Source organism: Pongo abelii, chromosome 16, assembly GCF_028885655.2.
Source record: "Pongo abelii isolate AG06213 chromosome 16, NHGRI_mPonAbe1-v2.0_pri, whole genome shotgun sequence".
Classification (NCBI taxonomy): Eukaryota; Metazoa; Chordata; class Mammalia; order Primates; family Hominidae; genus Pongo; species Pongo abelii.
The window spans coordinates 99,747,351-99,891,529 of NC_072001.2; positions in this window are offsets into that span (position 1 = coordinate 99,747,351).

The following is a 144,179-nucleotide window of genomic DNA, read 5'->3' on the forward strand; positions in this document are numbered from 1 at the left end:
GATAACTCACCTGAAACTGTGAAATCAGAAAAGTAGTGCTTTCTCTGCTGAGATCTGGAGACTGAGAACCAATTATTCAGGTGATGGAGGTGGTGGTGATGGGGCAGGCTCAACACCAGGGCTCAAAGCTGAGCAAGCAGCACATGCAAGGGCCAAGATGTCAGCAGAGAGCATGGCCCAGTACCAGAACCCAAAGTCAGTAAACACAGCTAGAGCACAGGGTGTGTGAACTAGAGGGCAGAAACTGAGATGAGGTTGAAGAAAACGGCAGAGGCCATATTACGCCTGTCCTCCATGTCATGTTCAGGAGGACAATTAGAGACCTTTAAGGCATTTTGAATAAAAGAATGGTGTAACGGGAATATTCCCTGATTGCTGTGTATGTTAGAGGCCATCAGACAAGTGGCAGGGAAGATGGTTAGGAAGCTGTCGGCAGCAATTCAGATATGACATGGTAAGGTTCCACTGGGGTCATTCTGGCTTTACAGATGGTGAAAGTGGAGAGATTTTTGATAGATATTTAGGACTTGGTGATAAATTGGCATGTAGGGGCAAGCATGGTTAAAATAAAGACTGAAAGATAATAACTAACTCCTGCACACCAATAATAGAAAGATAATCCAGAAGAAAAATAGGAAAGAGAGAGGAATTAAGGAATTCATATGAGAGGAAACATGAGGGGCCAAAAAACATACGAATGCAACCTCAGCCTCACTTTTAATCATAGAACTGTACACTACCACCAAAATGAGATACCATTTTGCACCCATCAGATGGGCAAACACTAAAAAATCTGACAATGCCGCACATCAGTGAAGGTGTGAGTAAAGAGCAGCAGGCATTCATACCTGGTGGGAGTCGAAATTGGTGTCACTTTGGAGACCAATTTGGCATAATCTAGTAAAGCTGAAAATATGTATGTGTTCCATCCAGAAAATCTACTTCTAGGTGTGTATCCTGGAGAAAATCTTACTCTTGTGCAAGAGCAAATGCGTAAACATATGCTCATTCTAGTATTGTAGCGTACAGGTGACTTGCATGTGTAATTGTATTGTAAAATTTTAGACAACATAAACATCTCTTGGGCCTGGAATGGATAATCACATAAGGTATATTTATATGATGGAATATCACACAGCAACTAAAATTAATGATTCAAACACTTGCGTTCCAACATGGATAGTATTCAAATAATGTTGAGTTGAAAAAAGACCAAACAATAGTATTATACCAGTAAGACACCATTTGGTTAACATTCTAAAAGATGTCAAAGAAGATGGTATATTGAGTATGTAGTATGTATTGTCTTGATTATGTATGTATTATAAATGTGTAATAGAACTATAGAGGCATGGACTGAAAAGACACAGGCCAAATTTATCATGTCAACTCATACTGGACTCAACCAGTATTTAATATGCACAGTATTTGTTAAGCATTTATTAGTGGCTGAATCTGGAGAGTGAATGAGAAAGAGAGGAGAATGTGCTTGGAAAAGCAATGGAGTGAGGTATAGAGGTAGTTGCTGATTGAAGGAGAGTGTAGGGCAAAGGGGAGGGAAGAAGAAAAGAGAGGAATTTAGCACTTTTTCAAGAAGTTCCACTTGCAAAGAGAAGAAAGAGACGTTGATATAGTTGAAGGGGAGTGTTTTTTGTGTGTGTGTGTGTGTGTGCTTAAAGAAGAAAGTGTTGGTACATATCTAAATGCTAATGGGTTGAAGTGAGTTCCTGAAGGGGAAACTAGCTGCTTCTTGTTACTGCATAAAACATGCTGTGGGTGAAGTCTTGAGCAGAAGGAAGGGCACTTCTCCTAATGGAAAAGCAGAGGAACGAAGGGTTGTGGGCATAAGCACATTAGGGAGGTGGCAGGATGTTGTGTGAGGCCTCTCACAATGGTGTTTGAATTTATGTCTTTGCAAAGAGAGCAAGAGTTAGCTGAGTTAAAAACTTTAAGCAAATGTTGGGAATTGCTGTTGTGGAGAATGGGAGGAAAACAGGCTGAGTAAGAAATGAAGACTGGCTGGCAGAGTTGAGGACTTGGATGAAATTGGAGATCTTCAATTTCTCATGGCCCCAGTGTCTAGAGTTGTGTGGTCTGCTCCAGCATTGCTCAGCTGAGCAAGTAAACAGTGGAGTGGATCCAGAGCTAAGTTTTTCTAGGCAGATGGGATGGAAGATCCCGAGAACATGGGGGTTGAGGAAACAACAAACCTTGCCTAACATAACTGCCACTGAATCTCAGCTTGATAGAGAAGGAAGTGAGGTCAGGAGGAGCTGGAAGATGAAGGGTAAAATAGAGTCAGGAGAAGGAAGGTCCCAGTGAAGCTAAAACAGTAGTAGTAGGAGAGTTGAATGGTGATCACATAACATATGTTGAGATTTTCATGACTTTAGGATGGAGCAGTTCTTAGTGATGACATAGTCAGGGGTGTGGTAATCAGAGTGGGTGACAGAGATGGATGAGAAATCAATGGAAATAGTTTAAGGAGCTGAGTGGCAAGGGAACCGGCTGTGTGCCCATGAAGATGCTGAAAGCACCTAGGATGATGTTGTCATTTGGGAGGGAATGGACTGTGAACCAGATGCTCAGGTCTTGGATGAGTGATGGATAAATAAGTGATGAGGACAGGACATGTTCTGGCTCAGTCACCTGAGTCTCAGTGGATTGGAGGAGAAGGTGTCTGGACTTAGTGAGATGGATCAGCAAGTGCATCTTAATTCTAAGGTTCATGAAGGTCTGGGGGATGAGGCAGTCTCCACTTGAGAAGATGGTAAAGGAACAGTGTCCTTGGGAGGAAGTCAACTGTTAGTGGGGACCATACTATGAAGGAGGCCTGCCCCGAGGTTGAGGATGGCTTGCAGGTTCTAGAACAAGGTCCCAGAAGGCACAGTGAAACATTTGGCTGGGAAGCAGAGTGGGAGTTTGGGGAAGGGGTCAGACAGCACAGAATAGGGTGGTAATGAAGGGACTGAGCAGGGAGCTTTCCATCTTGAGCAGTGTGGACCAGGATAGCAAGGCTTTGAGGCACCATGAATGAATAACTATGGCTTCAAGACTTCCGTGAGAATTATTCCAAGCAGTCTTCTTGATACTGCTATCCAGAAATTTGTAACCAGAACCCAGGGAGGGACATATTCCAGCAAACATATAACTTTTGTACTATTTAAAAATAACAAAGAGGCTTTTCTGTTGTTGTTGATGATAAATTACATATTTGGTGCATTTGTGGGAGGGCGCTGTCATAATGCTTCAAAGCTGAGACCATCAAAAGGATGTACTCCATCCAGCCCAGAAAGACAGTCACGCCCCGCAGTGGTGTGGTCCAAAGCTATGCAAATCTGCATCCTCCCTAGAATTTTATAATTTGGTATGTTTGCATATCGGATTTTCTAAAACCAAGTCCCCTCTGAAGGATATTAACAGGCAACAATGAGGATGGTTTCACTTCCTCCCGAGAAGTTCAGGGAAGGTGAGGCCACTTGAGAGGTCTTCACAGTCTTTGTTGATGACATTCCACTTAAAGATAGCCCTTTTGCCTGACATGAGGTTTCACTGTGTGAGCCAGCGTTGATTGATTTCTGGTTGGCTCTAGTGAATCTAAGCCCTTTAGGTCAGTCTTAAGCATCATAAACTCGTTTTCTTTTCATGAAGATGCATTTTGACTTTAGTGGTAGAGTCTGCTTTTAGTCAAAGGAACAGAGGAAGCTCGCGGCTTCTTGTTGCCACTCTATCTCTCACAAATGAAATGAAATGAAATGAAATAATACCTGCTGTTGTTAGTTCCTAAACTCTACAGATTCAGTCACACTGGCATCCTGGGTTCAGTTCAATGAAATCACTTCCCTGTGACTGGCTTAGAAATCTCGTGCGCATATATGCTTACCTAAGCTACGTTTTCGTGGTCTTCCTCCAAAAGGAGAAAATAATCAGAATGCCAGTAATTCTGGGAGGCTTCAAAAACGCTCACAGCCATAAAAATCAGAGTGAAGACAGATCTATACTGAGAAAATTTCTGTAGAACAAATTCTGCAGAGAATATTCAGCCACTGGACAAGGTTGATAATTCTGAGAAGCCTACAGAGGCACTTAATCTTAAAACTGCCAGTGCAGAAGAAGAAAGCACCCTCTGTCCACGCTTGAGATCTTTGGAACAGGTTTTTTCTTTTTTCCTTTTCCTTTTAATTCTTAATATACAAATGGTTTGTGCAAAAGAGAGCTTTAAAATAAGCAGGGCAGGCCCTCCCAAATAAAAAAAAAAATGTAACTTGATTATCTGAAACTTTTCTGTGCTTCCAAAGATTAGAACACTGAAAAATTTCCTAAAAGAATGCTAGTTTTGTTAAAATCTATTTTGATATATATACTATAAAAATTATACAGGTTTCAGCAGAATGAAGCTTTAAATGGGTTTGCAAATGCCACAAGAATGGACTTTCTCCTCAACATTTAAACTTTATAAAACCAGTGTTCTAAGAATCACATACCTGCACATTTCAATAGTTAATAACTTACTCCCCATGAAGTGAAAATACAGGGAATTTTTCTCAGAAAAGAGTACATTGATGAAAGTATAAAGGAATGGCTTCACAGGGGGACTTCAAAAATAAGAGTTTTGATGTGTTTTATTTCCTCCATCCATGGTGAAGGAGGAATTTGCTCACTTCTGACTTTTTCAGTCTCCAACATTTTACTCAAATACCTCCAGCCCTCTAGCCCCACCACCTTCTCATAGGAATGCAAAGACCTCACACCACCCCCAACACCTACAGTGAGAGTTAGCTGCAGGCTACAGTTATATAATATCACAGAAAAAGATTAAGAATTACATTATTGTTGTTGCTGGAAGGCTGTATTATAGCTATTTCAGAAGAGAGATTTATAGCAGTATTTAATGAATGCAACTAGTTTCGTTATCAGTCAGTAACCATACCCATGTTGTGCATATGGTAAGATTAAATTAAGCCATTATAATAACCTGACAAAAGGTGACTGTTTGGTGGTGGCAAGTGTGGCTAAATGAAATCGTATCAGCTTGATGCCATGGTATTATTCATTTCGACACAGGTTGTTGGCCAAGTCTGCCCAAAATGTGCCTTATAATTTTTAGGCATTTCCCTTATTAAGGAACATGAAAAGATCTAGCTTTAGGATGTAGGTATTATTGGAGTTTATCAATCTCAACCTACTTAAAAATATCACAGGCTCAAACTTTGAAGCATAATTTCTTTGCAAAATTAACATTTTCCACCTTTGAACAATTTTCACGTTTATTTTTACTAGGAATTATTTTTTCAGAGGTGGTTATATGAAGGGTCATTAGATAGACAGGCTAGCATACCTGAAGTTTCAGAAAGTTAATTCAAAATTGTAAAGAGTTGCAGAGGAAAAAAAAATCAGTCTGGAGCTAGTGAAAAATGATCAACAGGTAACCACTGGTTATTTTAAAGGTTTTATGTAACACTGGTTTCTTAATAAGTCATAAATAATACATGCTAATTACACTGATAATATGTATTATACATATGTATGTATACTATATAATATATATTTAATTCAGAGAGGGAATCTAGTCTCACTATTAGCAAATTTCAGCGATAAAATATTCTTGGCTATTATTTCTGTTTCCACTGACATTTTTCCAATTATTTACACTGTTCAAACTTGAAATAATCTAGGTGAGAAAGGAAAGGTTGCTTTGTCACAATTTTTAAATGAATACCTGAGAAAGTAGGCAGGGTGCTCTTATAATTTGTGTTTTGGCAACCTGATTAGACATAATATATTAGTTATGAAAATAAAATCAGGATTTTTAGATTTTTCTACTGAGGGAAAAAACAGAGAAATAATATGGCAATATTTCTTAGTCTCAAGTATGGATCTTGGCTATTAGATCCTTACATTGCACAGCTAGAAGATTTAAGAAGTGTCACCTGGCCGGGTGTGGTGGCTCACACCTGTAAACCCCATATTTTGGGAGGTCCAGGTAGGAGGATTACTTGAGCATGTGAGTTTGAGACCAGCCTGTACAACAGAGTAAGACTCCATCTCTAAGAAAAATAAGACAAAAGTTAAAAAGATAATTTAAAAAAGAATTGTCATCTTATAGCTTGGCCTAGTCACCCCAAATATGGACACTGGCACCCAAGAGACACATGTTATATAAAGCCGATCTTACAAACAACAGGGTTCAAAGCTTAGCTAAGTACCTCTTGAACATTCTAGCTTTTTTTTTTTTTTTAATTGACTCAGTGTACAAAAGCCACATAAGAGTAGTTATAAGCGATAATGCAAGTTAGGGACTCATAAAATGAGGCTCCTCTGACTGTACAAGTGTATTGGCAGAGTTCATTAAGGTCTGGAAATCTCACTTTCTGGTTTAAAACATCACTTCATTGATGCCCAGACTACTAAAGTCCTTCTGTTATAGTCTCATAGCTGCTTGCCTGCCTGCCTCCCTCCCTCCCTCCCTCCCTCTTTCCTTCCTTCCTTCCTTCCTTCCTTCTTCCCTCCCTCCCTCCCTCCCTCCTTCCTCCCTTCCTTCCTTCCTTCTTTCTTCCCTCCCTCCCTCCCTCACTCCCTCCCTCCTTCCTTCCTTCCTTCCTTCCTTCTTTCTTTTTGACAGAGTCTCCTTCTGTCACACAGGCTGGAGTGCAGTGGCGCAATCTTGGCTTTCTGCAACATCCACTTCCAAGGTTCAAGCGAATCTCCTGCCTCAGCCTCCAGAGTAGCTGCGATTACAGGCGCCCGCCACCACGCCCAACTAATTTTTATATTTTTAGTAGAGACGGGGTTTCACCATGTTGCCCAGGCTGGTCCTGAACTCCTGACCCCAGACGATCCACCCGCCTTGGCCTCCCAAAGTGCTGGGATTACAACCATGAGCCACCATGCCCGGCCCTATAGCTGTTTTCTCATGGTTTCATAAGATGTGTAGTTATACATCTTCAGGATGATAAAATAAAAGTCTCTCTCCACAACTAGTGTTGCTCACCTCTGTATTCTTGCACCTGCCACAGCCGCTGCCGCATAGTAGGTGCTCAATAGATGTTCATTATGTGAATGAAAGGATCTGTCAAACAGTTCAAGTGTTTTCTTATATCTAGACTTTCAAACCAGTGGGTTGCTCAAAACGAAGGTCCTCTTTAGGGGTAAATTTGTTAATTGTAAAGTAATGACAATACTTCAAATTTGTAGAATGTTTTAAAAGAATTTTTAAAAATCTATTTTACTTATGACATTGACTTAGATGAAAGAGGAAGGAGTCTTCAGTAAAATCCCCGAATGTCTCGTAGTCGGGAATGTTTGCTATAGTCAGTGGAATGTTTCCATCAAACAATTCACTCAGTGTATTTATTTATGTGCATAAAAGGACTCAGTCCATGAGATCTGAGAATTCTTCCTGAGCTAGGCCGACAATATGGGTGAAATAAAAAGCGGAAAGCTCTCAAGTAAATAAAATGGCTTGTTATTAATTCCTTACTGGATATTCCTGTAAAAATTTAAATGACAAAACAGCATGTCTGTCTCATGGTAAAAAAAAAAAAAAAATTCACAGGTAAATTAATTCGAAGATCACGTGACTCTATTGAATGTTTTTCTCTTTTCCTCAAACATCAATGTAATTCCAATTTAAAATGGGCAATTTGCTTGTGAAACAAATGTTATACATCATTTAGAAACTGACTTCCTAATAATGCCTCTGAGTTTTTCTGTGTTCTGGATATTTAAGTATTTACATATACATTACTAACCCTATTAATTTTACATTGCAATCAGAGGAGGCCTTAACTTTTATTTTTAGCTAGAGAATTGCTTCTGCTCCAGGATCCATTTCAAGATAAAATTAATTTTAACCTATTGATAGAAAGATAGAATTTTAAGTCACGTTCAAATTTTATGTTTTAGCTAATGATTTCTTTATTTCTTCCTCTATATATATAACATGGGGTTTTTATGTATTTCCACCTTATAGAACCTTTTAAGCCTTAGCTTAAAGTTCTAAGTATTTATTTTGTCTATTCAAAACTTAATTAAACATTTGTGGAATTTTGTCATAATCTTATAACATGAGAACCCCAATTAAAAAAAAGACTAAACTTTTGCACCATATTTTCATATGGTGGTTGGTTTGTTATTCATTAAAACAATCCTTTGTTTTTCAGAACTATTTATTAGCAGTCTTGAGCGTAAGCTCTTTCATATACGTCACATACACAAAATTATATCTCCATATTGTGTTAAAGCTAAAATAAACCTTTAGTATTTTTTTTTCAAAGGTTTAAGACTTAAAGATTCTGATGTAAATAACCTAAGAATATTCTGCTCGTCCATTGTTGGCAGGGTATTCCATAGGGGATATTGTTAATGTGACTGACAAGTCAATTATATCCCATTCACAAATGTTTTGATGTCTGCAATATTAATAATACTGCATTGCCCATGAGAAGTGCTACCCTAACTACTGGCACGGAATAGTCACAATAAATGGCAGCAAATGTAATTCTAACCTCTGACTCTTTGACAAACAGCATGGGTACTCTCTGCTGCTCTGCCTTTAATTTCAGTGGCATCAAAGGAAAACTCAAGCGCCTCGGAAAATAACTCTAGCCCCATGTCTCTGATAAAATAAAATGCTTACCCACAGACATAAATTACCATGGAAATAAAAAGAGGACCAAAAAAAATTACACAGTTTCCTAATGCTCTTAAATCAAAGTAGCAGAGGGAACCGAGAACCATGAGCAGAGCATATGTATTAGGCAGCCTCACTGCTTGGTGAACAATCTTTGATAGCTTTAATCCAACAGGTTTGCTCAGTTGATGATGGGGGAGTGTTATTGATAATTTTCAAGAACAGAGTATTTTAATAATTATTTCTGTGGATGCTGCATGAAAATTTTTGCTGTAGAGACTTTATAAATTACAATTCAGTCAATAAAAGTCATAACTGTGAGTTTAATAGTCACAAAACTATTGACTTTCTGGGGTTCTCTGCAGGAAGCCAAATGACAGGCAGCCTCCCACCAACCTTATAAGCCATGATTTGCCTATCTTCTGCCTTTTCTCCCATCCTCCTTACCTATCTTTCCTAACTCCCTATCTTCCTTTCAAACTTCCTTCTTAATTATATGAGATAAACAATTCTCATTAACAATAAACAAACAACATGTAAAATTAAAGCCCTCCTTGACACTCACTCCTTTCTCAGAGGTAACCATTATAAGCAATGTGTTTTGCATCTTTGTGGTGCAAAATACGAATATATGCGTGTGCATATACACAAATAACTTGTGTGTTTTAAATCACTGTTGGGATCAAAGTGTACCTATTGTTGCAATTTTAAAATGACTTTAAAATGTTACATAGCAGTACTTAAAGATTTGCCTAATTCCTTTAATATGCTGCATAATATTCCATGATACAAATATGTCAATTTCTTTGAGTATTCTTTCCTTGATAAAAATAAATTAAATTGTTTCCAATGATTTGCTGTCAATGATAATGCTGTAATGAATATCTTTCTCACTGTGTGCACATGCAAATATTCTCTACAGTTTAAACCACAAGTGAAATCGTTGAGGCAATGAATGCATTTGTAGTTTTATTGGGTGTTGCCATGTTGCTTTCCAAGGGAGCTGTACCAATTCAAGTTTCACCAGTCTCTATGATATTTCTGATTACATTACATTACATCCTCTGCAGGTCTTGAGGTTGTCAGATGTGCTGATTTTGCAAATCTGATGGATGAAAAATAATACCTCCTCATGATTTTAATCGCATTTTACTAATTGCCAATGAAGTGGAGCCTATCTTCATTGTGTGTTGACCTTCAGTGAATTTTCTGTTCAATCTTTGTCCTTAAAAGCAATAGCAGCTTATTTGAAATATAACTCATATACTTTGAAGTTTATCCATGTAAAGTGTACAATTTGATGGTTTTTGTGTACTTGCAAAGTTGTGCATTGATCACTCTGAAAAGAAACCTCATACCCATTTAGCAGTCGCTCCCCCTTGTCCTTCCCTGGCAACCACGAATCTACTTTCTGTCCCTATGGATTGTCCTCTTCTGGACATTTCATATAAGTGCAGTCATACAATATATGGCCTTTTGTGCCTGGCTTCTTTCACTTAGCATGTTTTCCAAGTTTCCCCCATGTTGTAGCATGTACCAGTACTTCATTCTTTTTTTGTGGCTGAATAATATTTCATTGTATGGATGTACCATAATTTGTCTATCCATTTATCAGTTAATGGACTCTGAGGGTGTTTGCCCTTTTTGGCTATTTTAATGTCACTGTGAACATTCATCAGCAAGGTTTGGAACATATGCTTTTAATTGTCTTTGGTATATATCTAGGAATGAAATCGCTGGGTTATATAACAACTAAGCTTAACCCTTTGAGGAACTGTTGGATTGTTTTCCAAAGAATCATTTTACATTCCCACCAGCCATCTCTGAAGATTCCAGATTCTCCCACATCATTGCTAACACTTGTTATTATCTGTGCATTTTGTTACAGCCTTCCCAGGGAGTGTGAAGTAGTCACATTTTGCCTTTGCTTTGTATTTTCCTGATGAATAGTGATGTTGAGTATCTTTTCAGGTGTTTATTCGCTATTGGTATATCTTCATTGGAAAAATGTCTATTCACATTCTTTGTCCATGTTTAAATTGGGTTGTCTTTTTATTATTGAGTTGTAAGAATTTTGCATTCTAGATACAGGTCCCTTATCAAATACATTATTTGCAAATATTTTATCTCATTCTGTAGGTTATCTTTTCACTTTCTGGATGGTGTCCTTCAAAGCATGAAAGTTTTCAATTTTGATGAGGTCAAATTAACCTATTTTTTTGGGACACTTTTAATTTATGTCATTTGTGATCATTGCCTAATCCAAGCTCACAAAGATTTGCTCCTTTGTTTCTTTTAAGTGTTTATGTTTTTAACTCTTTTGTTGTTGTTGTCGTTGAGACAGGGTCTCACTTTGTCACCCAGGCTGGAATGCAGTGGCGTGATTTTGGCTCACTACAGCCTTGATCTCCTGGGCTCAAGTGGTCCTCCTGCCTTAGCCTCCCAAATATCTGAGACTACAGGTGCATGCCATCACACCTGACTACTTTTTTTGTATTTTTGTGAAGGTGGGGTTTTGCCATGTTGCCCAGTCTGGTCTCAAACTCCTGAGCTCAAGTGATCTGCCTGCCTTGGCCTCCCAAAGTGCTGGGATTGTAGGCATGAGCCACCACACCCAACCTGTTTTAAACTCTTACGTGTAGGTTTTTGATCAATTTTGAGTTAATTTTTTCATATGATATGAGGTAGGGGTCCAATTTCACTCTTTTGCATGTGAATATCCTGTTGTTCCAGAACAGTTTGCTGAAAGGCTATTTTTTCTTCAATGAGTTGACTTAGCACCCTTGGCAAAAATCAGTTGACCATAAATGGAAAAGTTTTTCTCCCCTGAAGTCTCAATTCTATCTATTTGTCTATCTTTCTGCCGGTACCACACTGTCTTGATTGTTGTAGCTTTGTAATATGTCTTGAGATTGGAGAGTAGGAACAGTCAAAAAAATATATTTTTAATATTGCTTTGGTTAATCTAGGCACCAATTTTTCTACTGGGTAGATTGTCTTCAACTTATTGACCTAAAGGAGTTCTTTTATATTATAAATAATACTTCTTTGTTTGCAGTAACAAAGATTTCCTCAAGACTATCATTTGACTTTTAGTTAAATTTATGATATGTTTCATACCAATTTATACATTTGATAAAGCCCAATGTACTGAGTTCTCTTGTTTTGGCATTGGTATTTTGTATGTAAATAAAAAGGTTTTTGAAAATGAAACAAAGTACTTCAGGAGTTTCTTTTGATAATTTAAGTTTCTTTAGTTTTTAAATGTATCTATAGTTTATTTTGAATATTCTGCATAGTGCTATAGCTTTTTTGCTTTTTTCTCAACTGAACATTTTTTTTTTTAACATTTACTGGTTATTCTTCCATGTCTTCACTATCTCAAAATCACTCCATTGTTACATATTAAATTCCAATATATACAGCATGTCTATACCTATATATATCTATATCATCTTTCTATCTATCTATATTTATATATTTCGTTCTGTGTTTCTATATCTCTCCAGTGATTTACTATTCTAAGGCAATACAAATACATGCTCTTAATGATTACAGCTTTATAATATATTTTGCTGTTTGCATAGCAATCCCAGTTCCCACTATTTTTTGTTGTCCTTTGTTTATATTTTTAAAATTTCTTGGCTATTTGTGTACATTATTTTTCTTTGAGATAAATATTATGGTTTATTTTTCAAGTTCCAGAGACTCCTGTAGCCATTTTGTTTGGAGTCATATTAAATTTTGGAATCATGTGATAGGGTATTGCCATTCTCAGAGTCCTCAGCACTACCGTCTAGGAGCATAGAATGTTTCCTTATTTGTTTGAGTCTTCTTCTATGGCCTTGCATTAACGTTTGTGAATTTCTTCACATAGGTTTTGCAAATTTCTCAGTGTGACCTGTTTCAAATGTACACTTGATTGCTGGTCCTTTGGAACCTGGAATTGGATTTTCTATTGACAGGATATAATAACAGATGGTGGCTAATCCCACCTATTACAGCCACGTAGAAGAGGCAGGCAAAGGAGCTGAGTGGTCAGGGCTGGGCACCAAAGTTCAATGATATGGGTCTGAGTCCCAATCCCACCTCTTCCAAGCTGTGTGACTTTCAGCACATTACCTTCTCCTCTCTCTCTCTACTCATTTCTTTGCGTGTAAAGTGGAATGATAATAGTACCTCCCTCATAGGGTTGTTGTAGGCATTCATGCCAGACATATAAGAAATACTCAGTAAATGTCAGCTAGTATTATTAAGTTCCATGAGGACATGCTCTGAGATCCAATGTAGGGCATATGGTCCAGGCACACACTGAACTCCCCATTTGTCCTTCAGCTTTGTGATTGAGGTGAGGTTGCAAGGAATGGGTTTGGTCAGGTACATGATGCTGGGACACTTTGAGGCTTCCAGATGGAGGAGGCAAGGAGAAGGGAGAAGAAAAACAGAACAGGATTTAGCAACAGCCAGCTAAACATAAGAAGCAATCTGGATGCTGCGTTCATAAACTCTGCAGTCTCTCTCAATCAGAGGCTGCCGCAGAATCGTCACTTGCCTCCCGGCTTTTGGTCTCCCTACAACTCGCCCCTGTCTAAACCAAGGCCTCCCAAAAATGTGGCTCTCATCAGAGCATTGCCCTTCAGTAGGTCCTGACTGGCTTCACAATGCCCATGAAACAGATCTGGTCTACTAAATGTGGTTTGAGAATCTGGTTCCTTTATTATTTTTGTAGTCTGGTGTCTCTTTGCTCTAGTGAGCTATAATTTCTTTCTGTCCCTTCCTCCCTTTCCAAACTCTTTCTTTAAATTACTTAGGTTTATAGCAGAGATCATTTCATTCTGAAGACTTCCCCTGGCTTCTTTCCCTTCAGGATAAATGCTTGCTTTTTTGTAGCTTAAGTTGTCTTCCAGACTCTGATTTTCCTAAGTAGCCCCCAAAAATGTCCTTGCATCTAGTAGCTGTCCATATTGTGATTAGTGAAATACACTGTGAAGGCAAATATGTTAAGTCGATGGCATAGATATTCTTTTTACCCTAAATTTCATGGCCCTTTCCTCACTACATGGAAATGTGGTGGAGACAAATACTATGAAATGCCTATATGTTGTCTATTGACTTTCTAATCAATTTACACCTTGCTAGAGTACACAAAATACTGCATACGGTTTTCCCCTCCCCGCCAGGCATACAGTTTCGGCTACTCCATAACTTAATAAAAGCTCAAATATTGACCGGAAGTTCAGTGGTTAACCCTAGAATAGCTGGTAAGGTATGGATGCCAAAATGAGTTATCATAAAAATCTAAGCTTTACAATTATTTTGTAAAGTACGGTGGTCCTGACTGAATCAGGGGCTGAGGGGATGGAATGCCGATCCTAGTTCTGGTACAAATGGGCCTTTGACCTTAAGTGAGTATGGAAGAGTTTCCAGGCCTTTTTCTGTTAGCCACCTATGAACCAACTAGAGGCTTTTCCAATGTTCTTGAAGGTTTCATCTACCTAAAAACACTGTCATTTTGCATCGTTCTCCTGCTGAAAAGTCATGCATTCCATTCAGAGTTACTTGTTAAGTCCGTGGTGAAAGAAGTTGAACAAAAAAGAAACAAAATATCTGACCCCTACCATTGTAGAATTTGAAATATATTACGTAATTAAGTGATATATAAACCATTTACTTTAATTTCATGTTTTGGTGTCTTGAGTTTGGATAACAAGTCTGTTCAAAATCCAATTATCCATTCTATTTTCTCACCCTCCACTACATACGTGAATACATTCGTTACCCACTTCCCAAAACCACTCCCCAGTACCACAAAACACATAAAGAGAGCTTTGTGAAGAGGTGGTATTCGAAGCAAGGGGACGGGCAGACTTGAAAGGGAGGCATTAGTCCAGGTCTCAGAGCCAGGGTGGAGGAAGTGTAAAATCAGGAGTGGGAAAATCAAACACCAAGACATTCAGTTTGGGGAGAACAGAGGGAGCCTCAAGGGTTAGGGTCTTCAGAAGGGACAGGGTGGAGAGGGAGGAGTAGAAATTTTTCAACCAGGATTGAATGGTAGATTCAAAAGAAGACAGACAAAGACCAGCATTAATCTTCGAAAAGAGCAAACTGTGGTACAACTTAGTAAAGATATTAACATGACTCAAACACTCCCCTTGTTTTCATCTATTAAGGAGAAAACTGGTCAAGGTCCAAATATGTACCTATAAAGTGGCCCTGAAGTTAGATATTTGGTACCCAGCCAATTACATCTGTACAGTTGTCGGTTGGGCATCTGGTCTCTCATCAAAGCAATGTGACATTTAAGACACAGAGTCAAACAGATGGCTGTATTTTGCTGAACTGGACTTTAATGAAAAACTCCAGATTCTTTTGTTGCAGAGGAAAGGGATTATTGCCATAGAGGATGTTCATGATGGGGGGAAAAGATAATGCTACATCAAAGAATTGAAATGAGCAAGGAAACATTGAGATGATTTCACTTCTCATGAGAGATTAAAAAAAAAGTAACTCAGATAATGTGAAATATTCCAAATTTATACAAGAGAAAGCTGAAGTCAGGTTGCATTTAAAATCCCAGTTACCCTCTTTAAAATGAAAGAAACTTCAGTTAACTTTATTCAGTATTAAAAAACCCAAGAAATATGGGACGAGTATTTCTTCCACGAAAACAAGAAGGAAAAATATAAGGTAGGATTAATGCCAAATTATCAGAGAAAGGTGATTAGAAACATTTGCATTTTCTGAACAACCTCAGCTTTCCAAGCTGAACCATCCCCAAATGACAATGGCATCCTTGTTTTCTATAGGTTGTGCCCCTCTTCATGAGGAACCTGTTAAATGCCCGCAAATCTTTATGGGTTGCGGAAGAGAACTCATCGCATCAGCTTATCAGAAACCATGGCCCGGGTTCGGGTATATTCCTATCAGAAAAATAACTTCTTAGACTTGGTAATGTTTTTAATGTAATTCAAATGGTTTTGAAACTCCCGATTTCAGAGTTTCCATTTCCCAAATAATTATCTTTGTAACATTTTAAAAGGGAAAGAGTAGAAGAGGGTATGCGAATATGGTTCTTTTCCAAAGCTCATTAATTGAATGCAAATAAATTGTAAACTCATTACAATGCAGGGTGCTTTAATTAAAATGGTACATGTGACATAATAAAAACAACAAGAGAATGAACTTTACTTAGAATTTGACAACGTTTTATAAATAATAGTTCTTAATCAGAAGCAGAAGGGGGCACAGGAGCATTCGAGTGTTGTTTGTAAATGCAGACGCTTTTTCAGCGCAGTAATTGTCTTTAGGAGTGAAGTCACACAGAGGAAGCTTTACTCGCTGAGGCTTAGAATTAATTGACTGCATGCTAAAGTTATGGGCCACAGTGTAACATTCCAGCACAGTGCTACTTGAGATTCTAAGAATCAAGTGTCTCCAAAGAGGCTTTCATTAGTTCACTCAGTACCCACTCAGTATCTCATGACACAGTTTCAAATCAGGGGTTTTAAGTGCATCTTCTAATAACTATAAGCAAAGGAAAAATCAGTTTGCTTTCCTTTAACTCATAAAAATAGCACTGATTGTCAGGTAAACATCAAAGGAAGTGATAGTGAACTTGGCTTTGAAAAATACAAAAGGCTCTTAAACACAATGTGTAAAAATGATTACATGGTAGCTTGGTTGCGTCTGCTTCAATGGAACATTTTTCCCATTGATATTTGGGTCTGTTTAGTTATAAAACACACACACACACAACAATTCCCAGTGCTCTTTTAGCAGGGTAAATAGAAAATCAGAAGGGTTCTTTTAAAAAAATTCTTTTATTATTACAGACAACGCTACAGTTATCAGTTTATGCATCTGCTGGATCTTTCACTGTGCATGTATTTTTAGTAAAATGAGATTGTACTATATACACAGTTCTTGCAGTCTGCTTTTTCCAGCCAATGATCTACATGTATCCATTTCAGTAAATGTTCATCTACTGATACTCAGGCTGTGCTTAGCTTCCATTATTAAACCTACATGTCTTTTACAAGGTACAATGCAGAGCCCACATTGAAATTGGCTGCTATGCCTGCAAGTCTCTTTCAGTTCAGCACATCTCCTGTCCCGTGACCATGACTTGTTCAAGAGAATGGACCAGTGTGTCTGCAGAATGTCCCACTCTTTGAAAGTGTTGGCTTGATTCTAATTCTGCTATTTTTTAATAATCATAACACAATTCTTTTACTTGGATGTTCCTTTTTTCTTATTTTTTAGCTAGATCTTGTTTAGAGAATAAATTATAATGGTCAAAAAATAAATAAATCAAATGGTCAGAAAGCTGAGTTAAAGTTTTCACAGCACTGCTGCATCATTTACTTGGTACTCCTTTTGGTAGAATCATAAACATTCCTCATTTGAACACATATATTAAAAAGCGAGATTATTCCAACATTTCTTCCCCATCTCTTGCTTTCAATACTGTATAAATGAACACAAATTCTTGTTTATAGTATCCTTTAGTGAAAAAGAGAGAAAGAGAGAAAGATTGAAGATTCAATTCCTAGTGGTTTGCTTTGTTCCCAAATAATGCTTGATAAGGGGTCAGCACGAATATATGCAAATGTCTTGTAATAATTTGAGATCATTTTCACTGTCCTAATTTCTTGAGAAAGTTATGAGCTGCTCTCCTGTATTATACCTCTGATAATCATTCCAAAATTATGATGAAAATGGGTTAGTAATCCAGATGTCAATCATTTCCTCAGTCTCTGATTTTCACATATTCTTTATTCACACAATTTCATATATTTATGTAAAAATTAAAGTGATTTTTTTCAGGGGAAAACCAAGATGGCTTTAAAAATAACTGTGTATCATGTAATTCTAGTTAGGCAGGAGCTTTAATTCTATTTCAAAATTTTATAATCTTTTAAATGTAACAAAAATTCTCTATCAGTGTTATTGTCTATAATTCATTTATTCAAACTAATATATTACTACTCTGAAATTGGATATTTAAATTCATTATAAAATAGTAACATTTAAAAATAGAAAATATTTACAGAATGCTTACCATGGTCGAGGCACTGGAATAAGTACTTTCCAAGGATTATTTTATTTAAGTCTCATAAAAATCCTTCAAGGATAGATGCTACTATTATATTCATTGTACATCTGATAGAAAAGATAGAAAAGCTAAAATGTGTTTTTTAGGGGGGAAGGAATTAAAAATGCACATTTGGTAAAGAACCTACAGTTGAAATACACTTGGTGACCTATACTTTTCAGGTGGGTGTATTTTAGAATAGTCCTCTTTTGAGATGTTGTCTACAATAGCTGTCTGTCATATGCCTGGATGGAAAATACCTACTTAGGTCAGTAGCGTTTCATTCCCCAAACAGAAGAATCCAGGAAATCAATAAAATGTGAGTACTGTCAAACTATTAGCTTCGGTGAGTACTAGGATGGTATTGTTCTGTCCTGTCATTGAGAATATTGTGGAAGAGGCAGTTTAGATGAATGGCCTTTTGAGAGGTTTCATAGTAGAAGAGCAGTCTAGGGCTAGCACAATGACTCAAGCCTGTAATCCCAGCCCTTTGGGAGGCTGAGACGGGCAGATCACGAGGTCTAGAGATCGAGACCATCCCGTCCAAAATGGTGAAGCCTTGTCTCTATTAAAAATACAAAAATTAGCCAGGTGTGGTGGCGTGCACCTGTAGTCCCTGCTACTTGAGAGTCTGAGGCAGGAGTATCCCTTGAACCAGGGAGGCGGAGGTTGCAGTGAGCAGAGATGGTAACACTGCACTGCACTCCAGCCTGGGCAACAGAGTGAGCCCTGCCTCAAAAAAAAAAAAAAAAAAAAAAAAGAAGAGCAGTCCAAAGGACCTCCCAACCCATCTTTGGTATTTGGATACATTTTATTTATCTGCCTATGCTAATATTGATGGGCTAATTCATATAATGGGGACGTTTGTTTTGAAAAAGTAGACAGAAAAAAGAGCATGTAAATAACATCCCATTAAAGACTTTTCATTTGTTGTTCTGTTTTCTTTTGGAATAAAACACATAATTTTTTTCTATATAAATATCTTCCAGGAAGTTAATCACCAGATTTCTACAAATAAATATTCGGACTAGAAGAACAAATTTTAGTTGTGTAGTTTTAGCTATCACTGTAATGATTCAAAAATTTTAAATTTTAATGCAATTAACAACTAAAATATAAGAATGGTTTAAAAAGCAAGGAGTTCAGAAAATAAATATTATATTTAATTCCTAGAATAAGAGATTCTTGGATTATACGAATTGCTATATATCATAACTCAAATAGCTGATTAGTTCTTTTCTTAGGTGACTACTAAGTATAATCTGGAAGAGAAAAAAAAGGGTGACATGTTATTTCCAGAACTTAGATTTGATAATGCTTTACAAAGCTATCCAAAGCCAAGGACATTCATTAAAATGCAATTATCTAAAACAATATTGGAAAAGTTATTTAATCATGATAACAGTAAGAGTTAAAGTAAGTAACTAAGTAACTTTTATGCTAAGCACTTTATCTGAGTTAATTTCATCCTCACGACGATCTGTATTATTCCATTTGCAGATGAGGAAACAAGCTTAGTGAGATTGAAGTCATGTCTCCTAATTCTGGGTCTCACAACTAAGATTAGATATTTTGTGGATTTGAAAGTAAGTCTGTTCTGTAAGCCCAAGCCTCTGACTCCTACGTCATAGCAACTCCCAGGCTTTTAAAAGTTCAGCTCGATTCAATATAAAATGTTTGATAAAATGTATTCAATTATTGAAAGTCGTCATGGAGCTTCTACTATAGCACCACCCGGTGGAATGAAAACAGGGGCAATAGAAACCATAACTGTTATGTTCCGCCCTCTGGAGGCTTCCAGACAAGTAGAGAGATGTGAAGACTATTATTAAAACCATGCAACTGTCTGTATTAATTAGAAAGGTGAATTTCCCAGTTCAGTTCCCTTTTGCGGGGAAAGGGTGATGGTCAGAAGGGGCAAAAGTCACTGATCTTCCAAGTGAGAAGGTAACAAATGCTTCTTAGGGGCAAAAAGTGTTCAGGTCATGTGCATAGCAAAATTGACAAATGTAAATAAAGATAAGATAGTGCATAATGTTCATTTTGTATCACTCTGTCTTGAGAATCCATTCTGAGTGAATTATTGGACTTGTAATACTTGTTTATCTGTAAATTGTCTAGATTTTATTTCCTTAGCCATTAAATGAAGTATGTTTAGTTGTACATTAAAATACTGTTTCAGCATGATGATGTGCACTTGTATATCTGTCAAAATTGAAAGAAAAAGGAGTTAAATGTTATAATCAACATTTAAGATATGAAAAAATTATCATTAAACTTTGTAAGATAATGAAAAATCATGGGAAACACTGAATATGTTCTCTATCTTAAATTATTGCTTGGATAATATAGAAATGCAGGTTCTTTCTATATTATTTTTCTCATCAGTTCTCTTTCTTTTGATAAGTATTGGCCACTATATATTTTTTCAGCATGATATTTTCGCCACAAATAAAAACAAAGCTCCCTACAACTTCTATGTCTATAAAAATTCCTCATTTCCTCCAATCTAAAAATAAATCTCTTAATGGAGCCCAGAAAACTGAGTATTTTCCCACAAGCCTAAAATCTGAACATTGGGAATTATCAAGATAGGTATCATTATGGCAAAACCGCCTGCATCAGATCAGTTTCTTACCAGCCCCATAGTTTACCTTAATAGAAATTCTATACCAGAAAATACCATGGAGCCAAAGAGAGTTGAACAATAAATCCTGACATCCAGCATGCACTTAACATATAGAAGTTGGTCACTTAGTGGTTTTTTTTTTTTTTGGCAGAATGCGAATAACTTTATTAAAATAGTATCATTCATAAAATAACACAACAGTAAATATTTTATATTATTATAAAGATGAGAAAATAGCTTTTATCAAAATTTATTTTGTTTAATATTATCGAATGCAAGACAGCATTGGATTTGTAAATAGGTTTTTAATTTTTTTAATTTTAATTTTAATATCAATAATTTTTGAAGTACAGCTGGTTTTTGGTTACATGAATAAGTTCTTTAGTGGTAATTTCTGAGCAGTGTACGTTGTACCTAATATGTAGTCTTATATCCATCAGCCCCCTCCCAACCTTAACCCCCAAGTCCCCAAAGTCCATTATATCATTCTTATATCTTTGCATCCTCATAGCTTAGCTTCCACTTATAAGTGAGAACATACGATATTCGGTTTTCCATATTAAGTAGTTTTATATGAAAGAATGAATAATAAACATTAAAAAAAACTGAAGCACACATCATCACATTTATAGTGAGTCACACATATTACTTTAAAATTTTCTTATTTTGTTATAATTTAAGTGTCAAAAGAGCCAGAGGGCTGCAAAAACAGAAAATGCTTTACTTCAACTTCAGTTTTATTCTGGATGTTGTTCTAGGGAATAGAAGTTCGTGGATAAATATCCATAGAGCTGGACTCAAGAAATTTCCAATCAAACTATGTTTGGTAGGACATTAAAAGGAGCTTTTAATGTTGGGATTTTTCCCTGTAGCTGGTTAAATAAGATAGTAGGAATTCGTAGTGTAGATTTGTGTGGCTAGAAATGCTTTCTAGACACCTTTTAAAACCCAAGCTTGAGCAGTTATTAACCTGGGAAGTTTCACTAAGCCAGTTCACAGAGGGTTGGCATAACTTCCAAACTGGTCAGAATGGCAACTTCTGTACAAGGTGGCTTTTAATTTGGATTTCCTATCTAACTAACCAAGAGTGCATGCAAAAGGAACATGGAAACAGCACAGAACATGAGAGACCACCATTCCCTGCAGTCCCCTGTTCTTTCAGGGATGCGGGCTGAAGTTTGGTTGGAGTGCAGTCATCAAATAATGAGGAACCTTCCAGGTTAGAAGAACCAGGAAAGCAAGGACCCTCAGCCCCTGCCAGGACCACGTCAGTATTGAAGACTCCACTCACTACCAGACATGGAAACTCTTGGCTCTGACTTTGTTCTGTTCTGTTTTCTTTCCTTCCTCTGTCACTAGGCCTAAGCATGGCTTCTTCCCAGGCTTCTAACACCACCAGGATTCCTTGGACAACAAGAGCAAGAAAAATTGCAAAGAAGAGGATGTGCTTCTAATAAAACGAAAAATTTTCTAATAGGATGGTGGGGGAGAAACTTAAACTTTCTGTAGGATTTTTTTTTGTGTGAACATCAGACTAAAAACACTTATTTTCTCATAAGACTGTTGTAAGAGACAGAGGACGTAATACAAGGGAACCATAAGGCACCGGTAATCAGATCACATTCCTTGGATTATTATAATTAGTCATCCACAGTAACGTGGACCTGCTTCCCACTTCAGCTGTTGCCTGCCCTGCATTTTGATGGCTGGAAGGGAATCTCAGTGCTCCTCTAGCATAGCAAACTGGGTGGTGGACTTGGCAATACATTTTTGTGCAATAGCAGTTGCTAACTGTACCCTGAGTTTTTATGCTATTAATTTCCTCTCCTTCATTATTGGACTCTTTTTCTCTTTCTCTTGCTTTTATTAAAAAGATGACAAAAACGAATTGCACTGTGTAGGTTACAAGGCAGTTTCACGTACGTATCTCATTTCATCCTATCAATAACTCCTGGTATCATTATTCTTATTTCATAGATGAGAAACTGAAACAGTGATAAAGGGAAAATTGCCCCAGGTAATTCAGGCAATGGTGCTGGACTGCTTGGTTTTCTACCACACCGCCTTTTACTGTATGTCTATCTTTTCCATTTTTTAAAGTTCGTTGGTTTTACATGAAAGCACAAATGAGTATGGGATAACTGACATAAAATAGATAAGATCTGAGGATGGAAAAAGCAGAATTGTGCACACACAGTTGGGGTCTCCAGAAATAACCTCTAGATCCTAAAGAATGAACTCAGCCTTCAAGTTCTTAAGGGTATTAACAGCCCCTCCTTTCGAATCTGTGATCTATGACTCTAGAATCCAAATTTACCAATTTGCATCCCCCAAGGATGCATCTCAACTTTTTTAATGAAGAGAGATTTCTTTGAATATCAGCCAGAGGTCTGCACGTAGGAAGAATATGTGCCCCACATAGCCTATGAAAGAGAATAAAAACCAGAACCTAAATCATTATCTCTTTCTTTCATTTACCTTCCTGTAATGGATCATACTGGGCTAGAAGACATTTCTGGAAATTCTCCTAGCTGGCTGAAATACTTGAAGGGTTAACACCTAATGACCGATCCTTTTTCTGAAGGCCAAAAACCATTTTCAAAAGTAGAGGGCCATTTATCTGTTTTTCTTTAACAATTTAAAATATGTACTATATCCAAATCTTCACCCATGTTACAAAAGCACTGAAATCAAACAACCATGTTCATTCCTGGCCTTTGATTTTTATATCCATGCATGTTAAAAAAAGAGAGAGAGAGAGAAGGAAACCCAAACATGTGTGCTGCCTTTTAATAAAGATCATATTAAAAATTCAATAAATAGCAATATCTCTGATCTCTTAACAAAAGCTTCTGGTGTACAGGAAATTAAATGAAAAAAAAAACCTTGTTAATCCTTTTTGATTTCTGTACATTGTAGCTAGAAGCAGAATTCTTTAATTCACAGATTTCTCCTTTTTTTTCTCTTTTTAACATTAAAAAAAATCTTTTCTTGCACAAACGTTGTCTGAGCAACACTATAAATGCAGCTTGATTCTCAGAAACATTTAAAAATAAAGGGGGGTGGGATGAGGTGCGAGCAATTGTGTCATCATTTCATCCCAGTGGCCTTGGAAGGAGGAGTCCACCTCGAACCAGGTGATAACCTGATAGACTTTATCTTGTCTTCTCTCAGCCTCCCTGAAGCCTGCCAACACTTCGGCTGGCTGTTAGGCATTTTAAATATCCCCCCTGAGCCCTAACCTCACCCCCTTTCTCTTCTTGTCAGCTGGAATGTCTCAGAGCTGTCAGAAGCTTGTTGCTTATTGATGTTTCCGTGTGTTTTATGTCTTTTCTGAGATATGACAGGCCCTGACACAGTGCTGATTTCAATCAGGCTGCTTCTGGAGAGGCCTAGGATTTTTAGTTGCACTATCCACGTCTTGAGCATACTTCAGAGGCTCCTGTCTAATGAAAATGTTTCAGGAGGCCGAAATAAAGGCCCTGTGCTCAACAAACAGCAGCTGAGGAATTCGCAAGGCTTGAAAAAACACGTGTGCATGCACACACACGCGAGCACACACACACACACACACACACACCCCAGAATCACCGCACCACCCCCCGCTTCCTGCTTTTGTTATAAGAAAAGCAAGAACAGAAAGTGACCTCGTGAGCCAAAGGTTCTGACACTGAATCAAATCCCTTTAGACCTGAACTGACAGGCTGGGCCTGGGTTTAGATGACGTTATCACATCTTAGAACGAGGCTTGTATGTACCTCAGCATTCCCTACATGTAAAGAGCTGGCGATTTTACCCCTGCTGCCTATTAAGTCAAGTTCTGATGTCTTGTGGAGAATGAAAGCCTATCACACACAGAGGACTGAAATAAAGGGGGAAGAAAACAACCAGAAATGGAAATAAAATGTGTAGCCGGCAGTGAACTCATTTCTGTTATTTACAAGGCTGGCCATCGGGAGATTAAAAACATTAGCAAATTATTCTTCATAAATCCAGTGTGATTTTCTGAAATTTATACAGACATCTAATTTGATATGTCATGTTGGTCATATTCAAGCTGGGCAAATAAGGGGCTCTGGATACTAAAGGGCCTTTTATTTAGCCAGCTTTGGCACATTCATTTGAGGGCCGCCATCATCAAATTTATTTCCAGAAATCTGGGCAAGAGTGTAGAACACTCAGTTTTGTGTACATGTTTAGTGAGTTGCACACACTTGGTCTAGTCAAATGACCTCATTGTATCTATTTCACCAATTGGAAATAAGAATGCTAAAGTCCTTTATGCTTTCTAAGAAGGACATCTTTTCATTATTGATCTTTTACACTTTACAAGTCAAGCAATTGATGCAAGCTTCTCATAAGGCAATAAAACTCCAATGATGAGGACCAGATTTGAAACTTTCTCAGTAACTACTGTTCTCCTTTTCTACATGACAATGCACTTCTCACTGGACTGCAATTAATATTTGTGACATGATTAGGGATTTCTAGAGGGGAAAGACACAATATTAGGCTAAGAGAGTCTACAAAGAAAGTACTTCTTGAAGGATAAATATCTAAAGTGAAACAGGCATTAATCAAAAATCCTCAAAAAGATCTCCAAAACAACCTTGCCTGTTTTTTTTTGTTTTTGTTTTTGTGGGAAAAGTGTGGAGTGGTGGTAAGAATAAGGACTTGAGAGGACAATCTCTCAAAAGTCAGCCATTGGGCAATTCAAGGGACCCAGCCTGATTCCTTTATGCTCATGATTAAAAAGTGAGGCTTCGCATGAGAATCTAGGTTCTTGGCTTATTTGGAAAAATCAGCCAGTCTAGAAGTGATAACAGTCAGCTGTCACTGTGTGCCAGCAGCGCTGATTAGATGGGCCCAACATTCCCCGAGGGGGTCAGAGCCGACCCCCTCTTTTTGTCCCTTCTATACTTAAGGCTCTGGTCCTTGTAACATCTGATTTATAAATTCGGAATCCAGACAGCCTTTGATTTGTATTTCAACTCTGCCACCTACTAGTTGTGTTGCTTCGGACAATGTCCTTAACTGTTCTTAGTTCAAAAATGTGAAAAATAAGTCCTGCCTCAAATATTATTTGTATGATGAGTTAATGTTACAAATACAAAGTGCTTGCCTCATTTAAAAAATCCCTCAATAAATGGTAGCTCCATCTTCCATCCCTCCTTTGGAGAAGAAATGTGATCATCCTGTTTGTTCTGTCTCCAAGTCAGGTTCCTGACTATGCTACCCAAGTTAGAGTTTTAGTATTTTTAGTAAAAGAAAAAAAAAATTCCTCTGCCTCTAAGCCACAACGAGTGAAAATTACCTCTAAAAAAAGTGTTCTTTCACCTCTATTCCACTTTTAAAATGTTATGATATTTTTAACAATATTAATATAATAACGGTAGCATATGTTTATTGGGTTAGTCTGTATTTTATGACTTAGTATCGAATTTATGGCTTGTTTCTCCCAGTACTGTCACTATTAATTTTTGTTCCCATTTTTTTCATCAGCTGGAACATTGTCATAGAACTATTGCCTGCCCGTGATAAGCAGCCTCTGCTATTATTATTTCAGGTCTGCTTATCAACAGTCAACACATCTCCCCAAATTATTTTTTTTTAAGAAAAACTATAGTATCAAGTTAACCCCTTGGTCACCAAAGAGCCTTCTTCCTTCTGGCCACTTATAAGAATTCTGGCATGATGTGCTATGAAGTTAGAGGATTAGGAAAGCAGTCAGAAAGAGAACTGTCACTATGAAAATACCTCAGGGGGTAGAGCATGCCTTCACAGTATGACTTTAAGATATAAATTTATATTGGTCCTGACTCATGTCCCAGTACGGGCGAGCTGGAGCCCGGGAGTCAGGGTGGCTACTGACCCTTGGAAGGGTTGGTTGAGAAGGAAATGCAGCCCCGGAACTCCCAGAGATCACGGGCCTGCCAGGCTCTCTGAAAATGACTGCCAATTTGGCCTAGTCTCAGCTGACTGCATGCCCAGGAGGGAGGGAATGGCAGTAATAAAGCAGTTTAGTGAAGAAAGATATTGCTTCAAGCTCCCAAAGCTTCCAGTCTATTTTATGACAACATTATTCACTCATATATCCACACAGACACGCACACACACACACTCTCACACACGCACAGACACACAAAGGCTCACATAATAATCAGGATATATACCATCTTTTGTGCAGAGAATGATTTATGCCAAAATCATTATCATTTAAAGCTATGTTTGAAATTACCCCAGGAGTAGTAAAATACTTTAGAGTTTTTCTTCTGTAGTTAAATAATCGGAAAATGCTGGTAGTATAAGACCAACAGGCTAGATATGGCCTGAGGACTGGGGTTCTGTTGGCAGCCCCACAACTGATATCCTGGCCAGTTCTCCATATGCCATCTTACTCTTTAATTGGGACTCGTAAGATGCTCTTAGGATTGGAATTCTAAAAATTACTTGCAACATTTTAGAGAGTGATGCTACTGACACAGTACTAATTTATATTCATATATACATTATGTTACAATATATAACATATATGCAACCATTATATCAATATAGCATCTTAAAATTAATTATACACTACTAAAATTTGCCACTTTCAAATATTTATGCTTTTCTATTTTTAAAAAAGATCACCATTTGGAAGATTCATAAGCAAGAAAGCAGGAAATGGTTAGAAAAAAATATTATTTCTTATGGTATCTTCCTATTTGAGGAGCAAATATAAAAGCCACATTTCAACATTATAGTGAGAAAGATGCTATGCTTTACAATGACTATGAAGAACTAAATTTTGCTTGCTACATTAAGATCAGCAACTGTTCCTACAAAGATGCTATGCTTTACAATGACTATGAAGAACTAAATTTTGCTTGCTACATTAAGATCAGCAACTGTTCCTACAATTTTCACAACCACCTCCAGAAGTGGAAGAATTATTGTTTCCACTTTACAGAAGAGAATACTGAGATGAGAGAAGTTAAACAGCATGCCCGAAGCCATGCAGCTAACACAGTTTTAATACAGACTTTCCTAAGTTCTGCCTCTAATTTTAGTAAGCTTTAGAAGCCCATGGTGTAAACAAACTTTCTCAATGTTGAAGCCCTTTATAGCAGGATTCTGTTATGTAATTGCCCTGAGATACTTTGAACGTTTTATATACATTTCCAGTAGAAGTAAAATTAAAAAAAATAAAAATGATAACACCAGTTAATAATACATAGACAGTAATAATTCATTTTGTTGTAAATGCGTCCCTGCAGCGGTGTTCAGCATATAGTCCCTAAGACACAGGTAGGGAAACTAAAACTACTTCCCATTCATTTTTATAAGGTGGAATTATTTCTGTTCACATTTGCCATAAATTGATATTCCAATTTAAAGATTTTCTCTAAAATATTTTAAAGGAGATAACCCACAGTCTTTCCTCTCTTGTGAAAGAAACAGCGTCTACAATTGACTAATTACAGGGAGAATTGGGCATTCCATGAAGATTAAGGGCAAGCAGCTAATTACACCCACAAGTGGCTAACAGCAGCTACAATTAGCTGTTTATAGGAGCAATTATTGGTGTAGCCAATTTTGTACCCCAAAATAATTACAGGTGCAAAATCTCACATGCCGTTAGAAATGCTCTCTTTCAAAACACTGGCCCCATGTGTGTGTAGATTTCTTCATTCATTTGCCTAGATAGAGAAACAACCAGAGCACTCCCAAATTTGAGATGCCAAAATACTATCAACTTTTAAACTATCTTTCATGAATTTATTTTATGCTTCAAAAACTGTAATTAATTTACTTCATACGCTCTGTTAATACTTGAAGCCCTAGCGAAATAACTGTAGAGAAAGCTTATAGGTATAAGTTTCCTTTCTTCTTTCTGAGGGTAATCCACTAATTAGTTGATAGCAAAATATATTTTAAAACATGTTTGGAGGTAAGATCAAATCACATCGTGTGCTAAGATTCTCTGTGTCAAGTTCTGGGTTAATTCCTTGATCTTGAAGTTGGCATTTCATTCACATACTCATGAATATACATGTCTGGAATTCCTCTGTTTTCCAGGATTTTAGTCTAGATGTGCAGACTTAAAGGGAAAAACACCATGGATGATTCTTAACTTTCACAACTTCTTGAAATTCATTCCCTGCTCTGGGCAGCCTGGAGATAAGGATGTGATCAGAGTTTATTTTTTGGCTCAGAATTGAAGCAAATGTCACATTGTCTTAACATACCTTCCCAAAACAAACAGTTGTACACTCCATTCCTAAATAGATAAGAAACTACAGTCAAACAATAAACCACCATGCTTAGATTTCCAGTTTCTATTTGGATTCTAAATAATATACATGTAAAGAAATAACTATACGTGTACTTTTATCTTTTCATGTAGGGAGTTTTTCACTTTAAAAAAGTTCTAATCGTCATGTATTCCATTGTGGATCATATCAATCATTATTTCCTTGAAGCCACAGTACAGGCAGAAAGCAATCTATTGTTAATCAATCAGGAAGCATTTAATTTAAATCTATAATATAATCTGATTTTAAAAAGCCAAACTTGAAAAGCAAGCATGAGACGCAATGAGACTGCAATCTATTCATGACTGTGTGTTTCCAGAAATTAATCAAATTCATGATTTCAGAAATGAATCAAATTCAGATTTCCTGGTTGAATCATAGAGAGAAATGATTGCTTGATCAGCAATTTGATCAGGGTTATTTACAAGTAGAGAAGGTGAAATTGAGGTAGGAAAACAGAATGCTTGTACTTCGGGGAGCCACAGTGCCATGGTCTTAGCCCTGGCACTGCAGAGATTTTCAGTTCTTACTGTGCTTCTAATTTGGGTCTGTGACCTTAGGCAAGGTATTTCCATCCAGGAGGAGCAAAGTCTCTTTCTGGAGGGACCAATAAACACCATAAAGTACACTTTGACTCACTTTTTCTGTTTATAAAATGTGATTTATTATAGCTAATCCTACTTGGATCACAAGAAAAGACCAAATCAATTTATTCATTCATTCATTGAACAAATATTCATTTTGTAGAAAAATAATATCTAATGCTTAATAGCACTTGTCATGTGCTAGGCACTTGTCTAAACCCTTTAGAGATACTAATCTTTACAACCACCCTTGTGAGGAAGGCGCTATTATTAGTCCCATTTTACAGGTGTGAAGATTGAGTCACGGAGAACTGAAATCGCTTGGCCAATGTCACACAGCTGGAAAGTGGAAGAGTCAAGGTCTGAATACAGACAATTTCATATTATATTTTATCTTATGTCCAGATTGCTCAGGTCTTATTCTAGACATATACAACCCAAACAATTAGAGAAATTGCCTTAGAATATTTCTCTGTTGGAGAGAGGCCACAACAGTTCTGCACAATGGGGAGAAGTCTCATATTGGGAGAGCTGACTTTTTAAGTGTGACACTCATTTCACCACTTTATTTTTGTGATTTGTTTGTTGTCTTTCAGAGTAGCCTGTAATTTACCATTAAGCTACCTCTGAGCATAAACTCCTGCATATCAGTGCTTGTTGCTTCGGTGCTTAATATTAACATGTTTGTGTGTGTGTGTGTGTGTGTTTGTGTGTGCGTGTGGGTGTGATAGAAACTATTCTGAGATGAAAAGCATTCTATTCTGCTGCAGAGGCTGGAAAAAATGTATCCTCCAGCACAGCAAAATGACCCAGCTACAGTAGACATACTTTCGAGATCTACACAGGAGTGAGTTTATATAGAATACAGCCACCTCCTTTTTCACTAGAGTAGTAGACTGACTAAATATTTAGCTAATTGAAAACACTGTTTGCTTTTAGGAGGAGCTCTCTGCACCTGCATTGTAAAAAAACTGGTTTAGAACTGAAGAAAACGTTCACTGGATTTTTTTTTCCATAGAGAAACCATAAAGGCAAATATAGCATCTGCTGTACATGCTGGTTAAGCCAGTCAGGACATTAACAGAGAGACAGATAGCTGGAAAGCTAGAGAACCTGACAGGATTCCCTTCTTAAGTCAAGCTTCCACCATGGGATTCTGGTGGCAACCGCTGGATTTGGCATGATTTCCTCACTGCCACTGTCGTGGAGCTCATCATGTAAGCTGGAGCAAGATTAGGTTATATGTGTCTGGCTTTGCCTCATTGGATGAAACTTGGATGGATGTATCAGAAACAGATCAGTTTTGAAATCTTTGAAGGTAAAGTTATATGACTTTCGGAATCAGATTTGGGACTCTAGAAACAATGGGCTGTAAAAATGAAAAGGATGAAACCGTCAAAATAGAATCTAGTTACAGGAAATTTGGCACACATTCCACTGTCTTTAAAACTGACAGTGTGTGTGTGTGTGTGCGTGCGTGCATGTAAAGAGAAAAACACAACAAAGTGTGTCTTATACCATGATGTGCTAATCTTGTTGATGTGTTTGAGGTCACTTTTCCATCTAGCTCCTTGTTAATTAGCAACTGAATTTCTACCGATGCTCCTTTTAGCCTGATATTTTTATGTTGCTATATATATGTATATATGTGTGTATATATACACACATATATACATATATACAGATGTGTGTATATATATACACATATATGTATATATACACATATGTATATATGTATATCTGTATATATACACACATATATACACATATGTATGTATATATACACGTATATACACACATATATACACATATGTATATATACATATATGTCTATATATACACATATATGTATATATACATATATGTCTATATATACACATATATGTATATATGTATATACGTATATATATGTATATACATATATACACACACACACATACACACACATACACACACACACACACACTGGAATACTATTCAGTCGTAAAAACTGAAATCATGTCTTTTGCAGAAACAGGGATGGAACTGGAGGCCATCCACTTATCTTAAATGGAACAGCTCAGAAACAGAAAGACAAATATAACATGTCCTCACTTAATGTACACCTGGACATTGAGCGTGGAATGACAGACACTGTGGGAAGTGGTAGGGGAGTGGATGATGAGAAATTTAATACTTACTGGGTACATAGACATTATTGAGTGATGACTACAATAAAAGCCCCAACTTCATCACTATACAATGTATCCCAAAGAGTACAAAACTGCACTTGTACCCCTTAAATCTGTACAAACTTTAAAAAAGGAAAAGAAAAAACTCAGATGGATCCTCACATGAAGCTGGGAACACTTTTAAATTCTAGATTGCATAGCAATCACAAAAATTATACATCTGATCTAAGGAGAGACAAGAATGGCAATGAACTTATTTGAACTGTGGAGATCTTTAGACAGCCATCTGATTATTTATTACCTATCTGTGAACTGGAATGACAATTTGCATAAGAAAAACAGGGGAGGATCATTAGAACTCCAAAAATATTGGTGACTTCAAAACTACGTTTCATATTCATCAGTAACATAAAATTAATACCAACATACCCCTTTTTGTAATAATATTTTGTAAATTTAGGGAAGAAATAGCTACCAATTTGATCTGAGTTATTTTAGGGACTTGAGATACTGAAGAGTTGCTCTCTTCCTGCCAAATATATTTTCCGAGAAATATGACCTTGTGCTTGTTCCCCCGGCAGGGACCTCAGTTTACAGTTACTCCTTACTCCCCAGAACAGCTGACATCTGAGCCCTCTCACACCACTTCTGTTTCAGCTGTGGCATCTCTGGAGCCAGGAGTCTATGTGGAGCTTCAAGACACTGTTCGGCAGCTCTTCCACCCACTGGGAAGCCCAGTCTTAGAGATAAGACGTGGTTTTGATTTTCAGGAGTTCTGTTCTTTGTTAGTAACCACTGACCTTGTTTCCAAGGAGTCCAACAAAATCATGTGTGTTCACCTCACCTTTTATTCTATTTTCAAAGGCATCCGTGACCCAAAGAATATGAAGATCCCCTGTTTTAAGAGGCTTATTTACAAACGGTCACTTAGTGTACCTTCCAGAGTGAAAAATGTTACAATATGAATTCGAATGCAGACCTCAGGATTATGATGATTTTGAGATAAACTGGACCATTACACAACAAAGTGTGTCTTATACAACGATGTGCTAATCTTGTTGATGTGTTTCAGGTCACTTTTCCATCTAGCTCCTTGTTAATTAGCAACTAAATTTCTACCAATGCTCCTTTTAGGCTGATATTTTTCTGTTGCTGTGTTATGCTCCTGGTTCACCCCCCTCTGCCTGTACCTGCATGCTTAGGGAGTTCCAACAAATGTCAGTATTAGCCTACATGAGAACAATCAGGAACACTGCCACCAAAAATGTGTGCATAACTTTCCAATCTTTAGCAAAATTAGTGTACAATTTTTGGTGGCATGCATTTTTATGTTTCTCCTTTCTTCTGGTTGCAGAAAATTCCCATCTAGGGTGAGACACTTTCCAACTCTTCCTGCAGAAAATCAAAAATACAAATCCCCTGAATGGAAGGGAACCTGTTCTAGAAAGCCTCTGGCTGCATTTGACTTAGGGTTTCCTGTGTGGTGTAAGATTCTTTCTGCAGGTGGCTGGCCAGCATAGGGTTACAGCTTCTTTTTCAAAGAGTATATTAGTTTGTTCTCATGCTGCTAATAAAGACATACCTGGGATTGGGTAATTTATAGAGTAAAGAGGCTTAATTGACCCATAGTTCCACATAGCTGGGAAGGCCTCACAATCATGGTGGAAAGCAAAGGGGAAGCAACACATGTCTTATATGGCAGCAGGCAAGAGAGAATGAGAGCCAAGCGAAAGGTGAAACCCGTTACAAAACCATCAGGTCTCATGAGACTTATTCACTACCATGAGAACAGTATGGGGAAAACCACCCCCATGATTCAATTATCTTCCACCGGGTCCCTCCCACAATATGTGGGAATTATGGGAGCTACAGTTCAAGACGAGATTTGGGTGGGGACACAACAAAAGCATATCAAGGAGATAATCCAAAATTCAGATAATCTTACAAGAGATACCATTATATCCCCTCCTTGGCCTGCACTATATATATATATAATTTTTTTTTTGAGACGTAGTTTTGCTCTTGTTGCCCAAGCTGGAGTACAATGGCGCGATCTCGGCTCACTGCAACCTCCGCCTCCCAGGTTCAAGCGATTCTCCTACCTCAGCCTTCTCGAGTAGCTGGGATTACAGGCATGTGCCACCATGTCTGGCTAATTTTGTATTTTTAGTAGAGAGGGGGTTTCTCCATGTTGGTCGAACTGGTCTCGAACTCCCAACCTCAGATGATCTGCCCGCCTCAGTCTCCCAAAGTGCTGGGATTACAGGCGTGAGCCACCACACCCAGTCTAAAATATTTTATGGCTATCGACTGCCCACAAATTCCATGATATAGAATACAAGACCATTCACCTTGTTTTTGCCAGATGAGTTTTGCCTCACCTTGGGGCCAGCATGCACCATCCCTGACCCCTTCCATCCACGTCCCCACTAGACCACTGACTTTCAAACTGTAGCTTGACATTTTTTACATTTGCTCATGTTGTTACCACTTGTGAGTATATAAACCCTCCTCCCCCTATATCTGCTTGGCAGATATGTTTTTACCCTACTTGGCCTATTTTGAGTATCAATCTTTGTACATTCTCTGACCTGGCCCTCACCCCTCCTCTCTCCTCCTGACAAAGTTGTAGACTAATTTGCCCCTACCAGTCATGCTGCTTGGAAGTTAGGTATGGGTCTTAGCTCTACCACTGTGGTGGTGATTGCTAACTGTTGTCAAAGATAAACCAAGCTAGGCACTAGTTAAAGTGGTAAGAACAGATTTTAATCAGTAATAACAATTGCAATGGGAAAAATCTCAGTGCAAGCTGAACTCTGCTTTGTACAAAGGTAACTGTACATTTTAAGGGGAGAAGGAGGGAGTATGGAGGGGGATGAGTAGAGTCAGGGAAATAAAAAATTACAAAAATCAGGAAGGAGTGGTTGGTCCATGTGAAACTCATTTGAGTTTGCTCACTGGCACTTATGGAAGTTAGGCCCCTACCCTTCCATAGAGGGTCCCTATCATCAGATGTTGGCTGGAACAAACAGTAAATTTTTTTGGGAGTCTTGAGTTTTCTCAGGCAGGCACTTTTAGAAGGGGGTCATCCTAGAAATGTGGCCTTGAGCTATTAGAAACCATGTTAGTGTTTATTCAAGTCTTCAGAAGCCAAAGTCGAGGCCTAGTTGAGAAAAGAGGGCTCAAGGAGCCTGGCTAGAGGCTGGTCAAGGAGAGAATTTTTGTCACTGTCTACCCAAATCCTGCTGGAGCCAGGAGAGAAATCAGCCTCATTCTTTAAGCTAGAGTTTTAAGTTGTATTAGATTCCAGTATCTTTCTCTCTCTCTCTGTTTCTCTTTACAACCACTTAACCTTCTACCTACCTATATGAGCATTGATTAGTTTTGCGACCTTGAACAATTGGCTTAACCTCAGTTTCTGGATCAGCACAAAAAGACGTAATAACTTGGTACGGCTTTGTGAGGATTACATAAATAGATCCATGTAAAGGAATTGGCATGGTGCCTGCTCTATAGTTAGTGCTCGATAAATGTGAGCTGTGATGATGATGACGACGATGATGATGATGATGAGGAGGAAAATGTTCACGGTTATTAACATCTCCCAAATAATGTCTGTCTATGTGCTTGTCTCCCTGCTGCAGACCTGGAAGGCATCATGATATTTATTTTTATTGTTCATAGTGCATGGACTAGAGTAGAGTCTGGGAAACGGAGTCTTACATATGTGCTTGTGGAATGGCCAGTGAGAGTCTGGGGTGTCTCCTCTCTCGGCTCCTTCTTCCTTTCCTCTGGACTCCCATGCAGACTCTCCGCAGCCTCTCCCTGCACCAGTGCCCTTCAGACGGCCTGGGAAACTCACCACACCCACTGTCTGCCTGGTCCAGTGCTTCCCCCTGACACTTGTGTTTTCTCAACGTTCACTTACTGATCCCTGCCTTTGTTTACTCCTTCCTTCCTTCATTTAGTATTTACTGAGTACCCATTAAAGCTGGCACTGTGCTAGGGACTGAGGATATGGCAGTGAGCAGAACACACAAAGTCTCTCCTTTAGTTACTCTCCTTATGGTTGGGAAGGGACAGTAATGATAAATGAGTGAACAAACAGACCAGGGATCGGCAGATAGAGGGGAAGGCCATGAAGGGAATGGCAGGCTGATGTGCTGTGAACACAGGGAGAGTGTGTTCTGGGAGATGATGTCTGAGCTGAGACCTGAACCCTGGGGAGGGAGGAGCCATGAGAAGAATGCTATAGTCCATGAATGTGGATCAACTCCTGTGGCAGCCTAGTGCAGCTGCTCCTGGAGGAAGCTCACCCTTGATGCAATGGGACTCTGCCTCCCTCCAGGGTCCCATGCTTGACTAGAGAACCTTTTGGCCCAAGCAGCCTGGGTGCATCGCCTCCATAGACCTCTGAGAAAACTAGACCCTACCTGCTGGAAGGTCAAGTTTGGGTTTTGGAGAGGCACAAAAGATTCAGCAATTTCTTTTAGTTTTGCAAACATCTGGAGATTTTTCAGATCGTGTGTAACTTACTCTGTTTAGAATAGAATACTAAACAAAAGACTTTGAGAACTTCCAAACAAAATTTGTGGTAATTTTTCCTTATGGGAGAACATAAAAAGAAGGACCCCCTTTTATAATTGAGGTTCCTTGGGGAGCAAATGTAGGCTTTGACTCGAAGTTGAAAGAGTAGATTTATTTTCTTTGTAGCCTGAGTTCTCCAGGATGCATGCAAGTGTACTTGGGTAGTTTATTAGACAGCTTTTTTATTTTCCCCCTCATCCCTTCTAAATCTTAACTAAGGCTCACTGGGAAGAGAGGTGCTGTCAACTAGTGTTTGTTGAGCACCTTGCCTGGGTACCAAGGTAGTGCAAATATGTGTGGCTGATTTTGTTCCAGTTTTTGTTGTGGCTCTCTAACCCTTGATAAAACCACACTTCCAACCTGTTGCTTAGCAATTAATACAGACAACTAGCTGCAGACTGTAACAGAGAAAACATATGAAGAGTACTTTCTAAATGACCTGCCCATGGGTTACAAATAACTCATGCCATTGCTTCTTCCATTCTACGATAATGGCAGGTGGGTGGGGGCAGTGGCGGAGTCCTTGTTTAGCTAGAAGAAGGATATGACATTTGGTTAACTTAACTGAGACTCCACTTAGGGTTTTTTTTTTTCCCTCCATCTAAAGATACAAACTAAACCTGTGGATTCTTATATTTCAAAATAATCCCTAGAATGTGAATCACTTAAATAAAAGTGCGATTGTTGGCTGTAGGTCAGAATTACCTCTTACTTATTGTTTTACTATCTACTCTTTCTTAGTGAACCCTCACTTTGGCTCTTCAGTATGGCACAGAATTTGATATGAAGTGCTTCAGATATCTAGCTATTAAGGTGTCTTCCAAAAGGGGACCATCTCAAAGGTGGTCTTACTTGCAAGGCAACCCATCAGCATGAGTTTGAATGTATATAATTGTCAGTGGCTCACCACCAGGGCTGCCCTAGAATACCTCAGATAAGGGAGTTTAAAATGACCTAGTCAGCACTGCGGTTTCTGATTTCATGGTCTAGGCTGGGGCTGAAACTATTATTATTATTATTATTTTTGACGGACTCTTGCTCTGTTACCAGGCTGGAGTGCGGTGGCACGATCTTGGCTCACTGCAACCTCTGCCTCCCAGGTTCAAGTGATTCTCCTGCCTCAGCCTCCCGAGTAGCTGAGACTACAGGCACCCACCACCATGCCCAGCTAATTTTTGTATTTTTAGCAGAGATGGGGTTTCACCATGTTAGTCAGGCTGGTCTCGAACTCCTGACCTCAGGTGATCCGCCCGCCTTGGCTTCCCAAAGTGCTGGGATTACAGGCGTGAGCCACCACGCCCAGCCTAAATGTTTTTTTTTTTAAAAAAAAGCATTCCAGATTATTTCAGTGTGTGTAAGGTTGAGGCTGTCTGCATGAAGACTTTTTAAAAATCAGAAAACTTAAGCAGGGCTCATTCCTCTTATTCTCCAATTTCATGATTTAAAGTGGCAAATTTTATCAGTCACTGCAGACAAGGAATGAAAAATGGCCCACTATTTAATAAATTATTGCATTAAGCACACCATGTATATATGACTTTCAGAAGAGCATGATAAAAACATTGCATTCCAGACGCAGTAAATTGCTAATCTTAGTTGCCTCAAATGCTTTTCTTTCCATAAATAAGCCAAGTCTTTCATTGTAGCAGGACTCTAGGGCCTTTAGTCCCATAGCCTTTCAGATATGCCACTGAGACATGATCATTTGCAGCGAGCATGCTAACGGGTTTCTAAGATTATAAACAGTTTACCTACAGGCATTACAGAGAACAGAGTATTTGACTGTCAGGTACACACAAATCCCTCAGAAACAGATACCGTGTTTTCCTGGATGCTCCATAGCAGCTGAACTTCTGGGTAGGTGTGTCTGCAGTTGTTTATCTCAGGTAGCAAATAGAGAAGAGAATGTTTTTAATCATTTATCTATGAAGACTTGGAATTAAATTCAAATCCCACTTAAATACTGCATCACTCTTTTTATTCGAAGGCCTGGTGAGTCTTCTTCGATTCTTTGGAGAATGAATTTAGGTGTGTAGGGAGAGATAAGTAACAGTATGTGAACTTCTCTGCTTGACCACTGAGCAGACACACTCTAGATAATTGGCTATGGCAGGGCATATTTCCCCATTACAATCTTTTCTGAAAGTGTTCAGAGTTCCACTGAAGGCATGGAATCCAATTGTCATGGAAGTCTTTTCTTTGCCTCCCAATTAACAGAAGACAACTAGGTTCATTTAAGCAAAAGCATTGAGTTTTACATACATGGTTTTCTTGTAACTCTTAGATAAACTGCCATCATCACTTACTACTATTGAAGTAGAGTCTCCAGTTTAGAAGGGATTCCCCCTTAGTCTTTTCCCACCATATTCCATTTTCCTTCCCTTAGGACAGTATTCTTTAGGTTGGATCCTTGGATCGCCTTATCTGGTGCACTTTTAAACTGCAGATTCCTGAAGTGTATTGGCTCAGGGTCTCTGGAATGTGGTCTGGGAAGCTGCATCCTTAAGCACCCCCAGGTGAATCTTATGCAGACTGAAGAGCTAGAAGCATCAATTTAAGTAGCTCAGAGATCATGGAGAGATGTCAAACCATAGGGGACAGAGAAGTGAATCAGGAGAAGTCCACTCCCATGAGAGTTGCAAGGACCCTTTCCATCTTGAGTAATCTTTGCATTTTCCTTAATAAACATAAATAAAAAGGCGTAGAAACATCTCTGCCTGTAGAAATAGACAAATAATAAGATGGCCATGGCTTCTCATTCTGTCTTCCTTTCTGACTAGTCCGATTAGGAACATGCGATTATTCTCTGAGTATCTCAAGTGTAGTATCCCTTGTGTCAAGGTCCAGAAGAAGTGCTGTTATCATTGATCGTTAATTTTGTTGTCCAATGAACTGCTTGTTTCTAGGAGAAGTTAGGCTTTTCAAAATGAGTGAAAACTTATGAGAAGAAATGCCTGATTAACAAACCTCACAGGCATGGCCAAGGCCTACCAGGCTCTGATGTAGAGGGAAGGACTTTACCAAAAAAATCCCTAACTTTGAAGCACCTGGCTTTGGACAAATGAGCCATAGGTATAGTCTTTCTGTCTTCCTCCTCTCTTTTCCTTCTCTCCAGATGAGTTACACTTGGAAACTGAACTTTCAGATTATGAAAGAATTCAGAATCACAGGAAATAAGGAGATGGCAAAGAAAAAATAAGGGGTAGAGTCTTGGACTGACAGCCTGTGGGGCATTTGCATGATTGGGAAATGCCTCCTACAAATGTGGGTTTCTAGATTTTATTGAAAAAGTGGAAAATGTAGCCATGTTGGACTCCTCCCATGTGGCGAAGGCTGGAGAAAGAAGAGCTGAGTCAGGCCTTGTCCAATTTGCTGTCGTTCTCAATACTGGACCAATGGTTCTAGACTAAGCCCACTTTAATCACTTCTGTTACCTGCCAGATCCTCATGGAATGTGTTTTGTGATTCCCTAGTTTAGTGCAAATGACCAATATAAATTGCTTCTCCTCTACTCCAAAAATGCACCAAGTTTTTACTTTGATTTCTGAAATTCTAGCTACCACTTGCATATAACGGCAAATTAGCCTGACCAAATTGCTTTAAAAAAAAAAATTTTGCATTTTGAAAGAATGATTATTTGGGAGGGGGAGGGTAAGGGCCAAGAGAAATTTGAGAAAGGCTTGAATAGGGAGAGCATGAGGAAGTCTTAGAGCAGTCTGAAGCTGTGGTGGGATGTATGGGATGGGGACAAGTATCCATAGAGGGTTATGGTGATGGGTTAATTGTTTATGTTAACTTGACTATGCTGTGGTACATTTTTCTGATCAAATACTAGTCTAGATATTGGTGTGAAGGTAGTTTTTAGATATGATTAACACCTACAATCTGTTGACTTTAAGTACAGGAGACTGCCCTTGATAATGTGGGTGGCCATCATCTAACTGGTTCAAGGTCTAAGAGCAAGGCCTGAGGTTTCCCAGAGAAGAAGGAATTCTGACTCTAGGTTGCAACATATAAATCCTATCCGAGTCTCCAGCTTGCTGGTCTGTCCTACAAATTTCAGAATCAGAACCGCAACATCAACTAGCCCGAGATTTTTTACTGACCTGCCTTATAGATATTACATTTGCCAGCCCCCAGAATCACATGAGCCAATTCCTTACATAAATTAATAAATATACACACATATGTATACCCTATTGGCTCTGTTTCTCTGAAGAACCCTGACTGACACAGGTGTCTACTTCAATATTCGTTCAGGGGATCCATATAACCAAAAAGAAGATTCCTACATGACCAGCCCTCTCAGCTTCATGATTTCATTACTATTCACTCAATAACTCCCTATGGTTTGTCTTGAGATCCCAACACATCCCTCATTGCAGCAATAATATGAATTATAAACAGTGATTTTAAAACCACCATTTGGAAACAATCTGTACATGAACTGGGAAATGCCAAGAAAAAAAATGAGATAATGTTCAAATAAAGAAACTAGAACTCCCCTGTGCCTCAGGGTGACCCTCAATGTATACTTCTCCAGGGGTTGTACACTTGCTCCATGTTCAACACATTTCAGAGAATTATTCTTTCAGTACTGACTTCGATTTTTGTGTGTGTGCCAGAAGTAAGTTGGCTTTGTTATTTCATATTTACATTTTATTTTTTTACTTGAAATTGTTTTGTCAAGCTTGAACATCTACTTTTATTTCTCTAGCACTAAATTATTTTGTCTGATTCTGAAGAGAAAACCAATACTTTTATGTGATGATTTCCTGCCCCAGCTGATTTTCAGAAGTAAGTATGAAAGTTGAAAACACAAGAGGAGTTCCAAAATTCTCCAAACTATATGACTAAGCAAATTAAAATGAAAACAAAGTTACTAGAGTGTGAGTGAGTAGGTTTAACTGGAGACAATGTCTTTTTTGTTTATCGTCATATCCCCAGTACCATCATTTCATCGTTTTACAGTTTACAAAACACTTTATATTTTACAAGGCAATTTGAATGTCCTCTATGTGTCAGGAAGGGTGTAGGATGATAGACTCTATGAAATGTGCAAGTGATATAAAGATAATTACATATCAGTTACTACATTTAGGAATATTACTTACCCATCTACCTATCCATCCAGCTGTCACACAGCATATTTCTGAAATGCCTATTATGTGTCAGAAGTTGTGCTTGGTGCCAGAAATTGTGCTCGTTCATTTTTGTTAAAATGAACAAGAATGACATGTTCTTAACCCTCTTGGATTTGATAGTCTACCAGAGGAGAAAGGCAGTTAAATAAGACTTTATAATAAAACATGCTAAGTGTGATGGCAGACAAAGAAGAGAGTGTGAACAGAGCAGGGAGCAAGGGGCCAGAGGCAGGGCTGCAGATGTTGGGAGGGGATCCTGTCCACGGTGATGAGTATGTCTACACTGAGGTCTGAAGTATTTGTAGGGAAAAATTGGAGGAAACATGACATTACCCAGCAAAATACAACATTCAAATTTGATTCAAGAAGAGGTAGAAAAGTGATTAAACAGATATATAAGAAAAATTTGGGAAGACAATCAATAATCTACCAGTTTTATTTTTTAAATTTAATTTAATTTAATTTTAATTTCAGGGATACATGTGCAGGATACGCAGATTTGTTACACAGGTAAATGTGTGCCATGGTGGTTTGCTGTGCCTATCAACCCATCACCTAGTTACAAGTTTTCAATAGGTGACACAACCAAATAGATTTTCAGCTTAGTGTGACATAACTTGAAAAAAGTGAATAATCACCATGTTATTTATACCAGTGCTCTAAAATTTTTAACGTATATACAGATTGCCGGAGGATCTTGTTTAACTCTAGGTTTTAATTTAGTAGGGCTGGGGAAACATGCTAAAGTGCAGTTTTAATAAGTGCTACTGACCTGAAAATTGCATTTTGAGGAGCAACACTTTGTACCGATCCAAAACAAAGTTTCTCAATTTAGGTTAAGAAGCTAGCAGCAATTCAATTTCAAAACATGATAAGACAGTGAAGTTTTGCTTGTAAAAATAAAAAATGTATTAGCAAATTGAATTTGGCAGTATATTATAAGAATAACAAAGCATGACTAATAGAAATTCAAGAAGGATTCAACATTTGGACTTTTACCAACATAATTAATTATATCAACAAATATAATTCTTTTAATCAATAAATGCCGAAAAGACAATTTCAAAAATTCAGCAACTATTACTAATAAAATATTTCTTGCATAATCTAATTAAATATGATTAAAAAATTTGTCAAAACAAATAATAAGCATCGTATGTTGAAATACTGAAATCATTTTAAATTCAAGTGCATTTGCATAGATACCCTCTATTATTTAACATTTTTTGGAGGTTGCAATAAAGCAAGAAAACAAAATAAGTTGAATTAGTTATTGAAAAAGAAGAGATAAAGTTATCTTTATTGGCAGAAGATATGATTGCTTACTTGGTAAACCTTTAAAAAGCCACTAAAATCTGGTAGCATTAATAAAATAATATGAATTAAAATTAATAAAACAAGATAAATATTTATAGCTTCTCAGTTACAGCAATAACTAGCTGAAAGATGAAAGAAAAAATGCACTCACAGCAATACAATAAAAATAAAAACTTGAAGACAAAAATTGCATAAGAAATCACAGAATTTGAGTGAAGAAAACCTCAAAATCCTATTGAAGATCAAAAACAAGACACAAATTCGAAAGAATAGTAATATTTTTACTATATAATATCAAACTTTCTCAAGTTAATAAGTTTTAAATAATTCTAATTCTAATTCTAATTGGTGTTTTGGGAGGATGGGTAAGGAATGAGGCAGAAAGATTTTTAAGTTCACATGGAAGAATATATATTGGAACTAGCTAGGAAAGTTTTCCAAAGAAAAAAGGAGTATGAGAAGTACATGAATTAAGCATTTGATGAATATTTGAATAACAGTAGGGTAGCAAGAGGCCTCTTCAAGAGACTTGGGAAACCCAAAAACTATAAAGGAAAACAGGCATATGTTGAGCAGATATATTTGTCACACACAAGGCAAAGAATTAGCTTAAACAATCCTACAAATTTATAAGGGAGACAAACAACAGAAAATAGGAAATGAGCTTGAAGACAAAGAATAAACTTTGTAAATGACACTGAACTTCCCTAAGAGTGAAGGAGCTAGACATGAAAATAATGTACAATGTCTTACTGGCAAAATAGAAACAGGAACAAAAATAACACAAAAAAGCTGTAAAATATAACATTATCAAGGATGTGGGCAAATGGGAACGCCCATGTATTGCTGATGGGACTATAGATTACTACAACCTTTTTGGAAAACCATCTGGAAATATCTACTAAATTTAAAAGCTCATGTGCCTTTAGACATAGAAGTGCCACTCTGGGGAATCAATCCTTCCAGAAAAAAAAAAGGCATCAATAAGTGAGAACTTACAAGAAAATTTGTAGAAACATTATTTTCACCTACAAAGAAAGTTAATAAAAAAGGAAAGAAAAAGAAAAAAAACCTTGAATATTTAGTAACAGCAAGATAGTTTAGTGAATAATGATGCATGTGTAACATGGAGTATTTTGAAGCATTAAAAAGAATGTGATCTATTTTTATCTTTTGATCTAGGTAATGCCCATGACATTGTAAAGTGACGAGAGCTAGTTTCAGAGCAGCATGAATAACAGGATCTCAGGTTTGGAAAAAAGACTTTATATGTATGTATCTATGTTCGCATGTGTTTAATGTGGGGATGGATACAGGTGGATAAATTCAGAGAAGGCTCTTTGGTCTGATTATCCCAAAGGAGTAAATAATGCATAGTTTTGACAGGGCCAGATTTGATGGTTTACATTTTCTTTATAATAATAGCAATCATTACAACAAATTTCAACACAAACATAAAAGCATGATTAGCTGTAAGCTAGTAAGAGAAGGAGGTGGAGGAAGAGAGGAAATGGTCCAAGCACCGAGAACAGCACAGGAAGAAGCCTCAACGTAGAAACAGGAACAAGTTGGGAATGGGTTGCAGGATCACACCTTGTAAAGGAGCTCTGTGAGTTGGCTTGGGCCTGAAAGTAGTGATATGCCATTGACCACTCTTAAGGGAGGCAGACACCTGATGAGATGTGAATTTTAGAAATAATTCTAACTGGACTGAAGACAGCAGAAAGTGAGAAGATGAGAATGGTAGGTAGGCTGCTACAGGAGTTCAGTTAAAAATGCTGAAGGCTGTGGCAGGGCATAGTGGGGATGGGGCAGCAGAAAAACGTGTGAGGACCATTTTGGAGGGAAAGCCTTCATGCTTAGTTGGACATGGAGATGAGGGATAAGGGAACCTCAAGTTGGATTGGGGGAATGGCCTGATGTGAATGCACTAGCAGAGGCATGAGAGGAAAGATCAGGAAGGGGGCACCCCTGGGAGAATGACGAGTCCTGCCCGGGGGTGCTGACCCTGCTTTCTCACATACATTCTTATTGACTGCCAGGGCTCCTTGGCTTCAAAGCATTGCCTCCCTCTGAAGGTGGCACCTTTGGAGAGGGTGACACTCATTTGAATGGTATGGTAGTGACTTGGCATTTTAGAAATCAGTTGCCTTGCTCTATAGTCACCTAAGTCTTGGAGTCTTGGAGACCCAAGTCTTAGAGGAAATGCCAGCTACAGAGGCATGAAGTGAGTTGACTGGCTCTTCCTGCGACTTGCAGAATGACACCATGTCTATCATTGGATGCACTTCAACCTTCGGGTGAATTTTACAGCAGCTGGAGCTGCCGTTTCAGCTCAGCTAAGGCAGCCCTGCCTCCCACCCCATTACTTTCAGAGAGGGGCCCCAGCTTCATCTTGCTTGTGCCACAAGAATCCAACTGAACACTCCCCATGACTCCGAAAGGAAAGCTGAGTTATCAGTGTCTGCCTAGCAACCAAAAGGTGACACGTGGGGCCTTCTTTTCAACCCATTTCCTCTTGATGAGAGGAAGGGATTCTCCTGCGAGTTATTACCTGAAATAATACCATATGGTAAAATGTAAACAACATCTGCATATTCATGTAATAATTTCATCTGTTTAATTAGTTCCAGCAAAGCAGTTTACCCTCTGAGGCCCTTGCTGTCAGCTAGACGCTCATACATCCCAGGCTGGCTGTCGGGCTTGACAGCCTTCTATTGTTCGTTCTCTACTTGCACCTCAGCAGTTACTGTAAGTGAATCTTCTCAGGGGTGGGGCGTCTGTCCCCACCGATCCAGATATTGCGGGGGCGGACGAGGGGGAGCTATCAGCTTGGCGTAGGGATACTAAAGACAGACTTGACAGATCAGATGATGCTGGCAAAAAAAGACAGATGAGATTATTTATTTCTTGTACCTTCCTAATTTGGATGTGAGTTTAGATGAGCTCTTGAGGTAAGGAGGTTTTAATTCTTTGTGCCATGACCTCAATGGAAAACATCTAAGTCAGACCGACCACACAGCAGAACTGGGGTCCACATCCCATTTTGCTCAATCTCAGGGCATCTGACAGCACATTTGTTTAGCTAAACATGAAGCCATAGAGAACTCGACAAATGTGTCATACACACTCAGGGAACTGCACAGGCGTCCACATGGTAAAGAGGTGAAATGTGAAAGCGAATAAACACACGCACCTGCATGCACACACACACACGCACACACATAGAAACACACACAGAGATGCAGAGATGTTGGGCTGTCTTTTGAACTCAAGGAGTTTCTCTCCCTCTTTCCCCCCATAGCAAGATAAGAAGTGATCTTAAAGGTCTTTTAAACCAGCGTTCAGAGCTTCAGATCTCCTGGACGTCTTGTTAAACTGCAGATTCTGATTTAATAGGTGTAGGGAGGGGCTCCAGATCCTGCCTTTTTTTTTTCTTTTTCTTTTTCTTTTCTGTTTTTTTGAGACACAGTCTCATTCTGTCACACAAGATCATGCAATGGCATGATCTCGGCTCATTGCAACCTCCTCCTCCTGGGTTCGAGCGGATTCTCCTGCCTCAGCCTCCTGACTAGCTAGGATTACAGGCATGCGCCACCACGCCTGGCTAATTTTTGTATTTTTAGTAGAGATGGGGTTTCGCTATGTTGGCCAGGCTGGTCTGAAACCCCTGACATCAGGTGATCTGCCCACCTCAGCCTCCCAAATTGCTAGGATTATAGGCATAAGCCACCACACCTGGCCAAGGTCCTGCATTTTTAACAAGCTCCCAGGTGATGTTGAGCTGCTGGCTCTCGGAGTCCACAATGAATAGTGAGGATATAGACATCTTACTCATTTTATAGATGGGGGAACTGAAGTGACACGTCCAACCTAATCCAGTTCATTAAAGGTCAAACCAAAACTAGAACTCCCACTTTATTGGAAGCCCAGGGCTCTTCACTTGTGGCTGTTGGTTTTTTGTTTTTATCTTTTAACACGCATACAAAGTGAGAGTTGGTCTTCTTGAAAAGCATATAATTAATATGAATAGCAATATACTTCAGGCACTCAATGACCCAACAATTTCTTTTTAACCTCTAAGGTCAGGTTGACATGGAAAATTAAGGTGAGGCCGGGTATGGTGGCTCATGCCTGTAATCCCAGCACTTTGGGAGGCCAAGGTGGGTGGATCAACTGAGGTCTGGAGTTCAAGACCAGCCTGGCCAATATGGTGAAACCCTGTCTCTACTAAAAATACAAAAATTAGCTTTATGTGGTGGTGTGCCTATAATCCCAGCTAGTCGGGAGGCTGAGGCAGGAGAATCGCTTGAACCCAGGAGGCAGAGGTTACAGTGAGCCGAGCTCATGCCATTGCACTCCAGCCTGGGTGACAAGAGCAAAACTCCATCTCAAAAAAAAATTAAGGTTACAAACTTGATCATTGTAGTTGCTACATCTTATAGAGAATCCCAGGATATTGTCATGCTTCTAGAGATGTACAGTTCTTATGTACATCTCTGGAAACCACTATAAGCATTGTGTTCTTGAATCAGAGTTGTGAAGAATCTTAGAGATTTGGTCTTCTCTTTAATATCCCAATCAAATTATTGTCCAGATTTTATTTGAGTGTCTTTCATAATAGGGAAAGAATGGAGTCTTGGCACATCACTTTTCATTTTGTGACAGCAAGCTGAAAGCTAGAGACCTTTTTCTTGTATGGACTCAAAACAATCACAACATTTGGGGATGACTCTATTCTCTGGAACCATCAGAACCACATGAAATTGGATGTAAAATTAGTGCATTTTTTTTTTCTGGGGAAAGGTGACCCCTGAAAATATAAAATCATAGAGCTAGAGCTGAGTAATCTGATTCATCTGCTCACCATCCACATATTCATTTCCAAAATCATGTTTAAGAGTACTTCTATACTCTAGCTACTTTATTATGAATATGGTTGATTTCAACAGAAAACCCCCCCATTGAATATGGAGCATAGAGGGACTTCCATTTTTGTTTGTCAGAGTAAGGACTGGGCACGACCACCTTCAAACTAGATAGAAGTTGATGTAGTTGTCACTTTGCATTTTCAATATCTTTTTTTTCTATTCTAGGAAGAAATTGTACAACTAATGGAAACATTTTTCCCCTCAAAGTACAATAAAATCATCTTTTAAGTTTCTGCTTCCATTAAGTGGTTCATATGTGGAGATTTTTATGCAGCCCTAAAGTGATGCCTAAATTAGCGCTCAGAAAAGTCAATTATACTTTTAAAGCTACTGTCTATAATTGTTATAGTCTTTTTCTGCATGTATCCAAATTGTTTCTAATGGGCATTTCAGGGCATAGGGGTTAATGGTATCTTAGGGAGGCAAAAATGCTGGCCAAAGCAGGGTTAATTTATCAAAATAACTTTGCATGGTGTTGTTTCAAAGCAATTTTAGTGTTTTCCAAGTCTACTTAACTCCTAGCTGGTCTTTTACAGTGTTTTTAAGTGGAGATATACTATTAAGTTGCTTTATCTTAACACAAGTGTTTCAAATAATTTGGCATTGAATCTACTCAGGTTAAAGATTTTACTTCTACTTTCGAAAATGAAAAGAATCCCTGTCAAAGATGAAAATGTACCTAATTAAGCTGTTTTTGATATCTTATTCTGTCAGTTCTTTTGCTTTTTTTTCCCGCTCTCTCACAATCTTGACAAGGGAAATGCCCGTGCTCCGATTTACTGGTCTCTGACTAATCCAGTGGTATTCACCATAGCATCGGCCGTGATCGATAACTAATTATTAAACCAGCATTTCTTTCCAGGGCTTCTTGTTAAAAAATTGCTTTTGGCTGAGAGAGAAAGAAAAAGGTCGTCACTTTGACATGGTCGCGAGTCTTTCAAAATCCAGTGGGTCGTCCAATTGAATTACTGTCCTCAACTAATTGATATAAATCTGAACAGAAGAATGCTTGTTACTGCAGAATCTTGTATTGATATACTTGGCAAGAAAATGTTGGGGAAGAAAAAAAAAAACCCAAAAACAAAAACCTGGCACCAGTTACAAAGCATCCAGACACTACTCTAGAATTAGAAATTAGAAAAATATTAAAGTTGGGGGGATGTGTGGCTGGACACAATTTGATGATCCATTCAGACTTATCATACACGCAGTATTACGAACACTGAGGTAGTCACTGTCTCCTATTTTTATAGTCATAAAAAGACAAAGAGTGCTTTGATATATTATTAACTTCTGTACTGATTATAACTTGCAAAGCATTTGAGTGACAACTGTCATTTTATTGTTACCTAAGGCTCTTGGTTTGAGCCAATTGGATAGAATGTTGCTTTCTGAGTGACACAACTTTGAAAACTGGGATTGTAAAAAGATCAGCACAAAACAATGCAGGCATCAAAAACATAAACTGCTTCTCCCTGCCGTCATCCCTCCTCCCCAGTTAAGTGGCAAATGACAAGAGAGTGAATAACATATCTTCCTCCATGAAATCTTTTATGTTTGCTTATTGATTTCAACATGAGATTAGACTAAGACATCCAATATGTAGGTTTGTTTTGATGAAAAGTTTAGATTTGGAGGAATGGCTTTAATCGAGCTACAGAATGAGAAATAGATCTACTCCCTCACCCATTTATGGGGGAAAAAATCTGTCATGCTGGTTTTTCTAATTGCACTTCACAACTGGACATGCCCTATGGGAATCACGCTTCTCCTTTTATTGGTGCTTTGTAGGACTGTTCTGTCAGGTCAGACCTGCCTCTCCTGGAGCTTCAGCAATTCTCTGTGCATTTATCCTACTCTAGGTTGAAGTTCCTGGAAATGTCCTTTTACCTTAAATGTTCTTTGCCTTGTCCTAATGGAATCTTTTGAAACCTCACCAATACTGGATTTATTTTTCATTTTCTTAAACTGCTTAAAACTTGCTGAAATATCTCCCCTTCCCTCTTTTACATCTGATTTTAAAAGCAAATTTTTAAACAATGGCCTTTATAGTGAAATTAATCTCTACTGCTCAACCATATTTGGCAATTTTTTAGTTGATTCTCTTGGATCTGTGGTACTCTGCAATGTGATATCATGCTGAGAGCTTTTAAGTGTTTTTAATTGAATAAGCTTCCTTTTAAAAATTAAAATCAATGTTCACTTAGATATCCTTTGTGTGAAGTTCATTCAGATGGCATAGTCAGCTGGTCACTATAGAAAATTGAGGACCATTGAGTTATATTGATCGTAACTATAGTCATAGCCAACATTGAGCCAGGCAGGAGGCTTGGCCCCTTGCCCAGATTCTTCCATTTTTATCTCCAAACAACAACATAGAGAACATACTTTATTTTAACCACACAGATAAGGAAACTGAGACCTAAAGTTTTAAGTAATTGCCAAAGGTTCTAGTGCTCATAAATGGCAAGGCATGGATTTGAACCCAGATCTGAGTAAACCCAAAGCCTGCAGTCCACAGTGTTAGTCATGTGATGAGCACCGCAGGGAACAAGCTGGAGAGGCTGAGGCTTCCATCACTGAGAGAACCCAGTTGCCAACTTGAGCTGGAGCCCTACTATGTGCCTGTGGCCTCAGTGCCCATCCAGGCCTGAAGGTGGCAAATGCTGGGGTTCTTTCAACCTCATTTAAGAACAGAAGAGGCCAGATGCTTAGGAGAGAGGATTTGTAGGTTCCCTTTCAAGGAGAAGAATAGAGGACTGAGATGTACAATGAGATTTTCCATGGTTTGGGGAGTAATCTTTGAGTCCCCAAGATTTCAGGTTGCAGGTTTCTCTCTTTCCAGCAGAAAGGAGCTTTGTCTGAAAATATCTGTCCTATACCACCTGAAATATGCCATTTAGTCAGCAACCTGATACCTAGGAAGGTTAAGTGGGCTCTGAAGTGGTTGACCTATAGTGAGAACTTATTTTCTTTTCAAGATGAGTTCAGAGTAAGAGTTTCGGTGTAGAAGAAAGGAGGAAGGAGTGCACCGTCTGAGGGGCAGGGAAGGCATTAGCAGCCACGACAAAGGGCAGAGGAAGGAAGAGTGGAAACACCTGAGAAGTGGCAAAGGCCCTCAGAGAAGAAAGGGCTGGTTCCAGATGTTACCTTCACCTGATTCTAATTCCACCCCATCTATTGCGTTCCTCCTTTCTGGAAGTGAAACTCAAAATGGAAGAGTGGCTTGCAATTTTACCCCAAGATCCTGCAGTGGTGTGTGAAGGCAAAGAGTATTCCAAATGATAGGCGAGCCACACCTTAAGACCAAACATATCAGTTACGACGCTCCACTTGTCAATAGGTTGTAATTTTTTAGACCAAACAGGCCTGAGATTAGAGATTAGATTAAAAATAAAATTCAACTCTGAGCTATATACAAGAAACATGAAATGTGATAACAGAAAAAAAAATGGGGAGGGGGATTCAAAATACATCTGACAAATACAAAGGAAAGAACCACAAGGTTTGTGATTTTAACATCAAAGTAGAACTCTTGGGAGGGGTTGAGGAGAGAGGAGAAAGAAGAAAGAAGGCCACTGTAAACAGGAAAACCACCACAAAGATAAAATACTATAAACCTTCATGGAGGAATAACATTTTATTGACTAAGAAAAAAAAGAAATGAAACTTTTGTGAAATACAGGAAGAAAAAGAATCATTCTAGAGAACCTTAACCTATCAAGTAGGCAAAAATGGATACAGTTTTAGATCAAAGCAATAAGGATAAGACTGTAGATGCAGCCTTTGCTTACTAAAACCTTAATGTTCACAAATAAAAATTTGAAGCTCCAGAATTCTATTTTTATTTTTTTGGGGACAGGGTCTGGCTCTGTTGCTCAGGCTGGAGTGCAGTGGCATGATCTTTACTCATTACAACCTCCATTGTAATGAGCTCCTGGGCTCAAGCCATTCTCCCACCTCACCCTCCCAAGTAGCTGGGACTACAGGCACACACCACCACACCTGGCTAGTTTTTGTATTTTTTTGTAGAGATAGGATTTTGCCATGTTGACCAGGCTGGTCTTGAACTCCTGACAGCCAGCAATCTGCCCTCCTTGGCCTTCCAAAGTGTTGGAATTACAAGTGTGAGCCACTGTGCCGGGCTCCAGAGTTCTAATCAACAAATTTAGCCTCACCTCTCCATTAAATTGGAGTTAATTGCTTATCTGTCTCTTCTAGTACATTTAACAACTTAAAAAAGAAAGAGAGGCTATGTCGTTTTTGTTTGTTTTCTTGTGCCATCTAGCTCTGAGCTTTGTATGGAAAAGGGAATCAGCAAATGTTTTTTCTTTTTTTTTTTTTTTTGAGACAGAGTCTCGCTCTGTCACCAGGCTGGAGTGCAGTGGTGCCATCTCGGCTCACCGCAACCTCTGCCTCCCGGGTTGAAGCGATTCTCCTGCCTCAGGCTCCCCAGTAGCTGGGACTACAGGCGCCGGCCACCACGCCCAGCTAATTTTCATATTTTTAGTAGAGCCAGGGTTTCATCGCGTTGGCCAGGATGGTCTTGATCTCTTGACCTTGTGATCCACCCGCCTCAGCTTCCTAAAGTGCTGGAATTGCAGGTGTGAGCCACCGCGCCCTGCCAAATGTTTTCTTAAATAAAAGAAATGTAAGCTACTCTGAACCGGTTAGTCAGAAATGTCATATACCTTCCCATACCAAGCCTTGAATAAGGTTACACATTACCCCAGTGATTTAGCTTCTTCCTTCCTGGCCACTTTCATTGCTAGTCTCTTTCCCAGTTGCTTGGATTCAGCTAAGTTCTTGCCAATTTCCAGAATATTGGCTTGTGGGGCTCTCTTAGTATCTTCTTGCTCCTTCTCTTCTCTTCTCTTCTCTTCTGTACTCTTCTCTTCTCTTCTCTACTCTTCTCTTCTCTTCTCTACTATTCTCTTCTCTACTCTTCTCTTCTCTTCTCTTCTCTACTCTTCTCTACTCTTCTCTTCTCTTCTCTTCTCTACTCTTCTCTTCTCTTCTCTTCTCTTCTCTTCTCTTCTCTTCTCTTCTCTACTCTTCTCTTCTCTTCTCTACTCTTCTCTTCTCTTCTTTTCCCTTCCCTTCTCCTTCCTCCCTTCCTCCCTTCCTCCCTTTCTCCCTTTCTCCCTTTCTCTCTTTCCTTTCTTTCTTTGTCTTGCTCTGTTGCCCAGGCTGGAGTGCAATGGTGCAATCTCGGCTTACTGCAACCTCTGCCTCCCAGGGTCAAGTGATTCTCCTGCCTCAGCCTCCCGAGTAGCTGGGATTACAGGTGTGCGCCACCATGCCTGACTAACTTTTGTGTTTTTAGTACAGACCGGGTTTTACCATGTTGGCCAGGCTGGTCTCAAACTCCTGACCTCAGGTGATCCATCCGCATTGGCCTCCCAAAGTGCTGGAATTACAGGCGTGAGCCACTGCGCCTGGCCTGTACCTTCTCTTTCAAAGCTCTTCCTATTTCCCTTACAATCTTCAAGTGTCAGTGTAATTATCACCTTTGCTGAGAAACCTCTATTATTTTTAAAATTACCTGGGATTTTTTTTTTTGTCAGGTATGGTAAGACATGCAGATACAGAAATGACTATTATCAAAGAAGAAGTTTTTTATATTTAAAGACTACTAGAAACAGGAGGCATGGCATGCCATGTGTGGCCACAGGGGGAAGTACCAGGGTTGCTCAGGGGCAGAGGGAGCCGGGAGAATGTGTGGGCAAGAACCTTTATTGTGTTTTTTACGGGAAAGGCAAGGCCAGGCAGAGTGAGCAGGCTTAGGTTTGGCTAGCTTGAATAATTTTGGGGCTCTGGAGCATGAATGCTGTTCCTAGTTGTAGAGTACCTGGCTGATGGATAGTGACCTGGAGTGAAAGAGCCAGATGAAGGAGGTAGTGGAGGGGAATGGGCTTTGGACTGGCTGCTTTGCGCATGACAGGCACACTTGCAGGTGAGTCCTTTACTCTGTAAAATTTGGCTAGCCCTGGAAGGCACAGTCTCTTCAGGATCAGCTAGTCCCCAAATATCGAAACATCAGAAAAGACAGAAAATTAATACATCTATAACAGCCAGTCTCCTTGTTGTTGTGGTTTCTTCCTAGAATGTATCATATGCTGTATTTTTTTTTTTAATGGAGATAGCGTCTTACCATCTTGTCCAGTCTGGTCTCGAACTCCTGGGCTCAAGCAATCCTCCCGCCTCAGCCACACAAAGTAGCTAGCACAGGCATGCACCACTGCACCAGTCCAATGCTGTATATTCAAAATATTTCTATGTGCTTCTCCAAGATTTAGCTGGGCTATTTCGTTTTTTTTTTGGTGGTGGTGGTTTTTATTCCTGACTGCATATTAAGATCACCTGGGAACTTTTACAAAATACCATTACCATAGAACCACACAAATATATTATTTTTTGATTTCTCTGGAATGGAGAATGAGTGGCGGTGTTTTTTGAATTAGATGACTGCAATGTGCTATCAGAGTTGAGAACCACTGGCCAGCCAATGAACGTGTAGCATCTGATGAACTAGAGACATCAGTTATGGTAATTTCTAAGTGTTAACATTAACTCAGAGATGAGCAAGAAGATAGTGACTATTTACATAAATGATAGGAATTTAAGAACATTTATCTACTTAGTATTTTTAAATTAAACATCAGGTAACATTGAAGAAGTATTTATTTTGTATCTAATGCAATGCATTACTATATCATATGCATTTATGAGAGTTAATTTTCTTAATTGAAGAATTGTGTGCATTGCAAGCACTTATTAACTTAGAGTTTTAAAAGTTTTTAAAATGTCTGAATCATGTGAGAGAACTCAGAAAAACCAGAGATGAAATGCTAATGAAACGTTAGAGTAGAGTTCAAATAGATTCTGAGATGGAAATGAAATTCCTATATGAAAATGGATGGGGAATATTGAAAAGAAAAGAAAAGAAAAACAATTGGAAATGAGAAGGGGAGGGAAACACTGTTGGAATAATGAAGTGAAAGCACTGGATTCGAGTAATGGACAGGTGAAATCAACCTGAACAAGCAAGACATAGGAAATATGAATCATAGCCAGGAACACTGCAAGATACTGGGGGCAAGAGTTAAAACCATCAAATAATACACCGACTGCTATTCTGATGAAGAGGTTTCATGCAACCTGCACTGAAGACCCCTCTTCCATGATGAGAGCTGCTCACAGCTGAATGCAAGTTGAGAAACAAGAAACCCACAGGGAAGTATATAGCACAACCGAGAAATGGTGTCCGCTTCGACAGGGCTGGGATTAAGTCACCAGCTAGACTTTGAGGGTATGACCACTGGTCTTATTAAATATTGGGCCTAAAAATGAGTTTGTTAATTGTGTTTACAAAGAAACATATAAGTAGGTAAATTATATTTATTTATATTTTATGAATAGCTATTGATATCTGTTAGAACACTGCATGTTACATCAGCTTCAATTAGTTGGTAATTATTTGTTTGCTTACTTCTGTCTGCTTTCCCCAACAGATTAGAAACTTCCCAAGAGCACAGACCATCTCAATCTTGTTCATCATTCTATCCCTGGTTTCTGTTGCATTATCTAGCACAGGAGTGCCCAATCTTTTGGCTTCCCTGGGCTACATTGTAAGAAGTATTTTCTCGGGCCACACATAAAATACATGAACACTAATGATAGCTGATAAATACATATATATATATCATAGTATCTGATATATATATATATCATAGTATCTGATATATATATATCAGTATCTGATATATATAGTATCTGATATATATATACTATCTGATATATATATAGTATATGATATAGTATATGATATATATATCATAGTATATATAACAGTATATGATATATATATCATAGTATATATATCATATATACTATATACATCATAGTATATATATCATATATACTATATATCATATATAGTATATATATCATATATACTATACATCATAGTATATATATCATATACTATGATATATATATATCATATATACTATATGTATATATATAGTATATATATACTATGATATATACTATGATATATATATACTATGATATATGTATCATATACTATGATATATATATACTATGATATATGTATCATATACTATGATATATATATACTATGATATATGTATCATATACTATGATATATATATACTATGATATATGTATCATATACTATGATATATATATACTATGATATATGTATCATATACTATGATATATATATACTATGATATATGTATCATATACTATGATATATATATACTATGATATATGTATCATATACTATGATATATATATACTATGATATATGTATCATATACTATGATATATATATACTATGATATATGTATCATATACTATGATATATATATACTATGATATATGTATCATATACTATGATATATATATACTATGATATATGTATCATATACTATGATATATATATACTATGATATATGTATCATATACTATGATATATATATACTATGATATATGTATCATATACTATGATATATATATACTATGATATATGTATCATATACTATGATATATATATACTATGATATATGTATCATATACTATGATATATATATACTATGATATATGTATCATATACTATGATATATATATACTATGATATATGTATCATATACTATGATATATATATACTATGATATATGTATCATATACTATGATATATATATACTATGATATATGTATCATATACTATGATATATATATACTATGATATATGTATCATATACTATGATATATATACTATGATATATGTATCATATACTATGATATATATATATCATACTATGATATATATATCATATACTATGATATGTATATACTATGATATATATATCATATACTATGATATGTATATACTATGATATATATATCATATACTATGACATATATACTATGATATATATACTATGATATATATATCATACACTATGATATATATACTATGATATATATATCATACACTATCATATATATACTATGATATATATATCATATACAATGATATATATCATATACAATGATATATATATCATATACTATGATATATATATCATATACTATGATATATATATCATATACTATGATATATATATCATATACTATGATATATATATCATATACTATGATATATATATCATGTACTATGATATATATATCATGTACTATGATATATATATCATATACTATGATATATACTCATATACATGATATATCATATATATCTCGTATACATGATACATCATATATATCTCATATACATGATATATCATATATATCATGTATATCTCATATACATGATATATCATATATATCTCATATACATGATATATATCTCATATACTATGTGATATATATATCTCATATACTATGTGATATATATATCTCATATACTATGTGATATATATATCTCATATACTATGTGATATATATATCTCATATACATGATATATATCTCATATACTATATGATATATATATCTCATATACTATGAGATACTGTATGATATATATATCTCACATACTATGAGATACTATATGATATATATATCTCACATACTATGATATATATATCTCATATACTATGATATATATATCTCATATACTATGATATATATATCATATACTATGATATATATCATATATACTATATGACATATATCATATACTAAGATATATATGATATATATTATATATATATATAGTATGATAAATGCTAATGATAGCTGACTAACTAAAAAAGGAATTGCAAAAAAAACTCATAATGTTTTAAGAAAGTTTATGAATTTGTATTGGGCCACATTCTAAGCTGTCCTGGGCTACATGTGGCCCATGGGCTGCGGGTTGGACAAGCTTGATCTAGCATCTAATTGATGCTCAGTAGATGTGGGTTATGATATGCTATAATGCCTGCACCACAAGATACAAGGACAGAAGGATCGTAAAATCATAATGCAAGTTGGGGAAGTACAATGAAAATACGGAGTTGTGAAGGAGGGCTTGAATGATCCCAACTGGAGATTACGGAACAGGCTTTTGTAGAAGGTGGTATCTGAAATGGGGCCAGAAGTTTTCAACAAGCAGTGATTTAAGAGCAAGCACTGAGTTTAACCACTCGGGCTTTGGTCACTACCATGGTGTTTTCTGGAACCACATAAAATGTCACCGGTCCATGACTGTCTCCTCAACCTCCCCTTGAGTCATTTTCTCTTTGTCTTTGTGTTCTCCGAATCCAGGCTACCTGAACAATGCCATTGCTGCAAACTTCTTATAGGATGGCAACCTATTTTTTTCTGTGCTTCTCCTTGATAATTCCCATGTAATACTTGCAGTATTTCTATTTTTCTTCTCTGCCTTTTTTTTTATTATGCTTTAAGTTCTCGGATACATGTACAGAACGTGCAGGTTTGTTGCATAGGTATACACGTGCCATGGTGGTTTGCTACACCCATCAATTTGTTATCTACATTAGGTATTTATCCTAATGCTATCCTCTCCCCTAGCCCCCCACCCCCCTACAGGCCCCAGTGTGTGATGTCCCCCTCTCTGTGTCCATGTGTTCACATTGTTCAACTCCCAGTTACGAGTGAGAACATGCGGTGTTTGGTTTTCTGTTCCTGTGTTAGTTTGCTGAGAATGATGGTTCCCAGCTTCAAAGTAGTAAAAAAAAGTCTTAGAGTTTGACAAGTCCATGACTACATCAAGTGGGTTACTTGTATATTTTTTGTACTTTATAACCTCTGTTTCTTCATGTCCTGGGCACAAGATCCTCCAGTATACTGTCAGAAAACAGAAAGTAACTTTATAATGCATGCATATAAATAGCACACATTTTGTTATTCTGGGAATTATTTGGGTTTACCTCTCATGCAACAGGTAAAAAAGAGGGAACCACTAAATAATGAGTAAAGAGAGATACGATAACTTCCCTAGTAATCTTACCTATTACCAAAGAAAAACTATTCTGGACATAATTAAGACCTTATCCAAGGACACTGTATTACTGCCATGATTATGTTAATTTCTTATTTCCTGAAAACTCTAGTTCTAGTTTTTTACGGAAATAAAAAATGAAATAAACCAAGTATCTCCAGATAAGAATGATAAAGAAAAAGTAGTTTGAACCAGCTTAATCTGGGTCCAGTAAAACAACATTTTAACACTGCTGTTCTCCATTTTTCCAGCAGCCAAAATATTAAGGTATGAAAAACCTATAGTTAACTGAGAAAAAAAGAAAAAAAAAAAACAAGCCTCTTTCCACCCTTGAAGTTCTTCATACTGTAATGCTGGGGCAGGGCTGTGGGGGAGAAAAGTCTCCTTTTGGATTTATAATATATATTGACCCTTCAGACAATAACTTAGAAGTAAAGGAGCTCCACCTTGCTGCTCACTGAGTTGTAGTTAGTTGCTAGTGAACAAAAGCAGAAAGTGAAAACAAATGCTTGTAAACTAGCCTCAACCACATCAAAATAGAATGGCTTTTTGCCATTTCCACTGAAAGAGAGACCTTGTTTTTCGCCTCTGCAACTTGAATTTAGATCTGAAAGACAATTCTCAGTCTATTTGCCCTTTTTCAATCAATCAAAAAGAGTCCTGGAGATAATGATTAGGCTGGATAATTATTTTACAAAATAGAAGGTGCACGTCTTGTCCATTTACATCTCAGAGTCATTCATTACTTCCTGGAATACTAATCATAGTATTAAGCCTTATCGCTTGTTTTAAGGCAAAGAGTCAACTGACAGGACCTAAGGAGGACTCTGAGTATCTGAAATGTAAAAGAAACCTTTCACAGAGGAGTGTTAAATCATAAATGCTTGATGACTTGACAGTACCTTTCATTTCAGTCAAAGATGGAGAGGAGACCCGAAAGCAATTGTCTACTCCTGGAGTTACTAAGTTAAAAGCAAGTCTTCCAGAGTTTCTCTTCAAGGTGGGGATCGTTCTGCAGTTGTGGTGTGATTAGAGAGGACTCCATTTTTCAGAATTTGGAAGTTTCACAGGATTTCTTACTATCTCATATCTTTTCATTCTCACACTAGCAAAAGTCAGAGTGCTGAAGCAAAGTTTTTTTTCTTCTTGCTCTTATAGTTTCTGTCTTCACCAAGAAGCAGGCTGCTTGGGAGACTCTATTTCCTTTTCTAGTTCAATTAAGCTGGTGTCTAGAGCCATTCAACTAAAAATCTCTCATTTATTTTTAATGACTCTTATTTTTGGAATTTATTGTCTTGAATGGGAACATTACCCAGTTCAGTAGCCAGTTTATAGAGTAAAAGTTGGCTTGATCTAATAGTAAGCGATTTTTACTTTTAAAAATTTGAAGAAAAATTTGAGTGCAATCACTGGCAATCTGGTATGAGATACTCTGGTGTGAGATTCAGGATATAGGGGAGTCTCTCATTCCATCTGCAGTTAGGCTTTCTCAGGTCTAGGATACTTTATTTTTGGGTTTCAGTCTTCCTTTAAGTTCTGAAATTCAGCACCACAAAACCTTGGCAGTTGCAAAGTGAAGGTGATTTCGACTTAACCTTTGCCCTCTGGACCATGACTTGAGGCATACTGTGGAAAAGACGGAACTAGCTGGCTTAAAAAGTGTTTATGTGTTTTTCTTTTTTCTTTTTTTGACCTTTAATAAAAACTTTATTTTTTGTGAATGGCTTATTGATTTGCAAATTAGTTGCATTAAAAGTAATAATAGATAATATATTTTTAAAAATACATAAATTACTACAAATCAGTGAAACTGACTATACATTAGAAGGCCTTTGTCATATAGAACATATAATAACTGATATATGTTACTTAGTGTTTGCTTTGCCCCTCCATTCACCTACACATGTCTGCGGTATTGCTGGTTCTTCCATTGTCAAGAGCCTTCCCATCCCATAGACACCTGGGCTGTGAAAGCTAAGGTGGGCTCTTGACTCCAGATTCTAGTAATCAGAATCAGGACTCTAAAGGCACAGGAATTATATAAAAAAGAAAAACAAGAGGGCAAATACTTGGAATTTGCCCAACTCATATCACAATTACTGGAAAAAGAAGAGCTCAATTAAAAAATTTATTTATATTTTAAACAAATATATCATATATAATACATATATAATATATAAATATATTTAAATATATAATATATGTATTTAAATATGTAATATATATTTATATATTTAAATATGCAATATATATTATATATATTGGTGTACTATATGTATTTTATGTATATACTTACGGTGTTTTTCATATGAGTCTTCTCATTTCATCTTTTCAACAACCTTGTTATAGAAATACTCTTGTCTACTTTACAGTGGTGGAAACAGGTCTGTAAAACAGGTTCACTGCACACTGGCTATCTACTTGCCTGAGTCTGGTGAAGCAGGCTCAGACACAAGTTATGTAAAGCATGTTTATTACTTACAGACAAGCAGCCAGGGACAACAGAAGCCTAAGATTCATTGTGAGCCTGTCCTCCAGACTCAGGAAAGCTGCTCAGGGCTAATGGAGTCTTATCTGTATGTGCCACACTTGCACCACAACCAAGGCATGCTGGAAAGCAGCCTGTCCTGGGATTTATAGTTTGGGAATCACTTGAAATTCTGGGTGAAAGCATTAAAGGGCATCTTGTTTCTAAGGGGCACTGGGACAGAGCCTGGGCTATTCCAGTCATTCCTCCCTATCCCAGGATGTTGCATTCCAAGTACATCCTACAGTTAGTCTTAAGAACTACAAGCCAGAAAGATAGGGAAACTGGGTCAGTCCAAGGCCATCCAGAGAACTGTCCTGCAAGACCTGGTGGCGACTTGAACCTATGACCCCTTGGCCTTAAACCCCATATCCTTGTTCCTCTCATCTTCTGCACAGCAAGGCCCAGCAAGCATCATGGTCCTCCTCCCATCTTCCACTCCTCAAAGGGCCCTCCTATTAATTTTCCCATTTTAAAATTATTGCATATGTTACTGGTTGTCAACTTATCCATCCTTCGCAGGATTCTCCAATTTTGATTGGGGTCGCAATGTACTCATTCAAGAAAGTTAATTTCTTAGGCTCTTCTGCAGCTGAGAGAGGCTATGTCTGTTTTGGCTAAGAAGTCCTATTGATGGTGTGCTCAAGAAAGTTATTATTTCCAGATATAAGGGAACAGAGCAATGGACTTTTCCTTTGATTTTGCCCCTTTCTTTTTGCCTTAACTGAAGTTGTGCCTTAACTCATACAGTAGAACAGCTGTTTTACAACCACAAGGGTGAAAGAGACATATTTAGAATTGCTGAGTGGAAAGATAGAAGGTGCCTGAGTCTTCTGGCATTATAGAGATACCACAATATCCCTGGAATTGTCTACTTTGGGATTTGTTAATATAAAAGAAAATAATTTTTGTTAGGTTTGTGTTATATGTGGTCAAATGCAATTCTGAGAATAAGTTATTGCTGGGGGACAAGGCGCGGTATCAGAGAGGGCTGTTAGAGCTGGAACAATAGGAATCCTAAATCCTGGGAGAATATGTAAAGTCAGTATTCCAGTTACCTACTGAAAAGTAACAAACCACTCCAAACTTCATGGCATAAGGAAACAGCTTTTTATTATGCTCAACAGTTTCTGTGGGTGAGGGATTCAGAAAGACTACGAGGAGGCAGGGGCATGCTGTCTGGCCTCATGCCCTTTGCATCTGGAAGACGCAAAGGCTGGAAGTGTTTTGAAGACTGAAAACTGCAATCATGTGAAGGCCTGCCTACTCACAGGCTGGAGGTTGATGCTGACTGTCGGCTTGTGCCTTTCCTGGAGAATCAGTCTAAACAACTACCTGTGGCCTATTTGTGTGATTGCCTCCACTTCTTTACAACCTGGTGCTGCATTCTGAGTGCAAATATCCCAAGTGCAGCATCATCTTGAATGCCCTAGCCTTGGAAGTCACAAAGCATCACTTGTGCCACAGTCAGAATCCTGTCCTCCTGATGGAAGGAGTGTCAATATCACAGTAGAAGAGTATGTGACATGGGAGATCTTGCCATGGCCATCTCAGAAAATACAACCAGCTCTGGCATTGGATGGAATTAACCAAACACCCAAAGGAATACTAAATTCTCTTCAGGTTGCTTTGGACAAGAACAGGAAGTGAAGGCATAAAATATGATAAATACAACAGATATGGTTTGGCTCCATGTCCCCACCCAAATCTTACCTTGAATTGTAATAATCCCCATGTGTCAAGGGTGGGACCAGGTGGAGGTAATTGGATCATGGGAGCAGTTTCCCCCCATGCTGTTCCTGTGATAATGAGTGAGTCTCATAAGATCTGATGGTTTTATAAGTGTCTGACATTTCCCCTGTTTGTACTCATTCTTTCTCCTGCTGCCCTGTGAAGAGGCGCTTTCCATCACAATTGTAAGTTTCCTGAGGTGATAACGGTTTGGCTGTATCCTCCCCACCCAAATCTCATCTTGAATTGTAGTTCCCATAATCCCCACATATTGTGGGAGAGGACTTGTGGGACGTAATTGAATCCTGGGGGGGTGGTTACCCTCATGCTGTTCTCATGATAGTGAGTGAGTTCTCATGAGATCTGATGCTTTTTATAAGGGGCTTTTTGCCCTTTCCTTGGCACTTCTCTTTCCTGCTACCATGTGAAGAAGGACGTGTTTGCTTCCCTTCCCTCCATGATTGTAAGTTTCCTGAGGCCTCCCAGGCATACTGAACTGTGAGTCAATTAAACCTCTTTCCTTTATAAATTACCTAGTCTCAGGTGTGTCTTTATTAGCAGTGTGAGAATGGAATAATGGACTAATACATGAGACCTCCCTAGCCATGTGGAACTGTAAGCCAATTAAACCTCTTTTCTTTATAAATTACCCAGTCTTGGGTATCTCTGCATAGACATGTGAGAAGGGACTAATACAACAACATTTATCTTTTGAGTTTTTTTCAGTGTTATGTGTTTGTGAAAAAGATTTAAGATATTAATGAATAACACCATCCACTGGTTGAGATGTTCCTGTGGGCCAGGCATGATACTAAGCTGTTTACATGCATTGCCACTTTTAATCTTCACAATACCTAGGAGGTAAGAATTATCATCCCCAGATTACAGGTGAGGATCAAAAAAGTTGAATAACTGTCTCAGTCTCTATAAGAGCAGCATTGTCATTCAAATTCAAGTCTGCCAGTCTCTAATGCATTTTTTCATACTTCTCATTTATATAAGAAACTGCACAGCCTATCTCTGCCCAGGCTCCTCACGACTGACCTCTCATCAACCTATTTGGTCCCAGGTCATGTACTGTACTCTAATTCTTACAGCTATGTCTCTGGCTTCTTACTAGCTCAGCTGCCTGTCTGTGGACCCCTTCACTTTTAGACCGTGGCTATGCATTGGGATTTCCAGCTGTGATTTCTCTAGGGTGTTCAGTGTCCACATTTGCTTCATGTGGGAACTTCCTACTCTAGCTCTCCCAGTTTGAAGATCACTGCTTTGCCCTTTTTCTTCCTTTCAGAACAGGCAGAGATTTAGACACATGTAATAGCCTGGCAAAGAAAACCTTTGTTGGAGAATTGCCAACTTCTAGTTTTCTTGCTCATTTATAAAGAAGACAGATCTCTTTCATGCAAGGGTAAGGTTTTAGTATCAAGTAATGAGCATGGTCTTAAGAAGCAGCCAGAAGTGTTGGTTTAAAATTGTGAGGAAAGACATTTAGTGCAGTGCCTCTTAAACATTTAAGTTTCATCTGAAGAATTTGTTAAAATGCAGATCTGGGTGCATTAGGCCTTGGTAGGGCCTGAAAGTCTGTATTTCTAATCAGCTTCCTTAAGGAAGCGAATGCTGCAAGTCTGTGAATCACATGTTGAATAGGGAGGCTCTGGGGCAGTGATTCTCAGCCTTGGCTGCACGCTGGAATCACGTGGGAAACTTTAAAAATGACTGACACCTGGATCTCACCCCCATAGATGCTGATCAGACTGATGTGGTATGTGGCCTGAGTGTTAGGATTTTGAAAACCTCATCAGGTAATTCTAATGTGGAGTTGAGGTTGCCAACTACTGCTCCAGTGGGTTACACTCATTCATTCATTGAAAAATTTATTGTGTTCCTACTGTGGTCCAGGCTCAGCAGTGAGCTGCTAGGGATAAAACAATATACAAGAAACATACAGACTCTAGAAGGAGAAACAAATCATAAAGAGAAGAACAAACTCTGCTATGATTTGAATGTGTCCCCCAAAGTTCAGGTGTTGGAAACTTAATCCCCAATGCAACAGTGTTGGGAGGTGGGGCCTAATAAGAAGTGTTTAGGTCATGAGGGCTCTAATCGCATGAATGGATTAATGTCATTATTGCAGGAGTAGGTTTGTTATTTATCAACACAGTGGCTTTGTTATAAAAGCAAGTTTGAAGGGTGAGCAGGGACAAGGAGGGAGGAAGAAGAGAGGTGGGTTAGTGGGCTAAAGGGTACACACAGTAATATAAAAAGAATAAATCCAATGTGTGCGAGCAGAGAAGGATGACTCTGCTTAACAAAAAGTGTACTTGGGTAATGGACACTCTGAATATCCTGACTTGACTACTTTGCATTATATACATGTAACAAATTTTCTCATGCACTCCATATATGTGCACTAATAAAAAATAAGCAACTTTGGCCCCCACTTGCTCTCTCTCTCTCTCACCATGTCTTGCCCATCTACCTTCAACCATGGGATGACACCAGCATAAAGGCCCTCGCCAGGTGCTGGTGCCATACTCTTGGACCTCCCAGCCTCCAGAACCGTGAGCCAAATAAACTTCTGTTTATTATGAATTGCCCAGTCTCAGGTATTCTATTACAGTAGCACGAAATGGATGAAGGCACATTCCTAGTAAGATGTGTTAATTCCCCCACTGTCAACATTAGACAGATCAATGAGACAGAAAGTTAACAAGGATATCCAGGAATTGAACTCAGCTCTGCACCAAGCAGACCTAATAGACATCTACAGAACTCTCCACCCCAAATCAACAGAATATACATTCCTTTCAGCACCACACCACACCTATTCCAAAATTGACCACATAGTTGGAAGGAAAGCATTCCTCAGCAAATGTAAAACAACAGAAATTATAACAAACTGTCTCTCAGACCACAGTGCAATCAAACTAGGACTCAGGATTAAGAAACTCACTCAAAACCGCTCAACTACATGGAAACTGAACAACCTGCTCCTGAATAACTACTGGGTACATAACGAAATAAAGGCAGAAATAAAGATGTTCTTTGAAACCAATGAGAACAGACACAACATACTAGAATCTCTGGGACACATTTAAAGCAGTGTGTAGAGGGAAATTTATAGCACTAAATGGCCACAAGAGAAAGCAGGAAAGATCTAAAATTGACATGCTAACATCACAATTAGAAGAACTAGAAAAGCAAGAGCAAACACATTCAAAAGCTAGCAGAAGGCAAGAAATAACTAAGATCAGAGCAGAACTGAAGGAAATAGAGACACAAAAAACCCTTCAAAAAATCAATGGATCCAGGAGCTGGTTTTCTGAAAAGATCAACAAAATTGATAGACCGCTAGCAAGACTAATAAAGAAGAAAAGAGAGAAGGATCAAACAGATGCGATAAAAAATGACAAAATGGGTATCACCACTGATCCCACAGAAATACAAACTACCATCAGAGAATACTATAAACACCTCTATGCAAATAAACTAGAAAATCTGGAAGAAACGGATAAATTCCTCGACACATACACTCTCCCAAGACTAAACCAGGAAGAAGTTGAATCTCTGAATAGACCAATAACAGGCTCTGAAATTGAGGCAGTAATTAATAGCTTACCAACCAAAAAAAGTCCAGGACCAGATGGATTCACAGCCGAATTCTACCAGAGGTACAAGGAGGAGCTGGTACCATTCCTTCTGAAACTATACCAATCAATAGAAAAAGAGGGAATCCTCCCTAACTCATTTTATGAGGCCGGCATCATCCTGATATCAAAGCCTGGCAGAGACACAACAAAAAAAGAGAATTTTACACCAATATCCCTGATGAACATCGATGCAAAAATCCTCAATGAAATACCGGCAAACTGAATCCAGCAGCACATCAAAAAGCTTATCCACCATGATCAAGTGGTCTTCATCCCTGGGATGCAAGGCTGGTTCAACATACGCAAATCAATAAATGTGATCCAGCATATAAACAGAACCAAGGACAAAAACCACATGATTATCTCAATAGATGCAGAAGAGGCCTTTGACAAAATTCAACAGCCCTTCATGCTAAAAACTCTCAATAAATTAGGTATTGATGGGATGTATCTCAAAATAATAAGAGCTATCTATGACAAACCCACAGCCAATATCATACTGAATGGGCAAAAACTGGAAGCATTCCCTTTGAAAACTGGCACAAGACAGGGATGCCCTCTCTCACCACTCCTATTCAACATAGTGTTGGACGTTCTGGCCAGGGCAATCAGGCAGGAGAAAGAAATAAAGGGTATTCAATTAGGAAAAGAGGAAGTAAAATTGTCCCTGTTTGCAGATGACATGATTGTATATCTAGAAAACCCCATCATCTCAGCCCAAAATCTCCTTAAGCTGATAAGCAACTTCAGCAAAGTCTCAGGATACAAAATCAATGTGCAAAACTCACAAGCATTCTTATACACCAATAACAGACAAACAGAGAGCCAAATCATGAGTGAAATCCCATTCACAATTGCTTCAAAGAATAAAATAACTAGGAATCCAACTTACAAGGGGTGTGAAGGACCTCTTCAAGGAGAACTACAAACCACTGCTCAATGAAATAAAAGAGGATACAAACAAATGGAAGAACATTCTATGCTCATGGGTAGGAAGAATCAATATTGTGAAAATGGCCATGCTTCCCAAGGTAATTTATAGATTCAATGCCATCCCCATCAAGCTACCAATGCCTTTCTTCACAGAATTGGAAAAAACTACTTTAAAGTTCATATGGAACCAAAAAAGAGCCTGCATCACCAAGTCAATCCTAAGCCAAAAGAACAAAGCTGGAGGCATCATGCTACCTGACTTCAAACTATACTACAAGGCTACAGTCACCAAAACATCATGGTACTGGTACCAAAACAGAGGTATAGACAAAGGGAACAGAACAGCGCCCTCAGAAATAATGCCACATATCCACAACTATCTGATCTTTGACAAACCTGACAAAAACAATAAATGGGGAAAGGATTCCCTATTCAATAAATGGTGCTGGGAAAACTGGCTAGCCATATGGAGAAAGCTCAAACTGGATCCCTTCCTTACACCTTATACTAAAATTAATTCAAGATGGATTAAAGATTTAAATGTTATACCTAAAACCATAAAACCCCTAGAAGAAAACCTAGGCAATACCATTCAGGACATAGGCATGGGCATGGACTTCATGTCTAAAACACTGAAAGCAATGGCAACAAAAGCCAAAATTGACTAATGGGATCTAATTAAACTAAAGTGCTTCTGCACAGCAAAAGAAACTACCATCAGAGTGAACAGGAAACCTACAGAATGGGAGAAAATTTTTGCAATCTACTCATTTGACAAAGGGCTAATATCCAGAATCTACAATGAACTCAAACAAATTTCCAAGAAAAAAACAACCCCATCAACAAGTGGGCAAAGGATATGAACAGACACTTCTCAAAAGAAGACATTTTTGCAGCCAAAAGACACGTGAAAAAATGCTCATCATCACTAGCCATCAGAGAAATGCAAATCAAAACCACAATGAGATACCATCTCACACCAGTTAGAATGTCGATCATTAAAAAGTCAGGAAACAACAGGTGCTGGAGAGGATGTGGAGAAATAGGAACACTTTTACACTGTTGGTGGGACTGTAAACTAGTTCAACCTTTGTGGAAGTCAGTGTGGCGATTCCTCAGGGATCTAGAACTAGAAATACCATTTGACCCAGCCATCCCATTACTGGGTATATAGCCAAAGGATTATAAATCATGCTGCTATAAAGACACATGCACACATATGTTTATTGTGGCACTATTCACAATAGCAAAGACTTGGAACCAACCCAAATGTCCAACAGTGATAGACTGGATTAAGAAAATGTGGCACATATACACCATGGAATACTATGCAGCCATAAAAAATGATGAGTTCATGTCCTTTGCAGGGACATGGATGAAACTGGAAACCATCATTCTCAGCAGACTATTGCAAGGACAAAAAAACAAACAAACACCACATGTTCTCACTCATAGGTGGGAATTGAACAATGAGAACACATGGACACAGGAAGGGGAATATCACACACTGGGGCCTGTTGTGGGATGGGGGAACGGGGAGGGATAGCATTAGGAGATATACCTAATGTTAAATGATGAGTTAATGGGTGCAGCACACCAACATGGCACATGTATATATATGCAACAAACCTGCACGTTGTGCACATGTACCCTAAAACTTAAAGTATAATTAAAAAAATAAATAAAATAAATAAAACAGGATCAAGAGGGCAAAGACTCTCTCCAAGCTGTCCTTGAAGAAGAAATCTGCCTTGGGTACAATGAAATAAATTCTGCCACCAATAATATGAGTTTGAAAAGAGAATCCTGAGCTCCAGATAAGATGCAGGCTGGGTGTGGTGGCTCACACCTGTAGTCTCAGCACTTTGGGAGGCCAAGGCAGGCAGATCACTTGAGGTCAACAGTTCAAGACAAGCCTGGCCAACATGGTGAAACCCCTTATCTCTACCAAAACTACAAAAATTAGCCCGGCACAGTGATGTGCCTGTAATCCCAGCTACTCGGGAGGCTGCGGCAAGAGAATTTCTTGAACCCGGGAGGTGGAGGTTGCGATGAGCTGAGATAGCACCACTGCACTCCACCCTGGGTGATGAGAGACTCTATCTAAAAAAAAAAAAAAAAATCTAAACCTAGGAGACACCTTGAATGCACCTTGTGAAGTCCTGAGCAAAGGGTCCAGCTGAGCTGTACCTGGACTCCTGACTCATGGGGAATGTGTGATAACAAATATATGTTGTTTTAACATTCTAAATTTGTGGTCATTTTGTACTTAGCAGTATAAAATAAATGCACTAAATATTGCTTTAAAAATTTTTATAAATGTGATAGCTTCTTAGATATTTCTCTGTCCCATTATTGTTTTCCCCCACAGGAGATAGATTTTCTCCTTAATAAATTTTGTATCTATCAAAAAAAAGATGTGTTAATTCAATTTAAAGCAATGGTGAGACTGTGTGTATGAAGTACAGTGTCCATTGAAAGAAACCCAACTCTAGAAGTATTGATTATAGGCTCCTATATATTAGTGATTGTCTTATAAATTGTACCTATAATTAAGAATTATAAAATTGTTCATCTCTTTGGATCCAATAGACTCTCTCTTAAGAATTCCTCCTGAATGGAGCAGGAAGATAGAAGGGAAAAGCACTGTGCATTGATGCATAATTGAAAACAACTTAATAGGGAGAAAATTAGTTATGACCCAAAAAGTCTTTGAAGTTTTGTGCACCTATTGGACTGGGAGCTCCATGAGGGCAAAAACCACACCCAACTTTTCATTTGCCTTAGAGCCGGAATGGAGCTCACAGCCTGGCACTTGCTAGACCCTCAGGGAATATGTGCTAAATAAATTACTTAAAAGTTATGATTTTATAAAGTATGAAGATATATAGATACATATATTATGATATTTGGTTAAAACTGGAATTATAACATTGTAAGTTCAATATGATTGCAACTATATCAACCTTAAATAATTTTTTAAACAAGCTGAGAGTGTAAATTTAGAACAGTATTGTCTTTAAAAGAATTCAAGTCAGAAAACCATTAAAAATAAACCATTAAAAATAAAAGTTACTGTGTCAGACAAACACATTTACAGGTGATTTTTCTGGTTTTCACAATTTTTCCTTAATATTTTTATACTGTTTAAAATTTACAAAATAGATACTAGTATCCACCCAGTGCACAGAAATGTTCTTTTGATTCATGGCCTAACTGTACTCTGTTATAATTCTCATGGCACACTTTTCTCCAGGGTTCTAATCACATTTTGTAATTATATATTTGAATGTTAAATGTGTGATTATTTGTTGAAAGTCAACCTCTGTTTCTAGACCAAAATCTTCATAGGAGCAAGGGCCATGTCTATTATGTCCTCTGCTGTGTTGTCAAGATCTGACACGATACAAAAACACAATAAATTTCTTGATATGAATAAGTGGCTAAGGAGGTACATTAGAAATAATTACTATTAAATTTTCTCAGGTCAACATCTTCTCCTCCATATATAATGCAAAACCTTGGAATCCCAACTTACTGTTTGTTCAAGTACTTGATTCGAATAAATATGCCTTTTCAAGGAGAAACAGGCTGGGCATAGTGGCTCACGCTTATAATCCAGGACTTTGAGAGGTTGAGGTGGGAGGATCACTCGAGCCCAGGAGTTGAAGACTAGCCTGGGCGACATAGGGAGAGCCCAGTCTGTACAAAAAATTAAAAACAAATTAGTCAGGCATGGTGGCACATACCTATAGTCCCAGTGACTTAGGAGGCTGAGGTGGGAGGATTGCTTGAGGCCAGAGGTTGAGACTGCAATGAGCTATAATCGATCATGCCACTCACTCTAGCCTAGGTGACAGAGCAAGACCCTGTCTCAAATAAATAAGTACATACATACATACATACATACAAAATAAAATGGCCAAATTGATGTGGAAGAGAACTGGTTTGTGCCTGGATGACAATACTGGCCAGCATTCTACATTTTCACAACAGGTTATCCCTACACTGCCAGGTGTGATACCAAAAGTATGGGATCCCTCTTTAATTAATAATGAGAACAGTCTTCAAATAATAAAATCTCTAGCATAAATTGACTATAATCCCAAAGCCACATGGATTCATTCACTATTGAGAACCTCTCGGTTACCTAAGATCTCCCTGTGGAAGATCATCAGAAAGTAAGGATGTGCCATTCCCAGGACCAAGTGGCCTGCAGTTCTTTCTTTCTCCTCTCCTCACTGTGTTCTGTATCTCAGGCTGCATTTTACTGGTTCTCACGGCAGGTGACTTCTAGCTGAGTTCAGCCAATGGGAGGCAGCAGAAGGAGTTGGGAGGAGGAGCAGAGGAATACGGGTATTTATCTCCCCCTTTTTCTGCTTTGAGGGACAGCTCCAGTGGTAGCTGTCATTCTTCCAAGGTTCCAGCTTCTCCGGAGTGACCACTTTCTCCCTTTATCTCTCCAGCCCTGGGGCAATGATGCCTTCCTGTTTCTGCTAACGCCAGAGCAGCTTACCCATTTCCGGTTGGACTTTGAGGCTTTCCCATAGCCTGTAAGACAATCTCCCTGTATTATTTCTGTTTCAAAATAATCATAGTGTTTCTGTTTTCCTGGTTGGACCCTGATTGATTCCCACATTATCTTAGCTCATTGTGAAATGGTTTTGATGGAGTTAAGACTTAATGTTATAATAACAGCTGTGTTAGAGAGGCAATCTAAAATTAATTAACATTTGAATAAAATTTCATGTCATTTGCAAAATCTTGTTTAAAGAATCTATCCATAATTTTATTCTTCTAATATAGATCCCTGTAATTATTTCATCCTAGAATTCACAGCCAGAAAGGAGTTTGCCTGCAGACTGCAAGCTTCTTGCAGGCCAAACCTAGACTTCATTCTTCATAACCTTGGCCAAGCACAGTGCACAGTATGTGGTGAGTATGCAATAAACACTTTTTTAAAAGCAGAAGATGAAATGGAGGGATTTTTACATTTCCTTTCGTCAGACATAAGAACTGTGCAACCTAAAATTTCTTTATTTTTTTTCCTACTTCATGGCTTCCGAGAAGCTATGAGATTATTTTTATATTCTACCAGAGTAACTAAATCGCCTTAGGTGCTTGAGGTTTGCCTATCTTCTTTAAATAATTTTGTTGTGTTCTAAAATTTTTTCAGTTTGTTTGGGTTTATAAGCTCCTTTACATTCCACATAAACCCTTCATAAATGAAGACATCCAGAAACCTGGAAAACCCCATGGTTAGCAGTAAGTAGCGGGGAAAGGTGAGCATTCTTGGAAGGCAGGCAGTCATGTCTAGTATTATTTACTCATTTATGTTTTCTGACTCTCTGTGTTTCACAGCATTTATTGATTTATAGAATGTCAATAAAATTATTCCATTCATATATTTTCCTTCTAGGTAGGACCATATGTAATTTAAAATGTTGGCTGTTCTGTTTTTATAGCCAAAAGAGAGGATTGCAACTTGATTATACAAGGTAGAGATCAAAGCTTTTCATTTCTAATCTACAGGAGTATTTTCCATATGTCTTGACTTCAGGAACAGGAGGATTCTCTGTAGGAAGTTCAGTGAAATCTGTCACTCTCAGATTTTCTAAGAATGGAAGTGTTTAGATAAATAATATGAGCTAACCCTTATTGAGACCATACAATGTGTCCAACCTCTCTTTAAAGCACTGTTTGTCCATTAATTCATTGAATCTTCACAACAGCCTTATGCAGTAAATGCTATTAGTGTGTCCATTTTATAGATAAGAAAATTGAAGCAGAGAAAAATTCAGTAACCTGTCTAGCTCTCATTGCTTAATAACAAAGCAGATTTTAAACCAAGTCAATCTGACTTTAGAGTTTATGGTCTTAACCCCAGCAATATGATGCTTATTAGAATTACTAGAAGTCTTAGACAGATATAGTTGTCTTCAGTAGAGATAAATATTTGCAGAGAGAATAAGACTGACACATTCATAATAGCATGCCAATTTAGATCAAATTGATCAATTATAAGATAGACCATAAAGAAAAAAACAGTAAATGGAATTATTTTCACGTGATGAAATGAGAGAGCTGAGGCTCAGAGACATTTAGGGGTCTGCCTCAGGTCACACAGCTATTTAGTAGAAGGCTCAAGACCAGAGCCCTATAACCTAGCACTTGGGACTCAGCTCATTGGAGACACCTGTAAATTAAGAGCCATGATGCAAGAGACAAGTTAACTGTCTTGACTGTTAATCCCAAGCTCTTTCTGCTCTCCTTACACTTTCCTGCTTTGCATACAAAACATCACCTGCCTGACCCAATGGAATGTCCCTTCTGAATAAAAAAAATGTAATTTGTGTTTTTTGCATATGTATATAATGCCTCTATATTTCCCTTACAATGAAGCACATAGCTGGTGTTAAAGAGTTAAACACACACACAAAAAGGCATGAAGTTAAAAAAAAAAAACAACAAAAAACCCAACATCCATATAGGGCCTTCTCATTGCTATAATGATATCAGTTGCAACAAGTCCAAGGCCCGACCTCATTACAAGGGTTTAATTGCATTGTTACACAGTCTCACTTCTCCTCTCTGGCCTCTTTCTCTTTATGACAGCTTTAGAAAGGAATTTCAGCTTGAGGTCAAAGGAAATTAATTACTGCTTTCTTAATCTGTGCTCGTCTACATTTAGAAAACTTTGGGCTTTCCACCAGCATATTCTTGTCGCCTATTTGTATAAGACCCAAACTTATAAAAGTAACACCTCAGACCTTTGTTTAAAAAAAAAAAAGGTGCGCAAAAGCACTTCGACTTCACATATTGAATATGCGTGGATCGCATCCCAAGAAAGCACCAGTCATAGAAAAGAAATTCCTGCCATTTAACAAAGATAGTAATGCATTAAAAGTTGAGCATTATCTTACATAGAAAATCGTATTTAATAATTAGACTGAAGGCTATTAAACTGAAGTGTTAATAATGTTAATCTAGTAATGCCAGTATATAAAAGTGATCTAAGATCAAAGGCCCATGAATAGGTATATTGATTAACAACAGGATGACATAGCTAGAGATTTAAACATGGCTTTGTGTGTAGCATCTCCATCTGCAATTGGCTTAAGCTTTAGTAGGACATGTTTGTTTCATTATTGCATTAACATTTTATTTTATTTATTTTTTGAGAGGGAGTCTCGCTCTGTCTCAGAGGCTGGAGTGCAATGGTGCAATCTCGGCTCACTGCAACCTCCACCTCCCAGGTTCAAGCGATTCTCCTGCCTCAGCCTCCCAAGTAGCTGGGATTATAGACACCTGGCATCATGCCTTGCTATTTTTTTGTTTGTTTTTTGTATTTTTGTAGAGACGGGGTTTCACCTTGTTGGCCAGGCTGGCCTTGAACTCCTGACCTCAGATGATCCGCCTGCCTCAACCTCCCAGTGTTGGGATTACAGGCGTGAGCCACCTCAACTGACCTGCATTAACGTTTTGAAATGTCCTTTCTCTTTCTCATTTCTTCATTGGTCAGGGAGACATCAAGTCAATGGATGTAAAGATGGAAGGATTGGAAGTCCAGGTTCTAAAGGTCATCAATAAAGATTAATTTAAAATCAATAACAAATTACTCCAAAGACCCTCCCTGTGTCCATGTGTTCTCATTATTCAGCTCCCACTTATGAGTGAGAACATGCTGTGTTTGGTTTTCTGTTCCTGTGTTAGTTTGCTGAGGATGATGGGGAAACCTAACTCTTTTGCCTTCTGCTCAGTTCTCTAGGTCTACCTTTATTTTCTCAATACATATGTATTTGAATTTCCAAAAAATTATGTAGCTGGTTGCCAAATATCCTTAATTAATGTGATAGAACAACTGATGTACAGTTGTGTTAAGATTCAGTTTCAGAAGTTAGTGTTTATTACTATCAGCGCGTAGCTTTGTTGTGCACTTTCAGTAGGGGTACAGGGTGGGTACTTAGATACTTTATAATGTTGGATAGGATGTTGAGTACGGTTTATAATGTTATCTCAAAATGGTGGGGAAGGGCAAAATTTGAGGGAAGGAGAGTTGTTCTCAATCCTAAACCTCACCACTACCTGCCCCAGGCATACTGAGAGGCTGTTTACCGAACCAGGCTGATCATCCACCTGTTGGGTAAAGATCGGGATGCCTGAAAGAATGAGGGTGGCTGGGAGAGGCTGGTATTTTACTTCTCAGTTGGGTAGCCCATTAGCCAGGAGGATTACTGATTTATCCTTGGATTCCAGGACAAAGAATAGAGGAATTGAAGAGATAGCTATGTTGAGAGTAGGGTGGAGATGAAGCTGCTTGCACATATACCTTCAACGTGACAAGAAAGGTTGAGTTTGATTAAATTGATGAAACATATGGAAGGTAGCTGGCTTTTCTATCCTGCTGACAGCCCACTTCAGAGAGCTGCCCAGCAGTGAGAAACAGAGAAATGACCCAGATTTGGCAGAAGTGGGGGAGGAATTTAGGAAAGACTGACAGGAAGGTTGTATCTCTTCTGAGATCTGTTCAAAGCAAGCTGCCGTGGTGCCTCTCACTTGAGCTTCCCTGTCCATGAGGAAGTGAGCATTTGGGTTCCTGCCATGCAGCCAGTCTAGTGGGAAGAGGCAGTGACACTCATCAAAGGGTGGATTGCAGTCTTGGCTACTAAATTCAGGCCTATAGTCCTCTCTCTCTTCTCTTGACCCACAAACTGAAAGAACAGAGGGAAGGAGGGGGTGTCAGGACTGGGTCACATATCACCACTCTCCATTCCAAACTCTGAAGATGTGCTTGAGTTGTGGGTGGAAATGGGAGAGGAGATCTTTGAATTAAGTTTGAGATTGAGTAGCTTTGAGTCTTAAAAATCCAAAAGAGAACAATTTAATACATTAAACAGGCTGAAGAATATGGGATCTGCACATGTGTACTGTTTTCTGCTAAGTATTCTGGGGAGTGTTAAGTCATTCATGGATCCTCTCCTCAATAAGTTGAGGTATGGTAGGAAAGGAAACATTAAATCTATTTACACAAGTAAGTGGAAAACAAAGCAGAGAGAAAGTCATGAGAAAAAAAACAAATGAAGTTTTAAGACTGTTTAGGGAATGAAGAGATTATATATTATTACAGGGATCAGAGTAAGTTTCACAGAAGAGGCAGAATTTGAGTTTAGGAGGATGGTAAAAATTTAAACACTTAGAACCTGGTAGGGATGATGTTCAGGCAAAGAATGAATCCAAGTCCAGCAGCAAAAGGACATGCTTATGGCCCAGGAGGAAGTGGTTTGGGTGGAACCACTTGAAAGTAAGAGATAAAAGAATATTTGGTCAGATGATAGAAAGCCTTGAGTGTCATTCTAGGCAGAGTAGATTATAATTTGGGTAATGAAAAGTCTTTGGAGTTTCTAACCTGGGCATTATTATGAAAAAGATGAGGCAGCTTTTGTCAGAGGCAAATGGTCTGGAAGCTGCCAGTCGCTGACCTTCAAAACCTGAGAGTTGTGGACATTAATATCTCAATATACATGTCGCAAACCTAGCCCACTGTGCCCGCTCTGTGTCAGGCACAGTTTAATTGTTGGAATACAAAAATGAGCAGAAGATAAAATTCGCTGCTCTTCCATTCTAATATGGGAAGTAGAAAATGAAAGAACACCTTTATATGATAATGCCAGGGAGTGATGAGTGCTAGGTAGAATAAAGGAAAGAGTGTGGTGGTAGGCAGTGTTCCTCCCCAGAAGTGTGACACTCATGGTGGCCTGAGTGAAGTGGTAAGATAAAGATCAAGAGGATTCCAGTGACACAGGTTTGAACTGTTTGAGGAACCATGAGAAGAGCCATGAGGCTGTATGAGAGAGTGAAGCAGAGAATGGTAAGAGATAAAGTTGCAGTTGTAATCAAGGTCAGAGCATGTGGAGTTTGGCAGCTCATGATAAAATGTTTATTTTGCATGTAATGGAAAGGCAGTGAAGATGTTTGAACAGTAGAGTGACATGGACCAATTTATGTGTTCCAAAGATCATCTGCTGTGGGAGAATAGACTGTATTGGGCAAGAGAAGAATCAAGGGGACACTTTAGGGGGTCTGTGACCATGGTCCAGGTTTGCACCAGGCTGTTAGCAATCGCAGTGAAGAGAAGTGGCTGGATTTAAGAAATGCTTTGAAAGTGAGAATAAAAGGAATTGAGAGAAACTAGAGTTGGAATATGAGAAGAAGAGAGACATCTGAGTGATTTTTACATTTTTTGTCTTGAAAATGAAATGAATACTTGCTGAGATGTGGAAGTTTAAGGACAAAGTGCATTTGGAGTAAGGGTTTGAGGTACTTTTTAGACATTCAAATGGAAATATCAGACAGAAATTGGATATGCAAATCTGAGAGAGTGGAGAGGACAGGAATGGAGCTGTGAATTTTGGAACCTACCTTCCTACAGTATTTAAACCTGAGACTAGAATGAAAGAATTTAATATAAAGTGAAGATAAAAAATAAAAGAAAGAGGAACTAATATTTGTTTTAATCCTGCTATTGTCAAATACTAGTAAATATGCTTTCATTACATCATATCATAAGGTAGATATTATTAGTCCCCATTTAATGTTGAGGAAATTGGGGTCTTAAAGATATTAAGTAGCTCAAAAATTATGTAGCATGAAAATGAAATAACTGGGATTCTGTTCCAGATCTTCCTGATGCCTGTATTAGTCTGTTCTCATGTTGCTAATAAAGGCATACCCCAAACTGGGTAATTTATAAAGGAAAGAGGTTTAATTGGCTCACAGTTCCACATGGCTAGGTAGGCCTCACAGTCATGGCAGAAGGCAAATGAGGAGCAAAGTCATGTCTTACATGGCAGCAGGCAAGAGAACTTGTGCAGGGGAACTCCCATTTATAAAACCATCAAATCTCATGAGACTTATTTACTACCAACCATGAGAATAGTATGGGGGAATCTGCCCCCAAGATTCAATAATCTCCACCTGGCCCCACCCTTCACACATGGGGATTATTACAATTCAAGATGAGATTTGGGTGGGGACACAGCCAAGCCATATCATTGCCTACTTAGGCCACAGGTGACACAACTTTAGACCAGTAGCGATAAGTGCAGGAGATGGGGACAAACCATGTTATGCAAGCAGTTAAAGATAACAGAGATTTGAAGCTTGAGCAAGTGACAAAATAGTGAACACTCTCTAGAATCAGAAAATTCTATGTTTTTCCTGAAGTCAGAGTCTCCTTTTCCATGTTTTGCTTTGAACCACCTTGTGGAGCTATGAATTGATGTATTCATGGGAAGGGAGTTCATGCTGCATATGCCATGTCCACATGGTGGTAATGTGCCATGCCAGTGACTTAAAACTTGCCAATAATTGATGTGTGGCTTTACCAATAATCAGCTCATAAATGATCCTTGATATTGCCCACTCTGAAGGTAGGGGCTAAATTCCTCCAGTAAAAGAGAGTCTCCCATGGCTCAGTGGCAGTTTCTTAAGATTTATGTGGAGTTCTGAAAACTTTGAAGAAAATTACTTCCAGATTGTCTTCAGAGAATGTTTCCAACGTTTCAGAGTAGTCCTGGTAACATCTGGGTAAAATGAGTCACTTATTCATATCTTACACTTTCTACCTTAGCATAAGGTTGCCTTAATACACAACCACACTGTGATCCACTACATTCTATTCTTCTACTCAATTTCTGATGCCTACATCTGATTTAATCCCTTGGTGGCACCTAAGTTTAATGACATTGCATCTCATTGATGATGTCTTTCCAGCTGACATTGTAAACTAAAATTTTTGTATAATTTCTTGATAATTTAAACCTGGGCTTTGTAGTGTGGTAGCCCTTAGCCACGTGTGGTTATTTATACTTAATTAAAGTTAAATGAAATGTAAAATGCTGACCCTTGGTCACACCATCCCCATTTCTAGTACTCAACAGGAACATATAGCTAGTGTCTACTCTTTTGGACAGACAAGAAGTAGAATATTTTGACCATCAGAGAAAATTTCTATTGAACAGGACTGTTTTTAAAAAGCCCCAATGTTCTGCTCATTTACCTCACACATTCCCTGTTTTGTAAACAGGTCAACTCTATAAGAACTTGGTTCTTTGTGGCAATTGATCCAAATTCCCCTTCCCTATCTCAGACACACACACCTGTCCCAATGTGACCAAAGTTCTGTTAATATCATTCAGAACAACCAAAAATAGGAAGGTAGCAGCCAATTGTAGCCCACAATGGCTGATGGCTGAGCAAGGGGAACATGACTCACAAGTGGAAAGTTGCAGCTAAAAGGGCACACAAAGGTGGAGTAGTAGTACAGGAAGGAGGAAGGCAATTATGAGGTAATCATTACCTTGGTAGAAGCTGTAGATTCTTAGACTAATCTTAACTGAATAGCTTGAATGAGATGGAGAAAATGTGGAATTGACACAGAAGCGTGCAAAGGAGTCATTTAAATACTTAGAATTCAGGAGTGGTTCATACAGGTCAATGCGTTTAAAGCTGATTTGCCTGGAAGAGAGACTCAAACTCTGTAGCACCACTGTTACCCCTCACTCCCCTGGCCTTTCTACCGATGCCAATGCTGTCTTAACAAACATCTGGATGCCAGTCCTTAGGAACCCTGCTCTTTCTTATACTCTAAGCACATCAGTTGCATAATGATGTTAATCTAATGCATTGCTTGAAAGTCTCAACCCCAGTCAAATTCTCACAAATTCGAAGTCAATTATATGCCGCCCTAAACCACCAGTGTAAACTTAGCACCTTGAGATTCTTATCCACAGAAGAACCAAAATATGAATCAAGATTGATTGATTTAGAAGTTGAGTTTTATAGTAGTGAATAGAGAATTCTTAAGTAACTGTTTCCCCCCCTCCCCCAAAAAAAAGAATAGTTTCTACAATGAATTTAGTATATTCTGAATGAGGAGATTATTTTAAAACCATAAATTTTGCATAAAAATTTCCTTTGGGACAACACTTTAGCTGGGCTTATCACGTTACTCGTAATTATGGAATCATGCTTTCTTAGCTATTGTTATTATTATTACTGTTGTTAGAACTTATTGTCACCTATTCAGTCCCAGATGAGGAACCTGAAGCCCAGGGAAGTCATCCCACCAAAGTCACACCTCCAGTAAGTGGCACAGCTGGGATTGATGGAGGCAGCTTTCTGTCTCTCTGATAGAATATTTTTCTTTATCGTGTAAAAATTTAAAATTAGACTAAAGAATGGACTGACCTGAAGATAACTCAGAGAAGTTCACATTTATGAACATGAACGTTGATGTGTTATGACGAAATTATTAGAGTGTCATGAGAGAAGTAAAATGATAAAGCAAGCTATTATTTCCTGTACCTGTCAGAAAGGAAAACACTCCTATCAAAAATATCTTAACATATTTTAATAGAAAGTACAAGTCTTTTAGAAATGGGTGCTTAGCTAGATATCCTTTCAACCTTCCTTTTTTCTCATGTTCTAAAGTCATAACCAAAGAAATTCGTATTGCTTACACTGAGCATTAGCATACTGATAATGCAGTAACAGGAAATAGTCAGGAAAGGAGAGGAAAGCATAAATAGTTCAAACTTACAAGAGGGGGAGTTGCATAGCCTTTTTGTTGTGTTTTTCCTAACATTGCCTGTCTGCCATTGCTCCCCTTCCAGGCAAGGTCCATCGCCCACCCAATAAATAGTTTCCTCACGTTGCCTTCTCTAGGAGCTCTCACCACATCGTATTACCATTTTCCCTCCTAAACAGCCACCAGTCACCTCTGAACTCCTCGATGACATCCTTATGTCTCGAACATGTTCTGTTATGCCAGGCACATAGTAGGATCTCAGTAATTACTTCATAAGCAAATGGATAATTCAACATCACTTATTATCCATAGCTATGGATAAGTAACCCTCTCCAAAGATTGTTTTGATCATATGGGTAACCATAGATCATCGGACTCACCAAGGAAACATGAAAATTTCCTACCCGTTGAGGTGAGTGTCTGATATTTGGAATCGCTGCTTTGAGGCATTTTTCTTCTGATGCATGAGAGGCAGGGAGCAAGTCTCTTTGCAAGACTTCGTTAACAAACATTTCCCAAGGATGTCAGAATTACATTGTAATAATACATAACTAAATACTATTGCACAGCCTCTCTCTCTCTCTCTCTCTCTCTCTTTCTCTCTCTCTCTCTCTCTCTGGACCTTCCTTTCTAAACAGAGTTTTATATTTTATCTGAAAGGTCCTGTGTACAAAATGAAAAACTATTCCTCAAACAAGGGTCAGTCCAGGTTAGACACTTTGGTCAAGCAATGTAATTCCAGCCACCTGCAGTGTAATTTTATAGCAGAAGTAATGCTACAACATGCAAGGCCATTGTCACATGAAAGTAATTATTAACCTAAAGAAAAAGCAGATTTTCCTTTTTGCTAACATGACAAGATTAAAACCTTTTAACATGTGAGGTTTACATATAATTTGCTCTGATCATTGAACAAAGAATCTTGAACACGCTTGGCTGTACTTTTCAATCATTGGCCAAGTTTACAAAGACTTAATTTTTTTTTTTAAAAAAAGGAAAGATACTTTAGTGAAAAGTCTTTTTGACTTTTGGGAACTGAATAACATGAAATTGGTAGCTTTCTAAAGGAAAGCTACTAGGTTTTGCAATAAGTGTCTCTTACTTTGTTTCTGTACTATTTAAAAATAATTATTTTGATAATCACCATTAATCTTGGCACTCAGATTATTTCTTAGTTCAGACAGGACACATTTCAAGTGTATTCTATTTTGAGATAGCCTCTAACAACCTTTCATTTTAAAGAAGTCTCAGATTCTCCTTGTCACCTAAGTTCTTGACTTTTTAGCCATTTCTGATTGCTACTTAAGTCTTCATCTCCATCCATTCGTCCCTATTTCTGGTGTCCTTGAGATATTCCTGAGGCCTTCTTTATGTACTATCCAGTTGTATTGGCTTCAGGAGATAGAACAAGATAAGAAGAAATATCATCCTCAATGCCCTCTGCCTGGTGGGCTTCCGCTCAGCTCCTTCCTTTTGTTTAAATCCTTACTTAAAAGCACCATTTTCAATGAATCTTTTCCTCACCAAGTCTTACTCCATGCCTACACTCTTAAGGAAATTTGACTCTAAGATTAGGAAATAGTGATATACAAGCATATATACACACATATAAATTATATGTATAAAATCTGTAATATATATTATGTACATATAGATTGTTATATTTGTATCACACTGGAATCTATCTATCTATGGATTCCATATATAGAGATTCTCTCTATATATATATTCTATATATTCCATATATAAAATCTATATATGGAATCTATATATATAGTTTCCAGCATGCTACAAATATAACAATCTATATATACATGTAGATTCCAGTGTGATACAAATATAACAATGTTGAGTAGAAGAAGCCACATACTAAAGACTACATAATGTATAAGTCCATTTACAAAAAGTACAAAATTATGCAAAGCTAATCTACACGTTAAAAATCAAGACAGTGTTCTTGGGGAGGGTACTAACTACAAGTGGTAAAGGTGAGCTTATTGGGGTGCCGATTAGTTAGTTTTTTTTAATGGGTGGCGGTTACATGGGTATATTCAGTTTATGAATATTCATTGATACACTTTTCTATATGTATATTTCAATACAATTCAAAATGGAAAAGGAAATGACCATATTTACATAGTAAACATTTGGAAAGTGAAAATACAAATGGCTGGTAACCATATAAAAATGTTTAATCTCATTAGTAAGCAGGAAAACCCAAATTAAAAAAAAAATCAAAATGCTGTTATATACCCCTAAGAAAACAAAAAATTAAAGATGAGTGATATCCTGTGTTATGGAATAAGGAAGCAGACACTTTTAGAATTGATGGGAAGTTGAATTGGTACTGTTCTTTTAGAGGATACTTTAGAAATGTCTATTAACACTTCAAATACATACACTTTATGAATAGGAATTCTATTCCTAGCCATTCATCCTAAAGAAATACTCAGGCATATGCACAAATGTGTAGATATCAAGGGTCTGCAAAATAATATTGTTTGTTAAAAATGTTGTTCGTAAGAAATGGAAACAAGACCCTTGTGTATGACAACATCTAAGATGCCCTCAGTGAAGGCTGCCCCCTGGTATTCACATCCTTGTCAAATCCCCTTTCCTTGATTGTGAGTGGGACCTAGGGACTAGCTTTTAACAAACAGAATATGGCAAAAAATAATATAATGGCACTTCCTAGATTAGGTTTCAAAATGACTGGCTTCATGTTTTGCTTGCTAGTTCTCCAGCTCTCTTTTTTGCTTGCTCTAAGGGAAGTCAGCTACCATGTTTTGAACTGCCCTCTGGAAGGACCCTCGTGGTGGGGAACTGGTGGCTCTGGCCGACATCCAGCGAGGACCTGAGATCTGCCAGCTGCCACATGAGTGAGCTGGGAAGTGGATCCTCTCCCAGCCTTGAGATAACTGCAATTCTGGTCAATTTGATCATTGCTCTTCAGGACACTCAGAGGGGTCAGCTGAGTCACAAATGGATTTCTGACCCACAGAAACTGAGATAATAAATGTTTGTTGTTTTAAGCTGATAAATTTTGGGTTAGTTTGTTACTTAACCACAGGTAATATATCAACCAATAGAATATTTGCTTAAATAAATTATGGTAATTCTATATTCTATATATATTCTATTCATTGCCATTTTGAAAGAATACAGTATCTCTGTAAGTGTTGACATAGGAAGATTCTCAAGGTGTGTTATGAAGTAAAAATAAGAGTTTCAAAACCATATGTATTATAGGATTCCACATGAGAAAATAAATTTCTATATATTTATAGGTAATAATATATGCTTCAAATTTTCCAAAAATGTTTTGAAAGGAAAAGGATCACATTTATTTGGAAAAATAACTTATTACATCATACTCTATTGCATGTAATCACTTGAAGTTTGTAAAGCAAAAATGTATTATTACTTTTACTTATACTGTATACAAATTATTTTAAAGTATATTTGGAAATGTGGTTGTCAAAAAAAATAAAGCCTGAAAAACAAGCTGCCCACCCATCATCCAGTTATAACCCTTTCTACTTTCTTTCTTGTTTTCTATTTCCCTCCGTTCCCATGAAGATATAAATGTAAATATAGATATAAAATATTTTAACAACATTGAGATCAAACTATACATGTCATTTTGTATCCTTTTAAACTTAATATATACTAAATATTTCTTATGTCAGTAAATATTTTCCAACAACATTCAAGTTTAATATCCACTGATTACTTCGATGTACGGTTGTACTTTCAGTTACTTAATTATTGTATCCATTATTGTATATTTGAGCCATTTTCAATTTTTACCTATTATAAATAATACTGAGATTAATATCTTTCTAGCTTGAGCTTTGTATAGTCCATGTTTATTGCCTAAGCAGTATTTGTATAAGGTAAACTGTTGGATCAAAAAATATGTCATCAAAATTTTAGAGTTTTTATACACTTTGCAGAAAGATCACAGTGACAGCAGTTGTAGAATAGAAAAGGAAAGAATAAAACCAATGGTTTCAACCAATGTTGCCCAACTTAAATATTGGCCCTTTTCTTTAATGCTATGTGTCTGCTGCATAACATATTTCTTTAAAACTGTGTGTTTGCTGCATAACATGATCATGATGATATTATTTATTCAGCAGGCCAGTATAAAAAATATCCAAAGAAGGGGAAAAATAGAATATAACCTAACCGCTCTTGCTCCTTAAAGTCAATCTAAACAATATTTTGAAAGAACTCTGTCAATGAATGACCCTATGTATTTACTTATTTTTAAAAATTGTTTAAAAATAAATTTGAGGTATACAACATGATGTTTTGATGCTCATATCCACAGTGAAATAATCACTACAGGTAAGCAATTTAACATACCTATCACCTTCCACAGTTAGCTTTTTTGTGTGCAGGTGGTAAGAGAACGCAAAAATCTACTCTCCACAAATTTTCAACATACAATACAATATTATTAACTATACTCTTCCTGCTGTACATTAGATTTCTAGACTTATTTGTCCTATATAACCACAAGTTTGTGCTCTTTGACTTACATCTCCCCATTTCCTTTCCAAATGACTTTAAAATACCGAGAATCATATGATGTTTGTTTTCAAAGAGACTTTCAACTTAAAGACGAACATATCTTTGTAGCCTTTTACACTTTCTTATGGTGGTCATGACAAAGTCTTCCATGGTTCTAACAGACTCTTATACTAATATCGATATCTGAATATAGGTTTTTATGGCAGATGAGTTAACTATTTAGGACCAATGGAGTCTTTAATTTCATTATTTTTGAAAATAAATTGTGTCATGCATATTTAAGGCATACAATATGATATTATAGGATACATATAGGTAGTAAAAAGATCAATAATGAAGCAAATCGACACAGCCATCTCACATAACCCTTTGTTGTTTTTATGGCAAGAACAGGTAATGATGGAATCTTTGGTTCACTGAAATAAGACTTCAGTAAATAGCAGCTGGGCTGTTTAGAACGGTTCTGGGAAGTAAAAGATGATGGACTTCTGATTTCTAGAACTCTGAAATGAAATCTCGTTGTAAATACATACATAATAAAAGCAACATGCTCTTCTTTTCATTTGCTCATAGAAGGCAGCCTGTGCCACATTAGGAATAAGAAACTTAACTTAAAATGGTTGAGTCCTTGACCTTGTTCTGACAAACCTCAGCTCTAAGAACAGCTCAGGATGAAGACCCAGAGGAGCCTATCGTTTTGAGTGACATAGATAAAATTGATAGACATTAATATTGTATTCATTTATCCTGTTGTATGAGGAAGAGGTATCTTTGTGGGCTTCCGATATACTTCAAAGAGGCAGGATCTTGATTAAAGTCTCCAGAGAAGCTATTAATAGTAAATATTAGGCAGGTAAGAACGTAGAGACTAATATAATTTTTTAAAGTAAAAGGTTTATTGGCTAATATCATTTGAAAATCATTAATAAAATCAACTCCTCATGTTTTACAGATAAAACTTGTAAGACTGAGAGAAATTTGGTGTCTTGCCCAAGGTCACCAAACAAGTTAGAACCAGCATCAGAACTGGGGTTTAGCTCTTCATCTTACTCTCACCCATTCCTGTAATTGTCTCCTATTGCTCCACAAACATTATTCCTTCTCAGCAACATTACATGACCTTCTGGTAAGTGGTGTAAGCATTTTCCAGTTTCTAACTAAAGCTCAAGATTAGATTCATGTTAATTTTTTAAAGATGCTTAGACTTGAAGACTACTATGCTCCCAAATCTAGGGAATGGCAGCATTTGCCTCCTGATAGGAGAGAATCAGGCAATCTTCTTCCAACGAAAGTTCTAACAGGTAGGCATTGGTAAGGCAGGCTACAGATTCTGCCCAATCCTAGTTTCTTCTATCCTCTTTACACTGATAAAGATAACTCCAAACTATCAAGAAGGTCTTTAACCTAGAAACAAACTCCAGTGGACAAGCGAATTTTGATACCAAAAGATTGTACTTAATAATTATAAGAAGCCATTAAGAACTATTTTCAGATTAGAAAAAGGAATTTGAATGACTACACTTGGTTTTAAAATAATTAAAAAGAGCTAGTAAATCAAAATCATAGGATGACAGAACTGGAAGCTGCCTTAGAGATAATATGCAAATGAAATACTAAGACTGCTTAAGAGTAGACTTAGAAATAGAGCCCAGTTCTCTTGACTTCAGTTTTAGTGTATTTTCTACTCCCCACATCTAGAGTTTAAGGTTTCTCTTTTCCTTTTTAAAGCCAGTCTTGTATAATTCCTCTTTACCATATAGCCAATTTCATCCAGAAATCTCTTTTCGTTCTCATAGAAACTGAGTATAATATATTCTACTGATTAACAGCAATTAAACATAAATTAGAATTTCTCATAAGGGTCTATTTTTGTTGCAATAAATTATTCAAAATCATACATTGCAATTTATGATTCGGCTCTTCTAGGCTTGTCTTGAGCCACATTTGAAGTCAGATGTTTCAAAACTGAAGCCAGGGAAGATACCCTTTATTTGAGAAGAGAGACCCACCTACTTCAATAAAGATTTGAGTGACTGAGCTGAATGTGATTCAGAGTTAAGGGGCTAAGAGCTCAGATTCTCAGATGTCATACTTTGTATCCTCCAGATTCATTCTGAGTGGTCAAAGTATTACTTCAAAAAGTTCTGTTTCAATAATCAAAAGATTCTTTGGACCTAAAGAGGTAAAACAGAAGGAAAAAGCCAGTATATATGATTATAGATGTGTGTGATGTGAACACACAAAACAAATTTCTGTATATTGAGCAAAGGGAAGATAAAGGGAGTGGACACCAGGGATTAGGTAGAACAAATTATGGGAAAGAGAATAGGGAAATTATGAACAGTATCAAAATACATAGATACCATATTTTATATCTGATTCTTCATTTTGCTGATTGTTTTCACTTATAATATGCTGAGAAGACAGATAAGAAAGGAACCATTCTAATCTTACATCTAAGAGCAATTTCAGAGATTCTGAGTAGAGCTGTTGGAATGAAACAAAAAGAGATGGGGCACCCTGCTTGGGAGCTTTAGGCAATAACGTGGATAGATGAGTTAGAGCCAGATGGTGAAGGACTTTGAAAGGCAAGAAGAGTCTAGATGTCATACTGAAGACAAGAAGAATTCATGTGTGAGTTTGTTGTGTTATTTCCCTGCGAAAGAGATCGGTACTTGAAGTTTTTGTTTTTTTCAGTAGGGACATACTGACTCAATTGAAATACAAGGCTACTGTACAACTGGGGGTGGAAATAAACCAGGCAGAGAGATGCAGTTGTGGATTGAAATGATGGAAAGTGTAAGTGCAAGTCCAAAAATGGATGGAAAGAATCAAGAAGACTTTGTGCCATATTGAACATAAGGATGAGTGGGGGATGATGTATTCTAGAATTTAAGAGACCTGGGTTAACTATCAGTCCTACTACTTACTAGCTTTGTGTCCTCATTTATCCTTTCTCAGACTCAGTTTCCTCACCTGTAAAATGAGAATAATAATAATAAATAATAATACCTACAGTGTGGGCTCATTGAGAGAATTAGCTGAAATGCACATGAAAGCAGCTAGCCCAGTAGCTGAGACACATAGAGCTGGTACTTAAAGAGCAATAGTTATTGATAAATTTTTGAAGAATGAAGACAGAGAGATGATCATCTCATAATTTCTTGTCTGGGAGACTGGTGGAATAAATTGTAGAAATACCTGAGATGGCTGAAAATAAAGAGCATGCTATGTGGACCAAAGATAGCAAGCAGTGTGGAGAAACGTGGGAGATAAAAAGGTAATTAATTTACTTTAGGATGGGAGAGCTTTGGTGAGGAATGATTCGGGACCATTGGGACCAAGAGACAAAAATACTCTTACAGTGGGTGTGGTGCTGGGAGCTGCCACAGGGGTGGTTATAGACTAGAAGTTTCGAAGATGTCCCTTAAGGCCATCAGAGCATGTCATCCAAAGTGTGGGGTGACAATTCAGACAGGCCATCATAGCTGGGGACTCAGATGCAGCTGAGAAAAGAGTAAATGTAAGGAATTGGAAATGTTGGGCTGGAATGCAGAAAAAAACAAAACTAGATGTGGGGATTTATGAGTTACCTACAGAATGGTGAATGTTGACGCTGTGGGATTGCTAGGTGCCCTTAGGAAGACCACATGGAAAGGAGACTCAGAGCTAATACCTACAAATAAATACATCAAACTGCCATGATTAACACAAAGAAAGAAAGAGAAGATAGGCTTTTCAACACCAAATATATTATGCTATTGGGCATTAAAAATATGAAAAGTCTGGAAACCCGGAAATTAATCGAGAGAGGAAAAAAAGAACAGAAAGAACCACCTTTCAAGAAATTTCTGAAGTTAAACCCCAAAGAGTTATTTTTCTTTTTAACATATGAATATCTTTGAGATCAGAATGTATCTTAAAATTTTAAAATTAATTACCAGTATATTTTCTTTTGTAGTGGTAGATAAAATAATGGCTCATCTTATAATCAGTGATCTCTTTGATTCCCTGAAAGAAACATTTTTGTTTTTGGTTTTACATAGGAAAGGAAGGAAGCTACAGTCTATTATAAAGTCTGGATTTGGGGAAAAAAAAAGAAAATAGAGAAAAAAGCATATAGAATTTTTTACTTGATAATTGGAAAATATACATTGTTTTTAAAGACTACAAAGCATATTTAAGAAAATTGTCCATATTCTGGGCTAGACAGAAAGTATCAGCAAGTAGTATGTAATATTTCAAAAAACATGTTCTCTGACCACAATGCTATAAAATTAGAGATAAGTCCAAAAAAGGATAGTCAAAGAGCCCTGCACCTTTGAATGTGTAAAACACTCTTTAATAACTGATAGGACAAATAGAAAACATACAGACAATTAAAATACATATTTAGATGTGAACACTAATTAAAATATTAAACAGCAAATTAAATGGGTTATGGGTAAGGCAGTACCTTAGAGGAAAATGTATTGCCCTAAATATTAAATCCTAAAAAGGCAAATACTGAAAAATATTTAGCTAAGAATTCAGCTTAAGAAGCTAGAAAAAGCACAATAAAACAAGGAAGTAAAAAGAAAGATAGAATCAGAAACTAATAAAATTAATTTGATAACCAAGTTTAATTAATTTGTTAACCTGGTTTGCTAACTAGAAAGAATTAAAAAAATAAACTTCAGGTATTTTGATTGAGGGCGAAAAAAAGTGTGAACCTGTAACAAAAAAGGCAGTATATTATTAGTGCAGAGATGGAAATAAAACAAAAAACAAAAAACAAAACCAACAGCATAGGATGTTTAGCTAAACAAGAGGCTTACACATGTATGAAAACATATAAACATATAAGAAAGGTCACGTTGTAGGTCAGTTGAGGAAAAAAGGGTAATTCAATAAGCATTAACTGGTTATCCTCATGAAAAATGTTAGAATTCTCTCCTTATACACACAAAATCAATTCTAGGTAGGTTAAGGACCTAAATCTGAAAAGCAAAACTTTCACGTATTTGGAAGAAAATATAAATATCTTAAAGAAATTTAGATAGGAAAGTCTTTCTTTAATGAGAAGATTAAAAGATCAAGGAAAATATTAATAAACTTGACTACATTAAAATTTTAAAAAAGACTTCTATGAGATGAAAAGCACAAAAAAGTAAAAGGACATGTTACATACTGGGAGAAGAGTTCTGCAATTTATATCACCAAACAAAGGCTTGAATATCTAAAATGATCAAAAATCCCTGCAAATCAATAAAAGATCAACAACTTGATAGAAAAATTGATCAAAGATGTATAAGAAAACACGAATGGCTAAAAAAACACTTATGAAAAGATGCTTTAAAATGCTTAAAAGATACCTATTGATCAAGGAAATGTAAATTAAAATCACGAGGAGATAGTGATCGTGCAACCAGCTGATGGGCAAAACTTAAAAGTTGGTACAAAGTTTTGATAAGGACAAGTTCTCTCGAGAATAACTAAGCAATACTTCATAAAGTTAAATACATACATACTTTCTGTCTAGGCACTTCCAGCTCTGGGTTTATAGCAGTAGTTCTCGAATTTTACCCTGTACCATAATCACTTGAAGGACTTATGAAGACCTGGGGTTCGGCCTTAGGATTTACATGGCCAATAAGTTCCCAGGTAATGCTAATGCTGCTGGGAAACCAACCTGGGAATCATTGCCCTAGAGAACCAGTCTTGAATGTGCCCAGGGAGACGTGCACAATATTCACTGTGCTGATCGTAATAACAAGAAATTGGAAGCAACCTAAATATCCAACATTACAAGGATTGAGAGAGAAATAAATTGTGAGAAACACTAAATAGCAGTTATAATTAATAAGCCCAAATAAAAGAAATGTTGATTAAAAAGAGGAAATAAATACAATATGTACAATTTTAATAAAGTTTAAATGCATGTAAAATCATCCTGAATATTGTTTATAGATGTATACATATGTTTTAAGTACAAGTAAAATAGGCCAGGCATGGTGGCTCATGCCTGTAATCCCATCACTTTGGGAGGCCGAGGTAGGTGGATCACCTGAAGTCAGGATTTCAAGGCCAGCCTGCCCAGCATGGCGAAAACTGATCTCTACTAAAATATCTATATCTATATCTATATCTATATCTATATCTATAGCTACATAATTAGCCAGGCATGGTGGCAGACACCTGTAGTCTCAGGTACTCGGGAGGCTGAGGCAGAAGAATCACTTGAACCTGGGAGACAGAGGTTGCAGTGAGCCAAGACTGCACCACTGCACTCCAGCCTGGGTGAAAGAGTGAGACTGTGTCTCAAAAAAAAAAAAAAAAAAAAAAAAAGTACAAGTTAAATAGAAAAGTAGAGTAGGAAAAATATAAAAACTTGCATGGGATTAAGAGACACCAACTTCAGGACAGTGGTTATCTCTTGGCAGGCAAGAGACAGCAGTGGAATCCAGGAGAAGCACTCAAAGGACATCAACTATACTTGTGATTTATTTATTTTTATAGAAGAAAAGATCTGATCCAAAATGGAGAAGTGATGAGACTCGGTGAGTACATGAATGTATGATACATTATATTGTTTTCTTGGTTGCACTTTTTGGGTCTGTTTGAAATATTTCATAACAATACTCATTTAAACAGAGATAGAGAAACTAACTGAACTCAGAAGTCTGTTAAGTCTATTACAGAGAGAATAGCAGGCCGGATGTTTTTTTCATCTAACTTGATACTGAATTTTTAAAATCCTAAAATGTCGAGCCAAAAAGCCAGAAAAATAACAAAACTAGGCATTTCAGAGAATAACTGGGCATCTAATCATTCAGAGTGCATAATGATAACAAATACTTTTATATTTAAATGATACTCTGCATGTGTAGTCTACTTTTATATAACATATTTCAGCTCATTTACCCCTCTCAACAATTCTGACAACGAAGCAGGAAGGAAGTTACCATTCCCATTGTACATACGAGGAAACAGGCTCAGGGAGGTTAAAGAATCAGAGAGGGGAGTAAATGCCCAAGCTGGAGCTGCCTCCTGTAGGTTACCGTAGGTCCTTCTCTGTGCATGTAGGCATCCAGGGGCTGCGGGATGCTGTCAGCTGACGTCCTAGTGAATCTTATTCCAACTTAGTTGGGGCTGAAAATTCTTCCTTCAAATTTATTTTGACTGTGACTAATAAAAACTCAGCGGGTACCTTGCTTTCTAACTTACTCTCAGTTGTTCCGCAATCAACAAGAGGTTAGGTTTTCTAGTAGTAGCTGTTAGGTTTTCTAGCAGTAGCTGTTAGGTTTTCCAGTAGTAGCTGTTGGGTTTTCTAGTAGTAGCGACTGGAGGTGGCGATGTGGTTGCTGGGTAAAGCTCGGGTTTTGAAGCTTGGGTGGCTTATATTGAAGTCCCCATTTCATCACTCACTAGCTTTGTGAATCTGACAATTAAATCATCATTAAGGAGCCTCACTTTCGTAATCTGTAAAGTGGGGTCACCTCACTAGCAGGGTTGCAGAGGCTAGTCTATGTGCAGGGTGTGATCCAGTGTCTGGCATGCGATAACAGCTCAGTAAGTGCAATGTTATTTAATAATTATTACGTTTATTTGTTGAGATGCAGATGATCTATTAAAGTTATTCTCTTTCTCTCTCACTTTCTCCCTAATGAGATCTAACTCAAATTCAACACTGAACGCAGAGAAATGCAAACATGCATATCTCTGTCTCCCTGGTCAACTTCTGTCAATTCAGCATGGAGGTAGGTGGGTACAGAAGGCATGAGGAGATTGGGGAGAGTAGACAGGGAGGGAGAAGAAAGCAAAATGTAATTCTGAAATTTCTGTAAATTTTGAATTCAGCAAAATACATGAACAACTACAAAGTAAAAGAAGCTGAACAACATGAAGGCAGCCTGGTCTCACAAATACATATTGAAAAATAGAACCTAGGTTTCGACTACTTCTTCAGAAACAACACTGTATCGAAAAGAACCAGCTTGGTGTGTATTTTTGTGTAATCATCAGAGTGATTTTGGTGTAATATACAAATTACTAGCAAATTTGTAACATATCACAAACAGTAGGAATTTCCTTTATCTTAAGTGTTGGTATTTTGTACTAAACATGTCATATCGGTAAGAACATTTGAGAAGGTAGAGCTTCTAGAAAGTGTCAGTAAACATGGTGGTTGTACCAATTCACTGAATTTGTTGCTTAAGAGTTTTCCTGGAAATAATAAGTTTAGGAAGAGATGTGGCAGTGAATAATATCTAGATTTAATTTGAAGCATCACTATTAAATACACTATTTAATCACTATTAAATACTATTAAATAGTATTTTAATACTATTTAAATAATAGTATTTTAATCACTATTAAATACAATAGTATTTAATAATGAGCCTTGGGTATTGATGCCATGAACTGAAGCAAATTGTTCCCCAGGGACTTTTGTAAAGGGGCTACAAGGAGGTGTGTGGTGTATGATTGGTATTCCAATCTTCTTTTAGTTTTAGGAGAGTTTTGAGCATTGATCTACTCATACTCTATCTAAATATATAGACCCCTGCTTTACTGCTGGTTCATGTCCCCAGATGTCTGCTTGTGCTGTTTCTTCTGCCTGGCATGCTCTTCCCTGAGACTCCCACCCTTCCACTTGGACAATCGAACTCAACAGTTAAAGAACCAACTGAGGTATTTCTTGAACAAACTCCAGTTGCCAGTAGAACAGGTGAGTCTCCACTCTGTTTTAATAATAATGATGATGCAATGACAAAGTTTATTAAATATTTGTATATGCCAAACACTGGTCTAAGTACTTTATATTACTTAGCTCATTTAGTCGTCACAATAGCCCTAGAGGAGGGTACTATTATTAAAAGTGTCAGGGCATGACATCAGACTGTCTATCAATGACTTATTTACTATATTCGTACTCATCATTATCTCTCCAAAGCAGCGTGTCTCCAACCCTATCCAGTAGAATACTATTTCCCAAGATGTCAACAGTCAAACCTGAAAAGCAAAAAGGCAAATAGACAGCATTATTTTATTTTACTTTTTGCAAATACGCTTTTAAAAATTCACAATACATAGTCACAATTTCAAGACCCTGAGAAGTCCTAAAATAAGAAAACATGGTGGCCTGGTGCAGTGGCTCACATCTGTCATCCTAGCACTTTGGGAGGTCGAGGTGGGTGGATCAACTGAGGTCAGGAGTTCAAGACCAGCCTGGCCAACATGGTGAAACCCCATCTCTGCTAGAAATACAAAAATCAGCTGGGTGTGGTGGTGGACGCCTACTATAATCCCAGCTACTCAGGAGGCTGAGACAGGAGAATCACTTGAACCCAGGAGGCGGAGGTTGCAGTGAGCCAATATCGCGCCAGTGCAGTCCAGCCTGGGTGACAGAGTGAGACTCCATCTCAAAAACAACAACAACAACAAAACAAAAAACATGCTTAATTTTGCTTCTTCCAGCATTTCCCAAAGGAACCATGCTCACATTTACACTTTGTTGTTCTTTCTCCCCGTCTCCTACTCTTGCCATCCCCCTTCCGACATATACTAGGTAAATATGTTCAAATGCCCACACATAGTTTCATACTTATCAATCTATAGTGAAATTGTTTATTTCTACACGGAATTCTCTTATTGGACTATGGACTTCTTGAGGGGTAAACTGTGTCTGATTCATTGTTATGTTCCTAGCTTCATTTGCTGTGACATGAAAGTTGTATGTAGGTTTCTTGTTTGGCTATGTTCAGGGATGCTTCTGAGATGCTGCTTCATCTGAGAAAGGAGAAGACATCAAGATAATTGACATTCTGGACCTTGGTGCTTTATCGATCAATTGTGCCCCCACCAAGCCAACACTGTGAAAGACAACAAGGCAGCCTGCCCAACACCAAGATGCTGACAGTTAGCATGGGAGCTCTCCATCACAAACATGTCCAGCTTCATTCATGAAAATCTAGAGAGAGGTTTCTCTGAGGTTGAGGTTTTTATTTTCTCCCTAAAGATGAATTCTGAAGCTCAGAAAATGTAGATATAGACAACTCCCTGGATATAATCCTCTCAGTCAATAATTTTATTTTACATATGAGATAGTTGAGGCCCAGAAATGGGAAGTAAGTGGTGTAATGACACCAGTCAATGGCAGAGTTAAACTAGAATAACTTATCTGGCCTTCTAGAAAACAAACAAAAACAAAAAATCTTTGGAACTCTGGCCATGAAATAAACCCATAGAGGATGGATGCTCCTCTTTATGAAAGACAGCAGAAGCCAACACAGATGCCTAAGAGAACCATATGGCTCAGGAAAAAGCTTGGCTGAAACAGCCATTGATTGGCTGGTTTACAGAGAACCCGTTTGGCAATCTAAAGGTAAAAGGCCTTTTGGCAGTTGAGTAGCTTATGATGCAGAACTGGATGCAGTGGGAGTGGCCCAAGCGGTGAACCGAGACTGGAAATCCCTTGAGCCCAGGGAATTAGAAGCCTACATGATGAAATTTGCTGGAAGAAGTTCTTCCAAAAATAAACTTGTGTGGAAAGGCAGTGCAGTAGCCTGTGCTGAAATGGCTTTGATTGGAGAAGATACGCCTGAGAGACTTTTATTATCTCTTACTCCAGGACTGCAAGTGAAACTGGAAATGTCTATTGTAAATTAAAGCCATATGTTCCAGAATATGAACTAAACATCAACATTTGTTGAGCCGGTTCCATGTTCTAAATGCTTTACTTATTAACTTGCTGTATCTACACAGGAACTTTATGAGGTAGCTATGATTAGTCCAGTTTTACAGATGAGAAAAACTGAGGCATAGAGAACTGAGTAACCAGCTCAAAGTCCTACAGCTGGTAGTTAATGGGTCCAGGATGAAATAATTACTGGTTTGTTTCTATCATTTATTTCATGTTTCCTACACTATAATAACATCCTATATAGTAAACAAAGTTTTAGCAGTTTATGGCTAGATTTCTGTAAGTAATTTGAGATTGTCATACTGTTCTGAATAGAAATCTGTGCAATAAAATGGTGACATTGGTGAAGAGAGGCCAGGAGATTTACAGCCATGGTGTAATTAATGTAAATGTTAGAAAAGCACACATAGGTTTTGAAAGAACAGGAAGGGAAAATCTACACATCTTTTTGTACTTGTAAGTCTTGTTTCTTATGGAGTGGGACAGTGTCACACAGGATTTGGAGTTTCAGAATTTGTTTAAAAAGGGAAAAAAGACAATGGAATATATGAGATGATGGTAGCTCATTGTTTTCAGCATGGTTTGTCCCTTCACCTTTCAGAAAGCACTTACTATGTGCAAAGTGCACACAAGTCTTGAGGAATGTGAATTGGCATCAATTCATTCCTGATGGTTTATTATCCACTAGTCCATGCACGCATAAAGGCATGGAAGTAGCAAAACATGTTAAAGGAGTTCTAATAAATGGGACTTCATATCTTAGGGATTTGAGGACTGGTCATAAATTGTTTTGGCTGGAATTTGAGGAGCAGGAAATTTGGTTTGTAGATTGAGAGCAAAGGATTTTCTTATGTCCTAAGAAGAGTGAACCAAGGTTCGGGGGTCAACAAGCAATTCAATAATTAAAGAATGAGGAGTGGCCCTGTTCGGAGACAGAGCTGGAGAATGGATGGAGAAGTGGAGAGGTCTCTGAGATGTCTGTCTGGACAAAAGACGTTGACTTCCTGAGAAAAGACCCCAGGAAGCCACATTTAAAGCAATTTTTAACATCTTTCTGAGGCAGGTTTCAAATGCCTGGGACATAGTAGGTACTCAACTAATATTTGTTGACTGAGTGAGTGAATTGCACAATGAAAAAAGGTAAAGTAATTGCATAGCATTTCAGAGTTGCCCACGAATCCATTTGCCTGTAGTCTAAAATAGTAAGCACAGCTATAGAACACATTAGCCCTCAATCCCTGGCCCAAATTTTAGGCATTAAAATGCTGGCCTTACTCTTTGGGAGTGTACAAAGATGACCTGGGCACTGGCAGCATGCTGTCTTATGTGTAGCCTAAATCCACTGATGTGAACTCTTTGTTTGTGCTAGTTTTTTTCTTGTTTAAAACAACGAGAACCACAAACTCCAGCACCTTAGAGTTATCCACATATCCATAAAAGCCTAGCAACCAAAGGTATTATCTTTATTCAGAAGAAGCAGAACACGATTAAGGTTCAGAAATATATATATATATATATATATGAATTGGGTTCTGAAATGGTCATTTTTTTCCCCCTCGGCTATGCCATTATAGTGATCAGCCAAGCTTCGGCAAGGTAAATACTTTTGGAAAATAAGTGGAAATTTGCTGCAAATCAGTCCCTTTTGTGCATGGCCGCGGGAGCATGTTGAAATGTTTGGACACTAATACCCATTCATTTTCTTGGCTCCATAAATAAAAGCCGCCCGCTCTGTGGCGGCCGTGAAATGGTATTCTTCAGGGCCCAGCAGGAACCCCCGTCCTTATTACCACTGCAGGGGGCAGGACAGGCCCAAAATAGCAAGACAACTAAATCAAGACATTTTCAATGTCTAACAAAATGACTGTGTTTTAGAAGGAACCAAAAGGTTGGAAAAAATTGGACAGCTTTTGTACTTAGTGTAATACCTTTGTTAAAAGAGTTCAGATGGGAAAAAAGAATCTTTTAAAAATGCATAAGCATATTTCTGAATATCATTTAAAATCTCCAAAGATCTTATGAAACTGTAAATCGAATGCATTGATGTAGTCATCAGAGGACTTCAAGCTGAAGATACATTCCATTTGCAGACCCCAGACCACAGATTATGATATGGGTCATCAGAAATATTCTGCGGGCCTTATTATGCCTGTAGGTTTGATGGGAGAGTAGCTTCAGAAGGAGGTCAGGGAAGCTTTTGAAGGAAGCTGAGCAGTTATTTTGGCCTTCAAATCTTTCTCAAATTAAGATTTTTTTTTCTAAATAGGTTCGTAAACCTGAGCAGGTTTTAGCTATTGCTATTTCTTTTATCCCAGAAAAAAATTAGCTGAAGTATTTCTTAAGAGTCATAAAGGCATGGCAGTAACTTGACAGGGAGGAAGGCTTTGGAAGAAAGTGTTCAGAAGGTATTTTTGGATTTTTGTTTCTCTTTCACTGCCACCCCACCCTGACAGTTATGAAGTGCTGTTCGCCCATTTTGAATAAACAGTAAATTCCTTCTGTTGTCATAATATATCCCATAAGTTAGTATCCAGTCCAATAACAATTAGTACTGATTTTTTTTTCATGGTGCAATGCTGCATGGCTGACATTATTATAATTAAGCATGTAAATGTAACATCATTCTGACACAAACCAGTCATTTTATGTAGTACAACTCAAAAGGTTTCCTCAAAATGTAAACACTTAGAAGAATCTTGCCAAATCCCTCAAAGTTAACATGCCACTCAAGTCTGAAACACACGACTTTTGGATTTTTGAAAGTTAATAAACAAAGAGGAAACTATTCTCTCCCCCACTCCCCACCAATCTCCTCTTCAGTCTTTTATGACTCAGACTTTAATGAGCGCCATAAACATTACCTTGCCTAATAAAAATTCCAGTATTTCAGAGCTGGCTCAGAGAATGTGAACCACATCTGGTGACAACTGGAGCTAATTAATATCTTTATAGGTGTCTTCCATCCACTAGAGTTTAAACAGAAATAGTCAGGGGTGCTTACATCAAAGCCCGAGGCAACGGAGGGCTGTTGCTTGCTTTCCAGTCTGAACTGATAACAAGTAGACCAATTTTTATAGGATTGTAAAAGCTAAGTGTGGAGATGGTTCACGCAGAGAAGCACTTTGCTCCACTGTCCTTGCCGTTCTGTGCTCATGTCCCTGGTTTTCTCTGCTATAGGCTAGTCTGGCTAGTTAGTTAGACATGTGGACAGGCAACAGGGAAAAAAAAATACTAAAAGAGAGCAGGGGAGACTAACAAATAGCTGTGCTTAGATTTAGACAAAGCACACAGTGACCCGGACATACCAGATCTTCTTGCAAAGATCTTTAAAAATCTGCTCTGTCAAGCATTTACTTGTGGCCCAGAGAAGGTTTGTCTAATAGGCCCAACTGAAAATTAACAAGCGAGATGCACTAGCGCGAGTGGTGCTAATGCGTGTTTTGAAGCGTACCAATTGGCCTAGTGCAATGTCACAGCTCTAGGCTAAACATGCAGGTGGTTGAGGGGCTTCTTTTTCAGAGGTTACCCTACAAAGAGCATGGCAGCCTTTCTCTGTCAATATGGGCCAGTACCCCAGGAGCTCCCGGACAATCAGAAAATAATGACATCAACCTGACCATGGTTAAGTACATAACATGCTGAAGGTTCACGGTTTTGTAGTCTGGAACAATAAAGAAAAAATAAAGACTCTTGCTCGGCAGGCCCCAGCTGTTATTAGCCATGCTGAGAGATCAAGGAAAGGTATGATATGGACTGCCATTTCAATTGGGACCAGGTTAATCTCTCAATCGGAGGAGAAGAAAAACAACAACAGAAAAGCAGTCCTTAGAATGAACCAAGGGGACAAATGACAATATCATTACTTTCATAAGCTGTGCTTAACTCTTTACTAATAGAGACCATGTATCCTTCAAATAAGCTTAATTTTCTTTGGAATGGTGGGCAGAGAACTCTTAACACCTCAAAGTTCAGCCAATGAACATACTATCTAATATTCATTAATTGTGCACTGTTGAGACTTATGACTTATTGGAGAATCTCTCTACCGCGTAGATTAAAAACGACTCGTATCTCTTAACGGAAACATCATTGGAGTTTATTCTGGCCTGGACTCCATGGCTGATTTGCGATCTTCAGAAAGTGGCTTAATCACACTAAATCTTAGCTTACTTGCTTGGAGAATGGATTAGGATGAAGTCAGAGAGTTGGGAATGAAGTCATTCTTGCAACACCAATATTGTTTGAGAAGTTTGTTTAAAAACACCAAGAACCATCTGTATGCTATTGAAGGAAAAGCTAAATTGCTGATTGCACACCCAAATATCCAGATGATTCCGTGTGAGTGGGTGTGGGAGGGTGTGCACTCTAGAAGGTGGAAGAGACCATGGGAATGCCAGCAGCAAAGAGCTCTGCGAACTGAAAGCTTGCAAGCAAGTAGGAAGCGGAACTAGAATTTCTCTTCTTTTTACCTTCCAAATGAAATATGAGAACAAGGAATTCTGCAAGTCTAAAATATAATCATTCATACTATTCCCTAGAAAAGGAAGCCAACAAATGAAGGTATCCCCAGCTTGTTTCTCATTCAGAAAAGGAGCCCATTGTTAGGTTCCAAGGCTATTGTTCCTTTGGTTCATTGATTTTTGTGTTATCTTGGACATACAAAGAGGTGAGGGGTGAGGACAGGTGGACATATAGGGTGTTTCATTCTTAGATCGCTAACTGTGCTCCCATCTCCACAAATAAACGGTTGTGAGCAACCATTGTGAAAAATACTTTTTTCCTTCATTTATTTACTATTTTCATAAAATTATAAAAACATGATGGAGAAAAGTATATTAAAGTAGACAAAAATTCACACAATCTTAGCTTCCTGCTCAAACAATGTGATCTTGTGTGGCCCAGTCCATTTCCTTCTAATTATCTTTGCATTTTTCTTCCTTATAGAGTCAAGATAATGTCATAATACATAAATTGGATTATGTTATGTTTTTCCTCAGGCAATATCATTGCATGCGACTGGAATCTTTATAAACATACTTTTCTTCTTCTTTTTTTTTTTTTTTTTGAGACCGAGTCTTGCTTTGTCGCCCAGGCTGGAGTGCAGTGGCTCTATCTCGGCTCACTGCAAGCTCCGCCTCTGGGTTCACGCCATTCTCCTTCCTCAGTGTCCCGAGTAACTGGGACTACAGGCGCTGCCACCATGCCCGGCTAAATTTTTTTTGTATTTTAGTAGAGACGGGGTTTCACTATGTTAGCCGGGATGGTCTCTATTCCCTGACCTCGTGATCCGCCCGCCTCGGCCTCCCAAAGTGCTGGGATTACAGGCGTGAGCCACTGCGCCCGGCCATAAACATAATTTTTATTTGGGTTGCATGACACTTTGTCTTCTGAGTTGAACATTTGGGTTATAGCGAATGTTTTATTTAATATGAAATAATACTAATAAGAAAAGATGCAATTAAATCATTTTTAAGGCTTCCTCTCATTTAAGATTGTTTTCTTAAGTAAACTCCTGCTAGAAGAACAGAGCAAACTTTTTTAAAGCAACAAGTTCAGTTAAGGAACTTCTATAAATTCTATTTTAAAAATCACTTGAGTATTTTTAGCTCCAGTTCCTAGAATAGAAAGGAAAATATTGTTAAGATTTTGAAGACACATGTACAGATCTTTTATGCATAGTAGTTAGAATGGGCAGTATATCATATGCAGATAGAAATGAGCATGTGCCAGACCTCTTCGTCTTATTATTAGAAACAATGCTACCAAAACTGCTAGCCTCCTCCAGTCTCTAGACATTAGTTTCTTGGCACAATTGACTTAGTATTTAATCAAGCTTGCAGGATAGGCCTCTCTTCTACTATGCGCACGGTTAGATATGTCTCAGAAAACATCTGGGATTGTGAGAGGCTTTATATTTCATGACTAGCCCAATGAATCATCTATCTAGAGTATATTTGGTTTTGATCTCATCATGGTGGCTGAGAATGTAATGGATGAGGCTTTCTGTTTTTCTCCTTCAGGCTTTACTCTGGATTAGCAAGTGTTGTCCGGCTAAGGTTTCATGGCCAGAATGTTTCCAATGAATGAAAACTAACACTGTATTACACACATAGCCCAGGCCATTACAAATTGGATAAATACTAGGTAACTGCAACCTTACACTAAGATTTTATTGATAAACTGGTGGCATCTTTCATAAGAAAGGTGGCATAATTGTGAAAAGTCATGCACAACACTTTCGTACTCAATTTCGCTATTGCCAAAATTACACACTCATTGAACATTTGGCAAGTTTATTCAAGATGGAAGTGGATTGCAAGCCACAAGAGTTATGGATATCAAAAAACAAAAAGAAGAGATCCCAGGGATCATAACATTCAATATAATGGGCAAATAACCCACAAAGAGCACATTTTTCTTTAAACAAAAGAACCCAGGCTCATCTATTTGAATAGTTTCCATTAAAGCTCCTCTTTACCAGTACCTGATAATAGATTGAAATGTCACAGATTAGATCAAAGAAATGAGTGGGGAGAAAAACTAGGAAATGGAGAATCAGAAGTACCCTTACCTCTTTTACAGGCTAAAATGCAAACCCCTACAAATTATGGGTTTGTTCAAGGAATAATTTGAAGCATGAAAGATTAAGTTCTAGACAATTTGCCTAAGGGTTTAAGAAAGAAAAACACATTGGAAGGACATGGTAGAAACATCTCTCATTAGTCAGACTCTCCATTTCTTTAATTAAAGAATAGATGACTAGCATTTTGCTTCTGCCCTTGGTGAAGGACTCATGGAAAACCAAATGCCCCCTTTCTGAATTGGTTGGCCAAGACTCCTGTTAGTGTAAGTGTTCACATTGATAACTACGGAATCAGTTCCTTGAGGGTGAACCTAAAGACCAATCTTCAGCACAGTTTAACACTAACCAAGGATTAGTCAATAAATGCATTCTCATATGACTTAAGAGAAGCCTACATTATTTCACATGGGACTATTATTTTGTAGAACTAAATAAGTTCTATTAAGTCTTCCTATTAAAAATGGCAATCACCCTGAATTAGAAGACACTTTATATTATGAAGAACCTAAAATAAATCACATAAGTTAAAATATCCTCTCTCAGCCTTCTCCTGTCTGGTTTGTCTCCAGCCTTCATGTGTCAATATGCTATCTATTTAAATGGGAAATCAGCTAAAGTTTTGTCATTGTGCCATCTTTTTGTTTTCCTGGCAAGTAAATTAGTTTTGGAAATACGTTAAATCCTATCTTATTTCATGAAAAACTTTTATAAAACCACAGTTTGCTGTTGAGTGATAGCTAGACTTCATAGCATCCAGAGAAGTGTGTAGGAATCCAAGTCATTCTGTTCTGGAAATTTCACAAACATGTTTCATCACAAAGCCACTAGTATAATATATATTATACTATATATCCATATGTATATAAAATAAATGTCTTCTATAATTATACACATAGTTAAAACTGCCAGCTCCTTTTGAGTCTGAGTGGGAAGGAGGGTGGATTAATATTAAGTAATATTGGCAACTCATATTCCCACCACATCGTTCCTTTATTAGTATTATTCCAGTTAAAATGTTAAAACATTGATTAACATTTTTTTCTTATTAATTTATTCTTCCCTCAGATATTATATAGGGGAGTACTTTTTTGTTAAGCCCTGCGTTAATAAAACAAAAATAATTATACTACTGTATCTTCTAATATCTAAGCAGGGAGTTTTCTTCATTACCTAAATGAAGAGGTGGGATTAGAGGTGAACAAAGATAAAAAGAGGATCAGAGGGTGGATTCACATTTATTGAGTGCATATTACATTTTAGACACTTTAAATGCATTGTCATATAATTCACACAATAGCACGTATGCATTTGTATTACCTTCCCATTTTAGAGATGAAGAAACAGATACACGGAAAGCTGAAGTCACTTGCCAGAGATCACTTGCCAGAGATCAGAGTTCAATGGTCAGTCTGGGATCCACGTATGTCTGCCTGACTTCAAAGTCCTTCTTACCATGAACGTCTTACCTATCAAGAAATTACTCTGAGACCATTTGGATTTTAGGGAATACTAAAGCCAAATACATACTCTTTCTTTTCTGCTGATAAAATTGTTCAGGCTTGAGTTATCTTTCCACTTGGACTAACAATGACCTGCAATATGGCAAATACTGATTGCCCTTCTGTATACAGACGCCACCCCAAAACTTTTTTCCATGGCCTTTATCTTGAACTAGGAAACATGTGTTCCCTGCTATCCCCGCAACATGAACTCTGCCTTTTCAGAAAAGCATTTCCAGAGTTAATATGCTCCAACATAAAGGCCTAGGAGAGCCTCCTAAAAGCCAAGGAGTTTGTCATCATGTAAAGACTCTTCTCTAGTTTCTTCATAATTACCTGCAGATCTCTGTGGATGGGAGGTTAATACAAATGTGAAGAAGGAACTGAAGCGTACTTTTTTATCATTCGGTTTTCCATGTAGGCAGACTTCTATCTAAACACAACTTTTATGATTTTTAAACAGAAGGGTATAAAGAAAACAAAGATGATTTATTTATTTATTGCTTTCCACTTAAATCATCATTTGCAACAGACTTTCTTTTCTTTTGAAAGGAAAAAGTGGAGAGTTTATCCCTGGTTTCGACAGGATCTGGAAAACCTAATGAAAAGAGTGGAAGCAAGCACACTGAGAATAGAAAAGTCTTTGTTTACCTCAGGAGCCCTGCATCTGTGAGATTCCACAGCTCCCTGGACAATCCCCTCACAGGAGGCCACCTGTAGGAGTACAAGCCCTTCAGCCCTGGGGGCTATTTTGCCTCTATCCTCTGCAGTCAAACCACCAGCATGCATTCTGTGCTATGCTAAATCTGGTAATGGCTTTTCTGAAACACACACCTGTCCATTAAGAGTGGCAACGAGACTCCCAACTCATTTTACATAGGCTACTGCACAGCAGTGGATGTTAATGACTTTGGAGTGTTTTGTCTTTGACAATAAGCCGGAATCTTGACTATGCAATTGACTGCAGCTACATAAATTGCTATTTGGAATGAATCTTAATATATACACTTGTGTATATGAATACAGCTAGCTGCACTTTCCTCATACGATCATGGTTGTTAACATTCTACACATTTTAAGTGAGCAAATTTGAATAAAATGGCTGCGTAATACATTCTGTGTTAACATCAGCTATTTAAAAAGCCCAAGGATTAAAAGTTAATTCCATCCTTTTAATTCAAGGGACATATAAATGGCATTATGGGTAGAGCCAACTCCTCTTTTATCAGTCCTTTCATGCTGCCTCCTCACTAATTCTTGGTTGTTCAAATGCTACCTACATAATAAAAGCCTTGAGTTAATTTACTAAGATTTTACACCAGTGCAAATGAAAGAAAGGAAAGTGCTAAACAAGGCAATTAGCACTCTGTTTAGTGCACTCCCAAAATAAATGTAGGCAATTTACAATTTGGCAAATGGCACTCAATCCAGATCCAACTCATTTATGCCTAAGGGGGTGGTACGGTTCATTAGGGGGAAAAAGTGTTTATATATATTATGCTATTGAGGCCCAACCCATTTTGTACTACAGCAACAGATGTGACTCCTCCTGAGGTTTATTAGTGTTTCTTGCAGAAAAACGCCAAACTATTATGCGTTCAGATAAATGGTCCAAAAAGATTGCCTTTTACTATTGAGTATTAGTAGCTAGCTTTACAAGATGGGGCGGGGGTGGGTATAAGTGTGTGTGAGAGATGGTTTGCAAAACTTAGAGTCGTGGATCGGAGCCTTTTTTGTGACTGGAAGCATGCGTTTCCTACACGGACTGCAGTTGCTGAGATCTGCAGAAAGTGTTCGCTTGAAATATTACTGACTTTCTTAATTGACAGGAAGGTTGTTTCAAGCCTTTCATGTTTATTCTTGTAAGCCTCTTATTAGTGCAAAAATAATAGATGTTGTTTATGCAGAATCACAACCAACATTAATATTTAAGATGCTAGAATGAAAAAGGTTAAATGTGTGTTTAGATTGCTTTTGAACAAAGAGCTTTACAAAATAGTTCAGAAACGTAACAATGGACCAAACTTGGAACAATTTTGCCTCACTTTGAGTCTCTCATTCTTTGGGGGTTTATTCTTTATTTTAGGAAGATGAAGTTCTTATACACTTTCACATATTCCTGTCATTTGGAATTTGTATCCCTGCTGGAATGAAAATAGGAAAAGTTGACATCTGAGGAAGGAAGGTACGAGGAAATCCACCAGCTTCCCTTGTATTTTTGTTTATTTCTAAGTCTATATAGTTCCAGTGAGTGATTAAAAAAAAAAAAAAAAAAAAAGACAAGGCAAGGTAAAAGCATTCTTTTGTGCCCTCTAGCTTCTAGAAGCACAAATGAAAAATAAAATTCTCTGATGATTAAATTCACCTAATCTGGCTTAGGGATTGGGATAGAGGGGAGGGGACCACAATTCCTATGAGCCAAAGTTTTTTTTTTTTTCTTTATAAAAGACATCCGGATAAATAAAAGTTTACCGTCCTGTATTAACTGCATGTTCATTTTCAAAAGACAAAGCAGAGAAATAATTCATGAGGGACTCTCAGAAAATTAAACTGGGATATCACTTCTCTCAAACAGCTAATTAATATGACACACATATTTTGGACTATGCATTGCTTCGAGTATTGATCACTATTTTAATTCTATTTCTAATGGAATTTGAGTAGAGATTGCAGTCTAGAATGACTTTTGTTTGTTTGTTTTAGGAATAATGTAATTGCTTTTAGAGTTGCTGACCAAGCTAGAATGCATATGTAAGTTTACGAAAATGAATGGGGTGTGTGTGCTTTATTTATATGTAACCTTCTGCTTTAGGGTCACTGTTTGCATGATAATTTTATCTAAGTCAGTCCTTAAGGAAATGTGGAATTCATGGATAGAAGTCCTGATAGCAGTTTGGAGTTTGGGTTATAGCCCTTTAAATCCAGGGTGCATTTTGAATGTCAAAATCAGCACCCTGTGTGATCCCTTGCTGCTGAAGTGGGGAATGTTCTGTGAAGGTGGAGTAAGTGGCTTACTTGTGAGATAGCTTCACAAGGGAAAGATCCAAATGCCTGATTTACTGCACAATTCATTTAGGAGGAGAAAAAGTCTTGCAGCTTGGCACACGCCTACTGCCCAGAATTCTGAAAAAGAAACAAAGAAATAGTTTGAAATTTGCAGAATTTAAAACAACAACAACAACAAAAGCCCTATCCAAGTTTCCTAAGAAAACAGCTCCATTACTGCCCTACATTTTTCTGTGTATCCTGGAGAGTGTGTGGGTATGGGGGAGGGGCGGATGGGGTGGGAAGGGAGTTGAGCTCTTTAATGATTCAAGGAAATATACGAGAACCCCTTTTTATATTTTTCCCTGAAGTGAATACACAGTTCAGAGGACTCAGTTGAGTCTCACAGCCATTCCCAGCAATTCCCGATACAGTGGAGAGTTCAGCAGAAAGGGCTCAGTCTCAACAGATGTTCTAAGTGGCGCCTCCTGAGTTGCTCTTATGCGGTAGAGAAATACAGAAATCAAGCTAAATCAAATTAGGCAGCAGAATAAGAAAATAAAGGTCAGGTCCACCAGCATCTGAGTAAACAGCCTATGCCAATATGGCCATCTACAGTCAGGAACTAATTAAGGGCTGATTGTCCTTCTCAGTGAAACCTCAAAAATGCGTGGTGGTGAATTATTAAAAACAACAACAAAAATAATACAAAACCCCCACACTCTGCAGTGTGCCAGATGAAAAGATAGGGAACCATAATATCCCGCGGAATTGTGTCTCTTGGATAGAGATAGTCCCTAAATCCCCAGCTCTCTTTGTTTTGATTACAATTTTTCTTCCTTTAAGGGAGCAGAAACTATGCTCTAAGCCTGTCTTGTGTTACAGCTCCTTTTACCTTTGTCTGCCTATCTCAGCTGGTATTTAATTGGTCAGCAATAGGAGGGAAGTCTCCTTTGAGGTAATGAATATTGACTGTTTATGTTGAAATGTCACTGTGAAAAGAAAGCCCAGCACCAAAGAGGGAGAACCCAGTGTGAGTCTCAGACACAAAGGAGACACCAGTGAAACGGAGGCATTGAAAAGCAAAGCAGCTGAAATTCAAAGAACAGATGAAACAGAAATGGCCTACATGTGTGGGAATTTTAAGCTAGCAATTGACAGGTGAAAAAGTCATTATTTTACCTGTTATAACCAAGTGTAATTGCGTGTTTTTCCTAAAATGGCATGGGGGCCATGGTTCATATAAGTATTTCCATTGAGAAACCATCCTCATCTTTTAATGAATAATTTTTGTTTCATAAAGGTGATGGGTAAACCTAACTGTTTCTAATTATATGGATTTGAAAAGTTTGAAAAAAAGGAAAGAGAGGAGCTACTTTGCTAGGATGGCCCTCTCTTAAAATGGTTAGATCTTGCATTTCTCAAAGGAACCTGCTGGGTCTGAAAAGTTTTGGCTGTTGCAATTATAGATTTTAAGGCAAAAAAAAAAAAAAAAAAAGGAAAGGCAAAATGCTGTCACAAGCGAAGTACAGTCTGCTAATTAGTTTAGCTTGGTCGGAAATATTATCATTTAATAATATTGGACATTATTTTCTGCATATCTTGGTCATTTGAGGGTGACCGTGAGCTGACAGCTGAGACAGTGTCTCTTTAACCCTCTCTGTGCTGGTCAAGCACTTCCCCATTTAAGTCTGGTTTTGCTGGGGAGCTATGGCTTTATTCACCCACAATGGATTTTATGTCACTGTGTGAATTGGATTTTCCCTTCTTATATTTCCCCCATATGGTGACCAGCCAGATAAGTAAAATTGGAAAAAAAAACAGCAAATAGAGAATTTCTATATGATTTCAACGTGTAGGAAGTTCTAACGTTGCCAAGTTTTTAAGTCTGAGAGGAGTCTTCCCATCCTTCTTTGGGCTTCATGACCATTTTGCAAGTTAATGATAACTACAAGTATTGTTTTTCTTGCCCTTTTATTGTGGAAAAGAAGGCAAATGAAACAAAGGGATAACTATGTAACTACTGAGTCACACTCACGGGAAAAATAAAATCACTGCAGAGTTAAGATAAACAGAAAACTTCAGTTTCTGGTCCCCATGAATAAGGCAGCTGTATTTACAGTGTGGTTTCACTGTTCACATATTTAAAGTTCACATATTTAAACTTTATCATAATTGGGACCCCATCATCACACATTTTTAAGGCAAGAGCTCATTAACTTTCTCTTTGGATCCCAAATGCAGAAAGGATTCCCTGTTTTTGTTGCCCAGCCATTCAATTATGTTTTCTAAAAGCTGGATAAATAAAAGATGACATTTTTAGTCACACCCCACGTCATGCTTGAACCCTAACCTGTGACACTCACCTAACTTGAACTAACAAGCTGCATGCCCCACGAAGAGTGATACTTCTTCATTAGCAAGATCCATTTCACCTTTAAAAACCCTTGGTTTTCCGTTTGCATTAAGTGAGATTGAGACGTCTTGGGTCTCTCAATGACATTTAGGAATCCTCCAAGACAAAAAAGGAAGTCATTACATCTCCAGTTCACCTGCAAAGAAGATGTCATTAAAAGAGGAAGCAAAATGAAACCCTGTCAACTTGTTAGGGCCCAAAAGGTAATTCTGCCATCAAATATGGAGTCGGGGAATGATACAGAATCCTATTATTACTGACACGAAAGAACCTGCTGGTGTCAAAGGTGTCTCTTGCCAGAAAAGTTCAGGTGTTGCTAAATTCATTAATGTGTCAGTTTGAAAAGATGCGATGTCATTCCTGTTGTCTGAAGGGATGAAAACTGGAATCTGCCTGCTCCTGTCAACACACTATCATCTTAATTTCGTTTGCTCTGCACCTTATTTGCCATCTGTAAGGGGTTAAGGGCCATGGGCGATGGCTTCTTAAAAGGCTACTAATATTTGACATATATCATTTCAATCTGCCCTTTCACCACCACCCCCTACCACCAAAAAAAAAAAAAATGTTGTTAAATAATATTACTCGTGATAGTTTGCTTGCCAGATTTTTGCTAATGAGGGTACTAGAAAGACAGTGAATCTCTTCTGGTCTTTTATTTATTTTTATTATGTGAGATAAAAGATAAGTGTACCTAGTCTTTATAAGGTTATGTGCTTTCATATAACCATGATACATTTTTATAGGAATTTGATGCTTAAATATTCAGACATTGGAGAGGTTCTCTCTTTCATTTAAGAATCCTTTCTTCGAATTTTATCTCAATAGGATCTTTTGAAAATGTACAGGATTTTGTAAAAGATGTCTTGATAAACAAGATCTGAACGAATGTTATACATGTGATCTGATAAAGAATGTTTATTTGGCAACTTATAGATCAATTTGTATCAGAAAATATTAAAGTGATCATAGTATGGAGAACAAAATATCAAATAAAATACATCATTTGCAAGTAAAACAAAGCACAAGTAATATTAATATAACACCAGAAAATATAACAGTCACTTTTCTAAAGATACGTGTTATAGACGATGGTTTTTAAAGACAAACCACACTGCAATAATTTAAATTTTTAAATTTCAAATTTGAAATATCATACTAGTGTAATCAAATTTCAGTTATTGTATGGATTATGTCAAAAAAGCTAAATCACCAATTTTTATACCTTGGTTCAAGGCAATATTTGTTTGCTTAATGTTTTTCAAAGAATGAGGTGAAGTTTTTTGCAATCTTCTTCCAGAAAATTTCAATAATCAAATGATAATGAGGAAATTACAAATGCCCTTTCTAGCTAAGACTATAGTCTAATAGTGATTAAAATAACTTGAGTTTTCGACCAATTTGGGTTCTATCATCATTATTTATTTTGCTTATATAGATGTAGAACTTAGAAAGAGTGCCATATTATGACTCTCATATTCTTGCCAACAATAAACAACATTAATTTGCATGTGGGAAAGTAATGTCATCACTCTTTAATAAGTTTGTAGGTCTATATTGTGGAGCCTGGCTACTCTACTTCATGTGTGTTCAGATTATATGTCTGAATTTCCCCACCTACCTCCTCTACCCTGTCCTAATTCTCAATCTTTCTTGCATAAAACAGAAAGTACTTTCTTAAAGTACAGAAAATAATCTATTACAAACAGATATATCGTTGATGCTCATCAATGTTGCCTTTTCCCAATCTCTGTTTTAATTAAAAATTCAACTATTTTCCTGAAATTATCAAGCTTGCTTTAAAAGAGGACTTTTCTAGTTCTAAAATACAAAACAAAACAAAAAATTCTCTTATTTTTAAGCAACTCATTTATATGTTAACTCAGTTTGAGTATTTAAAATGACCCCAAATATGTGTAAATCACACATATATATGACCACATTAATGATTTCCTAATCAATCAAGCAAAGCACCTTATTTTTACTTCAGCCCTGAACAAAGATGTATGTGATTTTCAGGCCCCAGTTTCAAGATTGCATCCTGAATGTTCATGCATGCACTGAGATGCTGTGTGTAGATTTTCTATGTAGGAGACGTGGAGCATTACAAAACTTCAGCTAAAGATAACTCCAGCGTGCAGCTCTGGTGGGAACTGGGGTGAGTGGGTCTTGCCTTCATTGATATATGGAGCACTTAACCTAGTGAGAAGTGCAGAGGTGGTTGGAGGGCCCCCCCGATGAGTTTTTCAAGTTGATCTGGTGGTTGTATTGTCGGTCTCTCAGGATAGTATGCAGGGGGCACACATTCTGGACTTTCACTCACAGGGAGAAAGAAAATCAATCTTCGTGCCCCAAAGATGGAATTGCTGATGCAGAAAGTCACTGAGGCATTGGAGTCTTGTAAGAAAGACTCTGAGGAAATGGCTTCAGGCTTCAAGTAAGATCTTGGACTGCATCAGAGCTCTCCGGAGATGCAGGGCAGTTCAAATATAAATAGAAAGGGTGTTTATTGGCATTGGCCCCAAGTTGGTGTGCTTTTTGATCAAGAAAGAGAAAAAAATCAGCTGCAATTGGGGACATATCTGTGGATTAGAAAAAACAAGTTTAGCTGAAATGCTTTATTCTTCACTAGAGCGTGGCCTACGCCCCACTCAGGAAAAGTCATCCTCGGATTACCATCAGTCATTTTCCATAAGAGCTGCTGTAACTCTTTTGATAAGCATCCAAGTTTGCAGATAGCACTTTTTGTCTAAAGGTAATGTTTGATATTAATGATTGCTCCTAGTGATGTAATACCTTTCAACCTGAAGACTCCCAAGGCATTTTGCAGCTAAAATCATTTTTAAAATATTCTAGATTACACACTCTAATGTAGCCAGTGACTGAATGGCTGTCATTACTTGGGAAGGCAATGCATTTATTCAAAAGAACCATTTTAATGAAGTGATCACTTTAAGATCAAGAATGAAGGGCGCAAGAGCTTTTCATGGTAGCATTCAATGTAAACTGACACTGGCTGTGTTGCTGAATTATCTTGCCCTTTGAAAGCCCCACTATTGTTCTGAGAGCACCCATTTGTGACACAGAAAGACCAAGAGTTGCAAGGCCCAGATGAGGGTACCTGGTTGCGCTGAGATCTCGATTTTGATAATTAGACTCTATTTTTTTATTCCTACAAAACCATTAACAAATACACAATTTCACTGGTTCCACTTCTTTAATATAATAAAAAGCAAAATTGTTTGTGCAGTCAGTAAAACTAACTGTGATGACCTCTTTGATTTTTTATTATACTTAGAATTTACAAATTCTCTCACTTATCCCATTGCTTTACATTAAGAAGGGCAAGTAATTTTTTAAAATTCTATTTTCATATTGTATTTTAATAGTTTTAAACTATTTCTACTGTCTTAATTAGGAAGGTGCAAATAAAACACTTTTTCTGATGGTGCAAAGAGACTTTTTTTTTTTTTTTGCTTCTTAAACAGGGTAGGTGAATTCACTGTGGCTGCTTTTAAACCTCTTTTTCTCTTACTGTAACAATGCTCCTGGCAGAGGGCCTGAGAAGACAGCCCTGTGGGTGCTGATTTTTTTTTTCATGGTAGAGAAATCTGAATTCTTGGGGGGCATCAAAGGTGTGAAGCAGGTAATATTTGATTGGCAGGACATTCTCTGATTTACGCCCCTCTATCTTCTAAACCTCATCTTCAGGCTTGTCCCCAGCAGACCATAGGCAAGAAGCCATTCTCCAGAAAGCTGTGAGATGTTACCAGGTCTCCCCCAACCCATATTTTCTAGGAACCTTTATTGCTCACTTAATGTGAGTTGATGGGATTGAATGCAAAAGTCTTTGCCCCAAATTCCTCAATGGAGAGTCATCATAGTGGCCACATCTCTGCTCTCATTCAATGGGAAGGGATGACCAGTTTCTTTGTTTATTTGTTCCCATAAAATGCAACCACTTGGCAGAATGTAGTAGGTCAGTAATGGAGTGTTTTGGTAGAATGGTGGCAGAAACCCACAGTGTTTCAAGCTGCCCTGATGCTAAAGGATGGAAAAAATAGGGCATGCACCTCAAGTGTTCATTTATTGTCAGCGCTAAGCTGTGCTTCTGACATTGGCTTTGAGAAGGAAATTATGACATTTAAAAGAATCTCCCAAGCTTTATAAAAAGCCTGTGAATATCTATAAATATTGATCCAAAATGAGTGCAATGAATAATTTATAGTGAAATATACTTTCTTTGTCTTTCAGTTTTTAAAGCAGCTTGGGTTTTTTTTTTCTCTAAAAAAATTATGGTTAGACAAGCATATTTTTTCTCTAAGTTTTACAGCCATTTCTTATTTTTAGAAAAAAATGTGTTATTTGCAAAGGATGTTGGAAGTTGGGGGAAAAAAAGCAACAACAATGCACACATTACCAAAATGGAAACATATTGTAGATGTTCTAGTTTCAGGGAAAAATATAATAAGATTTTTTAAAAAGTTTACATAATTTGTTGTCATAATTTTGTTGTCTTTGGTGCATGTCCTCAATTTGCAGAATCATTTAAACATTTCTATGTTTACTTGAATAAAAATAGGGATTTCATTTGTTGGAGCTAATGATTTCAACCCAAAATATACTCTTGTGTAATTAGAGCAAAATAAACAGGTGCATCCAGCGTCACTCACTGTATGCCTGAGAACGGGCAGCCCATTTGTAAGATGAGCTAAATATTCTCCAACCTAACCAGGAGCTGGGCTCTATTTGATTACCATTCTGGGTCATTTTTGAAATGTCTATTAAATTTTCACAAGAGGTCAAAGTATCCCAAAGTGTCCTACTCTTTTTCGCTTTCGCTCTATGCCCCTTGACAGAAATACATAGAAATGAATGCCTCCCAGTTTTCTTGAAGAAGCCATTGGTTGTTAAGTTCATGGCTCTAAATGTACTTAGATGAAAGGGTTTTCTTGTTTTTCTTTTCTGTTCTGTTCAGGTTGCTGTATCAGATACATTGAATTTTGTTGTTGTTGCTTCAGAATCTTATCAGTTTTTTGTTTGATTCATGTAATGGAAATGAAGACAAGAAAGAAGGAATTAACTATTGAGTCTGAAAGCTGCCATTTTTAAAAAACTTTGACGTTTGTGTGTTTTCATACCTCATCCCGGAACTTTTGGTTCATTTACTTCCTTGGGCTCACCAGAGATCTTGCATATACCCGTGATTTGTGAAGTTTTGTTCAGAAGCACATTGAATTCAAATATCCCATAAAATCAAGTGATTGTGCTCTACTGCTTTTCTGAAGCCCTCTTATAGGGGCTAGGTAAACTTTATTTCCTCAAAAAGAAATCATACATTTCTTCTATTGAATTTGATAGAGCACAAAACAGATGTGTTATGTAGTGTTTGCCTGAAATAATGAAACAGGGATTCTATTTAGATACCTCAAAATGTGTGCTGGCGCTAAGTTCTACCTCTGTTCCAGAGAGACAGTGTGATGTTATACTAGAATGTGCAAGGGTTTTGGAATCATAGCAGAAATGGATTCAAACTCAGATTCTGCACTGGTTGACTATGAACCCAGGCAAGTAACTTAACGTCCTTAATACTGTTTGTCTCTTTGCAAAAGAATTACAGGAATAATAACAATGATAATGATGATGATGATGATGACGATGATGATAATGATGATACCTGCCTCATAAACTTGTTCTGAATATTAAATGAGATAGCATACTTGACAAACCTAGTACTGTAAAACTGCTAAATAAATGTCCTTGGCTTCTCTCCCTGGCCTGGACAGTAGCCTCCTAGACATTCTCTAATAGTTCCTTCTCAAATATATATATTTGAAAGCAATATCTCCCTGAGACAGATATCTGACTCAGACTCCCAGCTCCTTATAGCACAGGTCTAAATACCTTAATCAATGTTTGGAGTTCCCACGACATAGCCCAGTCTTGGTGACCTGGCCCATCTCCCTCTCCTTCACGTACCTTGTATTGAAGTCCAATCAATGTGCTTCCTTCTAAGCCCTACTTTCTTTTTACTGCTTCAGCTCCTTGGTGAATTACCCTGATTGGAATTAATTTCTCTTTTCTCTCTAAAGCACTTTACATCCAGAACATTCTGACTTGGGGTAGGTCCCATCTCTACCATATACTATATTGTAAATTCCTTAGGTCTGTGGCAGAATCTCTGCCCTCTTTGTATCGAGCCAGCCAGCACTTAGCATGTATGCCACTGCTTTTACACCATGATGTACTCAAACATACTTTTAGGTAGAGTGGCCACGTAATTTATCATCTAAATTGGGACACCTGTTCAAGAAAGATACTGGACTTAATAAATGCTAATACCACAGGAAAACCAGGTGGTCTATAACTCAGAGGTGGGAATAAGACTAAGAACAAATTAATGTTGCCACTCAGTATTCTAACCCATTTCAAAAAGCAAGGGATTCGCCATAGTGCACATTCATCACTCATGTCTTGGTCCTGATTCTGCCTCTTTTTAGGATACTGCTTTCAGGACCATAACATGACTCTTGCTTTGTAAGTAATGACCGACTTTCCTTATTTTTCTCAGTCCCACAGTCCTGCTAATGGCATATTAGAGAAAACCTGCTTCCCAACAGTGGGTTGAACTTAAATCTGTGTTTGAGGATGGAATAGCCATTTTAAGTGTTAAAAAAGCTGGGTTAGTATCAACAGGATGTTCATAGCTAATTTAAATCTGAGCATATTCAGTCTAGACAGCTATAGGGAGGGGGCTGACTTAGAAAAGCATAGGGTAACATATTTGATAAACGATTGAATTTTAGAAATAATTATAACACATGCAGAAGATATTTATAAATGCTCATTGGTCCCAGAAGGTTTCAGTTTATGACACAGCTACCACTTGGTGGAAGCTTCCACACTCACTTTAACAATGTTCACAGAAGCACAGTAAGCTCTCTTTGCCCACACTACGTGAATCTTGACAATAAATTTGGAGTTGACTAATTGATGGAATGATTTGTATGTTAAGCAAAATTAAGTTTGAGATCTTAGCATTAGGCTTTCTTAAAATGTGTTGTCTTCCCCATGTTAATTCTGCATTTACTAAGAAAGAAATATTCTAACATCACGTGTTAATTCCATTATCTTTAATGAATTGATTATTTCTAAACGTGGAGAGGGAACAAATCTTACATTAAGAATCTCTGTTACTTGGATACACTCCTTGCAGAATGACAATGTGACAATTCAACAATGCTATTTGCACCATATTTGTATAACGTCTATACCCCATGCATGGGTGTATTGTTTGTCTGGAAAGTTTGAACATCAAACAACATTAACATTTTTTCTTAGCTGTCTGCTCTAACAGAGGCAAGCCTAAAGGACATAAATGCCATATCCCTCAGACAATTGTGTGAATAATTCTCCCTGGGTCCATTGCTTCTGGGTTTTGGCCTTGGCTCCTGGTGTTCACAGCATTAAGAGGGTTAAAGGTTCTGGCATGGTGAATTTATTGTTGACATCTCACAGTCCTTAAAGGCAGGATCACTAATGGGTGACCTTGGGGTTCGACCGTTCCAGACCCAAGAAGATCAAGTCTCACCCCCTCCTGCAAGTGCGATGACCCCTCTATTCTCACTCTCCCTGGCCTAACCTTTAACTCACTGATCTTTGACCAAAGTATTAAACAAACACCTGCTTGGGTCTGTGGTCAAAGACTGTGGACTTGAAGATCTACCATAATTTCATGTGAATAAGCTGTGGTAATAATAATGAAATATAGAGCAGATCTCTGGACACGTTTACAGTAAGTAATTATATTGTTACTGACCACATACAACATAGATTTTCTAACAACCCATGTATACGGTGAATCAATGTTAATCAAGTTGACCAGAGTATTAATGGATTGTCAGTGGATATACTAAAGCTTCTGTTATTTGCATTAACACTGACAATAGTGCAGCAATATTTATTCCCTATTACTAAAAGAGACCAAACCTAAAATTAAGTTTAGAATACCTTAGATTTGCTATTGACAGTAAGTAATGCAAAATGCATTAATGCTTAACAGAGGTACCAAGGATCATGTAATGATTAGATGAAAAGAATATCTGGTGAAATCAAGTGACATAAATTTTGTGCTTTGTGGGAAAGAGGGAGAAATGGTACATTGACAGTGTACTCCGAATACTTAAAAAAAAAATCAGACTCTTTTTTGTTGGTCTGAATTGTTTCGCTGATACTTTGTAAAAACAGGCTCATTTGATATGGTGAAACCTCCTAAAATATAAAATCACACCAGGAAAAGTTTCTACAAAAGACTAAGGGAGGCTTTCACTATGAAGAGTAAAGTGTTATTCAAAAAAGACCTACTTTGCTGTTTTTTATTAGTCTAGTGTAAATTGTTAGGGCTCATCTTTATAAATCAAAATCAAATTAGATACATTTAATAAACCAATTACACCAAAGAGTTAAGATTTAACTACTACTTTATCTAAATATTTTATAAATAAATTACGTATTTCTGTCACATAACATTTACTCTACTTAGAAACTTTTAATAAATTTACAGTTCTGTTTTAGCAAGTGAATAATACACTCCCGTTTTCTGAGAGCACCGACTTCACAAATGCTCAACACCAAAATGAAATTGTATGATATACAGAAGAAACTTCATACTTCATTACATATCTGCAGCCTTTTTCATGATACTATAATATTCACAACTTTGAATGAAATAATTAATAGCACTGCAGAATACCACGCCATCAAATCCAGACTTTTTTCTCTACACTAAAATTGATAGTGCTTTTATTGGTGTATATATAGAACTCTATTTTGTCTTATTTCCCCTTTCATTTGGGGAGAGTTGCTTACTCTTTTTTCTGATCTTAAGTAGGTCTCATAAAGTGGAGCCATTATCACCACCCCCCATTCTTATCCATACTCTACTCTTTTATATGCTTTTATTGTAGTTTTATTTATTCATGTATATTTTAGATGCCTATTCAGTGCTGGGCACTATGCTAAGTGATTGGAAAAGGTGAATATAAGTGAAGCTTCATTTTTGTATTTCTATGAGTTTTGGACAAGGAAACCCCAACATTTCATTAAGGGAGACACTTTTTATTAACTAAATTTCTTCTATAAACCCAGACATCAAAATAACGTGGAAAGACACTTAACCACACATTATTAACATTGAGTAAGAAATACCTATTTTTATAATTTACATACACTTCTATTGTAGTTTTATTTATTCATATATATTTAGATGCCTGCTCAGTGACAGGCACTATGGTAAGTGGTTGGAGAAGGGTGGAAACTATTTGCAACTCCCATTCACAGAGTAGGAAACTTCAGTTTCCCAATGTTAATCATGTGTGGTTAAGTATCCGTCCAGACTAGGAAACTTCAGTTTCCCAATGTTAATCATGTACGGTTAAGTATCTGACCAGACTAGGAAACTTCAGTTTCCTAGTTACTCATCTAGTAACTGATGGAGCTGAGATTTAAATTCAGACAATCTGACCCTAAAGCTTTTCTTGTAACCACTATTTCAACTACCTCGCAGCCTGAGCAATAAATCCGTGTAGAAGGCCATGCACCTTAGTTTCCACCTCTCCCATGCTGCCTTATTTGGCATTGCCGTAGATTCAGCTGGGCTTACGTCAGTTTCCTCTGTAATTTCCTGAGACCAAAAATTAAGCTTCACTTATCTTCACTTTCTCCAACAACTTAGCATAGTGCCTGGCACTGAGCAGGCATCTAAAATATATATTAATAAATAAAACTAAAAAAAAGTATATATAACTTATAAAAATAGATATTTCTCTCCCAATGTTAATCATGTATGGTTAAGTATCTGTCCACATTATTTTGACATCTGGGTTTATAGAAGAAATTTAGTTAATAAAATGTCTCTCCCTTAATGAAACATCAGGTCTTCCTTGATCAAAACTCATAGAAATGCAAAATCTCGGTCTTGATTAATTTGGGCAGATCCTTTGGGCATGTGTGTGTTTTCTCTTCTAGCAAAGATATTGTATAACACAACCTGGATAAAGATGTTTCTATGGATCTTTCTGCTTCTGAATTATATGGCCTGAAAATGAAGTAATCTGAAAGCTAGGAGTTCTCATGCATAAAACATAAATGCCAAATAAGTTAACTTGCTTAATTAAAAAGAGAATGCACATGGGTGTGATTAGATGGCCCAGCTAAGAAAGGTTTTCTAATACATTTTAAGAAAACTCTTGGAAAACAGTTTCAACTTTCTCACTTTATTTCATAAGCTCAACCGAGTTTCACAATAAAAAAAATTGACGCGGGAATTACTGAAGGCTTGAGCAAGAGGAGAAACATAGGGAGACCAAGAAAAAGTCATATCCATGCATTTCCCTTTGTTGAAGGTGGTAGTTAAACCATGGTGTCTGTTTCATCACAGCAACTCATTGTAAATCCATGGCTGGCAAAATCAAGACCCTGAAGAGGGACCTTTGAGTTACGTGCTGAAGCACTTGTTCTTAAACTCTGCCATATTTCCCTCCATGAGAAAAATTTTGTAAAGCAAATTTCTACACCAGGATTATGTAGTGATTCCTATTTTCCCCAAGTGTGTTTATTAGCAAAATGATAAGCTACTTTAAAAAAAAAGCGAAGTAAATGAAATTGTCTGCCACTATTACCATAGCAGGAGCCTGAACAATCTTTAGTTCAATTTCATCATGGTTAGACAGAAATACATGACTTCTTCTCTGGAAGGAAAGGACTTTAACTATAGGATTATGGATGGAAGAAAGAATATAGAGAGTCATTGTTTATCACAAGTGGCTTTGGAAGCATAAAGGTTCTGAATTTTCAAATTAGAAATTATTAAAAGAAACCAAAAATGAAAAGCTTTCTTGATGGCTATTTATGTGCAAGCCTGTGTAGACGTGCACATGAAAATCTTTTAAAGAATTGTAACAGAGAGTTTTCAAAGAGAAATTCAAAGGTATATGAGTGATATGAAAAGAGCATTCCTGAATGAAAAATGTGCATCAGTCAAAAGCATCAATAAATATGTCTTTTTCATATGCAAATGACAATTTCTAAAGTAAAGGAGGCATTGTTTTATAAATAGTGAGATAATATTCTTGAAAAAGGTTACCAGTGATTATATAAGTTATCTCTTTCATAAAGAAATTTAGAGCTCACAGTTGCTCTTTTCATTAAAATGGGCTTCACATCCAGACTCATGCTGAAAGCCAAGCTCTGAATTTTAATTAGAGATAATAAATAATTATATCACTTAGGAAACTGAAACTATTAAAGGCTGCTAGTACCAACTACTGTATTTGAAGGGTGGGTAGCGATATACAAATCACATTAAAGGCAGTAAGTGGTAGGTGGAAAATTGGCTATAAATGTGGATAAATTCTAAAGCTAACCAGATAAAAAAGGAAATATGCATTGGGCCAGTTATTATCTTCGATCCATGAGAGCTGAACTCCTTACTTGGAGATGATTATAACATTCTCCATTCCCCAAATAAGGTGAATACTGTTTTTATTCTTCATAGGGGAAGGAAGAGAGGGCAGGGTGAGCTGTAATTTATATTTCCTCCAATGAGAAAAACCAACTTTTTCTTTCTTCCTCTTCTTTTTGTCCCCCCCACCTCCCGCCCCTGCTTTTTTCTAAAGAAGGCACATTGACATTTCCAGAGAAATTACTACCCCAGAGTCAAGGGCAGAAAAAAATGCAGAGACAGACTTCCCCAACCTACACAGCCCAGAGGGACCAGCTGACGCGTAGAAAGCAGAGACTCAAGCCATTAGAGCCGGGACTGGGGCTGACACTGACCTGCGCCGCCACCCGGCATTGTCCCACCATCTGCACAAATGTGAACTTTGCCTTCAAAACTTGGCTTCTCAATTAACATGTCCAGCTGGGGGAGAATTCCATCATTTCCCTAATATCCTTATTGCTACTGGCCTGACATATTAATATTAAAAATATATGTGCACAGATCAAGGATTTTCTTAAGCACTTCTGTTTTTATTGCAGATAATAGGCAGGAGGTGAAAGCAGACACAATATAATTTGAAAAGCATAACCCTGATTAGGCGCTGATTGGAACGCTGTTATACCTTACATTTAAAACCTTTTTATTATTAGAACTAGCTGTCAAAACCAGGCACTGAATCTCCCATGAAATAGACGCAAGGGCATGTGATGCTTCGCTACTTCAGTGCAAATAAATTTATAGTTCAAAGTGCCATTTTCTTTGAATATGTCCTTAAGTATCAGAGAACTGTCATGTGCATGGCTGAGGTGTTTGTAAAGATGTGTCGTCTGGCTTTAATTTGTTCTCTTTTAATAGAGGCTCATCATCATTCTCAGTTATTGTTCATTTTAATGTGTTGTACATTGACATGGTAAAGAAATAAAACCCTAGCATCACTATTTGATGAAAAATGGACAATATTTGTGAGGGTGGAGAGGTGGAGAAGCTATTAACTCTAATCTTAGAAAATACGATCATGAAAGGAATGGAGGCTTTCATATAATCTCAAAGTTAGCAGGGGTCGTCGAAAGTCTCTTGGATAAATGGTTAGTTTCTGTAGTCCTACTTTCTGGGTTCAAATCTGAACTCTTCTCAATTCGGTATGATCTTGAGCAAATCATTTAATTCTTTCAGCTGTCTGTTTTCTCAAAAGGGGTACCGTTCCCACCCCAGGGTGTCTTTGGGGAGATTCACTGAGAAGATGCATGGAAAGGGTTCAGAAGGATACGTGGCACACAGTAGCCACTCAGACACTCTCGCTATCATTTTGTCATGTAGCTGCATTCTAACAAATCACTAAGTGATTTTCAAAGCCTCTGCTTACAATACATGTCATGACAAGCAACCCCACCCCCCGCACCCCACCAGGCTCCACTGGCCAACATTTGGTACAGTTTTCCCAGTTGGAAGCCTCCTTGTAGTATTCTTACGTGTCGCACGTCTATTTCCCCCTTTCACCTCATTCTATCCGGTATATCACAGAGAACAAAGCTAAGGCTGCTCCTGCCCCACTCCCCTTAAAGCACTCACTGATGGTTACCCAATCTGCTCCTTTCAATACTCTCTTCTTTAGGCCAATTTCCAGGTTCCTCAATTTCTCGTATCACCTGGATTCAAATCCCCCACCATTCAGAATTGCCCAGTCCAACTTTGCTCTTCAGTGTCCCAGATTGTTCTACAAACTGAGCTGCCTTTAGCAGAAGAGGCTGGACCATGGAGTGGTGATGGCTGGGCCTTTGCAGCCAGTTAGAGCTGGGTTCAAGTCTGGTCTCTACCACTTTGTCTGTGTGACTTAGGTACAGGGGTTGACTTTCCGAGCTTCAGTTTCATTATCTATATAAAGTGAGAATTAGGTTCCTGCCCTTGCTGTCTTGCCAGGAGGATGGAAGGTGGAATACCCAAGAAAGGCAGAGGAGATCAGCTCATGGGAGATATTTCTCAGAGTCATGTTTGTCAGTATCTAGGGCTAGATTCCCTTCTCCATCACTTCTGAACAATGACACAGTTTTGTGTGTGTGTGTGTCTCAGTGTTAACAGGACACATCTAGTGTAAATTAGCTCTTAGCTAGAAAAGAGATGTTGACCTTCAAATGCAGCACATGGTGAAATAGTAAGAAAGAACAGAAGAAACTCTAGAAGAAGGATGTTCACTTGTAGAGGGATTCTACACAATGCATCCTAGACCTGACCAAAATAACAGTGGACAGCATCCTAGGGATGCTGACTGAGGCCATACAAAGGCAGTGTTTTCCAGAGACAAGGAAATCAAAGCTAGGTAGCCTGCCCAGTTAAATTGGCAGCCAAAGACCTGGAAATCTAGGTATGAGTGACCCAGCAGGAGAGGAACCTGGAAAAGCAGGGTCTACTGGGCAGGTGTGAGGCCAGGAGAAGAACCTAGAGGCTAGAGAACACTTTTTGAGCTTAGGAGAGCTACCGTAGATGTCATTTATAGGTAGCCCCAGCAGGAAGGGGAGAGAAAGCTGTTAGAGTCACTGATCAGGATGCCCTGTCATGAGAATCATCACAGGCATGTTTGGGCCTCCTCTCATTCTCTGTTGATTGACTTATCCAGCCCCCTCCCCCTGCCTCCCCAAGGGGAACAGGATGCAGGAAAATAAAACTAGTGAAAACTAGTGAAAAAGACAAACAACCTTGAGCTGAGTCCTGACCTCCATCCAACCCATTTCACCTGTCTCGGTTTCTTGGCCACTTTTCTAGTTGGAATATTTGGATAGCCTATAGATTTCTATTTCAATATGCAGGAAAACTCTTTGGTTCAAAAAATGACCACAAGATGAAACCCGAAGAACATTGTATTTTGTATGGATTTGGATTCAATGGGATTCTGTTATATTAGAGCAGTTATTATTATTGTTGTAATTGTGTTCCTAATGGTGTTTGTAGGGTATTTGTTTCATTACCTGAGATAATTTGTGTTGTTCCTGTTAGTTTATATTGAGGTATTGATAAAGGTTACATCTTAGTACTTAACTTTACCATTGTTTGTTGGTGAGCAAACACCATTTGCATATATAAATATATTGATCAAGCATAACACATTTGCACACATTTATTTACATGCATACTTATTAAATTTTCCACCTATGCCCATCTATCTACTTTTCTGTCATCGTCATTTGTACAGAATTGAAGACAAACAGAAGTTCTGTTATCTACCTTTCAGGAGCAGCTATGGGAGATAGAGACAAGTTCTGTACAAATGCTAGAGTCTGTTTGTAATATAGTCAAGGAAAGGGAAAGAAAGGGTAGGAAACAAATATTGGTCAAACAGCTACTGTGTGCCATATATCATGGCAGACAATTATATATATATATCATATAATTTCTATTTAATTCTTATAACAATTTTAAAATGCAGATATTATTACCCCTACTGTGCGCCATGTATCATGGCAGACAATTCTATATATATTATCTCTATTTAACTCATAACTATTTTAAGATGCAGATATTATTATCCTCAGTGTAGCAATAAGGAGGCAGGCTTTTGGAGTTAAGTAATTCACCAAAAGTTGTACAGTTCGATCATGGCAGAATTAGCCTTTGAACTCAAGCCTGTCTGATTCCAAAGCTTATTGGCATTCCACTACAGCCTACTCCACTGCTTGCTAAGAAAACAAAACAACTGGTCAGGGACATACAAAAACCCCAGCACATAGTAATGAACCCTAACTCACTCCATAGCAGTTAGCATAGTTTTATATATATATATATGTATCTCCTGATGTGAGGTTAGTTAGGGTTATATGTACACATATAATCTCTAGCTCATACTGTCTTTATCCAGAGAAGTGACCTTGAGCAAGTTGCTGCCCTTTGTAAGACCCAATTTCACTGCCTGTAAAATGTGGGGTTTGGGCTAAATTATCTCTAATGTCTCTTCATCTCTAATCCTCCACAGTTTTTCCATTACGTCTTACAGTTCCAGCCCTGGTGTGTGCGGCCCTTGCTCCCGGGAAATTTCTGAACATGCTGTGTGGGTTTGCCTGTATGACATGCAGTGTCCTAAAAGTAAACCTGACTGAGTTAGCAATACATACAGAGTTTCATTCCTACAATGGTCACTAATGATCCCTAATCAAGACACAATCTGAGAGGTAAACAAACCAACAGCTCTTTTGTTTTTGTGAAGTGAGAACTAAGGGTTATTGATTATTCTTCTGACCCAGGACGGATCTGTATAGATCTGGGGAAGATTGATGGCTCTTTTGATCTGAGGATAAGCCAAGCCTGACAACACAATACCACATTAGAACTGTACTGTCAGTCCGGCACCTGACCGGGCTTGGCAAGGTTCCTCTTATGCTTCTCCTTTCCCTTCGAAAAACTCTGGTCAATTATGTTCACATCGTTGCAAAGTATGTCGTAATGAAGAGCTCCGCGTCGGCTTGTGGTTTTTAGATTGGGCTCCTCTGACCATTAGAGATTGAAAAAGTAATAATAAAGGTACTTTTCAAGTTGTATAATACATATTTTCAAAGCATCATGGGAATTGTATATTTATTCATAATAATACAATCCAGGCTATTTGCTTAATTATGTTCAACTTGTCTGTATCATATAAAAACAACAAATAACAAATTTGGGATAATATAGTGTATGCTGCATATTTCAGTGACTCTGGGCTTAATGCAAAACCTTACCATTTCCTCTGCTCAGCTACTGGGTATGCTGACACCATTTACAACGTGGACCCATAACTGTCATTGTAAGTTTAAGGCAGATCCTGGGTATTGTGGCCAGATCTCAGTGGCACTGGAGGCGTCTAAAAGGACCGTTTATTGCCTCATTGGCCCTGGGGTTTGTTGCCCTCGTCAAAGAGCTTCACAGCTCCATCTTTAGCCAAGCAAGAGTCTTACGGCCCACAAAACGTCTGCATGGAGGAGACTCATGTGTAAACAGAAGGGTTTGGAAAAGGGACACAAGTCATTACAAAAATGTAAATGCGAAGTCCTATGCATCTACCCGGAGAAAAAAAGATGTTGGAAGCTAAGGACATTAGTCACCTGTTTGTATAAAGTGTGTTATTTTGCCCAACTATTAAATATTTAAGCAGACATTTGTGTATTGATATTGATAACTGTATGTACCTTTCTGCAGTTTTTAATAAACAATCTGGTGTATTTATCCAGTTTCCCACTACTGAGGTCATACTTGCCTAATAAAAAAGTATTACATTGCAATATTTGATTATCTCAAAGAATCAAGTACAAGGTAGCTCAGCTGTGCCACTAGGATTTGCAAGAAGTGGGAGGCAGGGATGGAGAGGGAAAGGGGATGAGAGTGGTTCACTCACTTGGGAAATATTCCTCTACTGCTGAGTGGGTTTTTTTTGGGAAAGGGGTTGTTAAAGGTTTTTTTTGTTGTTGTTGCTTGTTTATTTTGTTTTTTGTGTGTGTTTTGAGATAGAGTTTCGCTCTTGTTGCCCAGGCTGGAGTGCAATGGCGCAATGGCAGGATCTCGGCTCACTCAAACCTCTGCCTCCCGGGGTTCAAACCATTCTCCTGCCTCAGCCTCCTGAGTAGCTGGGATTACAGGCATGCACCACCACACCCGGCTAATTTTGTATTTTTAGTAGAGATGGGGTTTCTCCACACTGGTCAGGCTGATCTCAAACTCCTGACCTCAGGTGATACACCTGCCTTGGCCTCCCAGAGTGCTGGGATTACAGGCGTGAGCCACCGTGCCTGGCCTGTTAAAGGTTTTTTTAAATGATTTTTGATTCTATAGTGATAGAATCAATGACTGTGTTATAGACAGAGGCCGTGCTAGATAAGGTTCAGCTTCTAACACACTGTGTCTCTACCCAGCCTGCTGTGCTGCCTCTGGGGCCTTGAGACAGTTTAGAAAGGGGTAGCTCCATTGCTTTCGTGTTGGGAGCATTCAATATCCAAAAATGATAAATATTTGGGGTGATGAATATACTGATTACCCTGATCTGATCACTATGCATTCTATGTATCAAAACATCATTCTGTACCTTACAAATAGGTATGAATATTATGTACTAATTAAAAATAAATAGGCCAGGCACAGTCGCTCACACCTGTAATCCCAGTACTTTGGGAGGCCAAGGCTGGAGGATTGCTTGAAGCCAGGAGTTCAAGACCTGCCTGGGCAACATAGGGAGATCCTGTCTCTACAAAAAATTTTTAGAAACTTAGCAGGGCATGATGGTATGTGCCTGTAGTCTCAGCTACTCAGGAGGCTGAGGTGGGACGACCACTTAAGCCCAGGAATTTGAGGCTGCAAGTGAGCTATGATTGTGCCACTGTACTCCAGCCTGGGAAACAGAGCAAAATCCTATTTCTAAATAAATAAATAAATAAAAATAAAATGTAAATAAATAATAAAAACCTCTGATAGTTCTAACTATTGCCCAGTAGCCTTTCCCAGGGGCCAGGAGGGTGGGCCTTCGTTGCTTGTCAATCAGGAAATCTGCTTTGATGTCTCCGTGTATAAGTTAGACAGAGGTGATCTGAGCAGTTATCATGAGTGAGGTAAAAAAAAAAAAAAAAAAAAAAGGTTCTTCACCAGTGCACCAGAATACTTTTTGCCTCTATCTATTTCACATAGATTTTGCCTGTATCTGTTTCATGGTCTTGAAATGTAAAAGTAAGATTGTCAAGAATGTGTGAAATTGGAGCACACACACACACAGACACACACACACAGAGAGAGAGAGAGAGAGAGAGAAGAAAAAGAAGGGTACCCTTGTGTTGAGGGCATTGTCCAGATAGGCCAGCCATAGTTCCTGATGTTGTGAGGTTCCCCTGCCCTGCTCCCAACTCATTGGCTGTCGGCAAAAGTTTATCAGCGTTTGTTTTATGACCCCAGGGAGCAGCAAGCCTATGTCCCCAGTCTACTGGTAGGTTTCTCCACTGATGTTTATAGCAGCAGCTTCTCAACAGAAGCCCACCCATACTGGTCAGGCTGCTCCGCGGAGGTCAGATGTGATCACCCAGAGGCTGTCAGGAGTGGCCAGAGTTAGATCACTTACAAACATATAATGTGATACACCTTGCATAAGGCATCTAGACTGACAGACTGTTTTGCCTGTCAGACAATTGTAGGGAAATGTTTTCAACCTGCAACATGTCCAAACATACTAGTCTGAAGCATATGTTTGACTGACCTGGTTTACAAAGTGGCTCCGGTTTCACCAGGGAGGAAAAGCACTCTTCTTTATTCTGAAATGTTTCTCATGTACTTCTCTTCTGTATATATTTTACTCTTCACTACTTTCCAAAAAGTTTAGAGATGAATACAGAGAACATAACAGAAAGGTGATAAGCCACAAACACCAAATTAAGGAAAATATCTCAAGTCAAAAGGAAAAGAAGAGAATGTGTCGTCACAGCTGAGGAAAGCTACCGTGGTAGGACTCAAAACTTCTCTGTGAGTTTCCTGATGGCTAAAGCAAAGAGAGAAACTTGATTGTCTCTCTTCAATGAAAGAAAGCCTGTCCTCTCATAACGAGAGAAATTCCACTACCCTGGCACTGTTCTACCAAAAAAATAAAATAAAATAAAATAACAATAGCAGAAGGCAGGGAATAAATTATATAATGGACCTTAGGCAATTCGTGTCTTCAGTGCAACCTAGATGATTGCTAGATAACTGATTGCGTCCATTGGCATCCCAGTTATTCAGGAACAACTTCTCTGATGAAAGCAATTAGCTCTCTGTGGTATGGATTCATGGGGGTTGAGAATCCTCTTTGCTTCCCTTCCCTGGCCAGTTTATTTGATTAAATTCTAGACAGTATCAGCAAACTATGGACTCCAGGCCAAATTCAGCCAGCTTCTTGTTTTTGTATATGAAGTCTCATTGGGACACAGCCTGCTCATTTATTTACCTATGATCCGTGGTTGCTTTCAAGCTACCATGGCAGATTCAAGCAACAGACACTGTATGGCCTGCAAAGTCTAAGATATTTACAATCGGGTCCTTTATAGAAAAAGTTTGTCCATTCCTGATCTACAGAAGGACCTGAAAAAAAAAAATCTATCAGTAGAATGATACTACCTGCTTAAATTCAGTTACTCTGGGAGAGATCACCCACTAAATCATTACTGGCCATTAAGAACTTCATGTAAATGAATCTTTGTCTAAATAACCATTTTTGCCGGCTACCTGAATGCGGAGAAAAAGCAAATGGGAGCCAGGGCAAGTAAGTTTTGTTTAGGAGCATGGTAAAAGGAAACAATTGAGAGCCTGAGGCGTTTGCAGGGTGGATGAGCCTGGTTGAGGTGTTGTAGTGGAGGGTTCCGGAAGACTGACAGGCAAAATGACAGCTGTAGATGGCATTGGGGTGAAGGGCATGAGGTTGGGGGAAGCCATGGCGGGGGTAAAAGCACACGTGAAAGGGAAGACAGGGATGCCCTTCCTTTCTGAATTTTACCTAAGCCCAGCTCTATGGAGGTGCAGAATGTGGACCTGTACCACTTTCACCGGTTTTCTAAGTAGCATAGGATGGTGCAGTCACTGTCCACTTAAAGGAAGCTGCCCAAAGAGAGAAGAGCTGGACTAGCAAACGTAGGAAGCTATTAATGAATATGGCAGCTTTAGGGTTCAACATGGGCTCGCAGATAACCTTCTGCTTATTTCTAAAACATATATATGGAATGTACCTACAAACGTCATTAGAACTAGAAGGATGGTTTTATCCATTTGTACTCCACGTTAGATCTAGCCCTCTTACCTGTGCTTTATTTGTAAAATTAACTAAAGATGCAAATTAAATTGAGAAATATAAAATGCAATTAACTAACATTTGTATGTACCATAAACTTTGAAAATTTTGGCTTGATGTTTTTCTTCTTAAAAATCAGGTAGAAAAGTTTATAATATTTAAAATATACATATATATATCTAACATTTCAACTGGAACTCTGTCTCTCTATCCAAGACCTTTTTGGCCTCTATGCTCAGTGGATTTAAAATGTGTGAAATATGAAGCCTCACTTTCTGCATTTAATCAGGGAGGGAGAAGAGATGTATTTCAAGCATGTATATATAGAATATCATGGGCACATTATGTTTTTTTGCTTAACAAAACTTCCCATTGAAATAGATTTTTTTAATGTGAAAATCATTACTTTTAAAAATTATCGTCTTTATAAAAAGTACCTATTATCGAAAATCCTTTTTCAATTTTAGTAAACCTAAAATTGAGTAATAAAAAAAGTAAAGACCCTGTTACAGAACTTAGTGGAAAATTAATGTGTTTATTGAGCTCTTCCTGTGCTGTCTGCCTTGTTAGCTGCTGGAGGAGATAAAAGTATAAGAAATTAGTCCTTCTCCCAGGGTCTTTCAAAATAGTAAGGGAAATCACCAATGGAACTAAAACTAGAAAGCCCGTGATTGCTAAATTGTGTAACACCTACTGTAAATTCAGTAGAAAACCAAGAAGATAAAAACTGATTTGGGATAAAGCAGTTGGAAAAAATTAAGTAGGACCCCAGACTAAGCATCATAATGAATAACAGAAACACGCTAATAAATGGTGATTATTAATGACTCATATAATCTACCCCTTGTAGGAAAATGAATGAAATAGTTTAGAAATAAATAAATACTTTTCTCAAAAATGTTTTATTACTGAAAACAATTCTAGAACATAATAAAGTGCAAAATACTGAATATTCTTTCTACACATTCCATTCTTAAACAAAAAGAGATGGTATTTTCGACTCTCAGAAATACACTGAACTTAAGATGACATGAAAGACAAGATAATTTCTTAGACAATAAGCTAAGATAATGCCATGCTAAGGTGGGTAATCTCTTTTTATCATGTTACTAATTCTGCAGCTTGAGGGTGGGGATTTTGTTGTTTTGTTTTGTTAATTTCCATACACCAAGGGGTGTGGAACAGTCTCTGGCACAAAGTGGAAATGGTAAATATTTATTCATTTAATCAAGACCGGAGGGCATATAAGAAGACAGGTCTATGAAACATAAGGTGCCCTAGAAATCCAGAATGAAAATGAAGGCAGAGGAGCTGTCTTTTTCCTTTGATGAAACATTCTTTGTTCCAATTATCTCATCTTTTTCCAGATAAGTAGCATATATTGGTGTAGACTAGAGAAGGTATTACCACCTCCCTTCTAAACATTTAATACAGTGGGCTGATGAACACAAATTACCTGTTTTTCATTTGATGCTTAATACAGAGTCCTATATATTATTCAACCCATTAGCTGTATTGAGGTATGAATTTTTGCATTCAAAAAGACAATCCATTTTTGGAAGTCTAAGAGTCATATGACTATCCTTAACCATGAAAAGTATTAGTAAGACTAAGTTTTGAAATTGCATTATTATTTTTTAAAAATCTCCATTTACAAAGATATTAAATAAAAGCTTTCAACCTTCACTTTTGAACAGGAGACTAAGACATATTGTTTGGAAGGAGTGTCAAAGATTATACTTATGACCAATAGGAAATTGATGAACCAAAGAGGAAAAGTATGGCACTGCAAAATACCTTGCACGATTCCGAAGGGAGAACAGAGCTCAAAGTTGAAAATGTGTCGAAGGGGAAGAACACAGCACAGTCAGTGCATCCCACTGATACAACCCCTGCTGACCTAGGGGCAGGTTTTGATCTTTACATCTAGTAAGCATAAAGGAATAAAAGGCATTCACACATAGCAACTATTACTAGGAAAGAAAGGACTGGTAAAGCAACTTGGATGCCCACGTTACTTATACCATGTTGTGATTTTATTTTACTTCATTTTAATATTTATTTATTTATTATTATTATTTGAGATGGAGTTTTTCTCTTGTTGTGCAGGCTGGAGTGCAACAGTGCAATCTCGGCTCACTGCAATCTCTGCCTCCCAGGTTCAAGGGATTCTCCTGCCTCAGCCTCCCAAGTAGCTGGGGGTACAGGTGCCCATTACCACATCTGGCTAATTTTTATATTTTTAGTAGAGATGGGGTTTCACCATGTTGGCCAGGCTGGTGTCGAACTCCTGACCTCAGGTGATCCACCCACTTCGGCATCCCACAGTGCTGGGATCACAGGCATGAGCCACTACGCCTGGCCTGATTTTATTTTTTTTAATGCATTTCTTTATAAAATGGAGAAACTGATTTCTCACTGTTTAAGGTCTATGAAACCAAAGCCTTCATCCTAGAAATATATTCCTCAGTGGAAGCAAAATAGAGAGTAATAGTTATTGTAAAGAAAAAATATTTTACATAGACTATTTTCATTTTAATGATAAATTACACATTTAAAAATAACCAGCAAACTGAATAGTGAGTAAGATAGAATTAATGAGTTAAAAAGATTTTGGAATTTTCTTAGTTATTTGTAATACACAAGATTGTCAAAAGTTATTTACTTATCCTGTATTATAGAAAAAGCTTAGCCTCATGGAAAGTCATCTGATTAAGAAACATGCAACTTTTACTATATCCGGTGTTCTCAGAAGTAAACCATGATTCTTGCCACAAACTCCTGAATGTGTCCAAGTCAAAGATTTCTATTTTATGAAAAGTGTGCAAAACTGGATTTCAAAAAATTCATGTCAATTGAGTGCAATAAAAGCTGTATGTTATGCCACAGACATTCTATTAAAATGTCTAAATAGGACCATTTCTTAATATTTGTTTATTCCTATTTTAGTACGAGAAGATTCAATTAGTACATTCCGCTAATTTACAAAGACCTTGGAAATTTCAACAGCTTCAGCTTCTTCCTTAATTTTTTCTACAAAGTTTTATCTTTTTTTCCTTCTTAAGCAAAGTGTTATGTGACCAAAACAAGAAGGCTTCCATGAACTTTGTCTAGAGATATTAACCAGCTGAAACAGCTATCTGACCAAGTTAGAAATATGCAGATAATGAAGATGTCACTTAAAATATACACACATTTGGGATATGCAAAGAAAAGTAGTATGCATATAGCAATGATATCTTTGATCATGGAAAGAACTCAGAAATACAGGAACTGTGTCGAGGGTGGTTATCATCAGCCCATTTTCTATTCCCTTGCACAAATCATTTCATGCATTCTACAACCCAAGCCCCGATGTTGGGCTTCAAAAGCAATTTCAGCGGCAAAATAAGGTGCTTTTCTTCAATTTTCAAGCCATTTGTACGAGGTTGGTGTTGTTTACCCACCTGGTACACTGATATTTACATACCCCTTTAAAGAAAATTGGTAGGTATGATTTATGGAGTACTGTAAGAGCACAATTTTCCATGTAGTGCACCTAATCTGAAAGGGCACTTGCAAAGGTCACTCTGGCCATACAAATACCAAGTCTTCTCTTTGGAATAAGTTAGGATATTCATTTTTCTTGGAAAATGTCAGCAGTATCCTACTCCAGGGGCTAGTTTATGCAGATAAATGCGTAAGCCTTTAATCTTAGAGCAAAAATACTCTACACAAATGTAAAAGCAGTCCATCTATCACTGTTAAGACCTGTAATTTGTTTTTATTTAAATCTCAAGCCAGGGCAGAGTGGGCAACAGGACCGTTAACACGGTATCTCACACATAAGCCGAGATCAAGTCACGTAAACACACTGAGACGCTCAACCCAGGTGGCTGGCACAGCGTGGGGCTCACCCAGCCAGGACTGCTCTTTCTGGCTGCTTCTACACTTGCTCCTTTTGCAGCTAGAGGCTTCCTGTTCAACCCCGTGCATGGGAAATTGCCCAATAAGTTGACTTTCCCAACTGGTGTTTTCTCTGCCAGTGAAAAGCATTAGTCAAAATTCAGGTAAAAAAACATTATTACTTATTGTTATGATTATTATTAACTTGAGGGTTCACTTCAATCCAAGGAGAGAAAAACCAACAAATTATGCCCTTTGTGAATTTACTCTCTTTTCCCAAAAGAACAATCCTATTTAGAAATAATCTCTCATAAGTAGTCATACTTCCCATAAATAGATACTTCCCATAAGTAGTCATCCCCAATCCTGAGATCTTTACCTTTGCAACTGACTAGAGAAAGAATGTGCAGTCAGTTGTGTTTAATACATATCTGCCTGTTGCATATTCTTGCCTTCTTTTCCTGCTGTATATAAGCTATTCTTGGAACTTGAGCTTCATCCCAAATCGTGGTTCTTTGAAAAACATTTTCTAATATTACATTTAGGAGATGTGAATGAGAGGTAAAATATGATTATAAAATGTCTGCCTGTATTTCTACAGAGGAGAGAAGGTGGGAATGCAGGAAAAGATAATGTGTCTGTTTACCCAGAAGAGATTTTGTAAATGACCATTTGGAGTTTGCTGCCTAGTGGCTGGCCCTCAAAGGGTTTGTGTTTGAGTTGGTTCCAACAGCTGACATTGATTTCACCATATCTATATTGTCAGAGTAAAAGGAAATTATAACCATCTATGCAAAAGACTCCCTTTTGAAAATGTGGATGTCAGTGTGGAGATGCAATGCAATATGATAATAACAGCTGACACTATTTTATGTTTCTCCAGGAGGGAAAGTGAAACAATGTACCACCTGAATTGGATTTGGGCATTATGCCAAGAATATGTATTCTTCTGATTTTTAAGGATTTAAATAGGAGGATGATTTGATCAATATATGTAGCACTATTTGTGCAAAGCTGAGCACAGTGATAGTAAATAAAATTTAAATATAGTTTAAAAATGAGGCTGGTGTAGTGGTTAACGCCTGTGATCCCAGCACTTTGGGAGGGCGAGGCGGGTGGATCACTTGAGGTCAGGAGTTGGAGACCAGCCGGACTAACTTGGTGAAACAGTGAGTGGAGATCATGCCATTGCACTCCAGCCTGGGTGACAGGACAAGACTCTGTCTCGAGAAAAAAAAAAAAAATGACCAGTGCTGAATTTAGTCACCTAGGGGAAAATTATAATGTGTCAATAGCAAAGAATCTCCAATTTCTGGGTGATAAAATTAAGCACAAATTCTCCAGCTCATCATGTCAAGCATTTTGGTAAAGGCAGTATCCCTTGTAGTAAAGGCAAAAGATTTAGTACAGCCACTATCCCTGAACCCACAGCACATGCTATACTTCTGCACTTCCAACTCTTATCTCTAACTGCCTCTTTGGCACCCCTGCTTTAATGTTTAATAAGCAACTCAAACTTGTCACATCCAAAAACAAACTCAGTCTTTGGCCCACCACTTCCAAATTGGCTCCAGCCAGTCTTCCCCACCTCAGTGACTGCCCACTCCCCATCCCTCCTGTTGCTCAGGCCAAGAGCCTGTGAGCCAGCCTTATCTCTTTTCTTCCTCTCATGCTCCACAATCCCATTAATTAGCAAATCCTGTTGGCTTGTATTTCAGTCTGATTTTTTCTAGAAATTCTGTGGTTTAAGGCAGCGTAGATGGAATTAGAGAATACTAAGCTAAGTGAAATAAGCCAGGCACAGGAAGTCAAACACTGCATGTCCTCCCTTACACATGGATTTGAAGACAATCAAACCCAGAGAAGCAAAGGGTAGAGGGCAGGTGACAGAGTCTTGGGGTTGTAAAAAGCAGATGATGATCAAAGGGCACAAAATCCCAGACAGGAGGAATATGTGGGATTTCTTTTTTTTTAATTTAATTGAACAGCCTAGTCAATATAGTTAATAAATAGAGTATGGTACATTTCAAAATTTTGAGGAGAGTAAATTTCAAATGTTCTCAGCACACAAAAATGTTAAGTATATGAGGTGATGGATATGTTAACTAGCTTTATTTAATGCTTCCATATTGTATTCATCACTCCATACTCCATACATGTATAAAATCATAAACAGTCAATTTTATAATAAAAAAATGATTTAAAAAATCTGCTCCCTGGTAACCATCATTATAGCTGCCATCCTGGTCCAAGTCCCATCTAGGCTTCCTAAATAATTTTCAGTAATTTCTACCTTTGTTCTCTACAATTTCTTATTATCACAGCTACAGGAGGGAGTCTTTTGCATTGTCCATTAGATGAGATGAGGCCACTCCTTTGCTCTAAATTCTTCAGTGGTTTCCTCAAAAAGTTTCCGCAGGGCTCCAAATCTCTAAATGCTCTGACTGCCCCTCCCCACCTCACCCCATCTCAACTCCCAGCCTTCAGCTCCTTGCCCACTCTACCCAAGTCACCCCATCTCCTGGCACTTCCCCAAAGGTGCCTCAGGACTTTCCCCTGGCTGTTTCTTCTGCCTGCAATCCCCTCTCCCTGGATGGAAACATAAGCGGGGCCTCATCTCTTTCAGGTCTTTCCTCAAAACTCTCTGCCTGGGTCCCTGTCTCTGGCTCCCCAGTCCCCCTTCCCTTCTGCTATCCACATCACCCTTCTCCACGTATTTTATTCCCACAGCACTCATCACCATCTGACACAGCATATGTTTTACTTACTTTATTGTTTACTGCCTGTCTCCCCCCAGGAAAATATAAATCCCCAAGACCCGGGATTTCTGCCTATTTTGTTTACTGCTGCAACCTCAGTGCCTAGAAGAATGTTTAGCACGAGGTAGGACTTCAAATGTAAATATTTGGCAGTTGAACAGACAAATGCCTTTAACTACCTGTGAGTTGCCAATAATTTTACAGCTTGTAATCTTTTTTACCTACAGAGCTTCCCCTGGAATGTAGATGCTGCAGCCCCACACAGTTGCCTCTACACATTAATATCTCTTTAATGAAACTTAGGAACTATGTGGGAAATGAGAGGCCAGGAATAGCCTCATATTAATTTGTTCAGGCCAAGTTTGGTTACAGTCATAACTGATTGAGGTCTTGACTTTGAGTGAGAAAGACCCTGAGGGTTAAGAACCCAGAGGAGAGACAGAGGAGGAAAATGTGGGTTTAAATCCCACCTCTGCTGTTTATAGTTGTATAGTCTATGTGAATAAGTGAGTTTTTGGCCCTCAGCTTTCCAATCGATGGCATGGAGGTGGCAACAATAGTACCCTCTCACAGATCTGTAGTGCAGATGACATCAGATAATGTTGAAATCTGTATAAATTCAGTAGGTTGTGCTGTCACGGTTTCCACTGAAATCATAGCAGGCCACATGTTATCTTTCGTGTCACGTACGATTTGGAAAAATGTACAAATGGCATTGCACGGTTCCTGCCATATTGTAGGCAGCAGATCCGTGGTGACCACGATTACTGCACATACTTGAATTTTGCCTGAATCCCTGGCTCAAAGAAACATCGTCTCCATCCAGGGTATTTAGAATAATAAAATTAAATTCCCCTGTCATTACACATGCTGTAGTTTTAAATGCATCACATGTGCTGTAGTTTATAACCACCCAGGTTATAAAATTAGACACAAAAGGATTCCACTGGATCATTTCAGTCTAAGGCAGGAGTCAGCAATTATGGGCCACAGCCAAATACCACCCACCACCTGTTTGCCTACAGCCTGAGAGCAATACATGTCAGAAAAAATAAAAAGAAAAAAGATACAATTTTGTGACATGTAAACATTATATGACATAGAAATTCCAGTGTCCATTAATAAACATTTATCAGAACACAGCCATGCTGAGTCCTTCGCATATTGTCCCTGGTTCCTTTTGTGTTACTTGGGTAGAGTTGAATAGTCGAGACAGATGATTCATGGCTCAAAAGACCAACATATTTACTGAAAAAGCTGGCCAACTCCTGGCCTAAGAAACCTAGTACCTCAATTTAATGATAAACCTGGGTTGGTTTCTATTGATTAAGTAGCCAAAAGCAGTTGATGTGGGCAAAGTCCTACACGTGGGACGGCCACTTCTTGGAATTACTGCTAAGTAGGTTACATGTGTGTCCAGGCAGAAAGATATTCACAGAAACATGGCTTCACAGGCTTTTTGATGTTCTTAATTTCTCCTTCGCCTCCTGAATAAAATGGTAGACTACATTTTATGTCTTTGTAAAGAAAGCCTACTGTGGGCTCAACAGCTTACTCTTCATCTCACATTGCCTTTAAGCAAGGTCCTGTGTTCCACGTCAAGATAGAATTTGGCCTAAACACTTAGTGCTTTCCCTGAACGATTTATTTGAATTAGTTTCCCGTTCCTTCGGAATTGTGCCTACTTTCCCACAAGCATGCTTTTCCTGAGATGTCAAGGTCTACCAAATTTGGGAAAATGGGTTGCCTTACTTTGACTAAACTTTTTTCTTCTCCTTCTTTTCCTTTCATTACCCTGACTAATTTGAAGCTACCATTTCCCTTCAATTGATAATTCATTAAAACAGAAGATCACAGTGCTTTTGTCTGTGCAAAGGGTGTGGGCATGCACAAGACAGCTTTTGGGAGAGCACTGGGAACTTCAACACATGTGCAGGTCTGACTTCAGAGCCCTTAACTGTGCAACATCTTTCTCTTGCCCTTCGGTGGGGGGTTCCCATGGATACAGCTGCTGGGCTTCAGGCCCAGAGTCCACTCCTCTGCTGAAAGGCTCTTGACTGGGTGATGAGGAAATGTCTGAGGACCCACAAAGTTTGCTTTCCTCTATTGTGAGTCCTGTGACAGCAAGGAAATACCAGCTCCACTTTCCCAGCTTCTTCTTGAAAAGGGCCCTTGCAGCCAGAGGACTGGCATTTCCCTGCATTTCTAGTTTAATTAATGTCTAGGAGATGAACTTCGATTCCCACCCACAGCAGCGTAAATTAGATGGAATGAAATGCAGTACTCCTTTTCATTTCTCCTATTTTTACTAACTGGCCATCCTTTTCTCCCTCACATAATACAAACATGTAGTGGAATTCTAGACTGTATCCAAGTATGAAACATAGGACCACATAAAAATCTGCAATCTGATTCCAGTCCTCTGAAATCTGGCCTGCCCCCGTGTTCCTAGACATCCCTATTATTCACTGTCTGTGTCAGGAGACTGCTCCATGAAGTATAGACCATTAAAAGCTTGGAGGCGGGGCACTATGGTGTTTTGTGCTGGGCAATTCAAGTTTGGGGAGCAGTGCTATGGTCCTGGTTAAAGACTGCCCGCCTTGGGATATACAAAGGCAATGGATACATGGGTGTAGTCCCCTGCTGACAGCAGAGGGCAGCTCCTTGATTCTCCCTAACCTGTCTCACTTCTATTTCCCTGCCATTGCAAGGGAGAGGGTATCCTCTGAGGCCTCAGTGCCATCATCCTAGGGCTTCGCTCCTTCCTCCAGTTCAGTAAGAAAACATACATGTGAAGAAAGAGAAATGATGAGCCCAAGGCCACATACAGGTTCTGAGCTTCTGCTGGGGAGGCCATTTTCTGCACTGGTTCATGGGAGTGCTTGAGTCAGACTCACCATTTATTAGCTCTGTGATTTTAGGCAAGTTACTTAACCTCTCTGAGTCTTACTTTTCCTCAACTATGGAAAGGGGATGATAATTATCCCTACTTCATAGGCCCTTGATAAAGACTCAGTGAGACAGACCATGTAAACAGCCTTAAATAGCCACAGATCTTAGCTACTGAGTAGCAAATCTAATTGCTCAGTAAGGGTTGGATTTGGCTTTTGCTGCTGTGATGATGACGAATACAGGCCAGCACTTCATGTCAATGACAAAGAAGAGTCCCTCTCTTCACCTCCAAGGACCTCTTAGGAGTTTAGTCTTTAGCATCATAAAAAAAAAAATGAGAATAAAAATAGTGAATCAACTGATTTTAGGTGAGGAGTAAGGCTGATTGTGAATTTCTTAAGTGCCAACAAGGATGTTCCTGCTGCTAAATTTGCCAAAGTGCTCTGAGGTCGTTTTCATACAACCATGACATTCAGAGTCCCAGAAGCAGCAGTGCCACTGAGACTGTCCAGTCTGGTCCTGGGGCAGTTTTAAGTGTTTTAAAATGGCTACTGACCAATTAGGGAATGACCAGAGAAAGTTGACAGGAAATCAAGGAGGCATTGAGGAGCTACATCTAATAGGAAGTGAAGGAAATGGGACTCTGTTTCCCCTGGGCCAAGAAGACTAAGTGACAAGTAGTTGCTGTCAGGAAAACGGCCAATGGTTTGCACTTTGTCTACCTTCAGAACAGCCTAGCACCACTCAGGAGAGATTTCAAAGAGAAAGTTTTGAGCCTAGATTTAGAATTAATTTTTGAATCAATGGGTTTGCCTCTTAGTAAAATTTCCCTTGGTGGGGACTAGTAGAATTCTCCCCATTGGAAGGCCTGTCTTTCTGGGAGGTCTTTGGAGGCCATCCTTGCAATTGGGAGCTTAGACTAACTGGTTTCTGGGATCCCTCCCTGATCTAAATTCTGAGAAGGAATTTTTTTTTTTTCTTGTTTCAGGGACAGGCTTATGTATATAGGCTTTGTGCATTAAATTATTCTCTCTTTTCTATAGTGTCTAGATTTACTCAGTGGGCCTGAAATATAGATTTCTGTGCCATGCCTATCAAAGAAGCAGCTTTTCCACTAGGGGATGTTCTTTGGAGAATTAGAAGCATTAACAATGCATATTCCCCCATCTAAGAAAAAAAAAAATCCCTATGTTCTTCAAAAGCAAAATAAGGGAAAGGATTCATATGGAAATCCCAGTCTTTGAAAGTGAAGTGTGACAGCCACTTCACATTGTTGCCACATAGTCACCCAAAGTAGCGCAAACTGGATGAGCTTCCAAACAGGCGGTTAGTTTGCCATTGAAGCATGACCAATGCCTCAGCTAAAACAAGCAAACAAGCGGCTGAACATGTTAACATAATTTTCTATCATTTCCATTTGATGTGGATTGGGTGGAAAATCTGGGATGCAAGCCATAATGTAGATTTTCAAAATTGATTAGCATTTTTTGGACATTGGCAGCCATATCCGCAGCATTTCAACATGAGTTGAAGTTGATTAGTGCTTTTAAAAAAATGTGTACCAAGTTGCTGTGCAAATTGAGGTAGTTCCAAGCATAGGATGCTGACAGGCTCAAGGCATATGATAGAATATGAGATCTATGTGCTGAAGGCCACTCTAGTGAGATGAGCTCTTGGAGAGAGGGTGTAAATGGTTCTGTGCAGTTTTAGATTAGCTGCTGGTACTTGTCCAACACTCAGACTCTACTTGTGACAATGTGTAAAATGGGTTGCATGCTCGTAGTAGAAAGGTTGTTTGGTTCTTTGTCATAACATTAATCACAGATAAACTCATTTCAGTTGTTAATGTAGAGTCACTATATAATTTTGCAGAAATTCCATTGTAAACATGTTGATGTCCACTCTCTGTAAAGTTTCAGTGGCTTTAAGAATTGTCATGGCAAATATTCAACCAATCTCAAATGACTCCTAGTAGGAATGATAAATGGATTGCAGTTTTGCAATTTCTTGATTCCCTTCTGGTTTGTCATACAAAAACACAATTCTCAGAGCCACTGTGTTCCTTTTCTGTTATCAAACACAGACAGAAAGTTAAAAAGTGAGTCATAGCAGGGTGCATCTCAGAAGAATGAGGCCTTTCAAAGGTCAGCTTTTCTTGCTTGTCAATAGTTGACATTTAAGCATTTATTTCAGACATTGCTGATAATGTTTTTTGAGATAGTCAAGAAGAATTGCTGTGTTGGTATGCAATTATGTTCATAATGAGATGCAAAAATGCAAATATGGTGGTACGTGCCAGTTCTTTGGAGTGCCTTTTGTCAGAACTGCAGGCACCATGAGACTTTGATAGATACCATGTCACTAGGCAGAGTTGGAGAGCTGATAGCTCTTAAAAAAGCATCTATAACATGATATCTCTAGATGCTAATTAGCAAGAACCTTTAGCAGTGATGAATGTAGAGGTCATTTGTTTTTTCTTGGTAAATTCTGACAACTTCATTGAACCAATTGTATCAATAGGATTTTGTCGGTAGATGCAGCAAGCATCTTTATCCTTTCTTATTTAATGTGCCATATTAAATACATTGTATATTCATAAGTGCAGCTATTAGAAGACTACCTTGCATGACTGATTTTTTAAAGTTCATTTAAAATGTAAATAAACCCATTAACTGACTTCATCAAGAACTTAAAAACTATATAACATGTTTCAATATATTATTTCCATCTTTGCATTTTATGGTTTTGTAAATATTAAAGAAAATAAAAAGGTTATGTCAATGATGGTTTGAAACTTATCACAAATTATGAGCTATTCCATTTGTTAATCCAATATGATTTTCAAGAAAACCACAATGTAATTATAGCCATCAAAATGGGATAATAAAGAGGAAGAAGCAAACTTTTGTTTCTAGAACTTCCTTTTCCACAAGCAAAGTATTTATCCTGAATTCCTACAATGGCCACAGGAAGTGACAGCATGGAGAAATGAAGGACCTTGACTATTTAGAGAGAGATGAGAGCCAAGGCACGTGTTCAGCAAACATTCCGTGAATGTCTACTGGGGGCCCTGCTCTAGTTAGATATGGGTGAATGCAGCACAGCACTTCCCTCAAGAGCCTGAGTGTATAACAGGGCACTCATAGGAAAATGAACAGTTACAAAATGACGAGCACCACATAGAAATACATGCAAGGGGCGGGCGCAGTGGCTTATGCCAGTAACCCCAGAACTTTGGGAGGCCGAGGCGGGCAGATCACAAGATCAGGAGATAGAGACCCTGCTGGCCAACATGGCGAAATCCTGTCTCTACTAAAAATACAAAAAAATTAGCTGGGTGTGGTGGCGCATGCCCCTGTAGTCCTAGCTACTCGGGAGGCTGAGGCAGGAGAATCGCTTGAACCGGGGAGGTGGACGTTGCAGTGAGCTGAGATCAAGCCACTGCCCTCCAACCTGGTTGACAGAGTGAGATTTTGTCTCAAAAAAAAAAAAAAAAAAAAAGAAAGAAAAGAAATACATGCAAGGTGACTTGAAGTGTAGAGGAAGGGCTTTCACTCCCCAGGTGGTCTTGCTTTCTTGTTAAAAGTCTCTACCCGTGAGCAGTATACTCTTTTGTCAGTTTCCTACTTCCTGCCTCACTCATTGACTCTAGAAAAGGGGGACAGTTTTCTACTTTCTGTCTGCATGACAGTAAGGCGACCAAGCAGCTTGTACAAGTGCTCCATTCTTCCCTCTTTGGCCTGAGGTGGATCCATAGAAGGCTAGTCTGGGGACAGACTCAGATTTGCTTTAGGGGCAAGAAATCCTGCTGAATCCAGGACCTCAGTGCAATTCTCCAATCAGAAGCCCTTCATTTGAAGAGGGATAGGGACCTGCCTGTATTCATGAAGTGAAACTTACCTCACTTTGCATTCCCCTTTGTTCAGAATACTTAAAGGAAAGGGGTAAGAGGCATCCTGAACTCCTTACACATACAAAATGTAACATCAACCATAAAGAAACCAACACAAGGTACTTAACTGATTTGGAGAAACGTGCTCCACCTATTGGGATGATTCCAAAGGACGGTTCCTCTGGGCTTCTGGGAACGTCTGTGGCAAGGAGACTCCCCATAAAACATATTCACACCAGGGTGGTGAAGCAATGCATGCAGTTGGGAGAGTCACATGCCAGGGAAACTGACAGGGGAGGAGCAGAGGTAGATGTTGACAGTGGCACCAGTGGTGCAGGGGAGACAGGTGGAAAGGGGTTACAGAGTTTCACGTGTGTGGGGAATTGACAGAGTAACCTCCAATTTCTTCCAGGTCCACAGGTTCAGGGCCTCTCATTATGACAGCAATACCCTCATAGAAAAACTAGGCCAGGAGGGGGCCACAGCTCTTCCGAAGGAGCAGCTTCTCCCTCCAGTCTTTCATTACTCCCAGGACAGGGAGACCAAACTGCCAGGGAATTGGTCTGGGTTGATGACCTAACTAGAAATGACAGTTCCATAAGGGCAGGGACTATGTTTTGTCATTGGCCGTAATCCTAGTGCCCGATCTAACACAGAGCTGTGTTAAAAGGTAAACTGAGTCACAGTAAAACTTTAGAGTTTATTTGAACAAACAGAGATTTATGAACTGCACGGCTACAGATCAGAAGAGATTCAAGTTCTGTACCATGAGAATGCAAAAGGAAGGCTTTTTAAAAAAAAAATATTTATTTTTATTTTTTTTTTATTATACTTTAAGTTTTAGGGTACATGTGCACAATGTGCAGGTTAGTTACATACGTATACATGTGCCATGCTGGTGTGCTGCACCCATTAACTTGTCATTTAGCATTAGGTATATCTCCTAATGCTATCCCTCCCCCCTCCCCCCACCCCACAACA